The sequence below is a fragment of the Bubalus bubalis genome, chromosome 4 (assembly GCF_019923935.1).
Source record: "Bubalus bubalis isolate 160015118507 breed Murrah chromosome 4, NDDB_SH_1, whole genome shotgun sequence".
Lineage (NCBI taxonomy): Eukaryota > Metazoa > Chordata > Mammalia > Artiodactyla > Bovidae > Bubalus > Bubalus bubalis.
The window spans coordinates 73,600,857-73,745,035 of record NC_059160.1 but is presented as its reverse complement, the minus strand read 5'-3'; positions in this window follow the sequence as shown (position 1 = coordinate 73,745,035).

Sequence of the window (144,179 nt, the reverse complement as noted above, 5' to 3'; positions counted from 1 at the left end):
TCAGGCTGGCTTTTCATTTCCCTTATTGTCAAAAGCTCTGTCTACAGACAAGAACTACTAGGTAAGCGGTGGGGAAAAACAGTGTTTTAGATAAGAGCCTTTACTTGGTGTTTTGTGTTGGGAAAACAAAAAGTCCAGATGATTGATGAGTTTATTTATTCATCTGGATATTGGGGATCATGTATACATTGGAAAATATATTCTATAAGGATTTATTACCATTTAAAGAATGGTAGTATGAACCCACCCAATTTAATCATAATACAATCTGTTCAATGGATCTAAAATCATTCCAGTGAGTCTAGGAAAAAGAAAAGTTCTAATTGTTTGTTCCAGGGAATGACTTTAAAAAATAAATGTTAGGGAAGGTTCTATAATGGTCTTTTGGTAACCAAAAAAAATTCATAGAGAGGAGAGAACAAATACAGTAGAAATGTCACCAGTGACTTAGCTTGAGATGAACAAAATTATAGCATTCTCCTGGGGACTCATTCTTGATAGGATGGCTATTGATCAAAAACAGTCTTGAAAAAGTGATAAAGAGACTCTGAGGTTGAACATTTATTTTCCCTGTTCCTTAAAGTCTGCATATTTACTATTGGTCACTTTTTAAAAACTCAGCCAAAATTTAGAGTTCTCAGCAGCTAACCTCATAAGACATTTAAAATTAAATTCAATAACAAAATTCTATTAACATATTAAACATCATTCAGGTGATTCTTTTAAAAAATAAGTATAGAAACCCATTGCTCCAAGTCAATAACAACTCTATAGATTGTTCTAATGAAAAGTAAGGCTATTTATAAGTGTCAGAGTTAAACATTATTTGCAAATTAATAATTTTTTAACATGTCATAAATTTATTAGCAAAGGTGCTGGCCATCTTTAACATACTTGGTAGAGATGACATGGAAAGAAGAAAGGAGGTAGCATTTAGTGACCCAGAGCTATATATTGAGGAATAATATTAAAAAGCATAAAAACCTTTATATAGACAAGCAAAAATTTTGCAGTATATCAGTTGCACACACACACCACAGCCCACCCAGAGCAGAGCCATCCCTCAACCTGGACTTCTCACTTAAGGATTACAATATGTGAGGGCAATAAACTCCTCATACATTACAACATTACGTCATTCTTTAATCCTCCATAATTTTGGATCTCCTTGAAAAAGCGTCTTAGATTTTACTTGACACGGTGCTCCAGCTAATTGCTTTAGAATGACACCCTTGCCCCAACCCAAAGGAATTCATTTTTTTAATGCTTTTTGAGTTTATTCTTTGTGTGTGTGTGTCTGTGTGTGTGTTTATATATATATATGTATCACTTAGGCTACTTGCTTCTTGGGAATCCAATCGATTGGCAATGTTGAGAATTATAGACTAGCTAGAAAAACAAAAAGTCCTTTGAACAAGATCACAATCAGCAAGGAACTCCCTCCCAGCTCCCTTACTTCTGTGATGATGGGATGGGCAACTCCTGGGAAGAGTCTGGGCAAGGTGCTGTAATATTTTGACTCATGAAATTTTTGCAAAACCAACTCTTTCCCAGTCAAGTTTGGACAGGTCAAGTACCTGACTTTCTTGGTATGGGGATGCCACGTGCTAATAAAACCTCCCAAGATTCTGCTGCCTCTCAGTGTATCTTGTTCCCATTTATCCCAGGACCCCAAATGACCCAAAAACAAGTTTTAAAAAAAGGAAGAGTGGGGGTCCTGGTGACTTTAATAGTATATTTTATGGCCCATTTTAAATTTTATTTTCATAACAACCCTTCAAATTAGATAATACCCTATTCATTTTACAGACAATAATGCACTGCAAAAGGACAGGAAACTTGCCAGAAGCCAGTGGGGTGGGAAAACGTAAAGCAGGATTTAACGCAGGTGAGTCTGCCTTTAGAGTCCTAAGCATTCCCATCGACTCTTCCCTCTGTGCCATGTCGGCTCTCTTCCACGGGCCCCCTAAGTACATGCATATGTGCTAAGTCGCTTCAGGTGACTTCTTTGCAACTTCTTTCGCTTCTTTGCGACCCTATGTAAGGGCTTGGCACTTAACAAGGGGTTGTGTGGGATAAAGAGACAAGAACTGCACCAAGTGGCTAGAACAGAGATGCTTGTTAGAGGACTCTTCCATGTACCCAGTCAGTTCAATGAGCTGGGAGGCAGAGAGTACAATAGAAAAAGGGAAGATCTTGAACTGAGATTGTAGAGTTCAGAGCAGGGTTTGGATTCCATTGCCACCATCACTGAATGGTATCTACTTCTTGGAATTAGTGTGGTTACATGTGATGTCATATTCCTAAGAGATGCATAATCATTGCACCACAGCCTCTCTGCTATCCACTGCGTCTCCTCCTCTCTCCTGGCAGAGTTTTGTATGTTCCTGATCCTGGAGCTCCTTCTGCACATTAGAGTATACAGCAGGGGACTCTAAGTCCTCTTCCCCAGTCCTGCCAGGCCTGAGAAGTCTTGTGGTGGCATCTTATTCCCAACCTACCTAGCTTTCATTCTCATTTTTAGCCAGAATTAGAACTAAACTTGTCATGGTTTGAACTTCTTGATGTAGATGGTAGACTCCCTAGAAATCTCCACTTCCTTTGTTCTCAGTGTCCTCTAATCCTAGCTCCTTCAGTGGCAGCTTACTCACCCCTCGAAGTGCCAGCACAGAACTGCCAGCATGCCCAATGGCTGTGGTTCCTCAGTCATTTCCAAGGTCCCAGGAACATTTGCTGAGCTGCACCTGGCATTGAAGGGGATTTGTGCTCACTTGGATCTGCACAAATCACCTTCAGCCTGAAACTCCACACCCCTCTCCAGAGTGGTGAGGACAAAGCAGAGATTCTCCAAAACCAGGAGATAAACCTGCCACTTTCCTGGTGAACACCTTTCTTCCCACCTCCCGTCATTCAGTGTCTACATTTCAAAAGACACCACCATATTTCCTGAAGTTTTCTGGGAAGAAATAGAGAAGAAAGTGGGCTGAGAGTATCCCTCCACTCCTACAGAATAGAATCCATTTTGATAAGGTATAATTTCTAGAACAAGCTTCTCTCTTGACAGTAGAGCTCTTTTTGCAGAGAAAAATGTTTTACATACATGCAGAGAAATGTATTAGTTACTGAATCTTTCACCACTTTGTATTATGATACATTTTCAATATATTCAAAAGTGTATAGAATAGTATAATAAGCAACCATGTAGCCATCACCAGCTTCAATAATTGTCAATTCATGGCCAGTCTTCTTTCATTTATATCTCATTCCACATGTCCCATCCCCTAGATTATTTTATACAAATTCAGTTCAAGTTAAATCACTTTATCCCTGAATATTTTATTTCTTTATTTTTAATCTCACATTCAGTTCTTTAATGTGCATTTAAGTTTGGTAAAATATATGCTATTTTATTCCTAGTATTTGAAGTGAATTTTTAAAATTTTATTTATTTAATTGGTAGAAGATTAAATCAGTCATAATTATGTATAATACATATTTATTAAACAATTACTATATTATATAATATAGTAATATTATATATAACATATTTATTACATAATTAATTATGTATATTATGTTAACTATATTACTTACATAATTAATATATATTTATTACATAATATAATGTATATTTAGTATATAATATATGTTGATTACATAATTACATACATAATTTTATATCCCATAATATATGTATCCCATAAATATATGTCCCTTCCCTCCTGAGCTTCCCTCCCCTTCCCCCTCTAGGTCAGCATAAAACAACAGGTTGGGCTCCTTGTGTTATTTACCAACTTCCTAATAATGGTCTATTTTACGCATGGCAGTGTATATTGTCAGTGTTACTTTCTCAGTTTGTCCCACCCTCACCTTACTCTGCTGTGTCCACAAGTCCATTCTCTACTATTAATAGGTTCATCAGTACCATTTTTCTAGATTCCATCAGATCAGATCAGTCGCTCAGTCGTGTCCAACTCTTTGCGACCCCATGAATCGCAGCATGCCAGGCCTCCCTGTCCATCACCAACTCCCGGAGTTCACTCAGACTCACATCCATCGAGTCAGTGATGCCATCCAGCCATCTCATCCTCTGTCGTCCCCTTCTCCTCCTGCCCCCAGTCCCTCCCAGCATCAGAGTCTTTTCCAATGAGTCAACTCTTCGCATGAGGTGGCCAAAGTACTGGAGTTTCAGCTTTAGCATCATTCCTTCCAAAGAAATCCCAGGGCTGATCTCCTTCAGAATGGACTGGTTGGATCTCCTTGCAGTCCAAGGGACTCTCAAGAGTCTTCTCCAACACCACAGTTCAAAAGCATCAATTCTTTGGCGCTCAGCCTTCTTCACAGTCCAACTCTCACATCCATACATGACCACAGGAAAAACTATAGCCTTGACTAGATGAACCTTTGTTGACAAAGTAATGTCTCTGCTTTTGAATATGCTATCTAGGTTGGTCATAACTTTCCTTCCAAGGAGTAAGCGTCTTTTAATTTCATGGCTGCTTTAATTTCATGGCTGCAGTCACCATCTGCAGTGATTTTGGAGCCCAGAAAAATAAAGTCTGATACTGTTTCCACTGTTTCCCCATCTATTTCCCATGAAGTGGTGGGAAGGGATGCCATGATCTTCATTTTCTGAATGTTGAGCTTTAAGCCAACTTTTTCACTCTCCTCTTTCACATTCATCAAGAGGCTTTTTAGTTCCTCTTCACTTTCTGCTATAAGGGTGGTGTCATCTGCATATCTGAAGTTATTGAGATTTCTCCAGGCAATCTTGATTCCAGCCTGTGCTTGTTCCAGCCCAGCGTTTCTCATAATGTACTCTGCATATAAGTTAAATAAACAGGGTGACAATACACAGCCTTGACGAACTCCTTTTCCTATTTGGAACCAGTCTGTTGTTCCATGTCCAGTTCTAACTGTTGCTTCCTGACCTGCATACAGGTTTCTCAAGAGGCAGATCAGGTGGTCTGGTATTCCCATCTCTTTCAGAATTTTCCACAGTTGATTGTGATCCACACAGTCAAAGGCTTTGGCATAGTCAATAAAGCAGAAATAGATGTTTTTCTGGAACTCTCTTGCTTTTTCGATGATCCAGCGGATGTTGGCAATTTGGTCTCTGGTTCCTCTGCTTTTTCTAAAACCAGCTTGAACATCAGGAAGTTCACGGTTCACATATTGCTGAAGCCTGGCTTGGAGAATTTTGAGCATTACTTTACTAGCATGTGAGATGAGTGCAATTGTGCGGTAGTTTGAGCATTCTTTGGCATTGCCTTTCTCTGGGATTGGAATGAAAACTGACCTTTTCCAGTCCTGTGGCCACTGCTGAGTTTTCCAAATTTGCTGGCATATTGAGTGCAGCACTTTCACAGCATCATCTTTCAGGATTTGGAAGAGCTCAACTGGAATTCCATCACCTCCACTAGCTTTGTTCGTAGTGATGCTTTCTAAGGCCCACTTGACTTCACATTCCAGGATGTCTGGCTCTAGGTCAGTGATCACACCATCGTGATTATCTGGGTCGTGAAGATCTTTTTTGTACAGTTCTTCTGTGTATTCTTGCCACCTCTTCTTAATATCTTCTGCTTCTGTTAGGTCCTTACCATTTCTGTCCTTTATCGAGCTCATCTTTGCATGAAATGTTCCTTTGGTATCTCTGATTTTTTTGAGGAGATCCCTAGTCTTTCCCATTCTGTTGTTTTCCTCTATTTCTTTGCATTGATCGCTGAAGAAGGCTTTCTTATCTCTTCTTGCTATTCTTTGGAACTCTGCATTCAGATGTTTATATCTTTCCTTTTCTCCTTTGCTTTTTGCTTCTCTTCTTTTCATAGCTATTTGTAAGGCCTCCCCAGACAGCCATTTTGCTTTTTTGCATTTCTTTTCTATGGGAATGGTCTTGATCCCTGTCTCCTGTACAATGTCACGAACCTCATTCCATAGTTCATCAGGCACTCTATCTATCAGATCTAGGCCCTTAAATCTATTTCTCACTTCCACTGTATAATCATAAGGGATTTGATTTAGGTATATGTGCTAATATATAATATTTGTTTTTCTCTTTCTGACTTACTTTATATAAGAGGCTCTAATTTCATCCACCTCACTACAACTGACTCAAATTCTGAGTCAGTTGGCTGAATAATATTCCAATATATAAATGTACCACAGCCACTTTGGCCATTCATCTGCTGATGGACATCTAGGTTGCTTCCATGTCCTGGCTATTGCAAATAGTGTTGCGATGAACACTGGGGCACATGGTCTTTTAGAACTGTGGTTTTCTCAGAGTATACACCCAGTAGTGGGGTTGTTGGGCCATATGGTAGATTTATTCCTAGTTTTTGAAGCAATCTCCATGCTGTTTTCCATAACGGCTGTATCATTTGTACATTCCCACCAACAGTGCAGGAGGGTTCCCTTTTTCTACACATCCTCTGCAGCATTTATTGTTTGTAGATTTTTTGATGATGGCCATTCTGACTGGTGTGAGGTGATGCCTCACTGTAGTTCTGATGTGCATTTCTCTAATAATGAGCAATGTTGGGCAACTTTTCATGTGTTTGTTGGCAATCTGTATGTCTTCTTTGGAGAAATGTCTGTTTAGGTCTTCTGCCCATTTTTTCATGAATATTTTTGATCTTTTAAAGATATGGATTCTTTCTTTAAGAAATAATTACATTTATTAAACCTAGAAATTAATCATAATTCCCTAATATTATCAAATTCCTAGTCTTCAGATTTCTTTGATTATTCGGCCTAAGCAATCATTTGTTTACAATGCTTTGTTCAAATCAGGAGCCAATATTGCACATGCATTATTGCATTAATGTATACAGGAGCATATAGTACACATTAATATGTCTCTAAAATTCCTTGGAATATACATATATCTTTTCCTTTTTTTTCTTGCAATTTGTTGAAGAAAGATATTTTGCCCTGTAGAATTTCCCACATTCTGAATTTTGCTAACTGCCTTCCTGGGATATCCTCTGTCTCCTGTTTTTTTCTATAAAATTGACAGATCTAGAAGCCTTGATAAGAATCTCATTCAATTTTTTATGAGTATTTTACAGTTAGTGTTGTATAATTTTTTGCATCACACGAGGAGGCACAGACTGTATAATTGATTCCCTTTTGTATTGTTAAACTGGATCAGTGGGTTCTGTTATGATCAGCTTAAGAAATTTTTTATGTAAACTTCTCCATTAGTTTTCCACCTGTGGGTTTAGATGTATACAGGAGCAATTGATGATCATTGCCCACATTCTTTATTTCATTAAGGATCATAAGTGGTGATATTTAAATTCTAGTGTCCCTTCTGCATTTATTAACTGCAATTCATTAAAACAAACAAATGAACTTGACTTCATCAACTCTTTGGTTTCTGTAAGCTAACCATGGTTCTTTTAGTAAAAGGATGCTAAGAGCACGATAAATGCTTGATTCTGTCTCTCCTTCTCCTTTTAGTTACCAGTTTACAAAGATAACTAATGAGTATTTTTAAGTATCATTATAAACAGGTATCTTTAACACATTTAATAAATTTATATATAGCTAACATTCTTTAAACTATAAATATGGATATGTAATTACAGACAATGGAAAGGCAAGGGCTATATGCTAATCTAAATTGGGAAATTATGAAGGTATTAATAGACAAAGGACAGAAATTTAATCAAGTTACAAAAAGCGATCAACTGTAAAAAAAAATCCTAAAAGATTTTTCTCCAGCAAGTAAGGAGACAGGGAGGATGGAAAGTCCAGGAGTGATGGGGAGACTAAGGAGAGGGCAGAGCCAATGAGTTAGCACTGGGGGTGGGGTTGTAGTGAGAAATGGACTTTGAATCTGAACTAAAGAAGTAGAGCTGGGAGCCCATGAGGAAGGTTTGAGTAAACCTGGGATCAAAGGGAGGAATGTGAGGAGGAAACCCAGCAGGGAAGCTTGAGCAACAGCTTTTGAATGAGAGTTAGTCAGGAGTTAGACTACAACAACCTCATATAAGCCAAAGCAACTGTGCATCTGCTCATTGGCTAATCACATAGGAGCTAAGATGTGCTCACTTACGCTGTTGTGAAGTCTTGCTGAGCACGTATTACACCTCAGAGGTAATAACAGGAGGAAGGGAGCACAAGCAGAGGAAAGGAAGAAAGGAAAAAGACTTAGGTTCAATAACATGATTCTCACAGCAGAAATCTTTCTACTGTTCCCTTTTCTCATACAGCAACCCAAAGACACTAGGAAAATTCTATAGAGCAGTGGTCCCCAAACTTTTCGGCACTAGGGCCTGGTTTTGGGGAAGACAATTTTTGCAGGGACTGGGCAGGGGGATGGTTTCAGGATGATTCAAGCATGTTACGTTTATTAGGCCTTTTATTTCTATTGTTTTTACATCAGCTCCACCTCAGATCATCAGGAATTAGATCCCAGAGGTTGGGGACCCCTGCGAGATTGTTGCAGATCTGTGTTATGTCAACAGGAAGCCATAGTTGACACAAATATTTTCATATTCTGCTTTAAGCTAGTATAAAAATGAATGTCACAACAAATTTGATAAAGATTTTTGCCATTAATTTTAAGGAAAGGTATAATAAAATCTTCAGAGATTACAGTGTAGGAAAGGCTCTTAAAGGTCATATAGTTGTAGTCCTAAATGAGAATATGACAAAAGTCACATTCCATTAGAAAATGTTGACCTTTAGATGAACTAATTCAACAGAGGGCTAAACTCTTGCCTCCTGGGCATGGATGAAATAACAGCTTTATGAAAGTGTTTTAATAATAAAAAGTAACAAACAAAACAAATACAACTTACAATCAATGTAAATTTTTATTACAAGAAATATTCTCACTGTTTTGAAATTGTAGACTGCCTGTTGCCCTTTTAGAATTAGTAGTTTCAAGCCACCTATAAAAGATCAACGTTGAGACTAGAATTTAGAATAAATATGGAAGTATTTTGAACTGAAATATGAAATCAAACATGTGGATTTGGGGGAAATTATATTTTGCTGATAGTTTCCTTTTTATTGACCATAGCTGCATTGATATACCCATAACAAGAAAAAAGAAATTTTATGTTTTTAAAAGATGGTTATCTTTGTGCCTTATTTTATCCTTCCCTTTATTTAAATTAATATTAAGATCTCTGAAAAACAGAAGATTACCAGACAGTCTATTTTCAGTTAAGATGTTGTGAACATTTTTAATATGTCTTATGACAATATGGTCATGGGTTTAACTTTAGCCTTTTTTTCCTAATTTTTAGCTGCTAGAGGAAGCACCCTTTCCAAAAATGCCTACAAAAAGTGACATTTAATATTTAAAAGCATAACTTGACTTTTGAAAATATTTTCACTTTCTTACAAAGTAAATCCTCAATGTGAAACACAGTATTTTAGGCAAAGTTCAAATATGAAGTTGGAGCTCACTCTTCACTAACATTCCTCCCTAAATATGCAATCTATTTTTCTTTAAGGAAAGGTAAGATGAATAAACATCAATATCTGTATGCATAAATCTGAAAATAAGTGTTAAACATAACACACATTATTTAAAAGAACATATTTGATTCAGGATGGGAAACACATGTAACACCCATGGTGGATTCATGTCAATGTATGGCAAAACCAATACAATATTGTAAAGTAAATAAATAAATAAATAAATAAAACTGAAAAAAAGAACATATTTGAAAAGCTGTTTTAATGGATATTTCATAAGGCAATATTATCACTTCAAATTGTGTGTGTGTGTATGTGTATGTGTGTATATCTTATGTATGTAGCCAACCATTACAGTATTATGGAGTATTATGTTGAGAATAGAAGTGAAGAATTCCATAACTAATCTCTAAAAAATTTGGTGTTACCCTCCTCTTCCCTACAATAGTTTTCAAATATAATTTTAATTATGCTGTGCAGACACTTATGAGCTTAAATGAACCAAATGCTGTCCTTGCATTGAGTGTCAGAAGACTAAGCCACAATATCCAATATTCTATTCAAACAGTAGTAAGAAATTCTGAATGCCTCATTGTTCTTATTTTAACAGAAATCACAATATATTTCACATGGATATTAAAACCTCAAGCATCAATAATTTTAGTTTTCCCATCTAAATAAGATATGATTTATTTAGATATGAAATATCTTAAATCAGATTTGACATATCTATAGAAGGTATTACAACAAAATAGTTACATGAATTCCATCAGCCAGGATTGAAAACATATCAGGCTTCTTCTGAAGTCCTGAGCTACTCTGTATCCACTTCCTATCTCCCAACACTGTCTTTACCAAAGGAGGTAGTATTCTTAGAAATTCTTTACTCTTGGAAGTGACTGTTACATTATTTGTCAAAGTAAAAATGTTATGGAAAAATTGACTTGACTTAGATAAGATTTACTGATTCCTTCAAACTGCCCACACCTCTTTACTTTTGCTGAGTGAAGCAAAATATGTAGACAAAAATAGAGTAAGTTATATGTGTGTGTGTGTGTGTGTTGTGTTCCAGGAAGATTACTTTAAACCAGAGATAAGTTTAGCAATTTTACAGAAAATAGTTGTATGTTTCTCCATGGATCAGTGATAGTCTCATTTTTGACCTCTTGCAGCACAACTCAAATAATAAAAAATTCAAGTTAGACTTACCATTCATTCCAAAGTAAAACAGACTTTCAGATCCTTATCAGAACAAAAACTCAGTAAACAAACTTTTGAACCATGAAACAAATAACTCCCAGGCGGTACCTCCTAGAGTCAGGCAATTCTAGCCTTCATTCTGGAATACAGAAAATGTTCCCATAGAAGCAAGCCTGTGTCAGCGTCTCAATTCTATAATCCCCTCTGCCTCTTCATCTTAGGAGTAGGGTGATGTTCAAGGTAAAGCTTGGAAAACCCCTCTCTCGATATTTGCCATTGTTTTAAGGTAGTCATAATCACTTTTAAATAGATACTGCATATCATCATGTAGCAGTGTTGAGTCTGAGGGATGTATAAGGAAGAGGTCCAAAGAAATATGTTTCTGCTGCCTACCTGACTACTTTGGTCCGGTTGCACATAGGAACCCCAACAGGCTAAGAGCATCACCTTCTAACTTGTCTGTCTATGCTAATTAGGTCTCTGTCCAGTAAGAAGGACTTAGCTGATACACAAAACATGGAAATGAGTCTACCCCTTTCAGTCTGAATTCACTGCACCAGTAGTAGGACAGATCTGCATATGACCCATTGCAAAATTTAAATGGTGCTCTATCAGCTTACAGGCTTCCCTTGTGGCTCAGCTGGTAAAGAATCCGCCTGCGATGTGGGAGACCCGGATTCTATCCCCTGGTTGGGAGGATCCCCTGGGGAAGGGAAGATCCACTCCAGTATTCTGGCCTGGAGAATTCCATGGACTGTATAGTCCCTGGGGTTGCAAAGAGTTGGACACAACTGAGCGACTTTCACTTTCACTATCAGCTTATACAATGAAGAAATTAAAATTAAGAAATGCAAAACTGAACAGGCTACTATTTCACAGCAACTTCTGCCTTGATTTTATTATTTACATTAGTTGATCCCTACATATAATTGTTTTGAGGCTTTGAAAGACTAAGGACTATGCTGCATGATAGTTTTACATGTAATTTCATAATCAGCTGTACCAAAACTGAGCTTTTAAATAAATAGTACAGAAATTCACAAGTTAGTCTATCTCTCTAACAAAGAGGTATATCATATAAAGGAAAAAAATAGGAATTATATTTCTTTTGTATTCATAAAGCAACTGTCCCAGCACTAAATGCCCTGTAGACATATGGTTCCTTGATTATAACTTATTTGTTAAACTGTTCCATGGTAGCTCTCTCTATAACTGCAATGTTTAAAACCTTTAAATCACGGAAGTAAATTCTAGTAGAATTTACTAGTATCATCTAATTAAAAAATTAGTAACAGTTAACTTATGGGGTACTTATATTCCCCAAAGTATAAGTACTATTACTAGCCCCATTTTACAGCAGAAAAACAGAATCTCAATAAGATTGCTCAAGTTTACATAGATAGTATGTGATGGAACTGGGATTCCATTGCAGTTCTGTTGAATTCTATCCTGTTGACCACTGTGTTACTCTTTCTACCGTATTTACACATTTAATGTGAACTTGCTATTCTTAAATTTCTATTTTTCAAGTTTTTCCAATTAAAAAAAAAAAAAGATGACCTGTTATAGGAAAGAATTTCAAATGGGACTGGTGTGAGGTAGCTATTGGTTGTCCTTGATTCCTTAAGTTCATCTGCCCACCCATGAGGGTTACTGTGTTTTCCATCTTTCTCACTGTCTGCACTTTGAAGGAACCTGAGAGTATAAAGGCTTCTTACTCATCAGTGCCTTCAGAGTGGATCAAGGGACAGCAGGTTGATGATTTTCCCCCTGATGTTGGTTCTGGCAAATACCAATGATTTTTATCCGATTAGAAGTCAGGCAGTCTACTGATATTGCTATCAGAATTGAAATCAACTCCAAAGCTGCAAAAACAAAACCTCTGGAGCTGGGGGAAAAACACTTCTCAGGAAAGTTGTAATGTTGTAGTGAATATATTTTGCCCTTTTTGCTGCAGACTGGATATTTTATTTAAAGAGCTGCTTGGAAACAGTAGTCTCAGACTTGTGATGGATGGGGTTAGTCTCTGGAGTGGCCCTTCAGCATTGGCTGACTCCCCATCTCCTAGTTGGGCAGTGTCTCCCTGCCTGGTGTCCAGGGACCCTTTCCACCTTTACACACTAAGTCTGCCTTCCAAAGGCCAACTCCCCATCTGGTTTCTTCTGTCTCCATAATCTCCAGGCAATTTCTACTTGCCAAGCTGCTTGCTAGTTGGTCAAAATGCAAAAAATCAATCTCTGATTATGTCATGATGTTATTAAGTTAATGTTTTACATACCTCAGGTATGTTTTAATGTGAACTTCACAGAGATCATGCCACCTTGACCCAAAGGTTCTCTTTCTAGGAGTGGGAAGTGTAATCTCAGTAAGAGAAGAAAGAAAAACACCACAGTGTCTCAGAGTCTGTAGGATTAAACTCAGAGACAGGAATGAAAAAAAAATTACTGCTCAGAAAAGAGCACTGGTTGGTGCTTATGTCAAATGATTGGGATCACTGAACAGATCAGATGGGAAAACCATAATAACACAAAGCTCTTGACCCCAATCTATACTTTGGTTAACAGTTTTCCCCTTTTAGAGAATATATGCTATAATGAGTCTTTTGAAAAGATTTTTTTTCTTTTTGGTGTCTTAATAAATCTATAACAGTAATATAAACATGAATGAGAAATTCTTACTCTTGGTTTAAAGTTTAATAAATTATATTCTCATGAGCAACCATTGAAACAATAAAAATTGCTAGCCTTCTACTATGACAGAAAGCCTTCCTCTGAGCAAGTTATTCAAACATGTTCAGAGATGCTTATCATGGGAACAAATAAGAGGATAAATTGGCTGCGGAGAAGGCAGGGGTTAGTCACTCACAAGTTGACAGTGTAAAGACCAGGTAAAGGGCTGTACACCAGACTGACAACCATGAGATGAACAGGCATCCTGGTTTCATTTGGATGGGGACTTATTTCTTAATGAATTAATGATTTTCCACAGACTTTATTAATAAAACTGCCAAAGAAAGAAGTTTAGAATACAGTTTAATAAAGGGTATTTAAAGAGTTCTCTATTCATGGTATATTCCCTAGGGATTTTTGATTTCCCAATAGTGAAAACAATGGTTAACTCAACTGGGTAAAGTATGAAACTATAAATAAGTGAATACTGAACATGAAGTGAAATGAAGTGAAAGTCTCTCAGTCATGTCCAACTCTTTGTGACCCCATGGACTACACCAGTCCATGGAATTCTCAAGGCCAGAATACTGGAGCAGATAGCCTTTCCCTTCTCCAGGGAATACTGAACATGTCAAGTATCAAATGCTAATGTAATGAGAACACATGTTATGCAATTACTTGATTACCTCAAAATACCTGGTCTAGGGTGAAGTCTTGGAGAAGGCAATGGCACCCCACTCCAGTACTCTTGCCTGGAGAATCCCATGGACAGAGGAGCCTGGAAGGCTACAGTCTATGAGGTCGCTGAGTCGGACACGACTGAGCGACTTCACTTTCACTTTTCACTTTCATGCATTGGAGAAGGCAATGGCACCCCACTCCAGTGTTCTTGCCTGGAGAATCCCATGGACGGAGGAGCCTGGAAGGCTGCAGTCTATGAGGTCGCTGAGTTGGACACGACTGAGCGACTTCACTTTCACTTTTCACTTTCATGCATTGGAGGAGGAAATGGCAACCCACTCCAGTGTTCTTGCCTGGAGAATCCCAGGGATGGGGGAGCCTGGTGGGCTGCCATCTCTGGGGTCGCACAGAGTCAGACACGACTGAAGCGACTTAGCAGCAGCAGCAGCAGGGTAAAGTCTTACTACACAGCCATCTTGGTGTTCAGGTATCCAACATAACCAATATAACCAACATAACCAATATACTACATATAGGGCTACTTTATTTGCTATGTGCTTCTGAGATAAGGCTGATGTTAGCAAGTATTTTATCACTAAACACACTTTTATGAGTTCCCTTCCATATCACATGCTGCCATGGTCCACTGTGGATAGGACTGTGTAGAAGCATGGTGAATTGAAAGTGATTTTAGGAAGGAAAGGGTCAGTCTGAGGCTTAAGGAGTTTAGAAGCATCAATGAATATTCAAAAAGGAAAGTATCATTTTCTTTCTGGAACAGAGATGGTGGAAGTAGATAAATGTAGAAGTACCTATTCTTATAATCCTCAACCCATTCAGCATTTGCAAAAACAAAGTAAGGCCGACTTTTCCCCTCCTACCTCCAGGATTACTGGTATGTATATCAGAGAGAACATATTTCAAAGATGAAATAAACTAAAGACAAATTACATGGTGATATTCCCCTTACCAGTCCTTTTTTTTTTCCTAAGTCTAGTTTAATCTTACAGCATGAGCTCCTAAATTCTTACCTGTAGCATCAGCCAGTATCCAATTCATTGCTCATTATTTCTACAAATCATGATATTTTTATCCAAAATGCATATAAACACAATACAGAATATTTGAAGTATTTTCCATTGCCCCCATTATGTAAGCCCAATTAAAAATTTCTTGTTAAAATTCATTACAAAATGCAAAGACCTATATGAATATTTCTGGTGTTTTGTATTATGCCCTTAATATTTTTTTGAAATAGCCAGAAAAGAACAGATTATAAAATGCAGTGATTCATTTCTCAGACTCCATTATTCTGTCTTCACAATGTACAACACAATGAAATGACTGACTAAGGACTTTGAATACAAGTAAATATAGAAGCTCTATGTAAATACGCTTGTTGAATCAGGAGAAAAGAAGAAAAAGCTCCAAGGAGTTGCTTGTGCTTTCTTTCATCTAAAGTGTCATTTTCTCTGTACATCAGATAACATATTGATTTCAGTGTGCTTCAATTCTCAATTTTCCATAAACCATAAAAACCTTAATGACTTCTCCAAATCGGGTGAGAAACAATCAATTAATTTTCCCAGTAGTTCAACTCTGTCAAAATTAAAGTGCTATTTTAATGAATTTTTCAGACATTTAGGACCTACACAGCAGCAGCTTAATGCCTAAAGCCTTTCTTTTACCATTGTGAGAAAAGTTTAAATATATGCCAATTAAATAGATAGTTCAAATGTTTTAACCTTTGTTATAGACATGAAAATGCAAGTCACTTTACATGACTTTCTAGGATTTAACCTAATGCTGAATCCACAGCTCTGCAGCTCCAGACAGAACTGTTGCAGAATCATCCATAATATAATAGTCGAATGCATCAGCTACAACCCTTGTGACACCATCCCTCTGTGCTCTGAGTTGAAGAATATCCAAAGGGCTTTCTGGTTTTTCCCCCGTAAGTCTCATATCTTACCTAAAATTCACACTGCTAACACTACCTCTTTGAGATGAGTCAATCTTTTTTCTTTTTTTATTGAAGTATAAATGATTAACAATATTGTGTTAGGTTCAGCTATACAGAAAAATGATTTGATTATATATATGTATATATTTATACTTTTTTATTCTTTTACACTATAATAGTTTATTATTATATATTGAATACAGTTCCCTGTGCTATACAGTAAATCCTTGTTTTTATATTTTATATATAGTAGTGTGCATCTGTTAATTTCATACTCCAATTTATCCCTTCCCCCTTTCTCTTTGGTAACCATAACTTTGTTTTCTATGTCTGTGAGTCTGTTTCTCTGTTGTAAATAAGTTCATTTGTATCATTTTGCTTGGATTCCACATATAAATGATATCATATAATATTTGTCTTTCTCTGTCTGGCTGACTTCCCTTAGTATGATATTCTCCAGGTCTGTCCCCATGTTACTGAAATAAGGCATTCTTTAAAAGGCCCCAGGAAAAATTCCTAGAAGGGAAAAGAGGATAGGAAACCAGCATGCTTTCCTTTGCACAGTAGGAAATGACTGATAGTACGTTAGCACATTAGCATGGATTTGTTTATCAGATTTGTCAATTGTGAGTTAGAAAGCAGAGCTCACAATTGAGACAGGTGTAGTCTGGAGATGGTAGAGAGGAGGTGAGGTCTGTGTTTTGAAGTGACAATATGGAAGTCTCCAGGGATAAAAAGAATAGTGATGGAAAAGTGGATGCTGAGAAAGGTCAGAATTTCAAAAGTTAGGGGCAGCCTCAGAGTAGAATTTCTTTCAGGCTGCTCTGAATATGACTAGGAAGAATAAAACACTAGTTATCGAAATTGTGAAATGAGTTTAAAATAGAACTAATGAACAAAATGATAGTCTTGTCAAAGTTTCACTAGTAGCATGTTGACTGTACTTTGTTGAAGTACAAGTTCAATGGTGTTGCTGGCTTGATAAAATTCACTTTGTTTTGGGGCTGAGAAGATCAGCTGTGATCCTGAGAGGATGCCATCATGTCGTTTCACGTAGCGGTAGTTCTGTTTTCATTCTGGCTTTAGTTTAGTTTTCTGCTTTGCTGTTTCTGGCTTCATTTGGATTATCATGTAATAATGCTCATTTAATAACAGTGAACTGAGAGGAGTTGTTTTGAAACATCTTTATCTTCTTTATACTTTTCTCTTTTCGCAAGGATCGCATGGAGGAGATATTTGTCTCACACACAACAGTTCCACAGACTGATTTGCAATTTGCTACTTCTCATTAGACTTCAAGGTGGCTGTAGACAGTCCCATTTTTTGGTGCTCACCTAGTCTATTGCTCCTTCAGAAACTAAAACACTTCCTTTGTCTGCCGTTTAATCATCTATAAGCATTTCCAGAGTAAAGGCCCTTTCTGAAGTCCCCTAGGGCTGACTGCAAATACAGGGCTTGTGTAGCTTCTAGGTCAAGCTCTGGGACTTCTTGCTCCTTCACTTCCAGAAAGCAGGCTGGTATTTCTTCTTGGAAGCTGAACTGCCTCATGGTTTCTAGGAGGAAGCTATTGTCATTCTGAGCTAAGTGCAGTTATGTCTACCCCCACCTTCATTTCCAGTCGCACTGTTTCTTAAAGCTTAGGCTACTTTGTGGGTGGGCAAAAGGAAGGGCTGATTTTCATTCAGGGCATAAATAAAAATCAAGAGGCAACCCAGTCACCAAGCACAAGAAGGAAAATCACATCATAAATCTCGGAAGTTATTTTCCATTTATATAACCAGTAGCAAATATCACTTGCAGGGCTTAAATAATGTAAATATAAACTAGGAGCGACTCTATCCATGGATCTTAATGAAACATCGTATATAATAAGTATGGAATAAAAAGGCTCATTGAACAGATTTTTAAAAGTCAAAGAGAATATAAACAAATGCTCATACATGCATAATACATATGTGTCAGGCACTTTGCATTCAACGCTGAGACTAAAATTTTCAGGTTGTAAAAATAAATAAGCTTACAAATCCCTAAGGGGCATTTTTTTTTTTTTAATGTCTTTTGGTACATCAGACAGAAACTGATCTGAGGTTGGTGTTCCTGGGGATTTCAGTAGATTGGCTGGTCTGGACCCCACAGCTGGCGCAGAGACGGATGCTGCTTAGTGATAAGTTAAAGGAGAGCTAGATTTGCCTTCACAAAATGCCTTGTTCGTGTTCTTTGCTAGGATTCACTGTAATTATGATATGATCTATTTGTTTCATTCTGGATGTTCACTCCCTGCTACTTTGAAGTGGGTGAGTGAGCATTATTGTGTATTTCTTACACATGAGAATAGGAAAATTCTAGAAAACTCAAACTGTTTGTAAATGGCTAGGCTGGCAGAAGAGAAAATGAAACACAAACTTCTCAAATAAAATTTTTTGGCTTATTTACTATAGAATTGCTGATAGATATTCCAATTCCAGAGTAACTGGAAAAAAAATTTTGTCTTCAAGACAAAGATTTGCTTTCATCATTGTTTTTTAAAATAGTATTTACTAATATTTCCCTATTTAAAATGTAATATTGCCCTTTACAAAAAAAATAAAAATGTATAAAAAGAGAATAAAATTCACAGATTAATGCTAATATCCAGAGATAACATATTTTGACACAGCTGCTAAGTGGCTTCAGTCGTGTCCGACTCTGTGCGACCCTATAGATGGCAGCCCACCAGGTTCCCCCGTCCCTGGGATTCTCCAGGCAAGAACACTGGAGTGGGTTGCCATTTCCTTCTCCATTGTCTCCTCTAAAAAAGCTGGATTTACACTATATGTAAGTATTATTTTTCATTAATTTAGTAGGTCACACCTATTATATTATAAGGACATCTATTTTATGTACTATTAAGAAGCAAGAGAAATTGCTGATAATATGACACAATGCTTAGCGATTTAGGATTATTATTTTATACTTATTGAAAAAATCCTCTAGACATAGGTTTCTTTCAAATATTTTGAGCTTACATGAATAAAAATAAGTGAAATTGATTGGCTAGGTATTCTAAAACTTTTTAATATTCAAACATCAACTCATGATTCACCGTGTGATTCAGACTTTTTAATATTTGTATTTTTTTACACAGTTATCTTCTGTTTCTGCTAGGCTATTGGTGATGCAGCATTTTTTGAAACTGTTTTAGAACATGCCTTTAAGTTGGTATCCCCTAGCTGTAAGTTTTAATATACACGTACAAGCAATGAAACTTTAAGAAACACAATGATCTTAGATATGTAAAAATACAAAAAAACTATGCATCTTAGAGGGCTTCCCTGTTGGCTCAATGATAAAGAATCTGCCTGCCAGTGCAGGAGACACAAGAGACATGGGTTTAATCCCTGGGTTAGGAAGATTCCCTGGAGTATGAAGTGGCAACCCACTCCAGTATTCTTGCCAGGAAAATTCCATGGACAGAGGAGCCTCCCAGGCTACAGTCCATGAGGTTGCAAAGAGTTAGACATGAATGAGCAACTGAGCACACACATGCTTCTTAGAATCTATAAAATATGGTATATGCACCCTTCTTTTTTGCTGAACTTTATATCATTAGAACTTATTGCTACCTTTTAAATTAATGATCTTTTTAAATATTAATGATATTTAAGAGCTATACAGCATTCAATATAATTTATGTAAATAATTCCCTATTATTGCACATTCAGGACCTCTCCGATTTTTTTGCCATCATAAATTAAAATATGATAAACATCTTTGAGTGTAAACCTTTGTCCACATCTTTGATAATTTCCTTAAGACAGAGTTCTAAGTTTGCCTAACTAGGCAAAATGATATACAGTTTGCACTTCCTATACATTGTCAAATTACTTTCTAAAATGTAATCAATCTGTACACTAACTACTAGACTATGCAGGGTTTGCTAACCACTGCTATTCTCTATTCACCAGCAGTATGTACAAGTTAAAGCTTGCCTCTTAATCAACACACCCTTTCCTTACATTTCTTTTATTTTTATTTATCACCTGCCAGCATGATAAATACTTTCATTCTTGTTTTGGTATTTACTCCTTTCCTCAGTTCAGTTCAGTCGTTCAGTCATGTCCAGCTCTTTGCGACCCCATTGACTGAAGCACACCAGGCTTCCCTGTCCATCATCAACTCCTGGAGCTAGTTCAAACTCATGTCCATCGTGTCGGTGATGCCATCCAACCATCTCATCGTCCGTCATCCCCTTCTCCTCCTGCCTTCACTCTTTCCCAGCATCAAGGTCTTTTCCAATGAGTCAATTCTTCACATCAGGTGGCCAAAGTATTGGAGCTTCAGCTCCAGCATCAGTCTTTCCAATGAATATTCAGGAATGATTTCCTTTAGAATGATTTCCTTTGGATCTCCATGCAGTCCAAGGGACTCTCAAGAGTTTTCTCCAACACCACAGTTCAAAAGCATCAATTCTTTGGCGTTCAGATTTCTTTATGGTCCAACTCTCACTCCTTTCCTAAGTCCATGAATTTTAACCAAGAGAGTTCTTAGTTATCACTTAGCCAAATTATACTAGATGTAGCTAGCTATCTTTTTTTTTTTTTGCTAGCTACCTTAATTTTCCCTCTGCAGTTTCCTTAATCACCTCACTGCTCTAATTTTTCAGATACTCAGGGGGCTAAACCTGAATTTATTATTAGAAGATTTTTGTCATGAAGGTAGGACGAGTCTATTTAATTTTCTTGATGAAATGCTTATTTATGTCTAGTCCTCCATTAGATTACATATGTTGGCTTTTTTCATAATAATAGTAAAAATGATAAAAATTCATTACTCTCCATTCTGACCTAAAAGGTTTCTTCTAGAAATATTGTCAAGCCTTGTTGAAATAAGTAAAATTTCCATTACTAGCACATTTACGGTCCAGGTCTTCATGATCATTGGAGATTTATTTTGGAAATGAAAGCTATTTTTAATATTCATCTTTTCAGCAAGCATCCATTGGGTGCACATTATGAGGTGCAATATTTGATGCTTGCATAATGCCAAGAAAAATAAGCCACATTTCTCACCCTATAATGATAATAATAATAACAATGGAAATTTATTAGATTCTTCCTTTATGCCAAGAACAGGTCTAAATGCGTGACATGCACTAACTCATTTAATCCATCCAACAATATGAGACTGGTTTTATTATTATCTTTATTTTATAGATAAGGAAACAAAGACAGGGAGAAGAAAGTAATTACCAAGAACCACACAGATGGATTTGAACCTGGACTACTTTACTCCAGAATCAACTTGCCTAACATATACTTCCCTATAAAAACTTAGAGTACAATAAGATAAATTAGACTTACACAACATAACTTGCAAGTAAACACTATTACCAGGAAAATATGATAATACAAGGGGGTTGGGAACTTAGAGAAATCAAGATCCAAAGAAGAAGTAGAATATGAATGGATCTTGAAAGATATAAACAATATTGCTTTGAGTTGAAATGAAGGTGCATAGTTTCATGGTGGGTGGAAAGATAATAAACTCTAGGGCCCAATACCCCTGGGTTCAAATTATGTCCACAGCACATACTAGCTCTTAGTCTCAGAAACGCAAACTCTTTTAGTTCTAATGAGCAAAGATATAAAAGTTTGGAAGCAGATGATATGTTTAGCGAATGGAAGTGATGCAAAGAAGAGAGGGCTACCAGGGGCAGTTCAAGAAAGGAAGGAGGGGAGGGAGGGAAGAAAGGAAAGGAGAAAGGAAGGAAGGAAGGGCAAGCATATGTGGGGAGCAGTTGTGGCTGAAGACAAACTGAAATAGATATGAAGAATTGTTGGAAGACTTGAGACAGCAGAAAGAAAGTAGGTCATTTTACTCAAAGGGAAACCACAAAGTTGGTAGCAGTATTATTTGGAGCAAGGAGAGGCTGAAGAAGTAAACGCGAAGGAGACTATGGGGATTGTCCAGTTGAGCGATAACAGTGGCAAGAATCAGGGCAATGTTTATGGAAAGGAAGGAGAGAGATCCAAGAATAATTTCAAAGGTAGATTTGAAAGAACTTGTTAACCAACTAGGGATTTGGGACGGAGTCAAATATTCCTCTGGTTTTCACCCTACGGGCCTGAAATGATGATCATGCCTTTTTTCAGAAAGAAATTGGAATTAGTTTAGGAGTGAATCAGAACTGCAAACTTGGGTGTCAGCAGGATGGATGCCTTTGTGAAAAGTTTGAATGCGAAGGGAAAGAGAAGATGGGAGTTTGAGTGTCATAATCCGAAAGCTAATTTAGGAAGAAGAATCTCTTTTGAATCAGTGCTTTTCTTTAGCAAAACCAAAAGTTAATTCTATTATGGAGTCTTCCTCTCATTCTTTTCAGGGACCTTTATTCTCTTTTTTGGATTAGACATTCCTGTGAGAACTTGATAGGAACTATAGATGTTATTGTATCTCCAAGTGTGTATGTGCATTTGTGGCAAGGAGGTGTGGGAGGATGGAATCATAAACATACATACAAAGATTTACATACCATTTTAGAGAGTTCTTATACTCTTTGAAGCTGAGCCCACAAATCTCAAGAGTTTGCTTTCCATAACTTCTTTTTTAACCAATGTATTCCTATTTTTCCAACTACAATTAACTACATTTTAAGTGCTGTGCTAAGTGTCTAAGTACCAGCTCATTTAATCCTCACCATCACATTGCCATATAGGTATTACATTTCAAACATGCAGGAACACAGAGGTTAAATAAATTGCCCTGAGTTATGCAGAAGGCAATGGCAACCCACTCCAGTACTCTTGCCTGGAAAATCCCATGGACGGAGGAGCCTGGTAGGCGGCAGTCCATGGGGTCGCTAAGAGTCGGGCACGACTGAGCGACTTCACTTTCACTTTTCACTTTCATGCATTGGAGAAGGCAATGGCACCCCACTCCAGTGTTCTTGCATGGAGATCCCAGGGATGGGGGAGCCTGGTGGGCTGCCGTCTATGGGGTCACACAGAGTTGTACACGACTGAAGCGACTTAGCAGCAGCAGCAGCATAGAGCTATTATGTGGTAGAAGCAAGAGTTGAACCTAGATCTCTGTATTAGGTTTCTCCAGAGAAACAGAATCGTAGGGGGTATATGTGTGTCTGTGTGTATATGTAAGTATGTGCGTGTGTGTGTGTGTTTTTGTGTCTGTGTGTATGTATGTGTGTTTCTGTGTGTATATCCCTGTATGTTTGTGTTTATAAAGAGATTTAGTCTAAGGAAGTGGCTTATGTACTTAGGGAAGGTGACAAGTCCCAAGACATGCAGTCAGCAAGTTGGTGACCCAGCAGAGCTGATGCTATAGTTCTAGTCTGAGTCCAGACACCTGAGGACCAGAAGAACCAATGATGCAATTCCTGTCCAAAGACTGGGAGGCTTGAGATTCAGATAGAGGTGAAGTTTCAGTCTGAGTCCAAGGACAGGAAAAATCTGATGTCCTACTTCAAAGACTGTCAGGTGGGAGGGAGTTCTCTCTTACTCTGGGGATGGTCAGCCTTTTTGTCTATTTCAGGCCTTCAGCTGATTAGATGGGAGCCATCTGCATTACTCAGTCCATGGATTTAAACATTAACCTCATCCAAAACACACTCACAGACATACCTGAAATAATGTTTGACCAAATATCTGGGCATCCAGTAGTCTAGTCAAGGTGACACATAAGATTAACGACTATTAGTTCCAACCGCTGAGACCCGTAAGTGTTAGCGTTAGTCGCTCAGTTGTGGCCAACTCTTTGCAACCCTAGGGACTGCAGCCCACCAGGCTCCTGTGTCCATGAGATTTTCCAGGCAAAGATACTGGAGTGGGTTGCCATTTCCTTCTCCAGGGGATCTTCCCAACCCAGGAATTGAACCCGGGTCTCCTGCACTGCAGGTAGATTCTTTACCGACTGAGCTACAAGGGAAGCCCATACTGTCATTTAAAAATACACTCAAGTTTTTCGTTAATGAACTTTGATTTGGCTTTCACATGTGCCTTACTTAAATTACTCATGTTAGAGCTGCTGCTTCTTGCCCATTTCCCCTTTCCCCGTAACGTTCTCCTAATTGAAGATTTTACAGTAATATCCATTTGGATTCATTCTGTTTGCTTTCTGCCCTGTTTTTTTCCCTACGAAGATAAACTAGCCAAGGAAGCTTCCTCTTTCATTTTAAACGTTCAAAGAGGGTTTTGCAGCTAAAAGTGAGTTAACAACATCTAAAAGAATCCTTGGTACCCACTAGGAGTGCATAGCAGGTGTTAAAAGAGTTTTCACATTCACTGCATGCAATAGAAAAGAATCGCTGCATTCTGGTAGCAGTATCGAAACGTTCAGGTGGCTGTTTAGCATGCAGCATTTGTGTTCGTAAAAGTCAATGCACGATTAAAAAAATATATTGTGGCTGTTTTTAGGCCCTGGAGCCAATCCAGAATAACAGCTGGGGTTTTACATCTCCTGGGGGACTCCTCAAACTCATGAAATTCAGTCCCAAGAAGTCGTAACACTCTGTTAGTGTGAAAGGCCCTGTGAGCAGGAGACTGGAAGCTCAATTGTCAGAGTACAAAGGAAACAGAAGGGCAGCTGTGTACTCTCTGCATCACACACATTTCCAAATTTCTTTAATGAACTGAGTACATCCACATAAGCTTGAAATGGTGATTAAGCAGTCAAATTAAAGCTTTTGGCTTACAGGTTGTGTTTCTTTTCTACCAGGTGAGGGAGGCACTAGTAGTGGGAGAACACATCTCTTCTTCACTTTACTTTGAAAATTATAAACAGAAAAGTAGATCAACTGAGGCCATGTTTAGGAGTGTGTCTTATGGACTGTGCATTCAACTGTGTACCAGTCAAGGTAAAACAATTAATTTAAATTAACCTTTGATTTCTGTAAACGCAGACTGCAAAGCTATTGAAAGTGCATAGAAAACTTGGAAGAAATTATGTTCAGAAAAGAAGCATAAATTCTTAATTTAAGTGAGCTGATGTCTAGAAACAGGCAATGCAGTTGTACTGGGTTGGCCAAAAGGTTCGTTCATGTTTTTCCACAGTATCGTACAGAAAAACCCAAATGAACTTTATGGCCAATTCAAAGTTGTAGTTGAAGTCTGACTTTCAAATTTAGAAAAGAAGAAAAATAATATATCTTATGTCCTGCTGCTGCTGTTAAGTCACTTCAGTTGTGTCCGACTCTGTGCGACTCCATAGATGGCAGTCCACCAGGCTCTGCCGTCCCTGGGATTCTCCAGGCAAGAAAGTAACACATGAACACAAACAACTGTAATGGAGGGTGGTTTCTGATAAACATCATGCTGCTGCTACTGCTAAGTCGCTTTAGTCGTGTCCAGCTCTGTGCGACCCCATAGACTGCAGCCCACCAGGCTCCGCCGTCCCTGGGATTCTCCAGGCAAGAACACTGGAGTGGGGTGCCATTGCCTTCTCCAATGCATGAAAGTGAAAAGTGAAAGTGAAGTCGCTCAGTCGTGCCCGACTCTTAGCGACCCCATGGACTGCAGCCTACCAGGCTCCTCCATCCATGGGATTTTCCAGGCGAGAGTACTGGAGTGGGGTGCCATTGCCGTCTCCAATCTTATGTCCTACTGGTTGGTAGATATCTCTTCCATAAAGGTCCCAATAGGACTGCAACTTCCTTGGAGTAGGTTTTTAAATATAATGCTTTGAATATGATGTGGCTTTGGGCAATGGAACCAAATATATCAGCCTCAAGTCTTAAATGATTTAGTTTTTTTTTTGGTTTGGAATTACCAAGTGATTTCAAAGTGTCAAGGCCTATTTTCCCTAGATAACATGCTGAAGGTAGCCCAAGTGAGGTTAAATGCCATTATCCTCTACCATCATTGACTGAGACATTACCATCACTGACTCTGGAGATGCAAAGAGAAAAGACCTATTTCCCCCTGCAGAGCTTAGAGCCCAACTGATGACTTACATGTACATACAAAGATGATACAAGGCACTGGATATTATTGAATATGAGTTGAGACAATAAGTACTTTGAGGTTGGGGAAGATGGGAATCCATTCTTAAAGAGCTTCTTTGCCAGTCTCAGGTGTATAATCTGTGAAGTAATATGTATGAATTTGATCTTCCATTACCAAACATCAATTTCCTCTTATATCTCTGGCTTTTAGCTCAGAGTCTAACACATAGTAGGAATTTTGTCTACCTCAATTAAAATACTATTATTTTAACAGTTGTGAGCTGGAACTCTCTAGCAACTGTAATCTATCACTCATCTTGGCAGGATAACCGTACCACTGATTGCAATATAAGAATATGGTTTAGTCCCTACCTTATTGAGTATGTCTTCTGGAATTATGCTTGTTAGAGCAACCACATACATATAAAATGCTATATAACATGCAATTAAAACAAAAAGCAAGCATGCCAATGCTGTAGTCATTTCTATGTCGTCAAAGCCTAAGTCTTTGCCTGTGTACAGACTTGCAGTTCTGGTTAGGGCTTTCCCTTTTGTTGTTTAGCTGCTAAGTCATGTCCAACTCTTTGTGACCCCGTGGACTATTGCCCACCAGGCTCCTCTGTCCACGGGATTTTTCAGGCAAGCATTGTGGAGTGGGTTGCCATTTCCTTCTCCATTGTCCCTTTGGGAAAATCCATGACAAATGCTGTTCTTCACATAAGACTGCTGAGACTCGATCTTGAAATAAGGGTAGGACAAGAGGAAACTACCCAAGGAATCTTGTTAATTTCAGTATGGAGAGTCGGTCATTTAAGGGTGACAGGTGCAACATTCATATTGATTTTCCGGATTTTACTTCTCAAAGAGTCTGGAAGGAAGATTTGAGCAGCTCAGACAGGATTTCTACTGATAACCCCAGGGATGGTTTGACTCTGGTCTTCTTTAGCCCTTCAATTCCCTTACTCACTGAGGTGCCTGGGCCTGAGCCTCTCCTTTGTTTAGGAGTGACAGCCTCTTGTCTTTGGCAGCTTGGCAGTTCTGTAATGACAGACAGCCACCTAGCTAAGGGGCAGCAGAAGGAGCAAACATCCCAGCTTGATAAGACTGCTTATGCAGCGGCAGGGGAAAAAAGATTCTATCTTTCTGTCTTTTGTGGTTATTACCTTCCTCTGGCTGTGTTATTATGTCTCCGAGAAGAGAGAGAGAGAAGTCTGTCGAGAGCCAACGTCCTCAATTTGGGAGGACAAACTGCAGTTCCTTCAGAGGCCAAAATAAACTGCTCGGCAGAAAGAGTCCTAGCAGTGCAGTGGTTGGTCTCTGACAACTACAAACCAGTAGTTATTGCCTCAGGGGCCCCGAATTCTTCAGTCCCCATCAGACACTCAGGAGGTGAAGACTTAGGTGTTATCTAGCCAGAACCCCAGCCTCGGGGCAGATGGATGTCCTAACCCTGCAGGACAGATAATTGCCAAGTGGCATCAGAAAGACTGTCAGAAGCCCCTCCTAGCACTATTCTTTTGAAATCACAAGCCAGCGCCCCCAAGTCTGGGCGGAATCTTCCAGGCTCTATCGAAAAGCTGCCCCCTCCCCCCTAATTCATTCTTGCACGGATATTCTATGAGCCTATGACAAGGGGAAGAAACTAATCATAAAACCTGTTCATAAAATCCTTCTGATACTTAAAGACTGCGATTAAATCTCCCGGCTTCATTTAAAACAAAAGAGGTTCTCTATTCACACCCTTCCCACCCCAGCAGAAAATGTATTCCGGGCCCGGCGCTGACCATCCGAAAGTTGAGATTTCTTTTAGTCGAGGGCAAAGTTAGCGAATCTGTAGCTGAAAAGTCTCAACTTGGGGGAGGGGGCGACAGCACGGGCGGGGGGAGAGAGGCGGGAGGAGGGACTAGAGGGAGAGACACTGCCCCCTACTTCAGCGAGGTCGTCGCCCGAGCCGGTGGAGCCGCCGGTTTGGGTTTTGGGAGGAGGAGCGGCGTGGGCTCGGCAGCCGCGGCTGGGCGTCAGCTCGGTACCTTGCAGGCCGGCCGCCCGGGGCGCGGAGGGTGTGAGCGCGCGCGCCCTCTCCGTGCCCGCTCGCCTCGCGCGCGTCTCGGGGGAGGCTCCGCCGCCAGGCGCCCGGGGAGCTTGCAGCCTCAGTCCTGCCGCCCGCGGAGCTTTGTGCAGCGGCGGCGGCGACGGCGGCGGCGGCGGCTCCGAATCCCACCTGCTGGAGGCGGAGAGACAAGGAAGGGGAAGAAGGAGGAGGAGGAGGGGACAGAGGCGACAGCGCGAGCCCACTCCCTCCGCCCGCGCCCAACCCCCGGGGGCTCTGCAGTCCCTGCTCTCGGCCTGCACGCGCCCCCACCCCCGGCCCGGCCTCCCGGCCACACCGCGGCCACCGCGGCTGCAGCCCCTTCTGCCCGGCCCGGCCCTCCCGGCCCGGCCACCGCCACCCGGAGCCGCCGGCGAGTTTGCGGCGAGCGCGGAGCGCGCGGCGCCGCCTCGATGCGCCCGGGAGCCGCCTCGGCGCCCCAGCTCTACTGAACAGTCCCGAGAGCGCCGCGGCCAGCCCGGGAGGGCGAGCGGGGAGGCGCGGGGTGACTCGGCCGGCCCGGGAGACGGAGAACGAGCGGGCGAGGCGGAGCGAGCCGGAGAGCAAGCCCCGGGAGCAGACACCATGCCGGGGTGGAAGAAGAATATCCCCATCTGCTTGCAGGCGGAAGAGCAGGAGAGAGGTGAGCGGGGCGATCGGGCCAGGAGGGCCGGGGAGGGGGTCTGGGCCGGGGGCCGCCCCGGTGCCTCCCTCTCCCCGGGCTCCCTTCCTCCTGTCCGCGGAGGACGGGGGAGGGGCGCCGCGCCCTCGTGGGCCGCGGCGACTCCGGGCGGCGGCTTGCGAACTCTATAGATTTTTTATGGGGAGGAGGGAGGGTGTGGAGTGGAGGGGGTAGGGGGAAGAGGGAAGAAAGAGGTGCTGCAACAGGGAACTTTTCGGTTGTGCAAAGATTTTCTTTCTGGAGAGGACTTGTGGGGACCTGGAGAGCGTCTCCTGGGCCCGCTCGCACGTGGAGCCCCGGGCGGCCGTCTGTGAGCTGGGTGCTGAGGAGGGACGGGGGCGGTCCTGCTGTGCTTGAAGTGACTTCTCAAACTTTCCTCCTCGCTGCCGCGACCGCCTCGGCGGTGTCCCGGCCTATGGCTGGGCTTTGATGGTACTGCCAAGCCCAAAGTTGCTGGGGAATTCAGCAAGGAGAGGAAGAAGAGCTTGGGGGCGAAAAGTGGGCGCTGCCGCATGTCTCCGCAGGGGAAGGGCGAGAGGGGGAAAGCTGCCCCCCGAGGCTGAGGGTCCGGGGCTGGGAGTGATGCCTCGGAGATGAGAGTTATGCCCCAGCGCAATCCCCGCTGTCAAGTTCATACCGCAGGACTGCGGGCTTTTCATAATTGCTGTCTATTTTCTTCGTAAAAAGTGGCTCTCCGTGCCAGGTGGCCTGGAGACCTTTTGTGCTTCAGCCTGACCAGTGTACTGGGCACGTTGCTTTTAAGTGGCTTGCGGCGGAGGAAAGTTGAAGGCCTTTGACCACCTTCAAGGCTCGGTTCTGTTGAGGTCATTTCACAGTGTTTGGATTGTGCGGAGGTCGGCTGGGGAGTTCAGCTCGGTAACCTGGATATGATGTACTGAGTGCACCAGAATTTCCTCTAGCCCCCGGGGGGCTAGAGGGGTGTGCGCCGCGGCTGTGTTAGCGTCCCGCGGGAGGATGGCTGGCATGGTCCACAGGCTTTATTCCTCGGCTCCTCTCACCCTGGCCTGCAGTGCTTCGAGGAAAATGCTTTAGGATTGGAAGGGTTTCAGGATGCCGGGTCCGCAAGGGCTGTGCAGCCGTCAGTGCTGAGGTTAAATGAAGCTGCTTGGGTGCGTGGGCGGGGAGAGCAGGTGGGAGTTGCGATCTGGTGAGTGGAGAAGGCTGAGTGGTCAGTGGAGCTGAAGCCAGCTGAGTGATGAGTGGGCATGGAGGGTGGTTTGGTTATTGGTCATGCCAAAAGTTTCAAGCTTTGGAAATAATGCCTACTACTGAAGAAAGAATGTACGGTTTTCAGTTTTTCTCTAGGTGGCACAACCTGTCTTTGGTTTATATCCTGTTTAATGACTCAGGGAATTCATCCCTTTTTAACCACTTCCTTATTCGAGATTAGAGATGCATTCATTTTCCAGCACACATTCTGGTGACCGAATTTACTGTTCATCCACTCAAAAAGACACCCCTGCTCTAGAAACACCTCTGCTTTTCCCCTTCGTGGATAGTATCTTAAAAGGTGCAGATAGTAGTACCAACAATTTATAACCAGCTAAAAGCACTAATGAAAGCCTTCTGTCAGGCATGGAGTGCCTGGGCTCTGAACCAAAAGTCAGGGCACTTGGTTTAAATGTATCCGGCAGTGCTGCCAGCAAGGTTTATCAGAATGCTGAAATGGGTAGATTTTTGGATTGTGACAAAATGTACCTGTATGTCTTAGAAATAAACTTTGGAAGATGATCACCTTGTCTGCTGGATGGAGATAAGAGTGAATTTCCTCCAGAACATAACAATGGAAGTCAGACTGGATATTCTGCCTTATCTTCTCCAGTAGGAGAAAACAGGGACCATTTGTTACTTGGTGTCTTTTTTCACTTGAAATGTTTCTTACTTCTTGCTTATATTGTGCGATGCTTTTCTAATTAGTATTGTTTTTGTTTGGTTGTGGCATTTCTTTTTGAGGTCCTGCTTCATTGGAAATGTACACATATGTGTGTTTTGTTTCTTTTAAAATCTCCCACCTGATGTTTGTGTTTCAGTTGTGTGTGTGTGCATGGGTGGGTGTGTGTGTGTATTTGAATGAGCTGAGCTGCCTACCTGATTTCTAATGCAAATGTCAGAGGACGTTGCTTGAGATGATCATATCCTTTTGAAAGAATTTTATTGTAAAATAATGAGCAGTTTTCTATTCGAATTTGAAATCAGATTGTATTTAGCTTTTTTCTTTTTAAGTGATGCAAACAGTGTTGAATTAGGTTCTTGTCAAATATAAACAGAAATATTAAACTGTCAGGTTGCTTTGGAAAGTAATGAGCATGGAGGAAACAAATACATTTAAAATTTTGTCTGAGAATAACATTGACTAAAAAGTTGATTTCTAGAATCTTTAAATTCTAAGGTTAGTTGTGCTCATAGAACCATTGTTCTTTCCTCATTTCCCCGGCCCCCAACTCCAATTTACATTTAAACATTCTAAAATCCATTATGGAGACTACTCTAGCATAACATTTTTTTCCTGTAGATTTTATTTAGCTAAATCTCTTTCTGCAACTTAATGCAAATTAATACAGGCTGCTGGCTTCTTTAAGGACCACATACTTGAACATGTATTTTTTAGCATTATTCTTGAAAAAAATGCTAATCTCAATTCAAAGATTTAGGGAAACTGCCTCTTGGTATTGTCACATACAAAGAGAGGTTTGGCCAGTCTCTTTAATTTCAAGCCATCCCTACACACCATTCATAACTTGGGTTCATCTTGAATGCCTCTGTCAAAATGATACTGAGTTAACTATTGCTACTGCATGCAGTCTGAGCAGAGAAACTGTAACATATGGGTTGTTGCAGTAAATGCAGTCACTTCCAAAATGACAGGTTAAGATTCACCCATGTATGGTAAAAATTCACCCACGTACTATTAAAATTCAAGACACATTTCTCTGTCCTCCCCCCGATTTTTTGCCTGAGCTGATAAACCCAATCCTTTAAGAAACCACCTAATACACTTTGGGTAAATGTTTTAGGAGAGGAGAAATGATTCTGAAACCTGTTCTATTGAATATTCCTTCCAATCAAATTAAATTAAGTAATTTATTCTTTGTTTTAATCTACTTATTAGCTGATCATCTGTAATAAGAATGGAAGGAATATCTCAGTGTAAAGGAATAGGTGCCTCAGTAATTAATGATGCCTTTCTTTTGTCTTGTAGCTTCCCTACTGATTTGTGTGGATTTGGTTAGTAAGTGTGTGTGTGTGTGTGTGTATGTGCATGCGTGTGTGTGTAGAACATTCTCTAGAGGAAAATGCATGCATTTGTATAGCTCCTTTCCCCCTTGCCTTTCTGTGCTTCTTTTAAATTTTGAAGGTCTACAAGTGAACCCGAGAACTTCGCTTTGAACATTTGTAGGAATGATTGTGTCTGGGGTTTTGCTTCTGTCTTGTCAGATGAGAGTATTTGGATCATTTTGGACATAAAGAATTAGTTTTTATAAAACATCCAAGTGAAAGTACAGGGGGCTACGAAGCGTGCCTTTGTTACATCTGCGGCTTGTTTCACTTGGGCCTAGGTAGTGTGCCTTTGTTACATCTTTGGTTTGTTTCACTTTCCATATCACAAGGAGATCTGGTGATCTAGAAAGCTGAGTGCCGAAGAATTGATGCTTTTGAACTGTGGTGTTGGAGAAGACTCTTAAAGAGTCCCTTGGACTGCAAGGAGGTCCAACCAGTCCATCCTAAAGGAGATCAGTCCTGGGTTGTTCATTGGAAGGACTGATGGACTACCTACCCCACATAACCCACTTAATAAAAAAGTCCAATTTGAAATTGATTTTTGATCAGGGAGTGGCATGGGGAAAAGAGAAGAAATCAAAATGTACAGAAAGTCTGCCATGCATTGAGCATGTGTGTTTGACATTTCATGAGCATTATTTGGTACTGTCCTTACTATATGCCAGTAAGGTAAGTATTATAACTTCCTCTGGAAGTGGGACAAATTAATGCCCAGAGAATGAAATAATTTGCCTAAAGTGACAAAGCCAAGACTTAGGACATCAGTTTCTAAAAAGAAGATAATTTGAAAAAGAAATTGTTACATTTCCTAAGATACAGTTGTTAGCATTATATTAACATTATAATGTCTTATGGGTTTTTTGGACTGAATTTTAATAAACTGCCACCAAATATTTCATTAAGAATTCACAAGAAGAGTTTTATAGTTATATATACTGTGGAAAAGCTTCCAAAGTATATTTTGGACTTTTGACAAACTGACTTTGCTAGATAGGTTTGCTAACTGTAACTGTAAGGATTGGCATGCCAACATATTTCTAAGTGGAATTATTTGATTAAACTTAAACTCATGTAAATGAATGGCTTTTCCCCACAGGACTTGAAATATTACATAGTTTTCCTTTTTTTTCAGAGCGTTTGCCATGAAGGCAAGAATGAACAGGAATTAGGTACTTTTCCTAACTGATGAACTAGGAAACTCTTAATACTATATTGTTAATAACCACTGTGCATTTGCTAGTTTGCCAGCATTTTATTTAATTAAAGCCATCCATCTGAACTCTTAGTCTGGTATGTATCAGAAGGCCAAGTAGCCAAAGGGACTTCAGATAATGCTTTCTTCTGTCGCAGCCTGTTTGGTTTTTCATGAAGAAAAAAGTATCAAGTTAACTTGGCAAAGGATATTGAGAATTGAATATCATGGGTTTTAAAATAGTTCTATTAAATGCTGTATGATGGCTGATGGTTTAAGGCATTTAGGAATTGATCAGTTTATTTTCAGTTAAATTACAGTAGTAGTTTAGTAATACAAAATACAAGAAGAGTAGTAATACAAAGTAACACGTCTAACAGAGTATGCTGTTCAAACACAAGAGTAAAACCTGAGTTTAAACTTCATGTTTTATCTTTTAAGAAAGTTTATTTCTTCTTAAATTGAAAGGTGTCCTAAATGTAAATATAAAAATCTATTGGTACAAAATTCCGTATTCATGACATCTACTTGTTTAGACAGGTTAGTTGCCAAAGGGTGTTTTGTCAGTTTCATGGGAAAGTTAACGTTCTTTAAGTGCATCTGCTGATTAAAATGTTCCTGATTGAATTTCTTACTGCCTTTCAACAGTGATTAAACGTTAAGCACCAAATCAGTTGTTGAGTAGAATGTGGAGACAAGGCTAGTGTCCTAGATAGATTCCTTCGCCTCACCCAGCACAGTGGTGGGGAACAAGATATTTGAAGTCACACAGCAGTAAGTTTAAAGCCATTTCAGTGCCTCCTAGCTCTGTGATCTTTTAACTTCTCAAAGTTCCTTGTGTTCTCTTCTTTAAAATGAAGACAGGTAACATCTACATCATGGGAGGAGTAAATGAAATTAACAAGAGTAGGTGAATTTCTGTCAGTTCCTTGTATATAATTCAAGGCTCAGTAATGGCATCCAGTATTATTTTTTTATGATATCTTGGTATAGATCTGTGAACTTGACATCTCAAGGTGTCCTGATGATGAAATGATATGTTTTTATTCTCTAAAAACTTCATAAACCATTTATAAAGAAAGCCCAGTGTTTTGTGAAAAGTTGTGCTAAAACCAGAGCTCTATGAGGCCAAGGTCTTTGATATATTCTAGTCTGACCTCTCATGAAAAAGAAGAAACTCTGGTATAGGGGCAAATGTGCCCAAGGCCACATATCATACATTTAGAAAACATTTATTGACATCTGAATTACATGACGGGTGCTGAGGATGAGAAGAATCATTGTTCCCATTGTCAAGGGGATTATTAAGTATAGTTATAGAGTCTTGGATATGATAGCCTATCTCCTTCTATACAGATTAATGCTAGGGGAGCAGAGAAGAGGGGTTGAATGTGCTGAGTGCAGGTGAGAAGAGTGAAGCTTCTTGGAATGCTCTCAAAGGATGTGGCACAGATGAGATGGTAAAGGACTTGAAGGAAGGGGAAGAGTTCAGAAGGTTAGGAGGGGATGTGAGGACAGATATTTCAGGCAGGGGGCATAGTGTGTTCCAAGGCATTATGAGACGAAATATTCTAAGAACCACTACTGGTTTCTTAAGGGGCTGAAGTATAGAACATGAGCATGCATATGGACTGTAGAATAAGAATATGTATTTCATGACAAGATGGGGAAACTGAGTTGGAGAAGATGAGACCAGAGACGGCCAGATTTGGAAGGTCTTTGTATGCCAGGTGGCAGAGTTCAGATTGTATCCAGCCAGGGATGAAAAGTTAATTGAAGGCTTTCCAACAGAGAAGTGAAAGGATCAGATTTGCATCTTAGAAAGGTCACCTCGGTAGCAAAGAGGAAAGATTAGGAAAAGGAGGGACTGGAGAGGTGGGAATCAGGTAGGAGGCTACTGCCCTGTTTGTTGCAGGCCATGCAGAGATTCTCAGAAGGAGGACTTGGTGAGCAGGTGAACGCAGGGACAGGTAGAGGGCATAGGTCTCTGGTGGGAGGTAGTGATTAGATTCACAGTTGTGGCTTGAGACCCAGCATCTTGAATCAAAGCCTGGTATTCCTTCCACAACATGTTGCCTTTCTTTACTCCCTCCTTTACAGTCTATGTAAAAGGAGGGGGAAAATGTAAATCTAATCTGGTAGAATAAAGTAAAAATAGAGGACCACCAAAGTGATTGGGTGCCAGGCTGGGTCATGATGATAGTTTAATATGCACTAGTTTTTCTTCTAATCATGTAAAATTCATATACTGTATAATCCTAAAGGAAAAATTATTATTCTGCCCACTTATTTCCTAATACTGATCTGGAATTTAAAATGATTTTTTAACCAAAAAAGAGAAAAGTGGTAGTTATTATCCTACAGAATTGGATGAGGTTTTAAAAAATTATTATTTTCTAAAAATAACAAAATTCTCTGTGAATCAAGTTTAAAAATACTTCTAATACTGGACTCAAAATTAGGAAAGTGGATTAAAGTCCTCTCTTGGCCGTGTTCTTATTTATCTGGTCTAGGCACAGACCGCGCCTCTGAACCTCCATTTCCTTATCTGAAAGTAGTGATGATTCTTGGCACGCTGACCTCCTAAAATTGTTACGGGGTCAGAGCCATTATTGCTACATGGTTATATTACAAACGGAAGAAGTTGTTGAAAGACTGGCATTCTTAATCACATCTGTTAGTTGACCATTTCTGGAGGCATTCTTTGCCTAAGTTCTGTTTCATAAACTGGAAACTTTCATTAAAGAAATCTTAATTCTTCAGTTCAGTTCAGTTCAGTCGCTCAGTCGTGTCCGACTCTTTGCGACCCCCATGAATCACAGCACGCCAGGCCTCCCTGTCCATCACCAACTCCCGGAATTCACTCAAACTCATGTCCATCGAGTCCGTGATGCCATCCATCATCTCATCCTCTGTCGACCCCTTCTCCTCCTGTCCCCAATCCCTCCCAGCATCAGGGTCTTTTCCAATGAGTCAACTCTTTGTATGAGGTGGCGAAAGTATTGGAGTTTCAGCTTCAACATCAGTCCTTCCAATGAACACCCAGGACTGATCTCCTTTAGGATGGACTGGTTGGATCTCTTTGCAGTCCAAGGGACTCTCAAGAGTCTTCTCCAACACCACAGTTCAAAAGCATCAATTCTTCTGTGCTCAGCTTTCTTCACAGTCCAACTCTCGCATCCATACATGACCACTGGAAAAACCATAGCCTTGACTAGATGGACCTTTGTTGGCAAAGTAATGTCTCTGCTTTTGAATATGTTATCTAGGTTGGTCATAACTTTCCTTCCAAGGAGTAAGCGTCTTTTAATTTCATGACTGCAGTCACCAACTGCAGTGATTTTGAAGCCCCCCAAAATAAAGTTTGACACTGTTTCCACTGTTTCCCCATCTATTTGCCCTTAAGTGATGGGACCAGATGCCATGATCTTCATTTTCTGAATGTTGAGCTTTAAGCCAACATTTTCACTCTCCTCTTTCACTCTCATCAAGAGACTTTTTAGTTCCTCTTCACTTTCTGCCATAAAGGTGGTGTCATCTGCATATCTGAGGTTATTGATATTTCTCTTAATTCTTAGTCTCCCAAAATGAAGTTCAACCCTGTTGTGAAGTTCCCGGCTTAGGCTCCTGTTTATAACAAAAGAACTCAAATGATGTAACTAAATTACAATACATGCTTACAGGTTGCCCAGTTCTTCCAGGCAGCCTCTTTCCCCAGTGGGCTTGGAAATGTTTAGTACAGATGCTGACTGCACCTTGCCACCACTCCCTATTCAGTTTCTGCCGTTCTCCCGTCCAGGCTTCTGACCTTAACACAGTGCCCAAGACACCATTACTTCTCAAATTGAAATTGTGCATGGAATCTTTTTAAAGAAGGGAAAATTCTTGCAGACCTCCACTGAAGACTTTATTTCTGTTACGTTACTTAAATATGTATTAATGTAAAACTACATGTAAACTCCTGATGCTTATAACTCTCATGCAACCACAAAACCCAAACAGATTTTACAAATGAAATATAAACAAAACTACTGAAAAAATCAGTCTTTGAAATGAACATATATTTCATGCCATTTGATATTATTTGCCTGGAACAAAATTCCTTCTGGTGGTATGAGTGTGGTACTTGCTGCTATGGAAAATAGTATCATCACTTATTCTCTGGTTAAACTCCCATGGAACATTGGTCTTAATAGTCTGATGTCATCTGGTCTTTCTTGGGCATGAGCACATCATTTTCTTGTGAAGTCCTCCATTCTCATTGGTCTCTTTTGCGCCGTTGTGGTCCTAAATGCAAGCCCAGTATTGGCAGTGCAGCTGGTGATAGTATTAGGCTGATCTACAGTGCACTCATCTCACACGCTAGTAAAGTAGTGCTCAAAATTCTCCAAGCCAGGCTTCAGCAGTACGTGAACTGTGAACTTCCAGATGTTCAAGCTGGTTTTAGAAAAGGCAGAGGAACCAGAGATCAAATTGCCAACATCCGCTGGATCATAGAAAAAGCAAGAGAGCTCCAGAAAAACATCTATTTCGGCTTTATTGACTATGCCAAAGCCTTTGACTGTGTGGATCACAATCAACTGTGGAAAATTCTGAAAGAGATGGGAATACCAGACCACCTGACCTGCCTCTTGAGAAACCTGTATGCAGGTCAGGAAGCAACAGTTAGAACTGGATATGGAACAACAGACTGGTTCCAGATAGGAAAAGGAGTTCATCAAGGCTGTATATTGTCACCCTGCTTATTTAACTTCTATGCAGAGTACATCATGAGAAACTCTGGGCTGGAAGAAGCACGGGCTGGAAGAAGCACAAGCTGGAATCAAGATTTCCGGGAGAAATCTCAATAACCTCAGATATGCAGATGACACCACCCCTTATGGCAGAAAGTGAAGAGGAACTAAAAAGCCTCTTGATGAAAGTGAAAGAGGAAAGTGAGAAAGTTGGCTTAAAGCTCAACATTCAGAAAACTAAGATCATGATATCTGGTCCCATCACTTCATGGGAAATAGATGGGGAAACAGTGGAAACAGTGTCAGACTTTATTTTTTTGGGCTCCAAAATCACTGCAGATGGTGATTGCAGCCATGAAATTAAAAGGCGCTTACTCCTTGGAAGGAAAGTTATGACCAACCTAGACAGAATATTAAAAAGCAGAGACATTACTTTGCCAACAAAGGTCCGTCTAGTCAAGGCTATGGTTTTTCCAGTAGTCATGTATAGATGTGAGAGTTGGACTATAAAGAAAGCTGAGCACTGAAGAATTGATGCTTTTGAACTGTGGTGTTGGAGAAGACTCTTGAGAGTCCCTTGGACTGCAAGGAAGTCCAACTAGTCTATCCTAAAGGAGATCAGTCCTGGGTGGTCATTGGAAGGACTGATGTTGAAGCTGCAACTTCAGTACTTTGGCCACCTGATGCGAAGAACTGACTCATTTGAAAAGACCCTGATGCTGGGAATGATTGAGGGCAGGAGGAGAAGGGGATGACAGAGGATGAGATGGTTGGATGGCATCACCAACTCAATGGACATGGGTTTGGGTGGACTCTGGGAGTTGGTGATGGACAGGGAGGCCTGGTGTGCTGCAGTTCATGGGGTTGCAGAGTCGGACATGACTGAGTGACTGAACTGAACTGAACTAACAAATGAAATGTAATTTATTTTCTGTAGCTGCTTTCACTTTACCTTCAAGATCTCATTCCTACTGAAGATGGAAAACACCTGACTTTGTTCATTAAGAGCACATTAGTCTCAGTTTAAAGGCTTTTTCATTGTTTCATTTCTGAAGGGTTTCCCCTTTCTCATTCCAAGATGGCGTTTAAATGAACAGGAAAGCTTAGTATCCTTATGGCCCTGGGTGAAGGGCATTTTATTCATTGTGTGACCCTTACTGCATCCACTGCCCTGGAGTTGGCATGCTTGGTGACTGAGCCTTGTGTCCTGGTATCCACTGAAGTGAGATTGTTCCCATTTGGCCTTTGAATGCCATTCTGGCAGCTCATTTGGGCTTCCTGGACCTTGCCATTGAGTCTGGTTGTAAGATCCTTATAACTTGTGACCTTTCTGTCAAAACCCAACCTAGGTTGCAGTCCTGTCAACATTTCTGTATCCCTCCTGGAGGCCAGAGAACAGAGCAGTTTCCCCTGACGCTTTATGGAGTTTGAGGAATGTTGGGAGGTACCATCATCCTTCCCTGTGTTATGGCACCCTCTGCGTATATACTGTATTGTCCCGATGCCACCTTGAGTTCTGCCTGTGCCCAATAAGGGACCTTCATGGTAGCAATGAGGATCATTGGTCAGAGTATTCACTAATGTCCTCAAAGCTAAACAGACATCAGATTTTCTCTCCTCTTGTACTTGGCATGCGTCTTGAATCCTTGCAGGAGAGTGAGTACTTCCATCTGATCTTTTGTCCCTCTCTTCTCTTTTTTTCTTCTTTCTCTGCTGTTCCAGGTATCTGGAGTGACTTAAATGACTTGAAAGCTTAAAACTAGAAGGGATGGGAGTCAGAGAGGTGAATAATAGATAAGGGGGGAGAGTCCAGTAGGCCATAATTAGGTGGGCACCTGGCCCTAAGATCTGAATGTCAGGTATTCTTGCTACCTTCTGATGTCAACATCTAAACATATAGAGAAGAACTGTCTAACAACCCAGAGATAACTTAGCTTGAAGCTGGCAAGTAATTTTGACCAATACCTTCTGTCAACCTATCTTGTACACAAACTTTCTCACCTAATAGTTTTATTAGAAATCTGCCCTTTGTATTTCATCAGCAAACATGTGGAAGTGAGAACTGACATATTTCTTCTCATGGCTGGCCGTGAAATTACAGTGTGCATGTTCTGTTAGATATTGATGTATTTTAAAGATTTACTTTGTATTTTGAGTAAAGATCTTTAGAAAAGATCACTAGGTACAGTCAAGACTTTTTATATGAATTAATGTTAGAATTAATAAATACATATGTTTTACTGGCAAAGTGTTCATTTCACAGTTGTTAAATATAGCAGACAATATGAAAATTTGGTAGTTTGACAGCGTAAACTATTAGAATTTATATCTTGTTTTAGGTACAGTTCATCATTTGAGAAAAGGTTGGTAAATGTAGCTTTCACTTTATCACATTAAAAATAACAGCAAAAGAATAGAAATTAATGTAGGTAAACATTCAGATAATAATGTGATAGATATTAATTTGTTTGTGTATCCTGAATGTAACTTGTGACTAGTTCTCCTTGATGCCCTTCTGTTGGCTAGGATTTCTCTTGTTCCCAGTATTCAGAGGTTCTATTGAAAAAGACAGATGTGTGCATGGATGTCCTGAACTTTGATCACCATAAGGATGTCTACCTTGCTCTCTTCTCAAGGGTCAGGTTTGTTCATTAAAAGACAGTGGCATTTAAAATTAGACTTTCAGATACATTTAAGTGTTCCTTTTTAAATATATACTTTTCTGTGCAGGGCATATTTTCATTAAATGAGAACCTTAAACAAGGGAATATAAATTTGGTCTCTTGGTAACTATTTCACTGCCCCCCCCCCCCCCCAGCTATAATTTTAGTTGAGAAAATGAAAATTTGCCTGGTTGGAATCAGACACCTGTAGTGCCACATCTTCTAAGAAGTAAGGAAGCACCTCATCTGGCTTTTTAGTGAATGTGAATGCTGAGATATATCTCTGTCCCTGTCTATCTCTCTGTCTGTCTTTACCCTGCCACCAAAAAGCAGTCCCAGTTTTTTCACCAACAGTCATGTAAAATTATCAAGTGTGATCTGGGCTCTGCCTTCAGTGACTGCATTTACTCAAAATCCTTACCCTCTCAGCCTCTGTTGCTCATACTGTCAACAAAAAAGGAAGGAGGGCAGTGTATTAATCTGTTTGAGCTGCCATAACAAAACATCACAGGCTGGGAGGCTTAAAGCACAGAAATGCATTTACTTAGTTCTGGAGGCAAGAAGTCCTTATCACGGTGTCAGCTTGGTCAGTTTCTGGTGAGAGCTCTCTTCTAGTGTCCCCAGTGGCTCCATCCTCACTGTGTGTGCTCATATGGCCTTCCCTTCAAGTGGGAATAAGATCAGGGGGTTGGGGTGGAGAGAGTTCCCTACCGTTTTTTCCTTTAAGGACACTAACCCTGTTGGATCAGGGCCCCACCCTTATGATATCATTTAATGTTAATGACTTCCTTGGGTGCCCTGTGTCCAGCTGCAGTCACACTATGGATAAGGGGTTTCAACATATGAATTGGCAGGGTTGGCCATGGGGAGGAGTCACAGGCATTCAGTCCATAACAGGCAGGAACAGAAGATGAATCAGTGGTTTAGGTAATGTTCCTATGAATTTCATCTTTAGGTGTCTGAAAACTGCTCCTTTTGAACAGAAGATGACGTGGTCATAGCTTCCTCTGTGCCCTCTCAGTTGGTGGCTGTTTTCTCCCACACACTCTTGGAGGAGGAGCAGAAGGTCCTCTTTGTCCTTCTTTGCTTCTTCCAGACCATTCCTCCCTCCTTTCTAAAAATCCTGAATTTTGAGTATCATGCCATGAGACCACACAAAACCGTGGTTCCTCCTTGTTGCGGTCACTTTCTGTGGTCTTTGACCATATTAACTCCTGGCTTACTATTACTTGTTCCAGCCCTACTTCTAGCATAATTCTTGTGATTTCAGTATGCACATAAGTTGTCCCTCTCGTTTCTTCGTTTTTCAGTCCTGTATCCTCTCTTTCAATTGTGATATCTGCCACATGGCCATACCCTAGACTGGCAAATCTCAAAGTGAGGTCTGGTGGCCTCTGGGGGTCCCTAGGATGCTTTCAGAGAGGCTGTTATTTCCATAGCAATGCTTAGAGATTAGCTGCCTCTTGCACTCTCATGCTCTTGTGAGTGCTCAGGCTCAGTAGTTTTCAGAGATTCCATGACATGTGATGAGCGTCTTCATCCTGGTGGCTAGTGGGATGTGTACTTGTGTACTCTTATGTTTAAAAATATTCCCTTTTAATTTGAATTTGGTAAATATGAATAGACCTAACTCACATCACCAAAAACTCACTAATTCTTAAGACTGTTGTAAAGCCATCCTGAGACTAGCATGTTTGAGGGCAGGGTTTTTTTTTTTTTATGAGTTAATTAACTATATAATTTATTTTTACTGAAGGATAATTGCTTTACAGGATTTTGTTGTTTTCTGCCAAACCTCAACATGAATCAGCCATAGGTATACATATATCCCCTCCCTTTTGAACCTCTCTCCCATCTCCCTCCCCATCCCATCCCTCTAGGTTGGTACAGAGCCCCTGTTTGAGTTTCCTGAGCCATACAACAAATTCCTGTTGGCTGTCTATTTTACATATGGTAATGTAAGTTTCCATGTTGCTCTCTCCATACATCTCCCCCTCTCCTCCCCTCTCCCCATAAGTCTGTTCTCTGTGTCTGTTTCTCCACTGCTGCCCTGTAAATAAATTCTTCAGAACCATTTTTCTAGATTCCTTATATGTGTGTTAGGATATTATATTTATCTTTCTCTTTCTGACTCACTTCACTCTGTATAATAGGTTCTAGGTTCATCCACCTCATCAGAACTGACTCAAATGTGTTTCTTTTTATTGCTGAGTAATATTCCATTGTGTATATGTACCACAACTTCTTTATCCATTCGTCAATGGACATCTAGGTTGCTTCCATGTTCTAGCTATTGTAGATAGTGCTTCAATGAACAATGGGATATATGTGTCTTTTGAGGGCAGAGTTTTTTTTACTGTACCACCTCCAGCACACAGAAGAGTACTTGGCTCCCAGTAGGTGCTTAGTAAATATCTGTTGAATGAATAGAGGTGCCAAGGCAGTGATACTGAGAAAGCAAGAGGAATGGTTTTCAGATGATGGAGTAGTTATGGTCCTATTTACGTTTTGATTGCAGGGTTTGTGTTTGAGCTTCATGCATTTTGATTCTAGGGGAAGAGAAACCAGAAAAAATTTTAGTACCATAAGGTATTTCCTGGTGGCTCAGTAGTAAAGAATCCACAGAAGACATGGGTTCAATCCATGGGTTGGGAAGATCCCCTGGAGAAGGAAATGACAGTCCACTCCAGTATTCTTGCCTGGGAAATCCCATGGACAGAGGAGCCTGGCAGGCTAAGTCCATAGGATCACAAAAAAAGTAGGATGCGACCTGGTGACTACAACAGCCATATCAGTCCCAGTCTCCCCTTTGGGGTTGAAGAAGAAGGAGGACGGCAGATGAGGAGAGAGAGTTTCCCTTCCATTACTGGCAATCTGTAGACTGGCTCTTGAAAAGTGCTCTTTAATGTCTTAAAGCTATAAATATTTTTCTGCTAGAATATACCTCTGTTTATGGTACAGTTGGTGTTGTAAAGCAGAAAAATGACAGAGGAACATTTTACAGTGAAAATCTTTTTCCTGATGTTCTAAAATATGATTGTTGTGTCAGCAGCTCTGTCATAGTCTTATTTGTGTCCACCCCATCTACCATGTGCAAGGCACTGTGTAGATATTTAACACTTGTGAAATGAATGAATAAGTCAGTTGGCATTGTGAGAAATCATGGTAGGAAAGGAATAAGTCTATTTGTTCTCCTCTCTCTAGAGGCAAAAACCATGTTCAAGTCAAGGGTAGAGTGTTTTTTACCACCTGATGTTAGGACTTAGCATTGGATTGTATCATGCAATTGCTTTAAGTAAAAAATATTTTTTGTTTTTGTTATATGTGGCATTTGAAGAAGTTATGCCAAGGACAAGATGTTTTTAAAAAACAAGTCTGAGTAATTTACATATTTCCTTATTTATACTTTTTTTTTCATTCTTGATTTTAAAAGAGAACTGAAGGCAGTATCTTTCAAATAACTTCCTTCCACCCCTAGATGAGTCCAGTTGGTTTTACCAAGTGTGTATTAACATGCCAGTAAAGATTAGTGTTTTTGCCCTTTTTTTTCTAAGCCAATTCATTGTACTCTAATGGAGTAAAATAAAAAACAGCCTTTAATTGAATAATTTATTATGTCATTTGTTTTTTTCCTTAATGTGGAATACAGGAAGTAGTACTTAATCAATTTCCTTGTTTATTACTGAAACCAAAGGGCTGCATAGTTATATAGCAAACCTATTAGGGAATATATATATATATATATTTTTTTTTTTTAGGAAAATATAGTGTTATTATATAGCATCATTTTTTTTTTTTTTTTTCTGGTTGCACTGCACAGCATGTGGGATCTTACCCATGCCCCCTGCAGTGGAAATATGGAATCTTAACCACTGGACTGCCAGGGAAGTCCCTATATAATTCTAAGCTGTTTTCATAGGTACATGCACTCTTAACTATTAATAATGCAACATTTTTTCTTTAGATATGATTGATTGCATGGGAGATAATCTCAAATTTCATCATGACCATAAATCATACCTAGAGAAAGGAAACTGATTTAATGCAATTGTTCCTCCCTACAAAGTACCTTTTTAGCAACTAATTTTCCTGTGGAAACTGTCATTTGCTTGTGTATCAGTGATTCTTTATCCTCTCAAGATCCTACTTTATCTCTTTCTAAATTCCCAAGGTATTTGCTTGGTTTCCCTCCTCATGCCCCAACATTAAAATATCAGAGTAATGATCAATTCTTTTCCTTCCTTATGTTTTTTTTTTTTTTTTAATGCCTGGCATGAAAAGTCTCAGGCATTAGGAGTCACTTGTTGATGGACTAATCTAAATGGCTGTACCTCCTGCAGACTATTTAACTCAAGTGAAAGTCACTCAGTTGTGTCTGACTCTTTGCAACCCCATGGACTATACAGTTCATGAAATTCTCCAGGCTAGAATACTGGAGTGGGTAGCCTTTTCCTTCTCCAGGGGATCTTCCCAACCCAGGGATTGAACCCAGGTCTCCTGCATTGCAGGCGGATTCTTTACCAGCTGAGCCACAATGGAAGCCCATTTAACTCAAGGGAGACACCCAAATGAATCAAAGGCCCTCACGGGTTCCTTATCATGTCAGTTAGAGTTGGGGTATATGCAGTGGATGAGGAACAATATTCAATGATCAAAATTTTACTTTCTATAGTGGGAAAACAATTTAGGAAACTTGATTATACTGCAGGATAATTAGAGATTTTGGCTTTTAGAGTTAGAATTGAATTTGAATACTGACTCCTACACTAACTGGTTCTTTGGTCTTAGACAAATTATTTGACATCTCAGTTTCTTCCTTTGTAAAAAGACCATAACAATATCTACTCTGCAGGGCTGTAGTAGAGTTTAAGAGTAGGTGTAAAAATGTGTACATGCTAAGTCACTTCAGTCATGTCTGACTCTGTGTGACCCTATAAACCGTAGCTCACCAGGCTCCTCTACCCATGGGATCCTCCAGGCTAGAATACTGGAGTGGGTTGCCATGCCTCCTCAAGGGGATTTCCTGACCCAGGGATCAAACTGCGTCTCTTGTTTAAAAGTATGTGTCAGTAAAATCTAGAGTGTACTAATTATAAGATCACATACAAGACAAGTCCAGGTTTTCTTGTAATTGTGAATGATTCATTTACCTGAGGATTGCTTTTCAAAGTGGGTTCCAGGATATTTGGAGATCCTTGTATCTCATGAGGAGGATGGGGGTTATTCACAAATTTCTCCTGCTAAAATAAATATTTGGTAACAGCAACAATTGGTTAAAATATTTGAAAAATTAATTATGAATATAACCTAGAAGCTCATCTAGACTAATTTGTATCAGACTTAAGGACCTGCAACTTGTAGAATATACATATGTGGATGAAAGGACTGATTTTAAAACCATATGCCTCTGTTTATTTTATTGCTGATATGTGGTTTGGTTTAACATCAAGCTCTTGAATCACAAGTTCCAGTTCTCTTCCTTGTCAGTGACTTCATTTGAAGAATAGCTTTGTTCAGTTCAAGGCTTTCAAGATATATTAAACCAAGATAATAAACTAAATGTTCCGAATAAACTCTTATCCTTCAGTGTAGAGAACCTGCAACGATGTGATGATTTAGACTTTGTTTCAATGCTCCAGTTATATGGTTACAGAAAAACAAAGCAGAAACAGCGGAGTCACTTTCTGGCAAGGTTGTGGCCGACCTAACATGGGAACTGAGGGATTGCTTTTGCAAGCCCAGACTCCTTCTGCCACTGGGATCTTGCATTATTTACAGCCAAAGGAGCTGCCTGACGCCTAGGTGTACCTCTTTGACCCCACACTGTTCATTGTCTAGCCTGGTTCCGAGTCTCCCAGGGGAACCCTGCCTGGTAGAACTTGATTTGTTGTCAGAGTCCTCGCGGATGGCTCCTTCTACTTGGTACTCTCTGTCCCATCACAACAGGTTCAAAGAAACTGCTGCCAGGGTACTAGTCCAGGCGGATGATGCCCATCACTGAAATAAATCAGGAACATGGTACTGGCTACAACCAAGCTTTCACACATAACTCCTTCTGCCATATAGGACAGATCATCAAGGGGAAAATTAAAAAAAGAATCCCTCTGCAGAGTGCATTGTCCTGCTCCTAGTAATGAGTGGTGAATAATCAGGCTGTCTTGGAAGCAAATGATTGGCATCCATAGGGATCCCACTTCATGTTGTAGTGCAGCCCAGCTCTTGGTTGGGATGACATGATTGCCATGTCCTTCTGTTGCATCTTCAGGCTCTCACTGCGTCCCTGCTTCCTGTTTTGGGGTCCTGCTGCATGATTTTCCAGGGTGCTTCCATGTTTACTTTCTTTTTTTGACATTTTAAAAAACTTTTCCATGTTAACTTTTTTCTCATTCCATTACACTGCCTATGTCCTGACAACATCCTTCAGTGTCTCTTGCCTGGTCTGGGTCTCTTCCAGTCATTGGTCTTTTTCTGTGTCCCCAGTATGTGCTTTGTCCAGGATCCTCCTGAATTCCAGGATACTGACTAGGACCCATCATTTCCCTGGTTCCCTCTTTTCTGTTTGTGCACCCTGGACAAACTCGACTCAGCTTCCTCTCTGTCTCCTTTGAGAATGAGTACCTGCAGAGTTTCTCTGAGGGTTTTTTGTGCAGAAGTTCATTGTGTCTGTGGTATGTGGGTGAGCTGAGGAGGAGGGGTATAGCAATGTGAAGTGGGTGTCAAATTTATTTGCTCACAGGACTCGCTGTTGGAGGGTAATGTAGTTCAGTGCACACTTAGAGAAATGCTACCCCCTAGACTAGTAGTGATATTTGGGGCTTGAAAAACTGTTAAGAGCAGGTGTTATCCTCTCAGCAACAGAAGAGCATCTGTGTTTGATTTTGAACTTTCTTGATGTTTTCTTTGTAGTACTGTAGGGTCACTGTAATTAAAATCTTTCAATTCTGACATTTGGTTCCTGATTGCTGTAGTTTATCTAATTGAGCAAGCTCAGCATTTGTTGACAACCTACTACGTGTCATAATATGCTGTGCTCCATGCCAGAAGCACAAATATGAGTAAACTAGGCCTGCTTTTGAAAAACAAATTATAGGGTAAAACAAATATTTTATAAAGGTGGTTCTATATCAGACCAATTATTATATATATATATATTTTTTTTTTTCATTTCAGACCTCAGACTTTTTTTAAAACAGGGTTTTTCAATCCAAATAATAAAGGATTCCCTTAGGATAGAGAAGGAATTTCTAAGCATGTTACAAAAAATAACAAATATAATAAGTGCATAAAAATTTAATATTTATATACATCAAAGCCTACCATAAACAAAATTAAAAGGCAAACTGTGCACTAGAAAGAACATTTTGCAACATAAAAGACAAAACTTTACTATCCTTAATAAAATAAGTACATAGTAGATTTTAATAAATCATTGTTGGAAGAATGAGTGAGTGAATAAATGAGCAAATGAATTTAAAGCCATAAGAAGGAAAACACTACAGTAGAAATATGAAAAACATGTGAAGAGTTGGCACAGGACAAATCACCCGTGCGGATGTTCACACATGGACACACACACACACACAGAAGTACAAATCCAAATATACAAGATGAGCAAAGAAATGGAAATTAAAACAGAAGAAGGTTTTAATTGATCCTTCATTAATTTGATAGTGAAAAGTAAAAGAAAAGTGAAAGTAAAGTCGCTCAGTTGTGTCCAGCTCTTTGTAACTCCATGGACTGTAGCTCACCAGGCTTCTCTGTCCATGGGGTTTTCCAGGCAAGAGTACTGGAGTGGGTTGCCATTTGCTTCGCTGGGGGATCTTCCCCACCCAGGGACTGAACCCAGGTCTCCTGCATTGCAGGTAGACGCTTTACCTTCTGCGCCTCCAGGGAAGCCCTGTTAATTTGATAAGTGATTATTAAATACCTATTATTACCATACTGTTAAGTTGCTTTATAAATTGTATTATTTAATTTAAATGAAGTCCATAGAAAATAGTTATCCTCATTTACCAATGAACAAAGGGCTTAAAAAAACTGAGTCTCATAATTGGGGTTTTGGAGGCAAGATTTGAACTCATGCCCGTTTGCCCTTATAGTCTATGCTCTTACCTACAATGGACTATTACAGGCATGAGTTCAAATACCTAACACCTACCATAGTGTTCTGTTAGCATGAAAAACACCATGCAGGGCATTTGATGGTGTGGTAAGTTGTCTGTGAAATAGAGTGAAGTAAAAAAACAATTGCAAAGCAGTGTGCATACAGTGTGCACATATGTTCTTCTAAAAATGGTGTAGCATAGAGCAAAGTTTGGAAAGATATACTAATATGTGAACAGTGCTTATCCGTGACTTTCTGTTTATATTTTCTGTATTTTCTACAATATGTATATATTGTGTTATAAGCAACAATATTTTTACAATTTTGTCAAATAGGGTGTGTGTATGTCTGTGTGTGAACATGACACATGTTTTGAAGTTTAGAGAAAAGAATGAATGGAACCAGCTTTGTCCAAAAGAAGACAAAAGAGGAAACATCAGGAAACAGAAGATAGCTGCTGGTGCAAGAAATACAGAGGGACTGAGTAAATTGTTAAATAATAAGGCTAGGTAGTTCAGAGAACAGGAAATACAAATGTTTAATACATATTTGGAGAAATAGTCAATACTGGTAATTAAAGACATACAGTAGAACTACCACGAGATAACTTTTTACCTATTAGAGCAGGAAAGCCCTTTCAGAGTGCTGAAATAGATACTCCAAAGGTACAGCTTTGGAGAAAGCAATTTGATGATAGGTATCAGAAGACTTAAAATTGTTTATATAAGACTTGACCCAGTAATTCAACTTCTTGAATTTGATACCAGGTAAATAAATCCTGAAAATCTTTATGCAAAAAGATACATGGCATTACCCATAATAGTGAAAAATTCAGAGCAACCTAAGTATGCAGAGCTAGTCATGTAGTTATAAATGGTAGGATAAATCATCTGATGATTGATTTATCTGATAAATAGCCAGCCAGTGCTTTGGTGCTGAGGGTACAGCAGCGAACAAAATCTTTTTGCCAAATGATTTTTAAAAAGAGGATTTCATAACATGGGAAATGCTGCCTTTAAATGTTAGGCATAAAAAGTAAGATATTAAATTGTTCATCTTTTGACCTCAATTGTATAAAAAATAAATAGAAAAAAGCTTAAAAGAAAGTACATGAAAATATTAAGTTATCTGGCAATTGGATTGTGGATTTTTTCTTTATATTTTTCACTGTGTTCTAGATTTTCTACAATGAAAATATATTGCTTTTTAAGTTAGAAAAATATACGTAAACTTAATTGCCATTTTTATTATATGTTTGCAATACTATCTTTAAATAGGAAAATAGGAACTTACGTCCAAGCTATGTTATGAATTTAATAGACCTAAATAAAACTACCAGAATTTGTGATTTTATTGAGCTCCTAAAATATCTTTGGTTTTACTGATATGGTTAAAAGCCTGTAAGATGCTACTTTCATTAAAACACTTCTGTAGTAAATAGTAATTGTGTATCAAATAGATAAAAACTTACATTCAACAGATCAAAAAGTCCAACACAATGTCAATTTGATTAGGTAAATGCAAATTTAACAGAATTACTAAATGTAATTCTTTAGTCTTATTTTGCATGCCATAGAGAGTGCAGTAATATAATTAAAATTCTGAAAATGGCTGTTTAGGATAATGGTGTGTTTTTTCTTTTTCCTCTTTTAAAGTAAGATGAGGGAATTTAAATTTCCACTCAGGCATTATTTCCTATAGTGAAGGATCCCACTACTGTGATTCTAAGTAAACTTTAATTATGTTCCATACTTACACATAGATTTATTTCATGTAATTCATTTGTGTTTTGAAATGTTTTAGAGTCCCTTAAGTTTAGGCATTGTTTTTATATTTTGTGTTTGAAAACTGGGTTTGAATTAAAAATAAAGATATTTTAAATTTAACTTAAAATTATGAATTAATATTATCTAACAGCTTAAAATGTTGAGAAAGGTCAGGACATTCTGTATTTTGGTTGTATCAGAATTTATTATGACCTATGTAAATGTTCCATAAAATTTAAAACTCAGGGCTCAGAATTATTAAAACTAGCCTGAAATTCAGTTGTGTTAGAGTTTGCTGTAGAGCAAAAAGCCAGGTTGCTGTCGTTATTTGGTCACTAAGTCGTGTCCGGCTCTTTGCTACCCCGTGGACTGCAGCATGCTAGAGCTAGAGAGCTGAAGCAGTGCCAAGAGTCTTGGGTAGACCAGAACCCCTGTGACTTGGATACTTGCTCTTTCACATGAGATTCCATCATGGAGGGGAGCGCCAAGGATGGAGGTCCTCTGTCTGTATAGCCACTGCTCTCAGCACCATCCTGCACATGTTCCTGCCCCTTCCAGCGGGGCAGGAGATGAGGACTTGTTGGCTTTGACTCGGAAGCTGAATTCAGGAAGCAGAGGTCTGTGAAGAGAGCTCAGGTTCTTTCCAGATTCATCAGATGATCAGGTGGCCGCTGCCCCTCTGCCTCCATCGCTTCTCTGCAGAATGTTCTCCTTCCCAGAGAGCTGAGTAAAGACAGCCTCACCAGTGGGGTGTGCTTGAGACATCAAAATGTGTATCCCCGAATTGGGGAAGTTGTGTGTGTTTCAGGCTCACGCTCCCTTTCTAAGAAGTCCACTCTTCAGGCTTGACCAGGGTGTCCAGGCATCCCTCTCCTTGGCCCTGGTGCCATGCCAGCATCTGTCTGGTGTTGGTGATCCTGGGCAAAGCTCTCAGCTGGTGTGAAGTGTCATGTGCGAGCGCTGCCTCCAAACAGAGTGGTCTGGACTGGCCCACAGCCAGCATGGCCATCTTCCTCTCTGTCTTTTACTTAATGGAGGTACAACTGTGAGTTGTAACGTGAGGCTAATTCTTTATGGCCTGGGAATTCTGTGGAGTCTCACACTGGCTTCTGCAGCTGTCTCCTCTCAGTGTGGAGTTTGGTCTCCCCAGACCCTCACACTGTGGGCAGGGGACTCCTTTTTACCTCAGGAAACTAAAACATCAGGACATGGCCTTCATGATGGCCCTTACAGGAAGGCTTCATCCAGTAACAGACAGGCTGTGGGAATGGAAGAGTAGCACAGCAGAAAGAACATTTTCTCAAGTAACACAGCCCTTCTTGTCAACTTATTTGGGTTCTAGGCAGTAGTGTGATATGGATTTTTCTGCTTCCTCAAAACTCAGCAAAAATTGATGTAGGACCCTTGTCTCTCTCTCTCTCTCTCCCCGCTCCCTTTCCTTATCCCCTTTTATCTCCCCCACACAGGATCAACACGATTTTGCTTGTTAATTAAAGGAAAAAAGAAATCTAAGAAAAGGACTCTTGTTCCCCAGTGTAGACATGTCTTGATTTTTTCCTAAACAACATATTTTATTTACTTACATTCCTTTATAATTTTTTTATTTTTCAGGTGCTAATTATTTTTTAAAATTTGAAAAATTGCTTTTTATTGGAGCATAGGTGATTTGCATTGTTGTGTTAATTTCTGCTGTACAGCAAAGTGAGTCAGGCCCCATTGACTCTATGCTGTCTGATTTTTCCTATGGATAGAGCTAAGATAGGGTTGACAGCACAGACCCTAGAGATGGCCTGAAAAGTGAAAGTGAAAGTCGCTCAGTTGTGTCCAACTCTTTGCCACCCCATGGACTATACAGTCAATAGAATTCTACAGGCCAGAATACTGGAGTAGGTAGCTGTTCCCTTCTCCAGGGGACCTTCCCAACCTAGGGATCGAGCCCAGGTCTCCTACATTGCAGGTGGATTCTTTATGGCCTGCTTCCATTCACATTCTGGCCCTGCCATTTATGGGCTGTGTGGTCCTACGCAAGTCTTTCATGCCTTTGTGACTCAGTTTGCTAGTGGTTGAAGTGGAGATAATTACAATACCATCCTCCGGTTATGGTTAATAACCATCTGGTTGTTGTGAAGATTAAATGAGCTAACATATGTAAAACTCTCCGTGCATAAGAAGGGCTCAGTAAAAATTATGATGTTGGCCAGTTCAGACTCTCTTTCTGGATTAGTACATGCAAAAAGCATTTTAAAATAATGTCTTTAGGGCATGGATTGTGTTGTAGAATTCTTTGAGGGTTTTTAAAGAATGTAGAATAGTATAGTACATGACTCTGAATTAGAATCTGTTTAAATTCTGAAACAGAAACGTTGTGACAGTCACTAGAGGAGAATTAGAAGTAGCTGGTGTCAGCTTGAACACAGCAGAATGAGATAAAGAGCAATTGTGATACATAACACATCATGGGAATCAATGGGAATTTTACAGTAATTATGATTATGGCAACAGTTGTTCTAGGTTTTCACAGGAGCTTTTTATTTCAAAGATTTTGAAGGGAAATGTACAGTCACTTAGTAAAAGCTATATGAAGAAAAAAAACAGGCATCACTTTAATTTTCTGCAGAAGGTGAATGTGAGCAAGAAAATAGTTGAGAGGTTTAATAATACCAGATCAATAAGTGGTAAATCCAGGCTGCTTAATTTCTGATTTACTTCTTTAGTATCTGCAAATCCTCGTTCTCTCAAGATGGGAGCAATTTGCATGTGAAATTTAGGAGAAAAGTTCTTTAGGTTAAATCTCTTGGGAGAATGTGGCATGGCTTCCTTCTGCAAAGATATATAACTGGTTGAAGAAATTCCCTAACTTGTTTCTCCTCCTCCAGCAGGACCCCTGTCCCCCCAGGAACAAACGGATGGAAATAGCTCTGGGGAGAAATCGGAAGCATCATAAGCTTTTGTCTAGGCGTTAGTGTGTCTTTCTAGTTCTTTTTGAGTTGAATATTCAGAATTAATGGGCAAATCTCTTAAGATTAAAACTCATCGCTCTATTACAAAAGGTTGCTTACAGGGTCAGTCTTATTCGTGGGTGGAGTGGGCTCTAAATAAGTTGTTCAATTCAGTGGCTGAGAAATGCCTTTGAATTCCTTCCAAATGGCTTTTTAAAAAATCTATTCAGTTTGAAATTCCATATTAGATTCTCCCCCTTTTTTTAAACTTCAAGTTTTGTGTCTACTGCATATGCAAATATCGCAGGCATGACTAAATAATATGTCCAACTTTACAGTAATCTATTGGAAGATGCTTGCTCCTTGGAAGGAAAGTTATGACCAACCTAGATAGCATATTCAAAAGCAGAGACATTACTTTGCCAACAAGGGTTCGTCTAGTCAAGGCTATGGTTTTTCCTGTGGTCATGTATGGATGTGAGAGTTGGACTGTGAAGAAGACTGAGCGCCGAAGAATTGATGCTTTCGAACTGTGGTGTTGGAGAAGACTCTTGAGAGTCCCTTGGACTGCAAGGAGATCCAACCAGTCCATTCTGAAAGAGATCAGCCCTGGGATTTCTTTGCAGGGAATGATGCTAAAGCTGAAACTCCAGTACTTTGGCCACCTCATGCAAAGAGTTGACTCATTGGAAAAGACTCTGATGCTGGGAGGGATTGGGGGCAAGAGGAGAAGGGGACGACAGAGGATGAGATGGCTGGATGGCATCACTGACTTGATGGATGTGAGTCTGGGTGAACTCCGGGAGTTGGTGATGGACAGGGAGGCCTGGCGTGCTGCGATTCATGGGGTGGCAAAGATTCGGACACGACTGAGCGACTGATCTGATCTGATCTGATTAGTGAATTTATAAACTCTTTTCCAGATTATTGGGTTTTTGTTTGGCCTTGCACAGTTCTGAGTAAAGACGGTGCACCGTGATTCTCTCCATGTTGGGAGAAGAGGTAGGGAGTAAGAAGGTGACACTCTGATGGTGGTGGGTGCATAAAAGAAAATCAGGGTGGCTTGGAAGCCACATGTCACCTTCTTTGTCCTTTTGCTGTGGGATACACCTTCTTTTTTGATCTTCGAATAAACAAGAAAGGAAAAAAAAACACAAAAACCCCTCTAACTTTATGCCTCCACCCTTTCCACTGTATCTCTCTTAAGAGGGGCTGATATATTTTGATCTTGACTAAGAACTTAGTCAAAACTCTCTCTTGTCCTTTGAGAAGAAAGAAGATATTTGGAGACCAGACACTGACAGTTTTAGTGAAAGTGAGAGGATTTTCAGATTCTAACATTCCCCTAGCAGACTTTAGGACTTTTTTCTAGTGTTTAGCCATTCCTCCCATCAGCAGGCTCCAGGAGATAATTCGGTGTAATGAAAATGAATATTTAATCCATAGTCCTTAAAAGACTGAAAGCCAAAAGAAGAATCTATGCTGCATCGGTTGTAGCAATGGCAGTAGACCCGCAAAGGCTCCCAGAGGACCACCCTCTCGGCGGCCGTCCCCGCACCTGCAGAGCCAGCCTTGGCCTCTGTCAGTGAACAGCGCACCTGCTAGCCTTTATCTCCCCACACTAGTGAGGCCATTTAAAGCCAAGACAGCGGGCAGATGGCCCTGCCCTGGGATCCTTTGTCATTCCAAATTGTGCTGTCATGTGGACAAGTCCATTCGTCCCTCGAGAGGTTCTTCTCTGCCGATTTCCTTGCAACTTGCCTGAAAGATGTGTTCTGTTCCTGTCCAGACCATTCCTCTGAACACTGACTCTTTCCTTCTCACTCATATTTAAGAGTCTAACCCGTTGTCCTTCGCTCCGTCCCAGCCCCTGTTGCTTGGACTTCACTCAGATGCTCACGAATCACAATCATGATACACTCCCTGCCTGTCAGACTTCACTGTTCCAACCTGATGCCCCCCATAATTGTTCTCACCACTGAATTATTCTCAGCCCTGGCCTCCCAAATGCTTGCAACCTGGCCTTCTCATAGAGTTATGGGTCTGATAATTGAAGAAACAAAGACATTTAAAGCCAAATACCAGGTAGGAGACTGGAAATTTAGGACACACAAACCATGAGAAATGAGCAAGGAAAGAAATAAAATGCCTGGCAGAGAAATAAAAGTATTTATATCCTGTGAATTGAAATCGAACAAAATTATAGGGTTTGGAGATATCTTTTGCTGCTGCTGCTGCTGCTTAGTTGCTTCAGTTGTGTCCGACTCTGCGCGACCCCATGGACTGCAGTCTACCAGGCTCCTCTGTCCCTGGTATTTTCCAGGCAAGAGTACTGGAGTGGGTTGCCATTGCCTTCTCCGTATCCTTTGACCCTTTGCTAAAGAAAAAATACAGAAAGAGATTGTGAACAATTCTGTATTTCAAAGACATGAAGCTGATTTATTTTATTACCTTTCATAGAAAAAGGGGTTTTATCTTATGATAGTTTTATGAGCAAAGCCCAGATCACAGAAGCATATGCCTACGAAATCAGTAGGTAATAAATGGATAATCATGTTGTTAACGTCACTGTCATTTTTCTAGAATGATGCAAGCATTGGATATGCTCTGAAGGAACTTACAGTGTAGCATAAATTCAACAATAAAACATATAAAATGATTAATTTACTAATTGCAGGTCTTACTTTGCTGTCACTTTTCTTCCTTAAAGTTTCTTATAAAAATGAGACAGGCATATGAAAGTTGTTACAATTTATCTGCAATTCTTAGGAATGGGTCCACACTGACATTTTGATACCAAATCATACTTGGATGCTAGGGGAACTACTTTGGGACATTTACTTGGATATCTGGTTTTGCTGAGTATTGATTATCCAGCCCTTTTTTGATTTGAAGAAGTTCAAGGTAATTAAGCATTTCTTCCTTCCTATCTCCTTTGTAGTTGAAATTATAGGATGACCAGAGTATTTGGTTGAATAGTGAAATAGTGACGATGATTAAAAATAATTATGATAGTAATCCTATTAGGGTTCTCCATATATGTATGATCCTGGAGAAGGGAATGGCAACCCACTTGAATATTCTTGCCTGGAGAATTCCATGGACAGAAGAACCTGGTGGGCTACAGTCCATAGGGTCGCAAAATGTCAGACATGATGGAGCAACCAATACACAGATATATATATGATGACAGAGGAGGGAGATGTTGGGGACTGGTGGGGAAGAGAGAGAAAGAGATATTGATATTTATTATGGAATTGTGTCATACGATTTTGGAGATTTTGCAAGTCCAGAATCTGGTGGTGAAGGCTAGTAGGCTGGAGGTTCAGTGAAGAGCTGCAGTTTGAGTCCAGAGGGAGTCTGTTGGCAGAATTCCCTCTTGCTGGGGAAGGTCAGGTCTTCAACTGTGTGAATGACACCCATGCACATTATGCAGGGGAAGGTGCTTTACTTAAAGTTCACCAATTTCAATGTTTTTTCAGCCAAAAACCATCATCATGGAAACATTCAGAATGTTTGACCAAGTACCTGGGCACCATGGCAAAGCCAAGTTGACACATAAAATTAACCATCAGAGTAACCAACCTTCACTGACCATACTTTGAATGCTAGTTCTTTCTGAGTATTATTTCAAGTCTCTTATTAACTCCATTGTTGGGCATCTCCATTCCACAGTGGAGGATACCTTAGGGATGAAGTAGATGAGTTACCTATCCAGGAGCACATAGAGTGTAAGTGGTCGGACTGGGACTCATGTTTCTTTTTAAAATTTTTTATATTTTTTGAACTTTTCATTTGATATTAGAGTATAGTTGATTAACAGTGTTGTGTTAGTTCCAGGTATACAGCAAAGTGATTCAGTTATATGTATACGTGTATCTGTATCTATTCCTTTTCAAGTTCTCTTCCCATTTAGGTTGTTACATAATATTGAACAGAGTTCCCTGTTCTATACAGTAAGTTCTTATTGGATATCCATTTTAAATATGGCAGTGTGGACCTATCAATCCCAAACTCCCTAACCATCCCTCTGCCTCGCCCTTCCCCACTGGTAATCATAAGTCTGTGAGTCTGTTTCTGTTTTGTAAATAAATTCGTTTGTATCTTTTTTTTTTTTTTAGATTCAAAATATAAGCAATATCATAGGCTATTTCCTTCTCTGTGTGACTTAACTTCACTCAGTAGGGCAATCTCTAGGTCTCTCCATTTTGCTGCAAATGGCATTATTTCATTCTTTTTAATAGCTGAGTAATATAGCTCATAGAGTATTTGTACCACATCTTCTTTATCCATTCATCTGTTAATGGACATTAGGTTGCTTCTATGTCTTAACTATTGTAAACAGTGCTGCAGCGAACATTGCGGTGCATGCATCCTTTCGGACCATGTGTTTCTCCAGATATATGACCAAGAATGGGATTGCAGGGTCATATGGTAGCTCTATTTTTAGTATTTTTAAGGAACCTCCATACTGTTCTCCACAGTGACTGCACCAATTTACATTCCCACCAAGGTGGAGTGTGGAATTCATGTTTCTTATCTCTCTCTTTAAACCTGAAAAGGACAGATGGATAACAACTTCTGGGGTCCTATGAAAGGGACATCTAAATTGAGTTCCAAAACTCTCTGAGTGCAAATAGTTTATTCATTTCCTGAGATTTTGATCAAAATAGAGATTTATATCTTCATGGGACAGATCCTAGGACAGGGCTCAGAAAGATTCCCTTGAAAGTGAACTGACAGACTAAGAAGCATAGTTTATAAATAGTGTGTTTTGTGTTTGTGTTTGAGGTTGAGGCAGAATCTTTATCTAGTTGTGTGCATGCTCATTCGCTTCAGCTGCGTCTGACTCTGCCACCCGATGGACTAGGCCACCAGGCTCCTCTGTCCATGGGGATTCTCCAGGCAAGAATCCTGGAGTGGGTCGCCATGCCCTCCTCCAGGGGATCTTCCTGCTCAGGGATACAAGCCATGTCTCCTGTGTTGCAGGTAGATTCTTTACCACTGAGCCACCAGGGAAGCCTTTCTCTAGTTACATGGAGTCAAAGACTATTTCAGCTTGCTGGAGTGAGGGCTGGCCATGCGCTATTGATGCTCACATAATTCACCTTGCTGGAGAAGAATGAGGTGTGGGATGGACTCTGCGTGAGCTGCAATTACTCTGCAATTATCTGGAACTTGGCTAATAACCAGAGAGTATGTGAAAAAGGCCCACAGATGCCATAAACATCATGGATTGTAACCATGAGTCAATGTTTGCTCTTAACAGAAACACTGGTTTCTAAGCTTAGGGCAATGTAAGAGGCTGTCAGTTAGAAAGGAAGGAGGGAGGAGAAACCCTCGTGTGGGCAGACAGCTAAAGAGTAGTAAGAAATAACAGCTGGTTGATTAAACTGTTGTTCAGTTGCAAAATTGTGTCCGCCGCTTTGCAACCCTATGGACTACAGCAGGCCAGACTTCCCTGTCCTTCACTATCTGCAGGAGTTTGCTCAAATTCATGTCCATTGAGTCGGTGGTGCTGTCTAACCATCTCTACTTCTGCATCCCCCTTCTCCTTTTGCCTTCAATCTTTCCCAGCATCAGAGTCTTCTCCATTGTTGACTCTTCGCATCAGGTGGCCACAGTATTGGAGCTTCAGCTTCAGCATCAGTCCTTCCAATGAATATTCAGGGTTGATTTCCTTTAGGATTGACTAGTTTGAACTCCTTGCTGTCCAAGGGACTCTCAAGAGTCTTTTCCAGCACCACAATTCGAAAGCATCAGTTCTTCAGTGCTCAGCCTTCTTTATTGTCCAGCTTTCACATCCATATACGACTACTGGAAAAACCATAGCTTTGACTAGATGGACCTTTGTCAGCAAAGTGATGTCTCTGCTTTTTAAAATGCTGTCTAGGTTTGTCATAGCTTTTATTCCAAGGAGTAAGCATCTTTTAATTTTATGGCTGCAGTCACTATCTGCAGTGATTTTGGACGCCATGAAAGTAAAATCTGTTATTGTTTCCCCTTCTATTTGCCATGAAGTGATGGGACTGGATGACATGATCTTAGTTTTTCTTTTTTTTTTTTTTTTAAATGTTAACTAAACTGGGTAGAAGAGAAAAGCTTAATGAAAGCAAATATAAACCTAAAGCATACCACAACCAGATGTTATGCATATGTAAAACATCCTTTCACATCAAAGACGTTTGACACCATGTAGTAATTGTCATTCATAATAAGTTGCCAGGAGTTCAAATCAGGTTTTGAGCACTTAGTTAAGAAGCCCTGGAAGTATGTAGTACATTCCAGAAGGATCCTCTGAAAAATTGGTAAGATTTTTTTTCATGCTTAGCCTTCATTTATTTATAAAGAGATTTCTCCATAATGTTTCACACTCCTAGAGTTCTGAATATAGATATCTTTATGAAAAAATAATTATTATTCTGAGGCTCTTTTGAATTCCTCCTATGGGTCCAGACCTAGTGTTGTAGTGCTTTTTTGGAAGTGGCGCTGTCAGCCTTAATTGACTTTTGACTAGCACCCATGTTGGCTGTAGTTTAAATAGAGTTAGAGAGCCCAGCTGTGCTGAATTCATTTCCAATGTTAGAACTCAAATTCCTTTTGCCTGTGCAGCTAGCCTGACTGCCTTTTAACCTGTCTGAAACAAATTTATTTTCATTTTATATACTCATAATGGAAGAGTCACTATTTAGAATTTATTTTTTTATGTCCCTGTCTGGTAGAATGTGGCATGTATAAAAGACCCAGAGCCTGTTTCCTTTTATCTAAACATGGTTCTCAAATGTCTGAAATAAGCCTGGTATTTAAGCAGTAATTGAAATCGAATGGTGTATCTACTGGCTGTGCTTTGGGGAACTGCCACACAGTTAAAAATGTAAATTCCACCTGATTCAAGTATAAATCTTGTCTAACTCCTGATTTTCAGTAAGATTGTTTATAACTTTAAGTTTTCAAGACCTCTGTTTTTCATTTAAAAAGTGTTTTGGGAATAAGTGCTAAGAGTGTGTATATGTGTCTCTGGCTTGTGGCTTTTTATTGTTATCTGTGTATAGAGATTTGAGGATGAGTTTGGTAATACTGCTGTGGAGCATAACAAGGCCTGAGGATCTTGTGTGGAGTATGAATTTGAAGTGAGTACATAGTTATGTTACATTGAAGCACTGATTGATTATATCCTTAGTCAATAAAAGTCAACATATAAGATAAAATGTTTATTTGTAGCAGTCTAACTCTGAGGGGGAAAATGCCCTCTTGATTTGTATAGAATCAGCCTTTGCTAAAAAGGAATGGGCAGATGCTTGTGTGATGGATATTTTTGGGGTTTCTTCCTCCAACCTTCCCTTTCACCACCGTGTTTTGAAGTTAAGTGTGAAATGCCATGGTCTTTGAGAAAACACATTGTATACATTTATACTAACTTATCCATCATTGTTTTTTGGAATAGGCTTGAGGAGCAGTAGCTCAAGGGTTGTTCAGTTCAGTTCAGTCACTCAGTTGTGTCCGACTCTTTGCGACCCCATGAATCCCAGCATGCCAGGCCTCCCTGTCCATCACCAACTCCCGGAGTTCACTCAGACTCACGTCCGTCGAGTCAGTGATGCCATCCAGCCGTCTCATCCTCTGTTGTCCCCTTCTCCTCCTGCCCCCAATCCCTCCCAGTATCAGGGTCTTTTCCAATGAGTCAACTCTTCGCATGAGGTGGCCAAAGTACTGGAGTTTCAGCTTTAACATCAGTCCTTCCAAAGAACACCCAGGACTGATCTCCTTTAGGATGGACTGGTTGGACCCCCTTGCAGTCCAAGGGACTCTCAAGAGTCTTCTCCAACACCACAGTTCAAAAGCATCAATTCTTTGGTGCTCAGCTTTCTTCACAGTCCAACTCTCACATCCATACATGACCACAGGAAAAAACATAGCCTTGACTAGATGGACCTTTGTTGGCAAAGTAATGTCTCTGCTTTTGAATATGCTATCTAGGTTGGTCATAACTTTTCTTCCAAGGAGTAAGCGTCTTTTAATTTCATGACTGCAGTCACCATCTAAAGTGATTTTGGAGCCCAAAAAAATAAAGTCTGACACTGTTTTCCCATCTATTTCCCGTGAAGTGATGGGACCAGATGCCATGATCTTCGTTTTCTGATTGTTGAGTTTTAAGCCAACTTTTTCACTCTCCTCTTTCACTTTCATCAAGAGGCTTTTGAGTTCCTCTTCACTTTCTGCCATAAGGGTGGTGTCATCTGCATATCTGAGGTTATTGATATTTCTCCTGGCAATCTTGATTCCAGCTTGTGCTTCTTCCAGCTCAGCGTTTCTCATGATGTACTCTGCGTATAAGTTAAATAAGCAGGGTGACAATATACAGCCTTGACGTACTCCTTTTCCTATTTGGAACCAGTCTGTTGTTCCATGTCCAGTTCTAACTGTTGCTTCCTGACCTGCATACAGGTTTCTCAAGAGGCAGGTCAGATGGTCTGGTATTCCCATCTCTTTCAGAATTTTCCACAGTTGATTGTGATCCACACATTCAAAGGCTTTGGCATAGTCAATAAAGCCGAAATAGATGTTTTTCTGGAACTCTCTTGCTTTTTCTATGATCCAGCAGATGTTGGCAACTTGATCTCTGGTTCTTCTGCCTTTTCTAAAACCAGCTTGAACATCAGGAAGTTCATGGTTCACGTATTGCTGAAGCCTGGCTTGGAGAATTTTGAGCATTACTTTATTAGCATGTGAGATGAGTGCAATTGTGCGGTAGTTTGAGCATTCTTTGACATTACCTTTCTTTGGGATTGGAATGAAAGCTGACCCTTTCCAGTCCTGTGACCACTGCTGAGTTTTCCAAATTTGCTGACATATTGAGTGCAGCACTTTCACAGCATCATCTTTCAGGATTTGAAATAGCTCCACTGGAATTCCATCACCTCCACTAGCTTTGTTCGTAGTGATGCTTTCTAAGGCCCACTTGACTTCACATTCCAGGATGTCTGGCTCTAGGTGAGTGATCACACCATTGGCTGCGCTTTCCTGGAAGCAGCTGTGAAGAGATACCCCACGTCCAAGGTAAGAGAAACCCAAGTAAGATGGTAGGTGTTGTGAGAGGGCATCAGAAGGCAGATACACTGAAACCATAATCACAGAAAACTAACCAATATGATCACATGGATCACAGCCTTGTCTAACTCAGTGAAACTAAGCCATGCCGTGTGGGGCCACCCAGGATGGGCGGGTCATGGTGGAGAGGTCTGACAGAATGTGGTCCACTGGAGAAGGGAATGGCAAACCACTTCGGTATTCTTGCCTTGAGAATCCCATGAACAGTATGAAAAGGCAAAATGATAGGATACTGAAAGAGGAACTCCCTGGGTTGGTAGGTACCCAATATGCTACTGGAGATCAGTGGAGAAATAACTCCAGTAAGAATGAAGGGATGGAGCCAAAGCAAAAACAATACCCAGTTGTGGATGTGACTGGTGATAGAAGCAAGGTCCGATGCTGTAAAGAGCAATATTGCATAGGAATCTGGAATGTCAGGTCCACGAATCAAGGCAAATTGGAAGTGGTCAAATAGGAGATGGCAAGAGTGAACATTGACATTCTAGGAATCAGCGAACTAAAATGGACTGGAATTGGTGAATTTAACTCAGATGACCATTATATCTACTACTGTGGGCAGGAATCCCTTAGAAGAAATGGAGTCACCATCATAGTCAACAAAAGAGTCCGAAATGCAGTACTTGGATGCAATCTCAAAAACGACAGAATGATCTCGGTTCGTTTCCAAGGCAAACCATTCAATATCACAGTAATCCAAGCCTATGCCCCAACCAGTAACGCTGAAGAAGCTGAAGTTGAATGGTTCTATGAAGACCTACAAGACCTTTTAGAACTAACACCCAAAAAAGATGTCCTTTTCATTATAGGGGACTGGAATGCAAAAATAGGAAGTCAAGAAACACCTGGAGTAACAGGCAAATTTGGCCTTGGAATACAAGGGTTGTTAATAGATACAAAAAAAGCTCAACTGGTGCCCTTAGTTTCAGCAATCCTGAGGGAGTTGTCTGATGCTTTTATATTAATGTACATTGTGAAACTCTAAGGATAGAGTATATACTCTTTTAATAGTTAAAGGTGTTTATTCCAAGCCACAGACACTCACTGGAAAAAAATTGAAATGTGAGACAGAATTTATTAAGAGGATTCAGAGATGTCTCATGAAATATGACAGTGGGAATGGAGCCTGGATCACCAGAATGGGCTGGAAAACCTTCAGCGTTCTCTCACATCCCTCTTTCTGTTTCTCTCAGTGCCTTGCCTCAATTTCTTCTCTTTCTCTGTTGTTAGCCTTCTGCAGTGAGTCTCCTCAGAAGTCCTTCTTTTGTAAATAATAACAACATAGAAAGCTCTTAAAATGTCATTGGTTACTCCATCATTAGCTGGCTTAGTATTGGGTGGTCAGATAGCACTTAACAGGTGTCAGATGGCCAATGCAAAATGTACTGATGAGTTTGTTTATCATCAACTTGACTATTTGAAGTTGACAAATAGCTTTTGTCAATTTATTTAGTTTAGTGTATAGCTTCAAGTAGCTTTAGTCATACTAAACCTCCATCTGTTGAAAGTTGCTTAAAGAAAAGTCTGTGTAGAGTTGTAGTTGATCTAATTTCAGATCAAACTTGCTACAGTCTACTTAATGTCCCACTGATAGACTGAATTATAAAATGAAATAAAATTCATAACCTTAACCTTTGCTTGAGAATAAAAGGTTGAGTAAACTTTTCTGGTCATCACCCATGCTAAATGCAATTATACTTCAATAGTTTAGCAGCTAGATTTTTAGTCTTTTACATGTAAGGAAATGATAAATATTTAACTATTTTTGCTTGAAATGTGGCTCATTTTCCTTATGTCTGCTTTTGCTTTATATGAAGAACACCATAATTCCTCTTTGTCACAATGTTATAACGTTCCATTTATTCAGATCCAAGAGCTTAAATAATCATATTTTCTTTCTACTGCAGTGTATAGGGAGAATCAGTGTTCAAAATAATGCCCTTCAGGCACTGCAAGAATTAGCTTCTAAATCTCCAAAGGAAGATTACATTATGTTGTTTATAGCATCAGTGTTAGAATATTTTATTCTCATTCATAGGACATTGGTACAGTACTCAATTTTGTGTTCATAGCACCCAAACCATCCCAGTTTACAGACTTGCTATAAACGCTGTGGGATTTTCATGCCTCTGGAAATAGATAGAATTTTTATTTAGTATGTTTATGTCTTTGGATTCATATTTTTGTGAAATTTAGAAGGAGAATAGGGGCAGGAGGTGGTCAGGAGACAACTTGGAAACCTTGTGGAGAGTAGTTAAAGCTTTGGGACTTGAAGTGCTATGTGGAAAGGGTCTTAGAAGCATTGGATTGGAACGTTTAGTAATTTGGAGTTTTTCTCTACAAGAAGGGAAGATTTTAGAGGCCAGTGATTTATGAAAAGGGGCTTCCCAGGTGGCGCTAACCAGCCTTCCAATGCAAGTTAGACATAAGAGACGAAGGTTAAGAGACGAAGGTTTGATTCCTGGGTCGAGAAGATCCCCTGGAGAAGGGAATGGCAATTCATTCCAGTATCCTTGCCTGGAGAATCCCATGGACGAAGGAGCCTGGCAGGCTACAGTCCATAGGGTTGCACAGAGTTGGACACGACTGAAGCGACTTAGCATGGCACAGATTTATGAAAGAACTTGAATTACGATGCCACAGATGAGAGTGCTGTGAAGGTACAGAAGTGCAACCATCTTTAGCCTCTGTTATTATGACTGTACTCCCTGAGTAGAACTTCAGGTAAGTAGGAGGGGACCCAATCTATTCTCATGATGGTGACTCTGACGGAAGCAAAACAGTATAATGAATTGCAAAAGTTGGCTTCTAAGTTTTTTGTCTGTGTCCAGACTAATTAATTAGACTTTGGACAAGTCATTTAAGCAGCCTAAAGCTTCCAGTTCCAGTGGTCAAAAGATGGGATTGAACTTGACATCATCCAGTTGTCAATATTGAATGATTTTTATGAAAATTTTAAAGAAAAGTTGTACTTATACCAACTCTCTTCACTATGTATTATAATCCATATATATTTTTTAACTTATTGTAGAATAAATTGCTTTAACCTTTTGGGTTAGTTTCTGCTGTGCAACTAAGTGACTCAGCCGTGTATACCCTCTCCCTCTTGAGTCTCCCTCCCACCCCCTCCATCCCACCCCTCTAGGTCGTCACAGAGCACCAAGCTGAGCTCCCTGTGCTATGCAAGTTCCCACTAGCTCTCTGTTTTACACATGGTAATGTATTTATGTCAAACCTAATCTCCCAATTCATCCCACCCTCCCCTTTGCCCACTGTGTCCACATGTATTTATTTTTATCCATTTATCTCTTTAACAACAACAACAAAAATTCAAATTTTTTTCAAAAAATATTTCAAATTTCAAAAAAAAATTTTTTTTTTTTTGAAAACCAAGTATGTGGAGAAACTGGGCAGTGTTCTAGTGAGAATATAGCATGTCCCTGCTGTCTTAGAACTTACGTTTTATGGGCAGGGAGGCACAACACACACAAGTTAAAAAATCTGTATATGTAACACGTCAGAGAGGAGTGAGCTATTTTAGATAGGCTAGTTAAGAGAATTTCCAGTCTTCAAGCAGAATCTCATTATTTCCTCTCTCCTGTTTTCCTGATATTTTTTGATGTCCCCTCGGCAGCCTCATGGCCCCTTGCTAACCTCTCCGCTCCACAGGATCACATTTTCCAGCAAACACACCACGGACACTTATTTAGATGCCTCAGCACTGGCAGCCAAGCAGCTGTGTTCATCATTGTCAGTCCTGATTTGTACGATGTTCCCATCCAAACTTACCTCAGGGTACATTTGCACATCTAATTACAACATTAAAACTATTAATAGCCCGATAAAATACGACTCAGACAAATGTCTAAGCAAACAGCTGGCTGTCCTATTGTGTCCTGAAGAACAGGCAGCTTCAGACTTTGTTCCCTAACTCGAGGGCCTGAATTCCAAACTGCACGGTGAACACCCTGCTGAGGGGAAGCTTAGGCAGGAAGTATCTAATTCAAAGAGATGTCCAGAGATAAAAGAGCCTGCTTGAAACCAGAGCTTGTGGAACTGCATGGAAGAAAAAAAGTGATCCTTTTTCCTTTTATCCAGAAAAAGACTGTGAATAAATTTACATTAGACCAAAAGACAACAGATTATTGGTACAAGATGTTAATAAAGTGCCCAACCATTTTATAGAACCCAGAAAGTTAATATCTAAAATTTCTGAAGAAAGGCTGGTGGTGCTGATTTAGTCATTAAGTCATGTCCAGCTCTTTGCAATCCCATGGACTGTGGTCCACCAGGTTCCTCTGTCTGTGGGATTTCCCAGGCAAGAATACTGGAGTGGGTTGCCATTTCTCTCTCCAGGGGATCTTCGCAATCCAGGAATTGAACCCTCATCTTCTGCATTGGCAGGCACCTGGGAAGTGGCGGCGGGCGGGGGGTGGGGGGGGAGGCTAGGAATAATTTAATCAGGCTTTTTACATATTGGAAAGAATCATGCTGTTTCTCACTTGCAAGCAATGGCAGGCTCAATTTTCCACAAGTGATTGAGGTTGTGCTTTTATTAAGAGAGAGAAAATTTGGTAAAATTGGTTTTATAATATCTTAGCCTTCCTACTAGCCAAACCAGTAAAGTGGAATATTTAGGAAATAGAAGTTAAACTTTCTTCCATGGTAAATTTGAGTGCAAGAGGCAGTCTGTGATCCTAACCCAGTGAGGGAGTAAGGACTCCTTCCTCTAGGATTGACCCACGTCCTTTGGCAGATTGTGTTTGCCCAGGTGGATTGAAGCTAATAATTAAACTCTTTTTTGTTGTTCTTGTTTCTGAAACATTGAAAAATATAGACCTCTAGGAAAGCTTTTGGATTATAAGAGTTATCCCTTACTGGAATGTACTGTTGAAAGAGGTTTTATAATCTCTTCCTTAAAGCTTTTGTTTTTTAAAAATTACATATTCATCAGCCTTGATAGATTAGATATAATACTCCTGAGGGGGGAAGGCTGCATTGATACAAATCTCCAAGCTGCTTCTTACCTTCTGGCTCTGTTATGTGCTACCTTTTCAGACTCAGTGAGCATTTAGAAATGTGAAACCACTGAGCTTGATATTTTCAAGTGTATTAATTTGTTTGAGGTAATTCTCACAAAGCAAAGGAGATATCATTGTTTCTGTTGTTGGGATGAAGAAACCCAGGGTCCAGAACGTGAGTAAAGTTGTTCATTGAACACAGCACAGAAAGGAAGGGGTTGGGCAAGAGAGCTTGAACCCTGGCTCGGGACCTGGATGCTGACTTAGATGGCCCATGATGAGCTCTAAGGTCTCAGCCCATTTCTGGTCGTTTCTAGACTCTAGTTGCTTCATTGGTAGAATGAAAGGGTTGGGATGAGGGGATTTGGAGGAAGTTTCTCCTACTTCTGTAACACATGATCCAGGGGGAACTTGAGAGAGGTCAGTATTAATGACCAGAATTTCATAAATACTGTGAGAGCACCTTCTTTAGGGCACAGAGATATATGTTAGATAATAATAGAGCTATTACTAATAGAGGTGTATTCCTGGGCTGGGGATTGTGGGTGTGGAACGCAGATAAAAACTGACATGTCTATATGACCTACTGGTCAGATGCACAGAGCTAGTGGAGGGGTGACATTGTCTTACAGACATCACTTGATTTTCCTTATCTTCTTCTGCATCTGTTTTCCTATCCCAGATCCCTTACCATCCATCTCCTTTAAAATTTTCTGATCCTGAAACTTGCTATATTCGATTATCAGATCAGATCAGATCAGATCAGTCACTCAGTCGTGTCCGACTCTTTGCGACCCCATGAATCGCAGCACACCAGGCCTCCCTGTCCATCACCAACTCCCGGAGTTGACTCAGACTTATGTCTATCGAGTCAGTGATGCCATCCAGCCATCTCATCCTCTGTCATCCCCTTCTCCTCTTGCCCCCAATCCCTCCCAGCATCAGAGTCTTTTCCAATGAGTCAACTCTTTGCATGAGGTGGCCAAAGTACTGGAGTTTCAGCTTTAGCATCATTCCTTCCAAAGAAGTCCCAGGGCTGATCTCTTTCAGAATGGACTGGTTGGATCTCCTTGCAGTCCAAGGGACTCTCAAGAGTCTTCTCCAACACCACAATTCAAAAGCATCAATTCTTTGGTGCTCAGCCTTCTTCACAGTCCAACTCTCACATCCATACATGACCACAGGAAAAACCATAGCTTTGACTAGACGAACCTTTGTTGGCAAAGTAATGTCAAATAGGAGGCAAGGAAAGAAAAAAAAAATTATTCTTTAAAAAATGAGTTCTCAGCCTGGGGAAAATTGTCTAGGTCTGAGCTGTCTAACTTGGTGGCTGCTAATTGCAAACTCCTGTTAAGTAAACGAAATGTGACTAGTCAACTAATACATACTAGATTTTGAGGACTAGTAAGAAAAAAGAACATCAAATACTTCATTCATAATTTAAAATGTTGATTATGTGTTAAAATAATAATATTTCAAATATTTTGGGTTAAATAAAATATAAAACTAAAGCTAATTTAGTTTGTCTCTATTTTTTAATGTAGCTTCAGGGATATTTAAAATCATACAAGTAGCTTGTGTTTGTACCTTTCATTATTTATCTGTATCATAGTGCTGGTTGAGATGATTCTCAGCCACAGGCGGCTCCCTCCTCTCACTACCCCTTGCATCCTCCAAGGTACATTTGGCAATGTCCAGGGTTCTGTGTGATTATCACTGCATCTAGTGGATGGACGCTGGAGATGCTGCTGAATATCCTACAGTGCGCAGTACAGACAATATCCCTCTCCGCAACAAGAATTGTCTGGCCCAAAATGTCAAGAGTGCTGAGGTTGAGAACTCCTATATAGATGGTTCAGAAAGGAGAAGTAGCGGGGGAAAGATTGGGAGCTAAAACTGCTTATAGATTAATCTGATTTGAAATATTAGACTGAATAAATATTTCACAGCACTAAAGAATGACTTATTGTAGGTAAGATGAAGGAATTGGAGAGGGTTAGTGTTAAAGCAATAGGTTTTGTTAGTTATTTCAACCAATATTTATTGAGTGACTACAAATCTTTTTTTGGAACAAGATGAGGAAATAATAAACACACATATATAAACATATACAAATACTGAAATCTGAATTTTTGCAAAGCTTCTGCAGAGAAAATAGAGATAAATAAAATACGACTTGTGCCTTCAAAAAGCCTGCAGGCTGGTAGGGGATGGCATGAGGAATGTACTATCTTATGAGCAGCATGTGATGTCAGAAGAGAGGTGTGGGGAAAACAACAACAAAAAGAAACGGATTTCAAAGGGAAATATACCAGTGTTGATTGCAGAGATCAGGTAAAGGCTTCATGAGACTGTTCTGTTTGAAATGTACCCACAATGGACAGGATAACATCCCATGGAGTTGATGGCAAGGCATACACAGCAGAGAACACACATGGCCCAAGGCAAAGGGGAGTGTATTTGGGGAACATTCAGTAGTCAGGTTGACTTAAAATCCTAGTGGAAAGCAGTTAAAAAATGAAAACCCCAAACAAGCAGTAAATAGAAACAAATTAAGACTGAAGTCGTTTATAACAGATTGTTGTTGTTGCTCAGTCATGTCCGACTCTCTGCGACCCCATGGACTGCAGCATGCCAGGCTTCCCTGTCCTTCACCATCTCCCGGAGCTTGCTCAAACTCATGTCCATTGAGCCATCCAACCATCTCATCTTCTGTTATCCCCTTCTCTTCCTGCGTTCAATCTTTCCCAGCATCAGGGTCTTTTTAATGAGTTGGCTCTTCCCATAGGTGGCCAAAGTATTGGAGCTTCAGTTTCAGCATCAAGTGTCATTCCAATGAATATTCAGGATTGATTTTCTTGACAAGGTGAAAAGAGAGATAAGACACATAGAGACAAAGTGTCTAGGGTGAGGTACTTGCCTGGAGGTTGGTAGATAAAGGAAAGGAAGGAATCAGAGATGATCCTGGGGTTTTAAGCTTGGGTGTCTGTGGACATTAATAGGGGTAGGCCCGGAGGGTGGGTTGGTTTGGCAAGAATGGAAAGATGATGAGTTCAAAGTAAGAGTAAGTATTCAGGTGGTAGAGAGCTTGAGGGGAGGCCCTGGGAAGGAGATTTGAGGCCAAGACAGTAGTAAGGACAAGAAATAGAAATTTGGGGGATCATCTCAGGTAAAGTCATCACTGAAGTTTTGAGAATGGGGAAGATGACTTGAGGAAGGTGGTACCCAGTGAGACGGCTAGGATACATCCTTAGGTGTGACGGTCTTTAGATGATGAAATGAGAAGTCGGGGAAGGAAATAAAAGTTGAGGCAGAAGACACAAAGAGAATTCTGTGTAATTTAGCATCACAGAAGTTATCATAGAAGCTGAGAGGAGTTTGCTTTGGGCATGTTCCTCAGTGGTCAGCAGTACTAAATGTTGAGAATGAAGCTCAAGCAATGTCAAGGAGAGTTGGATTTCACCATCCAAAGGCTTCTGGGTAGCCTTCTCGTCTCTGTGGAAAGCAGATGGTAAGGCATGGGCAAACCTCTTCTAGGGGACCCAGACTGTCCTGAAGCTTCTGTTGGGAGAACAAGCACATGCTAATTTTGTGACATTCTTTTTCTAGGGTCATTCATTTCTTCAACAGATAGTCATTGAGCTGCTGCTAAGTCGCTTCAGTCGTGTCAGACTCTGTGTGACCCCATAGACGGCAGCCCACCAGGCTCCGCCATCCCTGGGATTCTCCAGGCAAGAACACTGGAGCGGGTTGCCATTTCCTTCTCCAATGCATGAAAGTGAAAAGTGAAAGGGAAGTCTCTCAGTCGTGTCTGACTCTTTGTGACCCCGTGGACTGTAGCCCACCAGGCTCCTCCGTCCATGGGATTCTCCAGGCAAGAATACTGGAGTGGGTTGCCATTTTGTTCTCCAGAGTGATTAGATGTGTCCAAAACAACTAAGCTGTAATCTCTACTGCTGCCTCCAACTCAGGACTCAAGAAAACAGAGCTAACAGGGCCACTGCTTGAAAACAAATGACAAAAGGAAATTCTTAGTGATTAGGCTCCTAAGTCCTAGAAGTGTGTTACGGTCTTTATTCTCTGTCAAAGCTCCAACAGTCTTGAGCTGACATCCTAAATAAGGGGGATATGAAAGTGTTAGTTTCTCAGGCGTGTCCAACTCTTTATGACCCCCTAGACTGTAGCCCACTAGGCTCCTCTGTCCATGGAATTCTCTAAGCAAAAATACTGGAATGGGTAGCCATTCAGGGTCACATCTAATTCTACTTGCCTTTATGCATTTGGGCTAAGGAGGGTGTTTCTGGTAAAACACATGAAATGGAAATGATGGGTAGGGGTTTAAAATATGTAAGTAAACTCTTCCTGGCACTGATCACCTTTTCATAGTTAGAAGTAAAGTAATTTGAATTTGTTATTTTATCTACTGTTTTTAAAAGAGTTGGTGAGACTGGAGGTCTGACTGCTTCATTTTAATATTTCTTCCTTAGGGAGACCTGGGAAATAGCTGAACAGGTTTTTATGAATTAAAAAGAGAAAATAAGACTTTTAAGTACTTTAAAGCTCCAAATTGGAAACTTTTGCCATTGGAATATTTTTTAAAAATGTTAAATGGTTATTCTTGTTCTTTTCTACATGTTCCTCGTTGCTAGCGTTATGGCAGCACAAAGAGGTAGTGTTTTTCAATCTGGGCTGGGCGGGGGATGTATTTATATTAATATCTTACCTTAAGGTTTATGTCCCTGTGTATATTGTGATTCATAACTTTTACTTTGCTATAGCAATAATCTTTTGATGTTCTAAGAAAGGTTTGTAGTAAGACTCTCAATAAGATTTTTTTTTTTTTGTATATTATTGTTACTGGAAATACATAAATTAAGACATGTAACCAGCTCACATTTGAAGAACATAAACACTTTAAAAAGACAAAAGGTATGGAAAAATATAAAAATAGAAACATGGTTGCTAGAAATTGCCTGCCCCATAAATAGTCAAGTTTTAGTCACCATGACTGACAGATGTCCTGCTTTTGTGGAACTTTTATTTTGAAAATAGATGGAAAAGTTAAAACAGTGTTACGTGGTTGCCAGAATTTTGGCTTTGTAATAAAAATATATCAACTTTACTTCTGAATTGTCAGAAGTTCATTATTTGACCTTGGTTACATTTTATGTAAATCTATTTAATATTTAAGGCCAAGATTTCATGTTTATAAAATGAGAATACCAATGATTCTCATTATAAACTTCCCAGAGATTGTCTATCTTAGGTGCTGCGATAAATTAACAATCACAAAAACTGGGAAAGTTCTATAGCCAGTGTTCCCCACAAATGGTGTTGACTAATTACTTAAAAAATTGACTTGTAAAGTATTAGTTATATACTTGTAAAGTATTAGTTATATAAAATGTAAAAAGTACATTGGCTAGGAATGTAGCAAACAGTAAGGTGCTTCTGATCTTTGCTTTTTGGAAATATTATTATACTTCTTAAATTATTGACATTAAAAACATGATATGGAGAAAAAGGGAGAGGAAGTCACAGCATTTAATCTTTTGAGTTAAAGATATTAGAGAGGTAGAAACTATTGAATGATGAGATCTCTTAGAAATTATTCATAAATGCCTGTCCACCAAGCTAGCTATATTCTGCGTAAGAGCAGATAATAGGGGTCTGGGTGATGTTTCCTTTTCCAGCAGCCTTTTCACAACACTTTCTACTTACATGAATATTGAAAATTGCTGACATAATTACGAGTGTCCATTTGATCCAAAATATGCTGGTGAAAAGACTACTAATGTCAAAGCTTATTAAATTGTGTATTTATGTGCATTTTATTATATGTCAATTATACCTCAATAAAGCTGTCCAAAAAAAAAAAAAAGTGCTTCTGTTTAGATATGGTTCTTTAATTGAAATGTTCAGTTTTTAGAAGGGAACGTTTGAAATCTCTGGGTTTGGTGCTTGGTGTAAGCAGAGACTCCAGTTCTCCCCCAAATTCCTAGCAGAATGACTAGAAGGGTATAAAATGGGAAAATCTGCATTCACAAGAGGAAGCAGAAACGAGGAAGGATATAGTCCCTGTGGCAGAAAGTGAGGGAATTTGTGTTAGCATTTCCTTGATGGGTCTGGATTGAAGGGTACCCCAGAGCGTTTTTCTCTCACTGGATCCAGAAAATAGGCAAGTGACTGAGGGAGGCAGCGTTTGGCGGTGAGGGCAGGGTGAAGGCTGGCTGGCGAGCATGTGAACGCGGCATCTTGAGACTGAAGTTGCCTCTGTGTGGCTTCCCGCATTACCCTTCTTCCCACTGCTTCTCCTCACTGGACTCCAGGGTCCTTTGAAGAGGGAGGTCTGTCAGGTGATCCCTTTGCTTAATTGCCTCCAGGGATTTGACTGTATTTTCGGATCAAGGCAGACATCCCGAGCAGGGCCTCTCCTGCCTCGGGTCCACTGTGCCTTCCGTGCTGCACCCACACTGACCTCATGGGCACCTCTGGCTCTGGCTTTTTGCACTGGCTTGGAACTAGTTCAATCTCCTGGATATCGTCTTGTCCCTCTTTCCTAGTTAATTCTTAATCATCCTTCAGGCCGTGGCTCCATCCTTATTTCCTTAGGGGTCGTCCGAGATCTGTGCTGTCATAGAATGCTGTGATTAGAATTGTACAGTCATTTTCATGATTATTTACTTAGTATTTATCTCCCCTGTTAGACTATGAGCTCCACTTAAAAGTAGTATCTGGCTGGGTGTACCATTGTATCCGTAGCAGTTTGGACAGCACTTAGCATATATTAAATATTCAGTAAATATTTATGAAATAAATGGATTGTTGGATGGACTGATAGACAGTAGCGTTTGGATTTCAGCAGCCACCTGAGATACACTTGACTTTAGCTTCCTAAACAGACAACTGCCACAAGCCAAGGACCAGGCAGGGTGACAGGATGTGGTGTGGCTGCCACATCAGACAGCAAAACCTGGGCGTGCATGCTCAGTCGTGTCTGACTCTTTGCGACCCTATGAACCATAACCCACCAGGCTCCTCTGTCCATGGGATTTTACCAGCAAGAATACTGGAGTGGGTTGCCATTCCCTTCTCCAGGGGATCTTCCCAACCCAGGGATCTAACCCACGTCTCCCATAGTTCTTGCATTGCAGGTGGATTTTTTTTTTTACTGCTAAGCCACTGGGGAAGCCCCGTTTTAGAAAATGGGGCATTTTCCAAAGACTAGAACCCACACTGGAGGCCCAGAGATGTACATTCTGGCTCCTTTACTGTTCCCACGGGCTGCTGGATATCCTTATCTGATAAAACAGTCTTCTTCCTCCTCTTCTGCTCTGGATCATTCTCTCCTCAGTCTAGATAAGGATATGTCTCTAAGAAAGATTTGGATGAGTTCAGTTCAGTTCAGTTCAATCGCTCAGTTATGTCTGACAACTTGTGACCCCATGGGCAGCAGCACACCAGGCTTCCTTGTCCATCACCAACTCCCGGAGCTTGTTCAAATTCATGTCCATTGAATCAGTGTTGGCATCCAACTATCTCATCCTTTGTCATCTCCTTCTCCTCCTGCCATCAATCTTTCCCACCATCAGGGTCTTTTCCAGTGAGTCAGTTCTTCGCATCAGGTGGCCAAAGTATTGGAGCCTCAACTTCAGCATCAGTCCTTCCAATGAATATTTAGGGCTGATTTCCTTTAGGATGGACTGGTTTGATCTCCTTACAGTCCAAGGGACTCAAGAATCTCCAACACCACAGTTAAAGAGCATCAGTTCTTCTGCACTCATCCTTCGTTATGGTCCAGCTCTCACATCTGTACATGACTACTGGAAATCTGCAACAAATTTTGCCAGAAAGCAGCTCAGTTCCTATAAGGAGATTATTTTATCAGAAAAATAAAAATGGAAATAAAAATGGATTCTATTAAGAGATCCTGTTATTCAAAATAAAAGGATCACCATTTTCTCTAAGGCTTCAGAGGAATGGTTTCTTCTGTGATAGCGTGACCATGAGACTTGAGACAGTCTTAGCACACATGCCTTCCTGCTTTTAGCAACACTTGAGGGGATGTTGGTTGTATGAAATTACAGCAAGCTAAACAGGCCATTAGGTGAAGGAAGGATTACATACAGCGGAAAGATGTGGGAGCCAGCGTCAAAGAAATAGTGACAAGAGCTAATGTTTACTGAGCACATACCAGGGGCTTGGCATTTTTCTAAGGGCAGATGTGTTTTAACTCATTTAATCTTCATAACAGCCCTATGAGGGATTTGCAGTTATTAACTCCATTTAGAAAACCTTTGTAGAGGAGTCAGCAGACAGTGGCACGCTGAGAAATAGTCACAAAAAAGTCAAATGGGAAACAAACTTCAAAAAAAAATCAAACATAAAAGGGATGGAAATGTGGAACATGTGAACTCTGGGGAAACTGTAGTAGCTTTTAAAGGTGTTATACTTGGGTGGTGAGGTTAGAGATGGCTTTTACTTTGTTCTTGATACTTTTCAATATTTTAAGTAGAAACTTTTAAAAAGACACTGTTTTTTGAACAAAGAACATAGTTGGCAGAATGCATCAAAGGTTTTCAATAAATAATCTTGAGTAATTCAATGAAATTGCACTAGAGAATGTTTAGGGAGTTAGGCAAGAGTGAAGCAGCCCAGGTAGGAAGTAAACCTCCTAGCTGGGAAAGCAGACCAGAGATTCATGCTGCTGAAGAATGGTGACTGTGTACTTTCAGTCTTCCAACTGGAAAAAAAAAAGGAAAAGAACAGCACTGGTTAGTTAAGAGTATTTTGAGAATTCAGATTAGAGTGCTGAGAAAGCATTGCTGTACACAATAATCAGAAGCTAGTTAATAATGTATGCTTGTAATTTCAATAATTTATTTATTTTAATAGAATGTGCATAATTGCCTGAGTTATGTGTTCTTTCATTTACCCACACCTGGGATAAGGGTCAGGAAACTGACCCTTGCCGTCATGACCAAGATACCACCTGGTGGCAGGTGTAGAAATTGCAAGCCCTAGGGAGAAGTAAACCTGAGCTAGTCCCTAGAGGAGAAGGCAATGGCACCCCACTCCAGTATTCTTGCCTGGAAAACCCATGGACGGTGGAGCCTGGTGGGCAGCAATCCATGGGATGACAAAGAGTCTGATCACACAAAGAGTGTGATCACAAAGATCACACGACTGAGTGACTTCACTTCACTTCAATCCCTAGTGGCTCAGACAGTAAAGAATCTGCCTGCAATACAGGAGACCAGATTCCATCCCTGGGTCAGGAAGATTCCCCTGCAGAAGGGAATGGCTACTTAGTCCAGTATTCTTGCCTGGAGAATTGCATGGACAGAGAAACCTGTCAAGCTGCAGTCCATGGAGTTGCAAAGAGTTGGACACAATTAAGCAGCTAACACTTTCACTTTTTTCTTTCAGTTCCGCCTTAGAAATTCAAGTCCATGAATTGACTCTAAAGGTAATGGACATTGAAAAGTGCTAGAACTATCTTTGTAATGCACATTCATTTCTTCTAGCTCATATTTCTATAGAAATAGAAGGATAGATTGTAAGCTTGCCCAGAAGAAAAAAATAATTATAAATTAAATGAATATGGAATTTAGAATTCTTTATGTTCTTAGTTTCTTGTGGTAGTCTTCTGTTTTTTGAGTTGCAGAATTTTTTCACAGGCTGTATAATTGCTCTCTTTGGTTATTCTCATAGAAAGGGTTTTATGCTTTCTCATAGTCAAGTAGAGATGGACTCATTCAGAAACTGGCACAGGTTCTCAACCACATCTTTTGGAGGAATCTCTTGGACTAAATTTAAGAAAAACATAGCAGTGAGCAAAATGTTATAATTTCTTTAAATTGAAACAAATTTTTGAATACTGTTGGTGGGAGAACCACTGACGAGGAATACTTAGACAAACATTATTGTGATGATCCTTTGGTTAAAAATGCACGTGTGTCAATCATTTTCTTCTTCTAATTGTACCAGGAATTAAGTAAAGTTAAAGATGGAAGAGTGGCCATTTGTATTTCTGATGTTTTGTGAGTTACTAGGACTTACTAGAGATCTAAAAGATTTCATAAGTGAAGTGATGAGGGTCATAATACTTTTCCTCTCTACAATTTATAATTCAGACTGGGTGCTTGAGGCACAAATAAGATGGTAAGAGTGTTTCAAATGGCTGTTTTATTACAGAGGGAGCCCCTGACTTACAAATAGGTCTGTGAATGGCAAAGGCTGTGAGGAACAATGAACTGGTCAGTTTTATTTCAGATATGCTGCCTCTGCCAGAATGGCCCTCCTTACTCCTCCATGTCTCTTCCATTGCTCTGGTTTAAACACTCTCCCTTCTTTCCCAGTGGTTTTTTCTGTTTCTCCCCCAACTCACTGTAGCTGCAGGTCTATTCTTCTTTTTCCTCTTCCCCTTGCTCATCCCAGTGTAGCCCCAGTCAGATGTCTTTTGAGACACTTTCCTCCTTAGGAGGAATCTTCACATGAATCTTAAGTCTTTTGGTCCATCACGGTTAAGACCCTTTGTTTTATCATTCTCTAGAATGGTGGAAAGTACAGAAAGGCAATATGATGAGCAACGGGAGAGAAACGTTACTACTTTTGATGACTCATAACTACTTGTTCAGGGAGGATCCAGTGTTCTCCAAATGCAAATCTTCTCAAAAGGGCTTTTCGCTTGCTTCAAGAATCTGAAAGTTGAGAAATGGCTGTGAAGCTTTGGTTTCCAACCATAGCTGAAAGGTGCTGAGGTTAACAGTGGAAAAGAAAGTCAGGGAGCTTGTCTGTAATATCCTCATGAAAGTAAAGAAAGAATAAGGAAAAAGGAAAACTTAAAGGACGGAGAGCAAAGAAAAAGGAGAGAAACGGTGAAAGAGGGATCTAACCTAGGGTCTCCACTGGGACATACTGGCCAGAGACACCTTACCCTCTGGTTTGATCTCAGACTCTCGCTTTCTAGCCCCTAGTCCAGTGCTGGCATGAGATTGATGGGAAGGAATGGGAGTGGAAGTTCTGGATTCCACTGCCTTAGATTTCTTCTGCCCAAACTAATACATGCTATGCTATGCTATGCTAAGTCACTTCAGTCGTGTCCGACTCTGTGTGACCCCATAGACGGTAGCCTACCAGGCTCCCCTGTCCCTGGGATTCTCCAGGCAAGAACACTGGAGTGGGTTGCCATTTCCTTCTCCAATGCATGAAAGTGAAAAGTGAAAGTGAAGTCGCCTAGTCGTGTCCGACTCTTAGCAACCCTGTGGACTGCAGCCTTCCAGGCTCCTCCATCCATGGGATTTTCCAGGCAAGAGTACTGGAGTGGGGTGCCATTGCCTTCTCCGAAACTGATACATAGACCCAGTGTAATGTCAATTTCCACACACACACACACACAAATGTCTGCTGGAATTTTGATTGAGATTACACTGGGAAACTGATACGTAGACCCAGTGTAATCTCAATTAAAACTCCAGCAGACATTTTTGTGTGTGTGTGTGGAAATTGACAAACTGATTCTAAAATTCCTATGGACATGCAAAAGGTCTTAGAGTAGCCAAAAACAATTAGAATACTGAAAAAAAAGTTATATGACTAGGTAACAGATTTCAGCATTTATTATAAAGCTATAGTAATCAAGGCAATGTGGTATTGGTATCAAGGTAGATGAATAAGTGAGTGGAACAGAATGGAAATCCAGAAATAGATCCACATGTACATGGACAAATTCTTTTGGATGAAGATGCAAAGACAACTCCATGGAGAAAGGATTGTCTTCAACAAATGGTGCTGAAAAAAATTAGATATCCATATTTAAAATTTGTGCTTCAGTCTACATCTTTTTCTCCTCCCTGGCTGCACTTCAGGGCATCTGGAATCTTAGTTCCCTGACCAGGGTTCAAACCCATGCTCCCTGCAGAGCAAGCATGAATTCTTAAAAACTGGACCACTAAGGAAGTCCCTACATCTGATATCATAAAAAATTAACACAAAGTGTGTCATAGGCCTAAATATAAAACTTCAGAAAACATAGAAGAAATCCTTTGTGACTTTGGGTTAGGTAAACATTTCCTAGATACATCACCAAAAGCATAATCTAAAGACAAATAAATTGGACTGCTTTAGAATAAAAAGAAAATTTGCTCTTCCAAAGACACTGTTAGTAAATGAAAAGACAAGCCACAGACTAAGAGGAAGTATTTATAAGGCATAATATATCTGATTGTATACAGAATCTAAAGAACTTTCAAAACTCACTAAGTAAACAAACAATCCAGTTTTTAAAAATGGGTAAAGGATTCAAACACTCAGGCAAAGAAGATATATGGATGGCAGTTAGGCACATAAAAACATGCTCAGCATAATTAGTCATTAGAGAAATGCAAATTAAAGCCACATTGAGATACCCATGCACATCTAATAGGTGTAAAATGAAAAGACTAACCATACAGGTGTTGGCAAAGAAGTGGAGACACTGGGACTTTACTGCATGCTGATGGGATTGTACATCAGCATGCAGATGGTATAATCACTGTGAAAAACAGTTTGGCAATTTCTTAAAAGGTAAAATTTTACCTACCAAATCATCTAGCCATTCACTTTTAGGTGTTTGTGCAAGAGAAATAAAAGCATGTATATATTTGAATACTTGAATATTCATATCAGCTTTATTTGTAATAGTAAAAAAAACCCCGAACAACACAAATATCTATCAACAATAAATGGATAAATAAACTGTATCCATACAGCAAACACTACTCAGCAATAACAAGAAATGAACTATGAATACATGCTACAACATGAATGAGTCTCAAAAGAGTTACCTCTGCTCTCAAAAAATAGTGCATACTATGTGTTCTCATTTATATTCAACGTGAGAAATAGAAAAGCAGATTGGTTTTTGTTTAGCAACAGGGAAATGGGGTGCAGTGGTAGAAGGGATTAACAGGAAAGTTGTGAGGAAATTTATAGTGGTGACATTTATTATCATCATGGTGGTGATGATTCCTTAGATGTACACAGAAGTAAAAGCTTATCAAATTACACATTTTAACTATATGCAGTTTATTGTATGTCCATTATACTTTGTTATCTTCCTGATGGGTCAGTGGGTAAAGAATCCACCTGTAGTGCAGAAGACACAGGAGACATGGGTTTGATCCTTGGGTCGGGAAGATGCCCTGGAGAAGGAAATGGCAACCCACTTCAGTATTCTTGCTGAAAAATCCCATGGACAGAGGAAACTGGCAGGGTATAGTCCAAAGGTTCGCAAAGAGTCAGACACAACTGAGCGAGTAAGCACACATGCATTATACTTTAGTTGATAAAAGGAAAGAAAAAGCATATTAAGTTTAATCCACTAATGTGGATTTATTCTTCTTGATTTAAAAGTGCTTTTGAAAAGTTTCTGCTCCTAGGTTAGTATTTTCTGATAGTTTAAGTTGATGATTCTTTTAGTGTCTGTGATATTTAAACATTTTTAGGCATTAAATGTTACACATAGGGCTTCCCCAGTGGCTCAGATATTAAAGAATGTGCCCCACAATGTGGGAGGCCTGAGTTTGATCCCTGGGTTGCGAAGATCTCCTGGAGAATAGAATGGCTACCCACTCCAGTATTCTTGCCTGGAGAATCCCCATGGACAGAGGAGCCTGGTGGGCTACAGTCCATGGGGTCACAGAGAGTCGGACACGAGTGAGTGACTGACTTAACTTATAGGTTTAAAATGACAGAAACATTGGAAAACCAAAATTTCATCAGAAATTGTGAAATAAACCAAGATTAATTATTCAATCAAAACTTTCTCCACATGACACTGTAGAAAGTACAATAATGTCATGTTATGCTCTGTATTAGGGTTGAGCACTATCATCCTGATTTATTCATTCTTCCTTCCAGTACTTCTGTATAAAGAGCCTTTTGTTTACTTGTGCAAAGACAGAAGTTACCAAAAAAAGAACCAACTGCCAGAGGGGTTCATATTTTAGTTGTAAGGTGAGATTAATGTACATAAGTAAATAGCAATTAAGATCATTGAGTATGAATTGAGATCAAGAGTATGGAGGTTGGCATTTGTTTCCTGTAATACTTAGCTTTTCAGGCATCGATTGAGAGCTCCAAATTTCTGCAGAAAATAATGACATTTTCTCACGTTTCAAGTCTCTACATTAATCTTTCATGTGCACACATTTTATCACGAACCACCTGTCTCTAGTGTAGTAATTACATCTAAGGATTATAGGAGAATTTATTCTGTATTTATCCTCCTCTTTAACATATCTACCAGAGACCTGACTTGATAAATCACTAATGCTGTTGCTGGCCTCGTCACCCTCTCTCGAAATGATAGCAGCAGCTTTCAGTACTATTAGCATTTTTTCTAGACGTTACCTCTCCAGCTGTGAAGATTTTCCTTATGATTCATGGGACACTTGGAAACGGAAGGGACTTTCTGGAGAAGCACTTACCTTTTCTCCTGCTCTTATTTGGAGTGGCTTTGCAATGACCGTTTATCATGGTGTATGTTGTTAACATATTTCCCTTCCTTCTGTCGTATTTCAAAATCCTCCAGCACGGCAGCTCTGCATCACCAGGGCCAGAGGAGCCACTGAGTGCCTGTGGCTGGCTCCCAGGACAACTGGGTGAGAAGGAAGTGTCTGTATTTACATCTTGTCATCACACTGGGGCCCCTGAGGTGCCCACTATGGTGGCTTGCGTTATGTAGCTGCTCACCAGATTCTCAGACAGTGTGCTTCTCTTGTAGATTCTATACAAGTGTGATTCTGTGTGACAGGTGTGGGCAGAATTTTTAGTAGGCAGTTGGCCTGTTGTGCCTGAAGCCTCATTTTTGAAATGGTTTCTCTGTCCCCAATTCAGGACCCTTTTTTACCCCTTTTCACCCCTTTTCAGGTTCACCAATTGTGTGCTCTGTTCTCCTTATTAAGGGGCTTCCCAGGTGGCTCAGTGGTAAAGAATCCACCTGCCAACGCAGGAGATACAAGTGACGTTGGTTCGATTCCTGGGTCGGGAAGATCCCCTGAAGAAGGAAATGGCAACCCACTCCAGTATTCTTGCCTGGGAAATCCCATAAACAGAGGGGTCTGGTGGCCTACTGTCCATTGGGTCACAAAGAGTTGGGCTCTACTGAGCACGCATGTACACTCCTCATTAAAACCTGTTCTTAGGGAAAAAAACAACCCTCTTATCAGCACCATTTAATGTGAGTGTAAGTCAACTTTCCTTTGATGCATTTGCATTTTAAACTCTTATTTCTGAGTGTGGTGTGCAAGCTTTTCTATCCTTAGAAAGGTTTCAGGTTGGGGGAACAAGTAGATGAGGGAGTTATGGGGAGGATAGCCTGCCTGGTGCAGCTGAAGTCATGCTATAGATCAGTAGCTTTCTGTTTTCAGTCACATATCTCTTTCTGCAGAAGCTCGGTGTATAAAATTAGTTTTGAAAAGTGCAGCTGACTGACTGAGACAGGAATAGAGAGTTCAGAGGCCCACGTACCCCCCACCCTTTTTCTCAGCTGCCCTGAGGCCCCACTGTGGACCTCCTAGAGTTCCCTGGGTCATGGTTTAAAAAAGAGTTTCACACTTCTGGCTTCCACCTGGTATGTACAAACCTGACCCAAGAAGTAATATCTGAAATCACAACTTTTCTTGAACCCATCAGAGGGCTGAGGTTGCAGGGCAACAATCTGAAATTCACGAGGGAAGCAGCTCTCTCCTCTACACCCCAGGAGAGATTGAATGAAGGCCTTGGCTTTTCTGTTGCAGAACCCAAGAGGGAGGAAGGCAGGACTGCCATGGAACAGGTCCGCTGAATTCAGCTAAAATTGTTCATTAATTGCTAAAGGCCAGATGTGGAATAGTGTAAGGATATGCATCCACTTGAAGCTCTCCTCCACAGGCTTCACTGGGTGCTCATAACAAAGACTGAAGCCAGGGCAGGAGACCAAGAAGGCCTCTTTGGTGGTGTAGGCCTGGAAGAGGAGGGAAAATGGTATTGGTGGCCTTCTACCCCTGGGGGAGGGACAGAATCCTCACTGAGAAGGTCCACCTCTGAGACACAGGGACAAAGAGCTTTCCTAAGATCAAAGCTGGGCAGGACAACACAGCATATGCACCTCGCTTAGCCAAGCTTAAATCCTCACATTCTGCTGACTTACTGTTTCAGGTGTCTAGATTATCCATCGTCCTAAGTTGGCTATGTTTTCGTTTCCTGCCCTTGTTTTTGACTTTCTTGTTATCCTCCTCTAATAATATTCTCTTCCAAATCTGCATCCATTGAAATATAACCCATCCTTCAAGGTCTAGCCTAAATGCCACCACCTTTATGAAAAGGCCGATCATGTAATTTGTCATACAAATGAGGGCTTTTGAAGGTGGAAAAGGCAGCTTAAAAGGACAAGTATAAACTAGGATTGTTCCTGACTAACTGGGACATATTACGTCTATTCATGAGCCTCTCCCTAGTTTTTCCATTTGTGAATAATCTTTCCCTTCTGCTGAATTTGTTCATATCTTTGATGGAACACATTCTTCCTGGTATTTTGGGTGCAAATAACTGTCAACACTCTCTTAAATTGTAAATTCCTGGAAAGCAGATTCCTTGTCTTATTTGCTTTTCTCAGAGCATTTAGCACAGGGCTGTGCATATAGTAAGGGCTCAATTGGGAACTGAAGACGAGAGTGGAAAACAGAAAAAACCAACGCTAATATGCTTAGGTCCTAAACAGTGTCTCATGGAATTGACCAGCTGCCATCTGATCTAGGTCCAAGTCATTCTACCTCCTTTCCTAACCTTTCATGTGACCCTGAGCAAGTGATTTAGTATCTGAGCATCTGGGTTTCTTTGTCTCAAAAATGGGGGAAATCACACCTCTGCTGCATATTTTATGTGGATATGTAAAGGACGTGAGGTATACAAAAGCACTTTAAAAAATGACGCATGAAAGTGCCTCTGCAGATACAAGGCAGTATCATTATTTTATTTTGTTTAGTTGTTTCCAACTGAGTAGTCCAGATAACCTCTTCATCAGTTGCTAACTTGTTCTTTTCAGTGGAAGTTTAGACATTGATTCCTTTTTTTCCAGAATTATGTCTCTGGTTAAAATAAGGTGAAGGGGATAACAGGTCAGGAGTAACCAGGTGCAAGTCTCAACCCAGCCATTTCTGTCTACTGCTGAGTGTGTGAGCAAGTCACTTAGTATCTTTGGATCTCCTTCTGAACTTTTAAAATGAGATAATACCTATTCTGCCCAAGAGGACAGTGTGAGGCTTCCATTAAGTGCTTGTGAAAATGCTCCTGATATAAGTATAAAGGGTCAGGCTATTAGTGATTATTTCAGAATACTCCTTTGTTCGATGGCTGCTTGCCTTATGTTTGGTTCTCTACCGGTCTGTTTATCTATCTACCTGTCAGCAGTAGTTCTTTCTGTTTACCTATCTATGCATCTATGTATCTATCATTTTATCTGTCAATTATCTATCAGTCATTCTTTCTATTGGTGTTCAGTCTGTATGTCTATGTGAGTGTATAAGTGAATTTCGGGTTATCCGCTGCTTTTGTCTCAGTGCTCTTCAAGTGTTTCGCAGGTTTTCGTAATTTCTTCTGTCTTCTTTAGAGGAAGGAACCATTTCAACCTACTTTCTTACATTTACACAAACACAAGCTATGAAGCAAAGTGATGTTTCTCTTTCAATGGGTGGTATCATGTGCATCTTAAAGAAATATATAGGCAATTGAAAATACCGTGCTACAAATGTCACGAAGGACCTCTGACTTCCTAGTAACCCATAGTTACGTGGTTCTGGACTGGAGATGTTATTGTGCCCTTCAATCCTTCAGCCTCTGGAGAGGTCCACAGAAGCAGATCACAGCAACTGTGGTGGGGCCGGCCATAAGCTACAGCTGGGAGTGCTGGCAGCCAGAACTCATTGTAATTAACCATCAGGTCATCTCTACTTCGTGCTCTGTGCTAATGCCACATTGTTTTTGCATCTCGTGTGGGGATGATGTTGCTTCTGAGGCCCAGCAGCATTTTCTGATTTTATGCCAACTGTTCTGCTGTCAGCTGCCAAGACTCCTCCTGAACCGTGAATCATGTATTCCTCCTCCTGTAGAAATCGAAGGGAAATCGCTCTCTCGCCATCACAACATGGTTGCGGCCCTGAAGCCAAATTGTTTGCACACGGCCTCCATCAAGGATTATTTGCTTCCTTCTTTGCAAGGCTTTGGGTATTTGACGTTCTAGTCAAGCCATGCATTCTTGCTCCCTCCTCGCTCTCTCAATTTAAGATACCCAATCCACATTCCTGTCAGAAGTCTTTTCAGAGAGATTCTCCAAAGCTCTGCGGCCTTGCTGAATTCTAAGAATTCGTCAGACCCGAGCTGTGGTGAAGATGCCGGTCTGTCTGCTGTGAGCAGGATTGATTTTAGGGCATCTCTGAAGCTTTTTGTTTTATTCTACTCAGAGTCAAGAGAATGTCTCTTGAGGACAGTGAAATATGCCCTGGCACATTTCTCCTGAGCACATGTTTATATTTCAGCATGAGAGAGCCCCCTAAGCGTGCTAAGAATTTATCTAGCGAAGGTTGCAATTTCTCAAGTCCCTTGTAAAGTCATTACGGTTGATTTGACCTCTGGGATAATGCACATCTTAACAGTGCAGGAGAATATCATGTACACATTTTTTGATCAGAGTAGAGCTCTACTTAAATATAATTACTGATGTATATGAGTGCATGTTTTTGTTCCTTTTTTCTCTCCCACGTAAGTAGGACCCGTAGCCTTCAAAAAATCAGCACCTTAGAAGGCGCTTGTTCAGTTACATAGTAGAGATTCTGTTATTCACCCCTCTTAATGAGTCACCAGAAGAGGTGAGGTTTTATTTACTCTTAAAAATGCTAACCATCTTGTAAGGAAATCTTTCTAGAATGTTAAATACTTTTCAACTTTTTAGACAAAAAAAAAACACTAAGTGTAATATGATGACTTTCTTTTGGATGATTCAGAGTCATCAATTACTAACTGCACCTTTTCCCAAATTGGCGTCAGCAGAATTGCATATTAATAGGTGTCTTTGAACAGCAATGCTCTGTGATCAAATAAATTGGATATGTACTGGGTAAACAAAATTAATAAATTAATTTCTTTTTTTTTTTAAGGATTACTCAGAACCTGTACCATGTTCTTGTATGTTTTAACTCTCCAAGGAGAGTTAGAGAATGGAGCTTTTCTCAAATAGAGTGAACCAACCAGAGGACCCCTTTGTGTGAGATTGCTAAAGTTCTTGAAGAAAACCTTTAGAAAATTTAGGGAAAATGCTACTTGATTGTGATAAGCCTCTAGGACCATCGATAACATGTGGGCTTATTTGCCTCTATATTGAATGACTCAAACTGCTGCTAAATTGTGATGTCTCTATTTTCTGTGCATTCTTTGTTTTTATTGTTTTCAGTTGTCACTGTGAGTGTTTTGTCCTCTCCTAAATGCTGGATACTCTACCCTCACCTCATATCGATTATAATTTGGGCATCCATATAATTGGTTATGGGGCTTCCTTGGTGGCTCAGCAGTAAAGAATCTGCATGCAGTGCAGGAGATGCGGGAGACGCAGGTTCCATCCCTGGATGGGGAAGATCCCTTGGAAGAGGAAATGACAACCTGCTCCAGTATTCTTGCCAGGAAAATCCCATGGACAGAGGAGCCTAGTGGGCTGCAGTCTATAGGGTTGCAAAGAGTTGGACATGACTGAGCAACAGCACACAGCACGTAATTGGTTATTCAAACCAGAATACTTTCAGAAGGGAAAGGGGAGTCTGTAATAGTTATACAGGGACAAAAGCTGTAAACTCTGACTCCCCAGGGCCAACCAAGATTGTGATGACTAACACAAAATGAAAACAAACTAACTTAATTAAACAATAGAGGAGTTTTATTGGCTCCTGAAACCGAAAAATTGCAGAGGCTGAGTTGGTGTCTGGTGTGGTTTGATCAGAGATCTGGCTTCATTTTCCTGCCTCCGGGTGTGTGATTTTTATCTTTGCAATGGGCTGCGTCATGGTGCAAAATAATTGCATTATTTTCAGGTTTTACATCTGGTCATTCGTGTTGCACAGTTGGCCATCAGAAAAGAAGAGCATCTTTGCTCAGAATTCTTAGTAGAAATCCTGAGCTTTGTGCTGATTGAACAAACTTGTAAACCAGTCCCCAAGGAATTCTAAGTGGTTATTGGTTTGGATATAGTACAACCATTAGTGTGAAAGGGAGACGGGAAATTCTGATACTACCATGGTTATCAGAGAATATCCCTGGAGGAAGGACTCAAATTCAACTAGATAGAGGGGCTGGTACACATTGGATGTGAGATGGAATGGATGCTGGGCACACACATCTATTGTCTATCCCTCCTTATTTAATTCCCCAATTCTGTAAGAGATTTCATTATCAGACATTTAAGTTTATTATAATTTTTTGTAAAATAATAAGATGGACTCAACAGGCCCAGGAATGTGTGTGAATACTGGATTTATCACATACATGTCTTAGGACTGTCCAGTGGCTTTTTTGCTTTCTTCTTAATTCTCAGTTTTCCAGAAAGTTGAGGCTAAATAACTGAGCAGTAGATAGATAGATGGAATAATTAAGAATTTGGTCAGTAAATTACTGAGAAGTTATTAGAATATATAAGGCTTCCCCAATGGCCTGGTGGTAAAGAATCTGCCTGCAAAGTCGGAGATACCGGAGATGTGGGTTCCATCCCTGGGTCAGGAAGATTTCCTGGAGGAGGAAGTGTCAATCCATTCCAGTTTTCTTGCCAGGGAAATTGCATGGACAGAAGAGCCTGGCCGTCTACAATCTATAGAGTTGCAAAGAGTTGGACACAACTGAGCATCCATGCATGTTTTTTGGACCACATCCCCTAATCATATTGTTTTTGATGTTTTATTACACACATAATATATTTTCGTCTTTAAAAATATAGAAAAGATAAGCTATTTGAAGATAATAAAAAGCATTTGTAATCCCATTGCTCTGACTCAAAACCAAGAATAATTTTTGACATCCTTCTGCAACAACAATGCCTGTTTTTATATATGCTTTTGTGTTTGGAAATGTGAAGTCTACTCTGTCTTTGAAAACCAGAAAAAGCAATATTTATTCTGTGCCTCACCTGATATTTTCTTTGCCCAGCAAATGTTACCCCAAATTACATGATGTGGTAATTTATAATGTTACCTGACTAATGCTTTAGCTACCTGGTTTCCCTTCTATGAAATGTAGATTGAAAAATAATAGGTTTTCTCACAAAGGTGAAAATGTTTCTCTTAGACATAAATTAGTTTCTATTTACAAAGCTGTTATATTTAGTCAGCATATCTCAAAGGAAAATTGTTTTCCAAAATGATTGTTATGAGACACACATTTCTTCATCATTCCGTCAGAGTCCTGTAATGGATTTGATGCACATTTCTTTTAGAGAGGCTTATCTTTTGGTCCTAATATATAGGGACATGCTGGGAATTGCATGTCTGCAAATATCAGGGTCTTGGGGAAGGGACATGAGAAGAGACTAGCATAGCCAGGCCAGGCATTGCAGTTGTGATAAGAATACTCTCACAGCTCCTTCTGGCTCCTGGTTCTCCTTCTTCCCCTTTGCCTGACCATCTCTGAGTCTCAGCTTCCTCTCTGCAAAATGAGGATAATTCCATTCATACATAAATGGTTGTTCAGGATTTAGATAGATTGTGTCATATTAAGTTCTTGTCCCTAAGTAGGACATAGTTTCAGTTCAGGTTTCGGTTCAGATAAGGAGGTGAAAGCAAGGAAATGAAAATGACTGTTCTGCAAAGAGGCTGAGGATATGGGGGGGGTTAGGTAGTTTCTGAAGTCCCGAGGCCACAGTTGAGGGCACGGGAGGATGGGGGTTGTGTGGTCATTGGCAGGGAGAGAGTGCCTGTTGGAGTCGCTGGGGAGATGATAGCCGTGGTGGTCTGCATCATTAGTGGCTCCAGTGAACCCTGCCTCCCCGTGTCCTGCCCTTATATATCCTCCTTCTCTTGAATTTCTTTTTAAAGAGTTTTGTTGTTGTTACTGTTTAGCCATGCCATGTGGCACATGGGATCTTAGTTCCCTGAACAGGGATCAAACCCGTTACTCCTGCATTGGACGCTTTGACTCTTAACTACTGGACCACCAGGGAAGCACCCTCTTCCCTTGATTTTGATCTGAGCCTGTGACTTGCTTTAACCAGTAAAAAGTGGCCTTAATGAGGCAGTGCCAGTTCTGGGACTAAGCTTTTACTTATGTGAAAGCCCTAAGATACCATTTAAAAGTCTGGCTTTCTTACTGGAGAGACTACCTGGAAAGGCCACATGGAAAGAGAACCCTTTACCCTCCATGGGGAGAGAGGGGGAGAGGGGAGAAAAATGGAAGGAGAGAAGCCCAGATCATCTTAGCCGAGTCCAGTCCTCAGCCAATCTGTCAGCTGAATGCAGCCACCTGGTGACCATTAACAAGGTCCAGCTAAGCTTAGTCTAAAGTGAAAGTAAAAGTAAAGTCTCTCAGTCGTGTCCGACTCTTTGCGACCCCATGGACTCTAGCCCACCAGGCTCCTCTGTCCATGGGATTCTCCAGGCAAGAATACTGGAGTGGGTTGCCATTTCCTTCTCCAGAGCTTAGTCTAAACTGGACTATAATGAGAAAAAAGATTATTCTAGCCTCTAAGTTGCAGGGGAGTAGCAGGTAACTGAAGTGATATATGAGTGAGTTAAAGTGTTAGCCGCTCACTCATGTCCAACGTTTTGCAACCCCATGGACTGTAGCCTGCCAGGCTCCTCTCCATGGGATTCTGCAGGCATGAATACTGGAGTGGGTTGCCATGCTCTTCTCTGGGGGATCTTCCCAGAGAAAGATCGAACCAGGGTCTTCCTCACGGCAGGCAGATTCCTTATTGTTTGAGCCACCAGGGAAGCCCCGTTATTTGAGTCCAGAGGCCTAAGTTTAGGAGGCAACTAGGGAAAGTGGAGAATGTAAGGCACTTTGGTAGATTTGGTTTTGATGTTCCCCTAGAAGTAGGTGAGCCCAGCACATAACAGCATTCAGCTGTGGCCAGGACAAGAGGTTCAGGAGTTGTGGTATGGAGCCCACATTTCCGTTTCTGCACTCAGCTCTTACTGACAGGTGAGTTTTAATGAGAAGATGTACACACCACCACTAGCCTGTTCTTCCAAAGGTGTTTGGTCTGGCTGGTATCTTCATTCCTTCAGTCCTTATTCCTGTCTGGTTTTGAAACACTTTAACATCGTTAGCACCTTGCCCAGATATATTCCAGCTTGTCAATAGCTTTCTCAAATATGGCACCCAGAACGGAAATCGTCAATTCCTAGTGTGGTTATAGTTTTCATAACAGAAAGGGATTGTTGCATTTTCTCGCTTTAGGCACTTCTCATTTAAAATGTAATTTCTGATTGCTTTAACTTTTGGGGGAAGCTGTAATACTGTTGACTCATATTTAGCTTTAAGGCAACTGAAACACTTCTATCATCATTATTTTTTTTCCTTAACACTGATGGCTATTAGGTCAAATCCTATACTTGTGCAGTCAATTTTTTAATCTAGGAATATAAAATTAAGTTTAATTTGCTGTGTTCTGGCTCATTCATGTAATCTACGGTCACCATGTTGAATCCTGTTTTTTTTTCTTTTATATTACCTGTACTCTTAGCTTCACATAATCCACAAGTTTTGTGTGTATGTGTATGCTTGTCTGTTTTTTGTTATGGAAAAGAGAGGTTTGGAGACAATGCTATGGCATGCCCAAGGAAGCTTTGTCTAGGTTGACACCAGACAATTGGAAAACAGTTTGAAGTGTTGGTTCAACATGCTTCCTTTCTTTACTTACTCCTCTCCTGTTAGTAAAAGCTCAATGCTGCTACTGCTAAGTCACTTAAGTCGTGTCCGACTCTGTGCGACCCCAAAGACGGCAGCCCACCAGGCTCCTCCATCCCTGGGATTCTCCAGGAAAGAACACTGGAGTGGGTTGCCATTTCCTTCTCCAATGCATGAAAGTGAAGTCTCTCAGTCGTGTCCGACTCAGCGACCCCATGGACTGCAGCCTACCAGGCTCCTCCATCCATGGGATTTTCCAGGCAAAAGTACTGGAGTGGGGTGCCATTGCCTTCTCCGAAAAGCTCAATGGGGAGGTTATTTGAAAGTCAAAAGAGAAGTAGCTAGTGCCTGAGGGTATTAGGAGAACTTTTGAAATTCTCTTCCAAGTGGTAGATCTTGCTATTGGTCCCTCAACTAGAATTTCTTTAGAATGGATTCAAAGTTTAGAAGAAACTTTTTTAAAAGGGTGGCATTCGGTTATCCCCAATTCCAGATCCTGTTCTCTGGGTGCACATTCAGGACGTACAACCTCAGAAGCCTTTGTTGAGTCCTGTGTCTGTCTTGACTGGGGATCAACAGATTGTCATCCATTTCAGTCATATGTTGAGAAGCTGTGAAGGACATTGACACCATCAAGCAATCCATCTGTGGTCGGTTTTTAATTCACAGGCAGAACCATTTTGGGGCCAACTATAATTGAGCATGAATCACAAGCTGTTCGTGCATCTAAAGAGTCTGTGTCTTATAAAACCATTCTGAGAATGATGGTGGGTAAGAATACGCTCTTTGTGTGTTGAATTCCAGTCCTCAGTAATATAAAACAGTAGTGTCTTCTAGCTACACTGAATTTTAACAGCACCAATTACATCCCACATAGCTTTTAGAAGAGCTGTGTACCTGCCCTCCTGTCCAAGTTAAGTGAAAGATAAGCATCTTCGTCCATGTTTTTAGCAAGGCAGGTGAATCCAGGGGCTAATTACTCTCAAAAAGAAAGCTAAACAATCCCTTTGGTCAAATCTTCAGTAATTAGAGTTACAATACCAAATAAATTACTTTTTTTCTTGCTTCTCAAGGCAAACAGTTTGTAGCTAAGTGACACACTTAGGGTGTGTCTAGGGACACAAGAAGATGCAGTTTTTAAAAATAGAAATCTTGATTAAAGTAGCCAGCTGCTAGGTAGGTTCCTGCTCTTAAAATCTTTGAGACCAAAATCATGGCTGTTTTATGTATAAAACTCTAGTGTCTCAACTGCTTAGACCATTCAAACACAAATGAAATCTTAATGCAAAATGAATTCTTAAACCACATTTTATATCCTGTTTGCAAGTTTTCTTCTAGGCCACGAGGTGAAATGACTTTTTTCTTGGAGACAGGAAGGGGTCAGTTTCTTTAATTTTTATAGCTATATGGCATTCATATATTTGTTAGTGAAAGATATAGACTTTTTCTTTTTTAGTTAATAAGGACAACCTGGCAGTTCAGAGAGTCTTCTAGAAGCTTTTATTATAATTAATTGCAAAATACAACATCTGTAGTTTCTTAATTACTATTTGAAGCCTAGCTTGGCGCTGGCACTTTATGTATGTTACGTATGTTTTTTCAAACATAGCCCTATGAAATCTGATGGTATTCTTTTTGTTTTACAGGGAAGAAAATTGAGGCTTAGGGATGTGAAGTAGCTTGTTTAAGGTCACAAAGCTAGTAAGTTGCAGTGCTGGAGTTCAGGTCCCATCGTCTCTACCTCCAGAGTCTGAGCTCATAGCCACTGTGCTAAATTGCTATTTTATCTGCTTGGATTGGATGTGTGTTTTATTGTGCATGGGTGCTAAGTCGCTTTAGTTGTGTCCAACTCCTCTGCAGTCCTGTGGACTGAAGTCCGCCAGGCTCCTCTGTCCATGGGATTCTCCAGGCAAGAACACTGGAGTAGGTTGCCATGTCCTCTAGGGGATCCAGGGATCAAACTCACATCTCTTGTCTCCTGCATTGGCAGGCTAATTCTTTACAATCTGAGCCACCAGGGAAGCCCATCTTTTATTGTACATTAAGTCAAATTCATTTTTGAAAGTAAGCAGGATGTAAATAGTAAAGTATTGAGTGGCCTTCTGTTAAATGAATTCCTAGCCTTATTTTTGGAAGTCTTTAATATAAGTCTTTATATGCAATATGGTGAATAAATTTGGGACTTGCTTATCTAAACTCCACACTTTCCCCCCCAGAGATCTGGCTATTTCTGCAGATATTCTTTTACTTTTATACAGTTTTCTACGTGTGAAGCTATATTCTGAGCCTTAATGTGAGCATTAACGAGGCAGCGTGCCTCATTCTCCCCTTTTTCTACCACATGTGAAGAGGCAGTGGATGTTGTCAGCATTTAGACTGGCAGTATCTTTTCAATGAATGTGGAAGAATTTGATGATATTCTGTCATTTGTCAAAAAGAAAAGTTTAAATACATGCATATTATCCTACGTCACGAAAGCCTTTAATATAATTGATTCTTTCTGAAGCTGTATATGATGCAGATGTTTTATTCATGAATTGTTATTTCTGCAGAAACTCTGTGGGCTCCTATTTCATTTTCCATGGCTGAATATGCCATGATTTGACTTTTTCGTGTTTAACTTATCCTTATAGAGGCAGTGTTATTTCCGAGATGTTAATGCACATCGTAGGGCTGGGACACAGCTGTTTGTAAAACTTAATGATTGTTGACTACAGTTACATCCCCATGAGCTTATGGTATAGATTTCAAAGGCGTTGATTGTGCAAGAAAATCCTATCTTTGATTTACGTGGCAAAACTTCTATTACACTATGACCTTAATTTTCCTGTGGTGCCAGCGATGTTGGTGGGGAAGGCATCAAAAAGGAAAGATGTGACTAATGATAGTAACAGGAGCAACAAGGGGTATGAGTGAACACATCTGTCTAATAAGCTTTTAACCATTGCATATTTATGAAAATAATCACATCCCTAAGTCTGGACAACAATATTATCTTTGCTTGTCGCTCTTCTTTCATTTTGCCTCACTCTTTTTTGGGGGAAGAGAAGGGTACCTCTTTGCATTGCTTTTCTACTCAAATAAGAAGGGCTTCCTGGTGGCTCAGTGCTAAAGAATCCGCCAGCCAATGAAGGAGACGTGGGTTCAATTCCTGGTTTAGGGAGATTCCCTCGAGTAGGGAATGGCTACCCCCTCCAGTATTCTTGCCTGGAAAATTCCATGGACAGAAGAGCTTGGCTGGCTGCATTTTATGGGGTTGAAAAGAGTTGGATGTGACTGAGTGATGGAGTACCCACACATGCATATAAGAAATGTAGTGGATTATTAAAAATTATGAAAGAGGAAGATAGATTGTTTCTTACTGGTCACACAAATTTTGGATATTACTTTTCTGAATAAATGCTGAATAGATTTCTTTTCTTCTCCCATATAAATCTTGTTGTTCTGCATTTGGGAGGATACAGGCATTCCTTGGAGCTGTTATGTGTTCAGTTCCGGACCCCCACAGTAAAATGGATATTGCAGCAGAGCTAGTCACATGAATTGTTTTGGTTTCTCAGTGCATATAAAAGTTACACTATACTGTACTCTGTTAAGTGTGCAATAGCATTATGTCTAAAATAACAATGTCTATACCTTAGTTTAAAAGTACTTTATTGCTAACAAATGTCAACCATCATCTGAACCTTGGGAGATGGCGTTATCTTTTTGCTCCGTGTTGAGGACTGCTGACTGATGAGGGTGGTGGTTGCTGAAAATTTGGGTGGCTGTGGCAGTTTCTTAAAGAAGACAACAATGATATTTGCTGTGTTGATTGACTTATTCTTTCACAGATGATTTCTCTGTAACATGCAATGCTGTTTGATTGCACTTTACCCCTAGTAGAACTTTGAAAATTAGAGTCAGTCCTCTCAAGCCCCACCTCTGCTTTATTAGCTAAGTTTATGTATTATCCTAAATCTTTTGTTATCCTTTTAACAATCCTCATAGCATCTTCACCAGGAGTAGATTCCATCCCAGGAAGCCACTGGCAACTCCTCATATGTTCAGTTTTATCATGAGATTGCAGCATTGTAATCCCGTCTTCAGACTCCACTTCTAATTCTAGTTCTCTGTTTCCTCCATATGTGCAGTTGTTTCCTCTACTGAAGTCTTGACCCCCTCAGAGTCAACCATGAGGGTTGGAATCAACTTCACCCAAAGTCAAACGTTTATGCTGATATTCTTACCTCTTCCCATGAATCACAAATGTTCTTCATGGCACCTAGAATGGAGAATCCTTTCCAGAAGGTTTTCAATGGACTTTGCCCAGATCCATCAGAAGAATCACTGTCTGTGGCAGCCATATAGCCTTGTGGAATGCATTTCTTAAAACTTGAGAATTGAAGTTACTCCTTGATCCATGGGCTGCAGAATAGATGCTTTTTGTTAACAGACCTGAAAACAAGATTAATCTCATTGTATATTCCCATCAGAGCTCTTGGGTGACCGGGTGCTTTGTCAATGTGCAGTTCTATTTTAAAAGACATTTGTTCTTTCTGAGTAGTAGGTCTCAATAGTGGGCTTAAAATATTCATTAAATCATGTTGTAAACAGATGTGCCGTCATCCAGACTTTGTTGTTTCATTTATAGAGCACAGGCAGAGTAGATTTAGCATAATTCTTAAGCACCCTAGGATTTTTCTCAATGGAAAATGAGCATGGACTTCAAGTTAACGTCACCAGCTGCATTAGCCCCTAACAAGAGAGTTAGCCTATCCTGTGGAGCTTTGAAGCCAAGCATTGACTTCTCTTCTTTAGCTCTAAAAGTCCTAGATGGCGTCTTCTTCCAATATAAGGCTGTTTCATCTACATGGAAAATTGGTTGTTTAATGTAGCCACCTTTGTTACTTAACTCACATCTTCTGAAAAACCTGCTGCAGATTTTTGTGTCTTGTTTTCGACTTATACATCAACACTTTCTGCTTCACCTTGTACTTTGATGTTATGGAGACAGCTTTTTTTTCCCCTTAAACCTGAGGAATCAGCCTCTGCTGGCTTCAAATTTTTCTTCAGCAGCTTCCTCACTTCTCTTAGCCTTAGCAGAACTGAAGAGACTTAGGGCTTTGCTCTTGAATAGGATATGGTTAAGGGAATGTTGGTGGCTGATTTGATCTTCTGTCCAGATCACTAAAACTTTCTCCAATCAGCGCTGAGACTGTTTTGCTTTCTTATCATTTATGTGTTCACTGGAATAGCGCTTTTCATTTCCTTCTTCAAGAGCTTTTCCTCTGCATTCACAAGCTGGCACAAGAGGCTGATTTTCTCAGCCCATGTCAGCATTTGACATGCTTTCCTCACTGAGCTTAACTGTGTCTAGCTTTTGGTTTAAAGTGAAAGGTTTGTGGCTCCTCCTTTCACTTGAACACTCAGAGGATGTTGCAGGGTTGTTAAATGGCCTTACTTCAGGATTGCTGTGTCTCAGGGAACAGGGAGGCCTGAGGAGAGGGGGAGAGAAGGGGGAATGGCTCATGGTGGAGCTGCCAGCACACACACTCTTATCCATTGTTTGCCATCTTATGTGGCCGTGATTTATGGTGCCCCCAAATAATTACAGGGGTAACATCCGAGATCACTGATCACCTATCACTGTAACAAATATCATCATGATGAAAAAGTCTGAAACATTGCAAGAGTCACCAAAATGTGACACTGAGACATAAAGTGAGCAAACGCTGTTGGAAAAATGGTGCCGGGAGACTGACACAACACAGGGTGGCCATAGGCTCTCAGTTTGTAAGGAAAAGGCAATAGAGTGACATGTCATAAAAGGAGGCATGATTTTATTTGCAAAGCAGAAGTAGAGACACAGACACAGAGAACAGGAGCAGTGGGATGAGTAGGGAGATTAGGATTGGCATGTATCCACTATTGACACTATGTATACAGTAGACAGCTAATGAGAACTTCGTGTATAGCACCGAAAGAATACTCAGTGCTCTTTGGTGATCTAAATGGGAAGGAAATCCAAAAAAGAGGGGATATATGTATAGGTGGTGGAAGACAAATTATGACCAACCTAGATAGCATATTGAAAAGCAGAGACATTACTTTGCCAACAAAGGTCCGTTTAGTCAAGGCTATGGTTTTTCCACTGGTCATGTATGGATGCGAGAGTTGGACTGTGAAGAAAGCTGAGTGCCGAAGAATTGATGCTTTTGAACTGTGGTGTTGGAAGACTCTTGAGAGTCCCTTTGACTGCAAGGAGATCCAACCTGTCCATTCTGAAGGAGATCAGCCCTGGGATTTCTTTGGAAGGAATGATGTTAAAGCTGAAACTCCAGTACTTGGGCCACCTCATACGAAGAGTTGACTCATTGGAAGAAGACCCTGATGCTGGGAGGGATTGGGGGCAGGAGGAGAAGGGGACAACAGAGGATGAGATGGCTGGATGGCATCACTGACTCGATGGACATGAGTTTGAGTGAACTCCGGGAGTTGGTAATGGACAGGGAGGCCTGGTGTGCTGCAATTCATGGGGTCGCAAAGAGTCAGACACGATTGAATGACTGAACTGAACTGAACTGATAGCTGATTCACTTTGCTGTATAGTAGAAACTAACACTGCAATGTAAAGCAAATATAGTCCAATAAAAATTAAATTTAAAAAACCCACAAAAATTAAAATGAGGCATGCTTGTAATTGTATTGGACATTGGTACAGAGTGTCCTTTTGTCTTTCGTGTGTGTGTGTGTGTGTGTGTGTGTGTGTGTGTGTGAGACAAGAAGAAAATCATAATTGTTACCTAGTTAGTAATTTGAGGTGTTTTTTGCCTCTCCCCGCCCCATCCCCTAGCCTATCACAACCATGCTCTCCCTCCCATTATGGACATTAAAAGGAAGTTGTAAAGGTGAGCACTGGTTGCTCATCCCTCATCCTAGCTCTGGATTCCCAGGAACTGGAGGAAACATTCCCCTTGCTTGAATTTGGATCTACAAACCAAGGCAATAGATTGTGTTCATGAAGTTTCTCATGGTAAATGGAAAAACAACACACACACACACACACACACACACAAAAGCCCCTTTTGGTTTACTTGTTGCTTAGCTCTGCTTTGGACCAAATTATTTCCTGTTTTCCTCCCTTTGTCTTCAGGTTTATGCCAGCCAGCAGCCTCTTCAATATACCTGAAAGACTCTTCAGATAAAGGCTGGCAGTGTAGCTTTTTAAAAAAGTTGATGCCTACGTGGCTGAACACAGGTAGTGGTGGGAAAGTGATTTTTGACTTGCCTTTGGTGCTTGCATTTTTTTCTGACTTGTTTGTAGGTGCCTCTTTCTATTCTTTTTCTTATGTTTACTTGTGCTTAGCACATCAGGTCATTAGAAAACCTGGCAGCATTTTCCCCTTCAAAATGTATTAAAAGTGGCAACGCTACTTAATCCTCACCTTCGGAAAGCCATGGAACGGGCATGTGGATGTGAGGCTAGAAGTGAGGGGAGGTGGAGGTTTAAAGTAGTCATTCCTCACCAGGCAGAGTAGCTGCGTGGGTTCCTTTTCTGTACTTGGTCTGAGAAAGTTTTAGGAAATGTGACAAAAATCACTAAGTCTTTATTGTTGGTGCACTTGGCAAGGATACTACCTTTAGAATTTCCCTTCCTGTGTTGAAATGTTGATCTACCTGTGATAGATCAACGAGTTTACTAACTGTGTGGCCATGGGCAAGCTGCATAATCTTTTTGTGTGGCAGTTTCCTTAACTGGCTTTACTCTTAAGTATCTAACTCCCAGGGAGGTCGGAGGCATATCTTCATCTGGGTAGTTGTCTTGGGCAGTTCCAGGTGCGCAGTGAGCATTCAGAAAGAGAACTGTGCCATCAGACAGCAGCAGCAAGAGGGAGTTCCATCTGGAGTTAGACTCAGCATTCAGATCGTCACTCTGCTATTTCTAGTCTTGGGATCATGACTTTATATGCTTGTTGGCTGCAAAGTTTCCATGCACATGGTACTTCCCTCATAAGACTTTTGTGAGGACTTAAAGAAATCATCAAAGTTAGCACAGTGCCTGGATAATAGTAGTGTTAGTCATGTCAGTCATGTCTGATTCTTTGTGACCCCATGGGCTGTAGCCACCCAGGCTCCTCTGTCCATGGGATTCTCCAGGCAAGAATACTGGAGTGGGTTGCCATTTCCTTCTCCAGGGGATCTTTCCAACCCAGGGACTGAACCCAGGTCTCCTGGATTGCAGGCAGATTCTTTGACATCTGAGCCACCAGGGAAGCCCTGGCTAATAATAAGGACTCAATAAAGTCAGGTGAACTCAAATCATGTGAATATCTGATAATTCCCTGACTGTCTGTATTTCAGGACTTTTCAGCTCATAGTGCCTGTGTTTTCAACATTATATTTATGAAGACCTGCTATCTGATGTTGGAGAAGGCGATGGCACCCCACTCCAGTACTATTGCCTGGAAAATCCCATGGGCGGAGGAGCCTGGTAGGCTGCAGTCGCTAACAGTCGGACATGACTGAGCGACTTCACTTTCACTTTTCACTTTCATGCATTGGAGAAGGATGGCAACCCACTCCAGTGTTCTTGCCTGGAGAATCCCAGGGATGGGGGAGCCTGGTGGGCTGCCGTCTGTGGGGTCGCACAGAGTCGGACATGACTGAAGCGACTTAGCAGCAGCAGCAGCAGCAGCAGCAGCTATCTGATGTTATCGCCAGACTCTAATCTGAAAATTCAGATTAGATGTAGAAGAAGGGATGAAAACTTGGTATCTGAAATATCTGAGTATTTCTCTGAGGTGCCAACAGGGAAGAGAGAAGCAAGCCGTTAAGAATATTTCCCCCCATCCTACTTAAGAAAAGACTACCTAGGTCAGATGTTCATAAGGAAGTAAAACTTACTTTCGATGCCCCCAGTGATGAAAATAAGTTAATATTTTATTTGTCTTCTTTTGAAGTTAATGCAGCAAGTCTAGCTTGCTGCTCAGTCGCTTCAGTCGTATCCGACTCTGTGTGACCCCATAGACGGCAGCCCACCAGGCTCCCCGTCCCTGGGGTTCTCCAGGCAAGAACACTGGAATGGGTTGCCATTTCCTTCTCCAATGCATGAAAGTGAAAAGTGAAAGTGAAGTCGCTCAGTCGTGTCCGACTCTGCGCGACCCCATGGACTGCAGCCTACCAGGCCCCTCCGTCCATGGGATTTTCCAGGCACTGGAATACTGGAATACTGGAACACTCCATACTGGAGTGGGTTGCCATTGCCTTCTCCGAAGTCTAGCTTATGACCTTTCAAAATGCTTCCATGGTTTCACTTGAAGATAGTTTTCTCCCATTGCTTTGAATCCTGTGATAATATATTAAATTAATCTCTCTTTCTGGTTACACACATTTCAAATGTTTGTCCATGACTGTGGCCTGTCTTAGATAAAACTTGATCAAATTATTTATATTCTATCTTCATTGTTTTCTCAACACTGAATTTCATTCCCAATTCTGTAATATTTTATTCCTTCCCTTTAAACTTAAGAATTATTTATAGTAGGTTTTGCTCTCATGCAATGCTCCACATTTAACTTGTGGGTTTTCATGTGGTGTCCTAGAAAGTATATTTTGTTTTCTCCCCTGTTCTTTCATTTCATCCAAACCAGAGTATCCTGGGTGGATCACATTTCAACATATCATATTCTCTGTGTAGCCAGGCGTATTAGTTTTGTAACAGTAGACCTTTGTCCTATTCATGAAGTGCCTTCTGAACAGGGTCCTTATCAAGTTCTGAGAGGTATAGTTTTGCCCACTGAACAATTTCTTAATTTAGTTCAACTCACTTTGCCATTCAGGTGATTTTCCAGATTAAGAATCTTGACTCTTTCAGCTGCTAAGTGCTAAAGGATGACTTTTACAACTGGGGCTTGTTTAGGAAGAATGTAGTATCTCCAGTACACTATGTAATTGAAAGACAGCGTGTAGCTGGCTAGTGCTTCTCAGCCAGTTGAGACCATTTCCATGTAGCACTGTGCTGGTCTTGTAGTAGGTTGAATAATGGCCACCCCAAGACAGCAAGTCCTACTTTTTGTGATTTGTAAATGCTACTCTGTTTCAACAGAGAGCTTGTGGATGTGATTAAGGATTTTGAGATGGGGAGATTACCCTGGTTTATCCAGGTGAACCCTATTTGCCATCGCGGGTGTCTTTATGACAGAGAGAGGAGGGCAGTCACATGGCGAGAAGGTGGCATGAAGGTGGAGGCAGAGATTAGAATGATGCAGCCAGAAGCCCAGAAAGGTGGTTTTCCACTTACATTTTGCTTTTATGTTGCATGTATAGGATTGTAGCCCATTTCCTTAGAGGGGAACGAAGGCAGGTGCTGCCTTTCCAGACCTTCCAGACAACTGGCACGTCCTCCTAGGACCCAGTACACAGAGGGGCCTGTCATCTGCCAGTGCTCAGCCAGGGAGAGTAGAGGCACGTGGTATGGAGAAACCACGGTGCTGACGGGCAGGGTGGAGGCGTGAGTGAGGACTGACTCTCTCTTCCCCAAGCATCCTTTCCTGATAGTGACAAGCCAACTGTAATTGATATAACCCTGATAGGGACAAAGGGCTTTTGCTTTAGAGATGGAGTTAAATATTAAGGGAAAAGGAAAGAAAGCAAAGGCAAAAGAAACTAATTTTAAAAAAGGAAAGTGGAAAATCTGTTGCCCAGAAAAAAGGTTTGTCTGGGTTATCTTAAAAAGGATTGTGTGACTATCTAAAAATGAGATAAAACTACACATACTACATCCTGAATCATGAACCTAATTATTCATATAAGGCTATGCTAATAAAAGAAAATTGTTGTTTGTGTTGTTAAACCAATTGAGTGAGTGAGTGAGGAAAAGTCGCTCATTCACGTCTGACTCTTTGCAACCCCATGGACTATACAGTCCATAGAATTCTCCAGGCCAGAATACTGGACTGTATAGCCTTTCCCTTCTCCAAGGGATCTTCTCCATCCAGGGGCCAAACTGAGGTCTCCTGCATTGCAGGTGGATTCTTTACCAACTGAGCTACCAGGGAAGCCTATTAGAGAATTTTTATTTATTTTGGTATAGGAATTGACTTCTGAAAAATGTATCATCTGCTGTTGAGCACCTTGGATGACAGAATCCTTGTGAGGTTGCAAGCTTAGGAGGTTTGCCAAATAAATGTGAAATAATGCACTATACCAGGCTTCTTTTTTCTAGTCTGTTCTGTTACTGGTGTGCAATGTTTACCAATTATTCTACTGGTGTAGTCTATGGCAGTTTTTAATTTACCTTCTTTGTAATATCTGGGTCAGTGAATTTCAACATGAAGATTTGCTGATATAAATGCTTTGCTTCAGGTTGTCTTCAAGTGTTGACGGATTGTACAGTTTACAAACACCATTTTGAGCAGGGAAAAAAAAACCAGTTGTGCTACAATTGATTCGAATAAGGAGGACTGGTTGCATTTGTCATTGCTCTAATGATAACTGAAAGTACTACATATGGTTCAGTTGAATTTGAATCTGATACTGTTCATTTAATATAAGGACTTAGGGATTCTAGATTCTAAACCTCACATTTCCCTCTTGATTTATAACTTGCTACATATTTTTTCCAGGGTATTTCCCCCCTATCTCATGTGCAGAACTCTCTATCTTGGTTTGTAATCAGCTTTGTTTTACATCTGGGCAAACATACTCTTTCTCTCTCTCTCTCTTTTTTAATCACATCACACGGCATATGGGATCTTAGTTCCCTGACCAGGGATCAAGCCCATGCCCCCTGCAGTGGAAGCATGGAGTCTTAACCAGTGGACCACCAGGGAAGTCCCTGGGCAAACATACTCTTTATCCAGCTAGGATGTCATGCAAATGACTGGTAGGGACAGGGGACCTACTAGGTGTGAGATGTCTAGTTAGCTCATGGAATCTCTGCAGATGGGAAGCAGGAGCCAGGATAGTTGGTCGCATGTGCTTGTGAAAAGTGAAGGGTTGGTTTGAAAGGGTCATACACCCCACAGCAGCTTGTATGTACAGGAGGATGCAGGTGGGGTAATAGTGGAGTCTTTGGGGATTCTGGGGTACCTCTTGGCTCTGATCTCTGGTTATCATTTAGGAATACAAGACCAGAATTGCGAGGCCTTCTTTTTCAAGGAAAAAACCACAGAGCGAGTTTCAGGGTATTATCATTATTAAGTTTGAGTAATTAATTGATAATTCTTAAAAAAAGAACCCCCACCAAATCCCAAGGATTAAACTCTGTGGGTCAAACAAAGCCTGTCTGGATCTGTGAGCCCGTGACCTCTGGTCAACACTGATTGAATGGACTGATTGGAGTTCTCCAAACCCCAGTCTTACAGAAAATATTTATCGCCTCACATCTGCTGCCTCTCTGTCCTCCATGACTTCAGATGTATTGTGACTATTTTTTCTTCTCTCTTTCACTCGTGGAGCCTGCGGAAGAGAATTTCGATAGCTCATCAGCCTTCAGTATAATTCATGTTGGGAAATACTGGTGGTGACTTGGCCCTTTTAAAGCAAAGAGCTGAGCTAGAGCGAAATCTGAAGAGATAATCAGAACTCATTTGAAATATCTCCAGTAGGAACAGAACAAGGATAAGCAAGAGGCAGAGAGATTGGATTAGCCGGAAAGCATCTCTACAGAGATATGTATGACATCAGTGCTAAGTGAAGATGGTTCCAGAAATATGGAGAGTCTGACATTTTATCCTTTAGGGTAGAGTTGCCCTATAAAATACAAAACAGCCAGTTAAATTGAAATTTCAGATAAACAACAAATAATGTTTTAACATAAATATAACCTCTGGAATATTTAAAAAGTATAAGTATACCCCAAGCATCATAATTGTACTAAAATTTTTTGTTGTTTATATAAAATTCAAATTAAATTTAGCATCTTGTTTTTGTGTTGTTTTTATTTGCTTAATCTTGAAACCCTATGTTACAAGCCTGGGTAAAATTCAGAGTCTAAGGCAGAATACCTAAAATTTATAAGCTGGAATATAGTGAAGAATTATAACAAGTTCTTTCAGTTGTGCTTGAATTGATTGTCTGATGTTGAATTGTCCTTATGAACTTGCTGACTTTTAAAATAACCTTCACTAGAACTGCTGCAGGTATGGAGGCAGACCGATCTCTGTGTGTGCAGAGCTATCATGGAAGTTCACAGGAAAATACAGTTCTCATTTTTCTTCGTAGTTGATTAAAGGCTCTCCAAAGGGATAACAATTTTAAGGAGGTGTTGGAGGTCGATAAAAATGATTAGTTAGACATATTAGCAGATACACAATAATGGAAAGTGATCAGATATTAGTAATGGCCAATATCTAATTCCTATTAACTGGACTAGCAAAGAAATAAAGACTTAGGGAAAATATTGCTAATTCCCATACATTTTATTTTTCATAGAAACATGGTATTCTTTTTTATATGAAACTGCCACGAAGTATTAGATAATTGAATACATATGGTATTCTTCTTGCCTTCTCCTGTTCACCTAATTTATTTATAAAATACTATGGTATTTCTCTTTCCCTGAGGAAAGAAAGAGAAGTACAAGACAGAGTTGCCTTCCCCAAAGGTCCGAGGTTAGTTTGAAGGGACACTCAACTTGGGAAAAGGTAGAAAAATACATGTAAATGTATATGCTGTCATGTAGCTTTTTGCACTGTGTGTTGTATGTAGCAAAGATTTTAACATCAAAAAGGAGAGAACTCTTTGAGCCCCTCAGTCTGAAAAATGTAATGGGAGGGAGGAAGAAAAGTTGGGGCTTTGAAATAAAAATGGCATGAGAAAAGTTACGGGTTCAGGAAAGTACAGGACAAACATTTAGGGGAGTGAGTGTCCGGTGTAGTACCTGTGATCAAACCTCTTATTATTAAGACATGTCTCATTGCAAACACAAATTAAATATTGTGAGTAGATGGAGCCATCATTTATAATTATATCTTGATTTTCTCAATATTTTTATTTTTGTTTTTACTATGAATCCTTTTTTGCAGTTTTTTCTTTTAGCCTTCTCTTTTTGCTCCCATATATGCATTTATTATATAGATAGCTCAATATTACACTTTTCTTTATTGGTGGTCAAGTCATCATTATCCTTGTAACCTTTATTCACTTCCTTAATCCTCTCATTCTTGAAAGAGAGTTTTGTTTTGTTTCTTGATGACTTGACTAAAATATCCATTCAATGAACAGACAAAAAAAGTGTAGAGTATCTGTTGTAAGGAGGAGCCAGTGAAATATATTGGTTGAGAGCAAGGGCCATAGGGATAGCCTGCTTAGGTTTGACTCTGGCTTTAGCACTTACTAGTTGTATGGCCTTGGGCAACTTACACCACCTTCCTGGGTCTTAGTCTTCTGAGCTGTAAAATGAGACATTAATAAGATGTTTCTCAAGGCTGTGAAAATTGAATGAAATGACTCATACTCAGACTATGGCACAGTAATTACCATTACTTTATTATTTTTTGCTCCATTGGAGATGAGCGGTATGAACAAGGCAGACAAGGTCTGCAGTCTTAGAACTGTTTTTCCTACTGATGTATGTGTTATGAAGAAAACATCCCAATGTGATAGAAACTGTGGATGTAGGTGTGGGCAGCTTGGGAAAGTATGGTCAGTGAGAGGCACCTTGAGGAGATATCCTTTGAACGGAGACTGGAATGAGGGGAGCAGAAAAAAATGGGGTTATAGCTGGAGGTTCTTAGGGTCCAACCATCCTTTAATAAAAAGTTTTGAGCATGTTTTTATGCTGGTGGGCATGACCTCGTGGAGAGGAAGACTGGTTGCTTCCGAGGAGAGAGGAAGCGTGGCCGAAGTGCAGTCTCTGAAACATGCAAGAAACTGAGGTGCAGTCGAAGGGGCTGGTCTTTCTAGAAGCTGGGGCTCCTCTTCATTTACACATGCACATGAACCTGACCCAGGAGGGTTCGTGTTTAGCTGCTTTATTTGCTCTTTGAGGAATGAGGTGAAGGTCTTTGGTTAAGAAGGAGCTGTGGGGATTGGAAAGCGAGAGATGGACAGGGAAGAGGATGAAGAAGTCAAGCTTGAAAGAAGAATGTGATTCATGTCGATGTATGGCCAAAACCACCACAATATTGTAAAGTAATTATCCTCCAATTAAAATAGGTTAATTAATTAAAAAAAGAATGTGTGAAATGCTACCATGTGTAAAATAGGTAGCTGGTGAGAAGTTGCTGTATAACACAGGAAGCCCAGCCTGGTAATCTGTGCTGACCTAGAGGGTTGGGATGGAGGGAGGGGAGGCAGGCTCAAGGAGGAGATGATATATATATATAATTATGGCTGACTTGTATTATTGTATGGCAGAAACCAACACAACATTGTAATCTTCTTTCAATTAAAAAAATGATATTGGGGAGGAAAAAAAGGAAGGATAATGTATGAAATGAAGTTATCAGGGATAGGTAGTGGAAATTCAGGCAATTGAATTGAATCCCACAATTCAATTCCATGTGGGATTTGTGGTCTGGAATTGTAAATGAGACTCGTCTGCAGGGTTGCATATACAAGCATTTTTCTCAGAAAGGTACAAGGGTAGTATATTTTCTGAGATTTGTATAGAACGAAAAAATATCTTCTCTACCCTTAAACAGAAATTCCAACTTCCTTATACAATTACTTGGTTAAGAACTTTTACTTAAAACTCTATGGTCTAAACTATTAGCAAGGTGAAAAGACAGCCTTCAGAATGGGAGAAGATAATAGCAAATGAAGCAACTGACAAACAACTAATCTCGAGAATATACAAGCAACTCCTACAGCTCAACTCCAGAAAAATAAATGACCCAATCAAAAAATGGGCCAAAGAACTAAATAGACATTTCTCCAAAGAAGACATACAGATGGCTAACAAACACATGAAAAGATGCTCAACATCACTCATTATCAGAGAAATGCAAATCAAAACCACTATGAGGTACCATTTCACACCAGTCAGAATGGCTGCAATCCAAAAGTCTACAACTAATAAATGCTGGAGAGGGTGTGGAGAAAAGGGAACCCTCTTACACTGTTGGTGGGAATGCAAACTAGTACAGCCACTATGGAGAACAGTGTGGAGATTCCTTAAAAAACTGGAAATAGACATGCCTTATGATCCAGCAATCCCACTGCTGGGCATACACACTGAGAAAACCAGAAGGGAAAGAGACACGAGTACCCCAATGTTCATCGCAGCACTGTTTATAATAGCCAGGACATGGAAGCAACCTAGATGTCCATCAGCAGATGAATGGATAAGAAAGCTGTGGTACATATACACAATGGAGTATTATTCAGCCATTAAAAAGAATACATTTGAATCAGTTCTAATGAGGTGGATGAAACTGGAGCCTATTATACAGAGTGAAGTAAGCCAGAAAGAAAAACACCAATACAGTATACTAACGCATATATATGGAATTTAGAAAGATGGTAACAATAACCCTGTGTACGAGACAGCAAAAGAGACACTGATGTATAGAACAGTCTTATGGACTCTGTGGGAGAGGGAGAGGGTGGGAAGATTTGGGAGAATGGCATTGAAACATGTAAAATATCATGTATGAAATGAGATGCCAGTCCAGGTTCGATGCACGATACTGGATGCTTGGGGCTGGTGCACTGGGACGACCCAGAGGGATGGAATGGGGAGGGAGGAGGGAGGAGGGTTCAGGATGGGGAACACATGTATACCTGTGGCGGATTCATTTTGATATTTGGCAAATCTAATACAGTTATGTAAAGTTTAAAAATAAAATAAAATTAAAAAAAAAAAAAAAAAAACTCTATGGTCTAGCCTGTCCAATATGACTTTCTGCAGCGATGGAAATGGTATGTATCTGTGATGCCCAGTATAATAGCCAGTAGCCATATATGGCTGTTGAACACTTGAAAAGTTACTAGTGCCACCGAACAGCTACAAAAAAAATTTTGTTCTTTTGCTTTCCCTTAATTTAAAGTACTACTCTGGACAGCACAGTTGTAGAAATTACCCCACTGCTTTCTCCATTTATTATTGCAGAAGAGACTCCAAACTCTGTCTTGCTTTTAGAAATATTGCAATTTTATAAATGATGGATATGACTTCTAGATTCTTAAAAATAACTTGCTGAGCACATAGCAATTGCAACTCCTTTCCCAGGTTTTGAAAATTTTCTTTTAGCATCTTTTGGATGCTGTGATTAACAAAACACATACATTCAGGGATCATATACATCTGGATTTGTATACCAGCTGCACAGATTATATATGTGGCCTTTGGAAAATGCCTTAACCTTTCAGAATTATTTTCTTTCAAGAGAAAAATCAAGTCAAAATACAGGGTATGTTCCTTTTCCCTTCTCTGTTTAACTCCTTAATTCCTTTAAGAATATCTGTTATTCATAGGCAGGTTTTCTGCTCAGACCTTCAGAATGGTTACCTGCAGACTCGTCCTTTCAGTTTCTTCTTTTCTTTTGAGTACTTTCTCAAGTCTGTTCTTCATTCCATTTCCTGTTGTGTAAAGTCTGTTTTATATTGCCTCTGGTGTGAATTAAATTTCTTCTGCTGTGCTTTTTCTTTTACTACCCACTTTTCTTATTCTGCCCATTCTTGTTTAACAGAGATGACATCTTCTTGAATCTTAGTGTGAGCAATAAACACTTATGCTCTATGTACTGCATGACTTGTTGTAAAAATACTCCAGAGGAGGATTTTGCATTAAATTCTTAGGCAGTGCCACTCTTATGCTGTAGATTTTTTTCCCAAAGGTTTCATTTAAAGCAAAACAATACAAAACAATGAAACCTTTCTTGAGTAAAGGCAGAACTCCATTATTGGAGAACAGTCAAGATTTAAGGAGTACTTGTTTCTCTGTCAGTCTCTCTGTTCCAGGATTGCCAAGGTCTTCAATTGGAAGCTGTGTGGTGAACTGTTACCACAATTCATGAGATATGACATCAGTGCTGGTTCTTCCTTCTTCCTTTTAAGTGAAAAAGCTTTAGCAAGACTTTCTGGAAATGAAGGTTTTTCTCAGGTTTGGAATGAGATGTGAGAGGTAAACGAGGTGAAAGAACTTCTTTCAGTAGGTGGAATTTCATTTAAAGGAAGTGAGAAGGTGAGAAAAATCCATCCAATTCCAAAATACTCAGAGGAAAATGGAAACAATGGGATATGGTTTTAGGTGAAGCTCTAATTTCATTCTGCTGTGCCTTCCAGGATGGGCCAATCTCTATCAGCAGCCAGTTCCTTTACCTCTTGCCATTTTTTTTCCCGTGGTCCTGGGCAGGGGTATCAGTGAGTTTGGTTTGGGCTCTGCTGTTCGTTCAAGTACCAAGTGAGCTATTGGAGTGAGGTCATGGTGGTGTGGAAGGGGTGATTCAGTAGGTTCTTTCTAGAGACTCCAAGGCCATTAGGTAACCTCGAGGCAACCAGAGTGTCTCAGTCACACTGCTTTGGCTGAGGTGGTGGCTGGCCTCTAAAACCTCTGTATGCAGTCAGATATCTCTCTTTCTTTTTTAATTGTGAGTTTTAGACCATTAATTCACATTTTTAACAGACTTAATGAGGTCTAATTTACATACCCAATTCACTCATTTAAAGTGTACAATTCAATTTCTTTTAGTATATTCAGGGTTGTACAACCATTACTGGAGTCAATTTTAGAGCATTTCATTGCCCCCAAAGAAAACCCACACTCATTAATAGTCCTCTCTATCCCTGATCCTTCAACTGCAAGCACTTGTACACAAATGTTTTCTTTGGGGGATATATCTAGGAGTGAAATTGCTGTGTCACGTAATATCTCTGTTATGCTTCTGTTGCATCTCATAAGTTTTGGTATGTTGTATTTTCAATTTATTTCAAAGTATTTTCTAATTTCCTTTGTGATTTCTTCTTTGATCCATTGTTTACTTGGAAGTGGTTTTTGATTTCCACATATTTTTGAATTCTCCAGATTTCTTTCTTATTGATTTTTAGTTTCATGCGATTGTGGCCAGAAAGCATCCTTTGCATAATTTCCGTCCTTTTAAATATGTTTGTAGGTTTGTTTTATGGCCTTTCGTATGGTCAGTCCTGGAGAATATTCTTTGTGCACTTGAGAAGAATATGTATTCAACTGTTGCTGGGTGGAGTGTTCTATAGGTGTGCATTAGGTCTAGTTCATTTATAGTACATGTCTTATCTTAAACATTCATTGAATAGACTTACCAAGCTGTTTAATTGGGCCATGTTGGTAATGTCTCTGAAAGAGCCAACTGCCTGTTTGATCTCACTTTCTCCCTGAATTGACATATATCCAAACACACTGAAATTGAAATTGCATTAAAAAGTCAAACCAAAACAATGAATTTTTCTTTAAAAAAATCCCTTAAAATTAGTATTCTAGCAGTCAGGTTTTAAACTTTCAGTGAGGGATGCAGTTTCCAAAAGCATCTTGCTTATTCAGTTTCTGTTACTGAATTATCTTGAAATCAATAGAATTATTGCTTCTCTAAGAATTGTGCAGCACACCGACCAAATTCAGTTTTAGAAGGGATTTACCTTCTACATTCATGTTCAGGTTTGCTGAACATGAATCCTGCCTTACCTCTCTGTCGTTGGTCCTGGATATCTGCATTAGCAGACCACAGCCCTTAGTGTGGATGGGATTCAAGATTCAGCTGAGTGCTGTCAACACTATTAAGAAAACATACCCACAATATTCTTGGGAATTTGAATATGGCTAAAAGCATCTCACTACTACCATGCAATTTCTGTCTATTTAAAGCATATTTTGGATGGGATCTGAATGTGTCCTGTTCTGTGAAAGTATTTTCTCTTTCATGAAACTGCTGAAATTGAGGCCAAGATCTCCCATTAGTGCTGTTAAACTGGAATCCAGATTGACATGGGCTCTGGCTGAATACACCCTAGAGAGTTAAAAAAAAAAAATCAGTTTGACAAATTCCAGTGTTTTCACTGATGTAGTTAATATTGATTAAAGTATACTTATCATTAAGTATCATTTTAGGTAGAAGAAATTGTTCTGGCACAGCATTTATATCACCATTGAATATCTAACTGGCTGTATTTCAACTTCGCTATTAATAAATCATTTGGTCCCACAATATGAATTTGTGACTATGTTGCCCTTTATTGAAATAGTCGGTTGTGCCCAAGCTGACTTTCTTTTTTTTTTCTTTACTCTCTCCACAGATAATAATTTGCAGGAAACACAGTATTTTGACTAATAATTTCATTTTTCACTTTGGCCCTTGATGTTATATACAACTTCTTGCTTTTCCATCATGCAGGTATATGGAAGAAATATTTGTTTCCTCCATTATTCTCTTTAATTTGGAATTGAAGCCACATCTCTAATCACGACTAAACATTTTTTTATTGCACATTTTTTGGTAGAGTTCACAGAACTGCAGAACTGATTATTCATGAGCATTGTTTAATCTTTTAAATAACCTTTGCCCCCTAGCCCGTTCTCTATTATATCAGACATATTTGTGTGTGTAGTGGAAGAACTTGATATAAGGGATTCACATCCCATCTTGACCACATTATTGTGTGATCCTGGGCACGATACCCCAAATTTCTGAGCTTTTGGTGAGCCCTACGTGAAATGGGAATGATGCTGGGAAAATAATGTGACATGAGAATAATTATACAGGGTGTTGTAAGTGTTACACGGGTTCGTGGCTGCAAAGCGCCTAGCACAGTTCTTGGTGTGCGGAATAGTCTACAGCTGTTAGCTTCCTTTTCTTTCCCAGTTCTCCTTTCCAGTGGTTAATGAGCTTCTTCGTGTTGATAGGCTTCTGTTCCTCTATATTTTTCAAACTTGGCCTAGAGCTGGAACCTAAGTGTGTAAGTATTTTATACATTTCTTTTACACCTGTAACCACGTCTCCTCAGAACTTCCTAAACGACTCCTATCTCCCTAGGTTTCTTTTTTTTTTTTTTTTAAGTCTTTATTGGATTTGTTGCAATATTGCTTTTTTTAAATTTTATTTTATTTTGAAACTTTACATAATTGTATTAGTTTTGCCAAATATCAAAATGAATCCGCCACAGGTATACATGTGTTCCCCATCCTGAACCCTCCTCCCTCCTCCCTCCCCATTCCATCCCTCTGGGTCGTCCCAGTGCACCAGCCCCAAGCATCCAGTATCGTGCATCGAACCTGGACTGGCAACTCGTTTCATACATGATATTTTACATGTTTCAATGCCTAGGTTTCTAACTTTTCAGAATCGGAGGCAGTATTTCCCTCAATCTTGCTATGGATCATGCCTTTACTAGTCAGGAATAGGCATAATATAATGATTCAGAACTAGCAGTAACACTTTCATTTATTTTATGAAATCTTACCAAACATCTTTGTACTTGCAGTTTTATCATTTTTCCTTGGAATTAGCAATCCCTTTAACATCATTTATCCTTTTCTTCCCTGCCTCCCACATTGCCACAATCGATAGAGCTGATTGTATTTACTTCTCCAGGTGTAACTAAAATTCCATTAAAAAGGTTTTGGTGCTGCCAGCCAGATCATGCTGGAGCCAGGGATTCCGTTTCCCACTAACAAACTAATACCTTCCATTATTTTTCTTCCTCGTGTAGTGACAGTTTATTGTCATTCCAAAACCAATTTAAAGCTTAACTTTAGAAATGCTATATTTTAATCTGACCATAATAAACTTAAAAAATAAAAAAGTCTCTGAGTGTGAGAGAAGGGTTTTCTGTATAATGATGATTAATAACCTATTTAGATGTATTCATCTGAGGAAGTGAGGATAATTTTGCATCAGGCCATTTGTATTAGGGCACAAACAGATGGATCTTATTCTGAACCCTGATGGCAAACGGATCAGACACCCTTTAATTGCTTGGGGGAGGTTTTTCATGGCTCTTTCCCGAGGACGCAGTGATCTTCAGCGTGACAAATCTCAAGTCTGATACTCTTCAGCAAGGCAAAAAACCCGACTGCACTCATTTGGTAAAAACTTCTCCTGCTGTGCTGCAATTTGTCACTCAAGAGTAACAACAATGAAGAAGCTCTCCCTGGTGACTCAGATGTTAAAGAATCTGCCCGCAGTGCTGGAGACCTAGGTTTGATCCCTGGGTCAGGAAGATCCCTTGGAGAAGGGCGTGGCTACCTACTCCAGTATTCTTGCCTGGGAAATTCCGTGGACAGAGGAGCCCAGTGGGTTACAATCAAGGAGTCACGAAGAGTCCAGACGTGAATGAGTGACTAACACCAATGAATAAGTTTGTATTTTAATTGTGAAACTGTGGCAAGTTTACATGCAAGAGTATCACATTAACACAGAAATTTAGAAATGTTAGAACACTGGTTGAAAATTGCTGTGACCCTTGGAAATGATGGCGTGAGAGTCCGGAATTTGTGATTCACATGACAGTCTTCTCCAGCCTCTTGTCTCTTTTGCTGTCTGTTCTATGGGACTAGTTATACCTTTTTTAGAAGACTGTTTTAAAGGTAGAATATAAAGCACTGGTTCATCATAAGTGTTCAGCAGGAGATAGTTATGATAGCTTTTAGTTTCTGGAAATATTTTTAAATGAAGGTTGTAATCACCAGATACCTTGCCCATCCATTATTCGAGTTCATAAAATTAAGAAAATCTCAAAAAGTCAGCTCTTCCCTTATAAAATTGTCGTATCAGTCCTTTATTGAGAGTTAACCAATAAGCACTTAGCTTCTTAACTAACTGTCTCTTGAATAACTGGATCAATGAACAAACCATACAATATATCAGAATTTGGGACAGGAACCTAAAGTTGCCAAAGTAAAAGTGAAAGTGAAAGTATTAGTTGTGTCCTACACTTTGCCGCCCAATGGGCTATCGCCCCCCAGCGTCCTCTGTCCACGGAATTCTCCAGGGAAGAATACTGGGGTGGGTTGCCATTTTCTTCTCCAGGGGTCTTCCCAAACCCAGGGGTTGAACCCAGGTCTCCTGCATTGCAGGCAGATTCTTTACCATCTGAGTCACCAGGGAAGCCCCCAAAACATGGATCAAAAGTCAAGCAGTTGTCATTCAAACATACAAGTTCTGGAACATCAGAGAGGTAGTCCCACACTGTGCATCTGGTGCGCGCCTCGTAAACATTGGTTATATATTGGGCAGGGAACTAAGTGGCACCATTAGATTACAAGAAAGAGTTAATTAGCTCCATTATTCTACACCAGCAGAAAGATTATTGTGTGGACTCCTTTCTTAATTACTTATTGATTTGAAGAATTTGTGACTAGAGGAGACTTAAGTTTATCTGTTTCCGATCTCTGCTTTTATAAATGAAGAAACAGAGGCCCTGGGGGTTAAATGACTTGGCCATAGGTCGCAACTTAGTGACTGAGGTCGGCTTGGAAATCGGGGTAGATTTACTGAGAGCATAAAAGAGAAAAAGCCCATCTTGTGGCCTTATACACTGTAGTGCTCTTAACTGGCAATTCTGTAAGCAGAGGTGGCATCAAAACTGGCAGAGAAAAGGGGCCGTCTTCTACAAAAAAGACCTTAAATGAAGGGAAAACCTTTTCCTTGCTTATTTTTGGTGGGGCCAGCAAGAGCATGAGTACTAAGCTTTGGGTCTACTCTGTGGCCTCTCAACCATGTAAATGGAAAGTCAGCTTAATGTGCTCCAGGTAGAGCCCCTTTCCAGAAGGGGTGGGGATTCTTGCAGCTGGACCACAAGGATGACATGTTGAATTCACCTGGGTAGATTTTCTATGTTGGCAGATATCAATAATGAGGAGACACAGCCCTGCACTGCACTCCAGCTCTCTTCTCCAGACAGGAGAAGGTTAGCATCTACAATGGTTGAGACCAGTGACCGGGGAGAATGAGTAGGCTGATAAGTGGGCAGAGGTCTAAAGGGCAGAGTCAGCCATCAAGAGAGGAAAAACTTGGATTCCCATCTCTAAGTGAAATGAATCTCCAGAATTACTACTGTCTATCAATACCATTCATTCATTCAACAACTACTGGTTGAGTTGTTTTAGGTGCTGGAGGTACCACTGTGAACAAACCAACAACTCCCCTTGTCTTCACAGAACTTATATTCTGGCAAGAGCAGACAATAAATCCTGTGTCTCTCCTCTCCTACCTGCTCACCTTGAGGTGCTACCTTCCGGGTTCTTATTCCTCACTCCTTTGTAGAAAACAGCCAGGAGTTCAGCTCTATTCCAGTTTATTTCACCTTCTTCTGACCCTAGTAAGCTTTATCCTGTTAAGCCAGAAAGCTCAAATACTCTTGCTGAACCCTTTATTTGCCTGGCAGACCCTAAATAGGGAAAGCTGTTGTATGTCTCTTTACATTTATAGGATGTCTCTGAGCTTCTTGGAATTTCCTTATGTCTCCACATCATTTTCAGATCCCAGTTTTGTTAACACAAGTGTATCTCTGCGTGTGGATTCAGAAGGAGTGCAGAAATCAAGATTTCCAATCGAGTTAAGGAACATATAAGATTTAGGTCAGACGGGGGAAGGGCATCTCAGGCTGGAGAACAGTATGTCTCAAGGGCAAAGTGATGATGAAGAGAAAAAGTAAGCAGCACATTTAAAAAGATGACCCTGAATTTTAGACACAAAATGACTCAGCACTTGTAATCAGAATGAAATCAGTAACTGCTGCTGATCATGGAGCAGAGGCACAGGAATTAGTGCTGGAGTTGGTTTCTGGTGTCCTCAGTGAAGGATCTCTAAATGGCATGCCATTTTGGTAAAGTGATCTGAGATTTTGATTTACAGTGTTTTTTAGGGCAGGATGAAATGTTTCAGAGGTAGTAGGTGTTACTTGAAAATGACGTTTTATCTTTGAAACCAGAGTGGCAGTATACATTTGTCCAGTTTAACGTGATAGAAAAATTCTAATCTTTCATGATACCAGTCCTGTTTCCTTTTTACCATGAGAAGAGTGATTTAACCTCAGATTAGGTTCCCAGAAGGTTGAACTTGGATCACATACCCTTAAGTTTTAAATGGAAATGTCTTGGAGCTTTATAGTAGGAAATTTAAGCAGTGAAAATTTTTTTTAAAAATAACTTGTGAGGTATTTAATTAGGATGTTGTTGACATCACTTATTTTATTCATTTATTTATTGTGTAGGTCTGTTTAGCTTTTGGAAAGCTAATTGCCTTGTTGTGACAGATGATATTTTCCAAAGATGGCTGCCACAATATATCTCCTGCCACCAGCTGGTCTTACAGTATGACTTTGGCACCCTTTCCATCGAGTGGTAGGGTCTGTGTCTTCTCGCTTTGAACTTGAGCTGAATTTATGATTGCCTTGACTAGTAGTTGGAAGTGATACCACGTGACTTCTGAAGCTAAGTCATAAACATGCCATGGACTTCCACTTTATTCTTTTGGCATGCTTGCTCTTGGAATTCAGCCATCCTGAAGTAAGGAAATGTATAGGTATGTTGGTTAACTGCCCGAGTTAAGGTGTTCTCTGATGACAGTGATCTACTGAATGAGTGAGTGGCTTTTCAGATGATTCCAGCATGCATCCTCCTGCCCAATCAGCCTTTCAGCTACCCCTTGTTGATATTGATATGTGCAACAGAGACATTTGCTGCCCAGACTGTGGATTCATGAGCAAAAATAAAATGGTTGTTGTAGTTTTAAGCCACTAAGTTTGGGGTGGTTTGAGATATTTTATTTCCCAGCAGTAGATAACCAGAATACATGGTTAGCATACCCAAACTTAAGTCTTATTAGTCATATTACTACAAGATGGGTTGCTTACTTAGTTTTCCCACACTAGAGAACAGTCTCTTGACTCCAGTAGGCAGATTAAGTCTGATCTAGTCAATAGATAATAAAATTTGAATGTATTTTTTTAGTGTAATTTAGAGTGAGATTATCTACACAGCTCTATCACCTCCTTGTTGTTGTTGTTGAGTTGCTCAGTTGTGTCTGACTCTTTGTGACCCTGTGGACTGGAGCATGCCAGGCTTCCCTGTCCTTCACCATCTCCCCGAGTTTGCTCATACTCATGTCCATTGTATTGGCGATGCCATCCAGCCATCTTATTCTCTGTCACCCCCTTCTCCTCCCACCTTCAGTCTTTCCCAGCATCAGGGTCTTTTCCAATGAGTCAGTTCTTCCTATCAGATGGCCAAAGTATTGGAGTTTCACTTTCAGCATTTGTCCTTCCAATGAATATTCAGGGTTAATTTCCTTTAGGATTGATTGGTTGGATCTCCTTGCTATCCAAGGGACTCTGAAGAGTCTTTTCCAGCACCACATGTGGTTCAAAAGCATCAATCCTTTGGTACTTAACCTTCTTTAAAGTCCAGCTCTCAAATTCATACATGACTATTGGAAAAACAATAGTACCTCCTAGTTTATGGAAAAGTGACTTAGTTTCTTCATCCATAAATTGGGGATGATACTAAAACATTTAACTCATAGAGATGTGAGGATTAAATGAATTGGTCCATGTAAAGCACTTAGAACAAAACTTGGCACACAGTAAGCACTCAATAAATGTTGGGTACTGTTAGCATCATTTTAATTCTGATGCTTTATGAACACAATTTGAGGATTTATTGAGAACAGTTGAACTCACTACATATTATGACTGTTTTATAGCTGTCTGCATGTTCTTAAGTGTGATACATTTTATATGCTACATAATGGTTTTTTACATTGGTCCTAGCCCACTCCAGTGTTCTTGCCTGGAGAATCCCAGGGATGCAGGAGCCTGGTGGGCTGCCGTCTCTGGGGTCGCACAGAGTCGGACACGACTGAAGCGACTTAGCAGCAGCAGCAGTAGCAGTAGGTAAGGACCCCTGATAAGAGTGGGGACATAGAAATAATCTGAGTCCAAACTAAATTTTTCCTATGCTTTTGCATCTGCTGAGATGTCTGCTTTTTGCTGTAGGCTCATTATAACTGTGTTTTCTTCCTCTTTGCTTATGCTCTTGAAATACAGTCCTTAAGTGCAATCTTGATTTATCTGTGAATTTCTAAGTGTGGCTTTGCTTCTCGTGAGTTTGTTCTGCAAATTGCTGGCTGTGGTCATGTAATGCTGTAACTCTAGCCTGAACATCCCCATCTGTGTTTTCTTTGCTGTAATCGATGTCTTCTGTATGCTGCAAAGATAGGAGGTGGGTTTTAAATCTCCCTTGGTGGGAAGAAATGCTTCCTGTTTGGAGTCTGATTTGAAAATAGACACCCCACTGTGCAAAAACAAAGACACCAGGATACTTCCCGGGTAGCATCCTAAGTATACCCTGGATAGCAGTAGCCCAGGGCAGTACTGTTTCATCATTTTGTGCGCAATATGCTGTCAGTTACATTGATGATACTGGCTGGTGATGTATTAAGTATCGAACTTAATTGGCTACTTATTGGGCTTATATTTCTGATTTTCTTGTGAACTGTTTTGGAAACGTAGAAACAGCTTCATCAAAATTGTATATGACATAAGGGAGAGCTTTAACACCTTATATTGGTATTATTGTTGAGTTACATTAAATAAATTTTTATGATCCAATTATTAAAATAATTACCTACACATTTATTTTCAAATACTTAATAGTAAACTAAAAATACTGCTAAAAGTTAATTATTTAAACGTATCTATTTATTGTCGGTAATTTTATTCATGGTCTTGACATTAAATGTTAATAATATTTTAGATTTTTTTCAAAAAAATAGCAATAATGCTTTGTTTTTATTTTATGTTTTTTTGAGAACGAAACACTTCAACACACCTGTCTGGGTAGAAAGGGAGGCTGTCATTAACCTCCAATTTTATAGAGAAAATTGAACATCCAGCCAAAGCTGAAAATGATTAAATTAGTTAGAATTGCATTTCACTCTAAAGAACAGCACTCAAAGAATGTTTCTTTTTCTTTTGCCACAAAATGTCAAGAGGAAAGCATTCCAGTGTTGGTATGACAGCTCCATGATGCCTTAAGGGGCCTGGATTTTCCCTCTCTTCCTTCTCTACCTTTCTTAGCACGTAGGTTTTGTACTCATGGTTGCAAGATGATGGCTCCAATTTCAGGTATCATCTACATTCCAGGAAGAATGAAGGGACAAAGTCAAGTGTCAAAAACTCATGACTGCTGAGTTCATCCCTTTTTATCAGGAAAATAGTAGCTTTACCTGTAGTCCCATTCCCTGGACTTCTTACATGTCATAGGTCATATAGCCTGTACCAACTTCAAAGAAATGCTGTTAGTTATCTGTCATTGCACATAAAATTATCCTGTTTTAAAAGCTGAAATCACAAACATTTGTTATTGTTTCTGTGGGTCAGGATAGAGTCTTACCTGGGTGCTTGTCTTATTCTCTCTTATCTGGGTGCTTGTCTTATTCTCTTAAAGTCATCCTTTGGGGCTATGGTTTCGTTTCAAAAAGACTTGACTAGGGGAGAAGCTACCTCTGAGCTCACTCACTTGGTTGTTACTGTTGTTTGTTATTTAGTCAGTCATGTCCAACTCTTGGAGACCCCATGGCCTGTAGCCACCAGGATCCTCTGTCCCTGGGATTTTTCAGGCAAGAGTACTGATGTGGGGTTGCCCTTTCCTTCTCCAGGGGATCTTACCAACCCAGGAATCAAACCTGTGTCTCCTGCATTGGCAGGAGGATTCTTTTCTACTGAGTCACCTGGATTGTTGGCAGGATCAGTCCCTAATGAGTTGTGATCTGCTGGTCTCAGTTTTTCCCTACCTGTTGCTCAGGGTTGCTCTGTTGTCTGCTATGAGGTCCTTTTCACAGGTCAGGTCACACAATGGCAGTTGGCTTCCCTCAGAGAGAATAAGGGAGGAGAGCGGCTAGCCCCAAATGGAAGCCCCAGTCCTTTTTTAACCTAATTTTGGGAGTGACATCACTTTTGCTCTATTCTACTTACTTAAAGTATCAGTAGGTCCAGCCCACACTCAGTGGGAGGGTCCAGACAAGCACTAAAAGGGGGAATCATTGGGTGCCATCTTAGAGGCCAAATACTTTTAGTTGGGATGTTACCATCACACACAAAGTCAAAAAGAGGTGGAGAAGGTCTGTCAGGTAGGCAGTTACCTGTTGCTACCTCGTAGAAGCTGACAAAGAATATAGAGTTTGGAGATAGAAGGAAGTGGATTTGAGACCTAGAACTGCCATCTCTTAAATGAACCTTTGCCACCTATAAAATAACATCTTTGACCTACTTCCTCAACAGTCACAGCATTATTGTCCTAATTAAATAATATAGCATAAAAGTGTACTTTGTAAATTTTCAATGAATGGTAGCTCTTGTATTATTATATGGTGGAACTGGAACTAGAATCCAGTTTTCCCAAAGGTAAAAGGAGTGCCTCCCCCCAGAATAACACAGTGCAGCCCAGACATGCGAATTCTAAGACTGAGAGTTAGGAAACCTGAAATCTGGGCCCATTACTTCCTTATTTGGAAGTTATCCTCTTTTTGAGTAGGCCATCTCACCATCTAAGCAAATGGAAAGGACTTGCATATGGCAGAACAGAGTCCTTTCTGCAAATATGCTGTTAGGATATCTTTACCAATTGAAGTATGTGCTTCCTTTATCTTTGAAAAATTATAGTTTTTGTTTGTTTGTTCATTTATCCTTTTAAATAGAGTCTTTATCTTCTTACCTCTAACCAAAGACAGATTATCTTAGGACCTTGCACCAAAGCTACATTTTTCTTTTCTGCTTTTTAACCTTAAATCTAAGTTACAGGTTTTGTAATAGATAGTAACTGATTCTTGAGGGAAAATTCCTTTATGTCATTTTCAGTGAGTTGAATAATCAATCTATGTCTAGAATTCAGCATATTATTATAGTCAAGTCACTAGCCTACAACTATGGCCATTATATATTTATCCAGATATTCACTCAACAAATGTATTTTGAGGGCCTACTTTATGCAAAACACCAAGAAGGTTGCTGTGGGAAAGACAGACCTAAAATGTGGCATTGGCATCAAGGAATTTATACTGCAAAAAAGAAAGTAACACATGAACACAAACAATTGTAATGGAGGGTGGTTTCTGATAAACATCATGCTGCTGCTGCTGCTAAGTCTCCGCAGTCGTGTCCGACTCTGTGCGACCCCATAGAGGGCAGCCCACCAGGCTCCGCCGTCCCTGGGATTCTCCAGGCAAGAACACTGGAGTGGGTTGCCATTTCATGCCATTTCACTTGCATGAAAGTGAAAAATGAAAGTGAAGTCGCTTAGTCGTGTCCGACTCGTAGCAACTCCATGGACTGCAGCCTGCCAAGGCTCCTCTGTCCATGGGATTTTCCAGGCAAGAGTACTGGAGACAGGTGCCATTGCTTTCTCCGATAAACATCATAAGAAGTGCTAAATGTTAAGGGGATTTAGAGAGAGGCCAGAACCACTTGCAGCTTGTGGATCTTTGGGAAAGCCACTCTAGTCATGGCCAACTTCTGATTAAGTATTATGCACATTAAGCATGTGAAAGGAAGATTTGCTGACATTGTCACCTTCTCTGCGTAAGTGCTTGGTTGACATAAATAGGAGCTTTGTTTACTATAATTCAATTGGAATAGAAGGCCTTTTACATCAAAATACTTAACCTCTCTGCCCTAGAAAAGAGTAGGAAACAGCACATTTGAGGAAGAATTGAGCTCTGCTGTGTATGGGTCCTTTGCATTGCCTAGTGGGGATTTGGCCAATGCCCAAAACAGGGTAATGGAGAGCATGGCAGAAAGAATGGAGGAAGATGAAAGGTACCAAGCAGAAACAGTGACCTGGATAAGCTGAATAGTCAAAACTTCATCAGCGCCAGAGAAGCTATTGCATGCCAGCAAGGAAGTGCGCTGGAGTGGGCTGCCACACTTTTCAAACTGTGGTTCTCCTGCTTTCTAATTATGTGACCTTGGGCAAGTGAACTCCTTCTTGTCTGAGTTCCCTCATTTATATAATCAGGATAACAATATTTTTGTTTCATAGGGGAGGTAATGCATATGAATTCTGAGAAGAGGGCCTGCCCCATGGTAACTACCCAGTGTATGCTAGTTATGATTGAAGTGTGGTGAATTTCTAGAATGCTCATCACTCCCGTTCAAATAGAAGTACCAGATAATTTTTCAAAAGGAAATAGATGAACTATTTTTAGTATTCCATCTCATCAGAGAGAACTGAGAATTGAGCAAATCTAGTGGGTGTCACTCAGCCTGATCGGTTTCCTTGAGCTGCCGCAACAATGTACTGTAAACCAGGTGGCTTAAAACAACATGAATTTATCCTCAGAGTTCAAGGCAGACTGAAAGTCCAAAATCAAGAGCCAAGAGGGCCGTGGTCCCTCTGAGACACTGGGTGGCATCCTTTTTAGCCTTGTCCTAACTTCCTATGTTGGGCTTCGATCCTTGTCTTTCTTGGCTTATTGCTGCCTGCCTCTGTATCCCGTGGAGGTCTCTCCTGTGTCTCTATTTTCACAGGGCTTTTTTTTCTCTTATAAGGACACCTGTTATATTGGGTTAAGTGAAGTGAAGTGAAAGTTGCTCAGTCATGTCCGACTCTTTGCGACCCTGTGGACTATACAGTCCGTGGAATTCTCTAGGCCAGAATACTGGAGTGGGTAGCCTTTCCCTTCTCCAGGGAATCTTCCCTACACAGGGATTGAACCCAGGTCTCCTGCATAGCAGGCGGATTCTTTACCAACTGAGCCACAAGGGGAGCCCAAGAATACTGGAGTGGGTAGCCTATCTCTTCTCCGGCAGATCTTCCCAACCCAGGAATTGAACCTGGGTCTCCTGCCTTGCAGGTGATTCTTTACCAACTGAGCTATCAGGGCTTACCCTAATGACTTCACCTTAATTTGATTACATCTGCTAAGACCCCATTTCCAAATAGGTCACATTGCAGGTCACATTTTAAATAAGATCGCATTCACATTCATAGGTACAGGACCATATCCTCTGGGGAGATACAGTTCGGCTGATAGCAGTATCTCTCAAGGCTGAGATTTGAAACCTTTGGAGGCACTGCGAGGTGTTTGGATGAGCTCGTGAAGGCAGAAGCGGTAGAGCTCTGGCTGACCTTTCCTGCTGGCTAGTGTGGGCTGTTGCCATGCAAACTACGTTACACTCCCGAGTCCACTCATTGAGTATCTTCCCACCTTCCCCAAATGTATGAATTCACACACACACACAAAGCAAAAATAATTCCAGAATCGCCCAGTGGTGATGGTACCTGCAAGATGACAAGTCATTATTTTGTTTTGCTGTTTTTATTTTTAATAGAAGAGAGGCTTTATGGTTTGGGGGATGTTGTGTGAGTCTTCAGGCGGGGTCATGGGAATCAAAATGTTTGAGATTTATTGCTGTTTAGGGAGAGAAGTGTATTTTCTCTTTAATTCTTGGGAAGAGTCACACATGGGATCCCAGCAGGTTTAGCAAATCATATATCCCGGGGCAGCCACCCAGATGGTGTAAAGCTCCTGACCCAGCACAGAGGGCTGAGGCATGCTGCCCAAGGCACCGAGCCCGGCTGGCCTCCGCAGCTCGGGCTGTGGCCGTGTCATGGTCCACCACTTTGCCATTTGTCCCGTGGATCCTGAAAGCTGCAGATAAAATTTTCAAAGGCTTAGCTGCCTGTAATTTAAGAATGAACTTGGTTAGAAGTCAGATCAAGTTAAGAGAAAATGAAAATGTCATTGCACAAGAGCAAAATGAACAAGCTGGTGGAAATGCGGCATTTTTTACAAGCATTTTTGTTTTTTCTTTAGTTGTTTTTGTTTGCTTTTTATCTTTGCTTTTGAGGCAGAGACTTCTCTTTTTGGCTTTAATCTAGTAGTCTTTAAAGTTTGGGGGGAAAAATAGAAAACAGCTGGTCTGAGACAGATGAAGGAAATGCTGAAGTGTGCACAAGGACACAGTATCTCATATGGTAACATTGCCTCCTTGGGAAAATTAAGACCAGTTTGGAGCTGCTGACATAACTGTCCAAAGACAGAGGCTTATGGGGAAGAGAGGGATCAGTTTCAGATTATAATTTCAGATGTATAATCTGAAATTACGTAATCTGAAATTATATAATCAAAATTACATAATTTTGATATACCTACATTGATTTGACCTACAATCAAAATAGCTTATTTCTGTAGAATTGCTTTTAAGTCGAACTTTAAAATATTTTAGAGTATAGTACTTTATTATTACTTTTTTCAGTGTAATAAAAAGAAGATGCTTTCTTGTATGTGTCAATATGTACTCTACCTGATCAAAAAATCCCCCTAACACCTTCTTGGGTTGAATCTGTTTATTAACTCCTGCTGAGATAATTTCTGGATTTGGAATTAAAGTCTAAAATGGAACTCTTTATTAAAAGAAGAGCCCCAACTCTGGAACTAACTATAGTAACTGAGGAAGGCATTCGTTAATGACTTATTTTAAAACTTTGAGTGTTTGGGCTGTTATTGTTACATGCAGCAACATAATTATGAGAAAAAAGAAACCAGATACAAAAATGTGTGTATCGGATAATTCCCACTATGTTCAAACATAGGCAAAACTAATCTCTGGTGTTAAAGGTCAGAACAGAGGTGAACTTTGGGGAGATATAGTGACTTGTAGTGAGCTCAGTAGGGGCTTCTTAGCTTCCAGTAGTGCTCTGCTTCATAGCCTGGGAATTGATGAGTTGAAGCGTTCATTTTGTGAAAATTCATCAAGCTATATACTTAACCACATGTGTTCTTTTCTGCTGTATTCCTTTTATATTTTATTTATTTAAAAAATTTTTGTTTTTTGGCCACACCACGCAGCATGTGGGATCTTAGTTCCCAGACCATGGATTGAACCCTCGTGCTCTGCATTGGAAGTGTGGAGTCTTAACCACTGGACTGCCAGAGAAGTCCCTATTTTACATTTTAAAAAATTGGAAAGATATGTTAGAGAACTTAATGGACATTCAGAACTCTTAGAATAATTTTACCCTGAAAAATTTAAATTTTGTAGGCTTGCTGATATATCTTGATAAAATTTGACCCAATCTTGAACATGACAGACTTAAGAATTCTAATGTCTATATTTTGTTTTTTCATAATTGCACCAAAATTGAGGAATCTTTCTCTGGGAGCTGCCTATTGATACACCTTGTAATTAGCAACCTGCTTCTGTTTCTGAAAAAGAAAGCAGTGTCAATTGGTACTTTCAATCATATAAGTGTATTAAAATTAGCTACAATCTGTATTCAGTGGGGTCAGAATTAGCTACAATTTATATTCAGTTCAGTACATAGAATTTGTCAAATTTCTCACTAGCTCCCAAGGTTCATAAACTTGAATGTATGTATGTAAGTTTTAAAAATCTAATGACTGGACAAAAGAGAAAGATTAAGAATATGGATGTGGTATAGGAGAATTCAAGAAAAGCAAGGGTAAGTGGAAATAATGAAGACACAAATCTTCAGATGTTCGTTTAAAAGCGAGAAAATGAAACATTCTTTTTTTTCTTGGCCAGACATATGACAGATTCAGTGAGGCATTTGTATTTGACTCCTATTGATTTTGAATGGATTTAGCTGTTTAAACTGTAGAAAGAAGTGGTGATGGTGGTGTAAGGAGTTTAGATTGTGTTTAAATATTACTCATTTAAAATATTTTGGTGGGTGCTAGGTTAGGGATATGAAATAGAAAATATAATTTGTAATATAGTATAATTATAAGTCTTCCCATTAAGAACTTCTCCGACTTATTAATAATGTATTATCTAGTTGGAGAAACAAGGCATTTAGAGGTAAAGTGTTTAAATGGCATGTATTGGATTGGCCAACAAGTTCCTTCAGGTTTTTCCATATGATGTTACAGAAGGTCTGAATGAACTTTTTGGCCAACTCAATATATGCTCGATAAATGGAGTAAATACATACAGGATAACAGTAGTTGACACTTAATGATTGTTTGTGTGCCAGTCAAGTGACAAAGACAAACTTTCTAACAGAAAAATGGCAAAGGATGAGACCCTAAGGTAACCTCTAGGGAAAGATTTACAAATGAGGAAGATGCATATATTAATAGAAATAAATAAGTTCAGCATCCCTCATAACCAAAGAATCTTAAATATTCATCTCTCAGATTGGCCACATTTAGAAAGAATGATAATAGCTGATATTAACACAATTTTAAGGAAACCGGGGGTGTCAATTGGTATAATCTTTCCAGTGGGAAATTGATCAGCCTACATCAAAATTTACAATGGACATACTCGGTGACCAGGGCAGATAGAGGCTTTGTAGAGCCTGAGGCTTGTACACTGGGAAAAGGGGAGAAGGGGTCCTTAAAAAAAAAGGATTCTAAAGTTATGAATACAGCATTGGGTATGAAAGTAAACATTTGGTTTTAACAAGAAAGAAATCACAACTAATTTTTGTAAAGTTGGTGAATACCAGAACATCACAAAATTCATCACTAAGTGGCAAACTTGATTCAGTCTGATTCTTAGCCTTGGCTTATGATATCTTTGCTTGGACTGCCTCAGAATTCATCACCATATATGACTGTTGACTATTAAAAACCAAAAGGTATTTGCAACTTCTCGCCTCCTCTCCTGCCTGTGCCCTGATCTAAACCTCCATCTTGTCTCTCCTAGACCACTGAAATAGCTTCCTAACTGGTCTCTGTATTTCACCCTTGAATGGGATTTATGTGTTATGTTTATTAACATTTTTAGTAATGAGCTTCCTGACATTCTTCTATAATAATTTATTTCTCTATTATGTTGTTTACTCTTTGATTGTCTTTTCAGATGACAATGGTTTTGTATTTTCTACAAAGGCATAGGAAAGATAATTAAGTCTTCTAGAATGGTAGATGAAAATTTCTTGTTATTGATAGTTAGGATGCATAGAATGTAAAAGTTCACATGCACACATGCATGCTGTTTGCAGTACTGCTATGGGTTTTTTGTATTTAAGATTGATACACCATTATTGAGTATATTCTCAACAGGAAATTGCTTCTATTTAGTCTAGGCACTGAAAATGGAATCGAATATTTTGCTTTGATTTTAGATGCCTAATGATTGAAATAATTTTCTACAGACTAGCTCCTGGCACTGTAACTTTCAAATCTTGTTCCTTCTCTGTTGTCCACATATTTCTAGGCTTGACTAGAGGCATTCTCATCATTATATGTGACCTTCGGCCCTAGAGGATGAGTTGGAATGATGGGCAGTAGGCATATTCCTCGCTATTTCTTGTTTGTGATAGCTGTCACTGTCTTTGGAGGTGACCTCAAAGTCCACATGTAAACACCAGTAAACAAAACTGAAATATAATTCCCAATTCAGTTTGCCCTTACTGGATTCTGAAAATGCCAGTGGCCATGAGATAGCCACTCAATATAAGGGGCGACTTGGTGAAAGGGAAAGTGGGAAAGTTGAAGGCAACAGCAGTCATAACAGATGAAGCTCAAGTATCTTATATTTACAAATTTTACAAAAACATATGGCCATGTGAATATATTTTGATGACCCTTCTCATGTCTTGGAGGAGGCTATAGCAAATGAGAGCCCCCGATGATTAAGTTTTATTAGGCAATTAATATATATGCCTTTCTTTATGACTAACAATTGTACTTCCAAGAATTTATCCTAAGACAAGTGTGTAATAAAAATCAATAAGAGCAAACATTTGTTGAGTGCTTACCATGTGCCAGACACCCTGCTAAGGCTTCATTTTGATTTTTTAATAATGAGTATTTTGATTATCTTATAACAAAAGCTGTATTTCTATTTTTTAAAAAATTCCAGAGAATAATGCCAGTTTAAATGAGGGTGTGAATTTAGACAATGTTGAAATTATAGTCATTTTTACATACCTTTTCACTCCATCCTGTGTATGAACCTGTTCAGTAGATTTAAAAACTAATTTCTTACTGAATGCTAGTGAGGGTTGTATATATTCAAATCCCTGCCTTCATGAAGCTTACATTTTAGATGGGGAAGGTCTAGATAAATAAGTCAACACATTGAAATGAATTAAATAAAATCCAGTGTACATTAGATACTTGTAAGTTTTAAGGAAAAATAATACAGCAGACAAGGAGATACAAATGCAGGTGTGTTAGGAGAAAGGATTGAGATTTAAATGGGTCACGCAGTAGAAAAGGTGACATTTGAGTAAAGATCTGAGGGAATTAGGCAACTTTGTGGGGCAGAGTCAGGATTTTAGCTTTTTTTTCTTTTTTTGAATGTGAAGTATTTGAGGCATGTTGGAGAGTAACCTGACTTAAGTTTTAAAAGTATCTTTCTGGAGGGAATTCTACTCCATCCTCTGTAGTTACCTAAATGGGAAGGAAATCCAAAAACAGAGGGGATATATGTATACACATTGCTGATTCACCTTGCTGTACATTAGAAACAATTAGTGGCTTCCCAGATGGCGCTTGGAGAAGGAAAGGGCAACCTACTCCCATATTCTTGCCTGAAGAATTCCATGAACAGAGAAGTCTGGTGGGCTGTAGTCCATGGAGTCACAAAGAGTTGGCCATGACTGAGTCACTTTCACTCAGGTGCACCAGTGGAAAGAATCTGCCTGCCCAAGCTGGAGACATAAGAAACACAGGTTCCATCCCTGGGTGGGGAAGAGTCCCTGGAGGAGGGCACAGCAACCCACTCCAGTATTCTTGCCTGGAGAATTCCCATGGACAGAAGAGCCTGGTGGGCTATGGTCTATAGGGTCGCAAAGAATCGGACATGACTAAAGTGACTTAGCAGGTAGTCAGGCAAGCAGAACTATTAGTAACACAACACTGTAAAGCAACTATATGCCAGTAAAAATTATAAAAATAAAAATACCCCGTAAACAAACAAAAAAAGTGCTTTCCTTTCCTTGCTGTGTGGGGACTTGCACATGACTCTTCATGGTTGCAAACCCCTAATTGCAATTCTCCACTGATTTCGAGTGAATCCATCTTTACTGGAGAAATTAAAAAAAAAAAGAATAACAGTATCTTTCTAGCTTTTGGGTTGAGAATAAAGAGAGGTCTAGAGTGATATAAAGTGATGGGCTAGTGAACATTCTAGTGATATGATTGGGGAGTCATGGGCCTGTGGTCCAGGGAGACAGTGTTAGAGGGGGTGAGAGGTTTCTGTGTTTGGTCTTTACTAGTTAAACAGACATCTGAGTGGAGGATTCAAAGACAGTCACAGAGAGTTCTTAAGAGCCAACTCCAGACTCCAGTGGTCAGACTGACTCCAGGTTCTGCCACTCAAGATGATCTAGGGGGACTTTTGTGCATCTATCATGGTGATTTCTTTCTTTAGAACTAGAAAGACAAAAATAAATGTTCTAAAGTTTGTGCAGCAAGATCTAATTTCAAGGAGATAAATTGACATCTTTCTTGCTCTGTCTTCTAGTCAGCTGTTACTAAAAAGTAACCTTCCATATAGACTTAAATATTTAATGTTCCTAGAAATGGTGGCTATAGTAGATGCTCAGTTATTTATTGAATGAATCAGTAATTAGGTCTCACCATAAATGTACATTATATATGTGGTAAGATTGCATTTCAATTTATTTGGCAAGATTAGATTATTGAATAAAAGCTGGGAAAATGGAAAAAAATCTAATAAAACAAGAAGTAACCTTATAGATAATGTCAGGATGGGATTTTCTTTTTCACTTGTTCATTTAGAATTTTTAATTGTAATCATTGCAATTGCTTATTTAATATTTTAAAAAGAGAGAAAAAGAAATGAAGAGAAGGGGGAAAGAAAGTATTCCCCCAAAGCCTGGAATCTAGGGAAACTCTGGACTTTTAATATTCAATATGCCAAAGCGTCTCCTTATATAATTTTAAAGCCAGGATTAAATTTGGATGCTAGTAAAGAGAAACTACAGCTGTTCAAATAGATGATGTACTTTTACTTGATATATACTTTTGGTAAGAAGCAATATCTACCTACAAAGTTATTTTAGTGTTATATTACATTTCATCTTTTATGAATGGCATTGGAATGGAATTGCTATTTAAGGTAACAGAATAGCTTTCCTGGAGTTCTTCAAAAATAGGATAAACACTGGCATAGCTGTGATGTTTTGATTTAGGCCAATAGAGGTCAGATTACTTTGACAGACTATAGGTCCTTTGATTTAGTAAGGTGACTTCATTCAGAATTCAGAAATCTTTTCAAAATACAGCCTTCTATATGGAGGCAGCAGGATCTGAATCAAGGGAATTACAGATGTCTTTATTAGACTGGAAGAAGGTTTTTGAAGTGTGTTTTCCTTTTTTAAAAAGTTGTCTTGTCAGTCAAAAATTTTTAAAAGTATTCCAAGACTCTGAACAGGCTAGATGGTGTCTGTGTGGTTTTTTTTTTCATGGTGGGGGGAGGGGAGTGTTAAAGAATGCTTTTCTTAAAAAAGTACTTTTAACCGTAGTTCTCCTGAAAATAACATAGTTTTACATGACACATAGATTTATAAAAATTACATGCTACCATGTTTATAGAAGAAGAACGATGGGCTGTGTTTTAGAAAGAAATTGAAGCAACTTTTGTGTGAAAACTTCTAGCTGGTATTAAAATAGAAGTAGGACTGGGCACTAGAGGGGTCCTGAGGTTTGCTTTCATCTCAGGCTCTTAAGAGTTTTGTGATATGTTTGAGCTACCTTTAATAGTATCATTGTGTCCCATTTTCTTTTATCTTCCTCTCCTACCCCAGCCCCTGTTGAGGGGGTCAGGGATTTCTTTAGGAATCTGAAGGCAGCTAGGAAACTGTCCTATCAAAAATGCACATGTATACCTAAGAGATTTATATGTAAATTCAGGTGGTGTTTCATGGTTTCTGGAAACCATCTGTAGACCTCAGCTGAGCGTGAGTGAATTAGAATGTGTCAGTAAGAACATGGGATGTTACTCAGCAGAAACTAGCACAGCACTTAAAGCAATTATACTCCAATTAAAAAAAAGAAGAGAGCATGGAGGCTACAAGATATGCCATGTGAACAGTGGTTAGAGCACCTCAGGGTGATTAGAGAACGAAAACTCAGGAAACAAGCCAATAATGAACTATTATACATATATGTGGAGTTGTCAAGTGGAAGAAATAAGCTTACTCTGGAATGCTTTAAGGTAGGTAATCCAATACTGTAGCTGCTGGCCACATGTGGCTATTTCAAATAAAATAAAATAAGATAAAATTCAGTTCTCCCATCATAGTGGCCACATTCCAAGTGCCCAGTGGCTACTGAATTGAGCAGATATAGAATATTTTATTATTGCAGAAAGTTCTGTTGGACACAACTGCTCCAGAGTTTTAAACTTTAAACAGAGTGGATTATGGAAGGGCAGATTTCACCTAATTATGAGCAAAAGCATTTGGTCAATGTTAACTGTCCAATGCCTGTTGTGTTGAGTTGGCTGCCACAAAGAGTAGTGAGCTTCCTGCATTGATGGACTCATCCAGAGACTGGACTCCTCCCTATTTGGATTGATATGGAAGACATTCCCACAGAGAACCTCAGGGTATTTAAATGGGAAGAGCACTCAGTGAGTCAACATTTTTTTGAAAACTAAGGATGAAGACGTACTCAGAGCCAAGTGATGTTGCCCAAGGATCCGTGACTGTTCAGTGGCAGGACCTCGGTGTCTATATGAATGCTAGACAGTATTTTCTTTTTTTCTGTTCCACTCACTGTCTAATGTTTTAATACAAGATTCTCATGGTTCTTGTTGAACAACACATTTCTGAGTCTGGTGTCAGCCAGTGTTTCTGCTGTTCTTTCCTACTGCTCTGCAGCCAAGCTGTAGTGGAACACGTTATTGTGTTATATTCTGTTAGCTGCATTGGAACATGATATTCTCATTACTGCTCCAAGTCTCTCCTATAGCTGTGCCCTTTATCAAAGTGACACTTCTTCAAAACCTTAGTGCTACATATTTTCTATCTTTTTCTCAAGCCCAAGAATGCTTCAACTCACACAGTTCCTTTTCTTTGCTGAACTACCTTATTACAGTGTCCTCCAACATATAATGTGTATGCCTATTACCTTTTGTTTTGTCAGTGTGATTAGCTTCTTAAAGGCTGAGGTTACAGTTTTCATGTGTATCTCTTTTTTCTGTCTTTCTTACTAGAATATAAGTTTTGTGAAGGCAGGGACCATGGCTGTCCTCTTCATCACTCTATCCCTGCTCTGCAGCACATGGCCTAGCATCATAATAAATGCTTAATAAATGTCTTTGAATGAATGAATTTTTATCTTTCAAAGTCTCTGGTACTATGTTTTGAGTTCTCAGATACTTTCTGTTCTCTATAAAAATAAAATTTAAAATATGAGTATGAAAAGACAACATAAGGAGCTTGGAAGTCTTTGCATCTATCCTTACAATAAACAAAACATGAGCAAATTGAAAGTCAGTGATTCTTCCCTTAGCCCGTCAGCAGTTTCAAGGCAAATACCACCCCAAAATTGGGAGCAACAACTACATCTGACAGTCACAGCTAAGATTTGGTTGCCTGCAGCTGAAGCAGTGGGAGCCATAAGCTGGAGGAATTGCTTAAATCGTAGTTTTGCTGAATTATAGGAGCTAAATGTAGTTCAGCTTTACACTGAGAAACTCCTGGGCACAACAGTTTTAGAGGGGGTCTCACGCTTGGATTTTTGCCTCTAAAACCCTATCAGGGTCTCATGGTGAAGAGTCGAGAAAGATACTTTGAAAGATACTTTGCTTTTTCTGGCAAGAGGAGGAGAAAAGTAACTGCTGTGAAATACTCTCAGAACATTTTCTATAATAAAGGTCTACTCTCTAGGGGAAGTGACTTTAGCAGAGTCTTATACCACCTAGGGAGAGGACATTTTCTGACTCAGGCCCTCCCTAGCTTTTCTGTATCACTTAAGGCAGGAGGGAAAAATCTAAGAAACACTGGTAAAGGTCACAGCACAGCAACACAAGCCTACCAAATGACGGAGATTTAATCATAAGATTCTGGACTGCTTCCCCTTTCCCATTCTATACTACTGCAGCCACAGGGTTCCCCTGTAATAACAATAGATTACAGCTGAAAGAGCTGTGGGATGCAGACTCTACCCAAGGCGTGCTTCTTAGGAAAGCCCAAAGATAACCGGAAAGACTAAACAAGGATACAGGAGAAATTTGAAGCTCTGGCACCTATGTCTACAACCGACAGTAAACAAAGCCCAACTCCTGGCCAGCTTCATACAATACCTCACCCTGAAGTTCTGTTTACCTTAGTTCCTGTTATCCCATATATGATGCCTGGCTTTCAACAGAATATTCAAGATATGCTAAAAGGCAAGGGAAAACACAGTCCAAAGAAACCAAGCAAAGCATCAGAACCAGACTCAGGTATGATGCAGGGTTTGGAATGATGAGACAAGAAATTTAAAATATCCATGATTCATACATTAAGGACTCTAGCAGAAAAGGTAGGTAACATACAGGACAAGTGGGAAATGTTTGTTAACAAATGAAAATGTAAGAAAGAATCAAGAGGAAATGCCAGAAATCAGAAATGCAGTCGCAGAAATCAGGAATACCTGTGATGGGCTCATCAGTAGACTGGACATGGCTGGGGAAAGTCTCAGTGAGTTTGGAGTACGTCAGAAGAAGCTTCTCAAACTGAAAGGCAAAGGGAAAAGATAAAAAAAAAAAACAAAAACAGAACATTCAATGACAATTTCTGAAAGTGAAACCTTTGTGTAATTGGAATTTCACAAGGAGGAAAAAAATAGAACAATGTCAATATTTGAAGTAATAATGACTAATAACTTTCTAAAATTAAGGACAGGCCCCTAACCTCAAAAAGAGCCCAACAATCATCAAGCAATATAAATACCAAAAATCTATGGGACTTCCCTGGTAGTTCAGTGGTCAAGACTCTGCACTTCCACAGCAGGGGGCATGCATTCAATCCCTGGTAGGAAACTAAGATCCTGCTTGCCATTCATTGTGGCCAAAAAACCATAAAAAACTGAAAACAAAACCAAAATTCTATATACATAGGTATATGATATTCAAACTGTAGGAAAGTGAAACAAAGAGAAAATCTTGAAAGAAATCATAGGGGTGGGTTGAGTCAGGGGGAACCTTACCTATTAGAAGAATAAGAATTACAGAGGACTTCTTATCAGAAACCATGCCAGTGGAGTGAAATATTTAAAACCATTGAAAGAAAAAAAGTCAGTTTTAAATTCTATATCCACAGAAATTGACCTTCAAAAGTAGCGGATAAATAAAGGCTTTCTTAGGCAACAAAACTGAGGGAATTTATTACCAGAAGCCCAGCTCTTCATGAAAATAAGTTCTTCAGAAGAAAAGAAAATAAAATTTAGAAACTTGGATTTGCTTAAGGAAAATATGTCAGAGGAGAAGTAAATGAAGGTAAAAATAAAATATTTTTGTTTTCTAATTGTTCTTAAAGAAAATTATTTGTTTAAATGCGTACTGGTAATGAGTATTTGATGATTACAGCATGTGGATAAATGAAATGAATGACCACAATATCCTAAGAGATAGAAAGGATTAAATGGCAATATGGCTGGCTCTCAGTATCTGTGGATGCAGCACCCGAAGACATGGAGGGCCAACTGAACTACACCGTTTTATATGAGGGACTTGAGCATCCATGGATTTTGCATAGAGGTCCTGGAACTTATCCCTTGTGGACACTGAAGGATAACTGTACTCTGTTATAAAGTATAAGCATTACACATGAAGTAGCACAATGTTGCTTGAAGGTGGTTTGGATTAGCTTGAAATGCATATTGCAAGTTCTAGGCAGCCACTAAAAAGATTTTAAGAAGCATAATTGATATACTCAGTGAGAAGATAAAATATCATATAAGATGCTCAATTAAAATAACAGAAGGCAGAATAAGGGAAAAAAGAGGAGAACAAATAGAAAACAATTATAAACATAGTAGATATTGATCCAGCCATATAAAAAATAAATTTAAATGTGAGTGGTTTAAATATATCTGGTAACCAATTAGATTATCAGTGGTGGCGGTTTAGTTGCTAAATCGTGTCTGACTCTTGCAACACCATGGACTGTAGCCCCCCAGGCTTCTCTGTCCATGGGATTCTCCAGGCAGGAATACTGGATTGGGTTGCCATTTCCTTCTCCAGGGGATCTTCCTGACTCAGGGATCGAACCAGGGTCTCCTACATTGCTGACGGATTCTTTACCAACTGAGCCACCACAGAAGCCAGAGTAGATTTTAAATAATAGATGCTACTCTCTGTTGTTTACAAGGAACCCACTTTTAATATAAAGCCTCAAGTTAAAGTAAAAGGATGGAGAAAGATATACTGTGTTAACACTAATCAAAAGAAAGAATTACTACCTTAATTTCAGACAGAGAAGACTTCAGTACAAAGAGAATTATATGGGATAAAGAAAGACATTCAAGAATGACAAAAGTGTTAATTCTCTAGGGAGACATAACAGTCTTAAACATCTATGCACCTAATAACAGAGCATCAAATACATGAGACTAAAACTGATGGGACTGCAAAGAGAAATATAATAGATAATTCACTATTGTAGCTGTAGACTTCAGCAACCCTTTTTTAATAGTTGATAGATCAAAGAGGCAAAAACTAGTCAGGTTATGGTTGACTCAAGTAGCACTGTCAATCAACTTAATCTAATTGTCATTAGATTAAGAACAAGAACAGAATCCATGTCCTTCTCAAGCTTGCATGGAGCATTCACCAAAATGGATCACATTCTGGGCCATAAAGCACATCTTAATGCATTAGAAATGTAGAAACTTTATGAAGTGTGTAATGAGAATTAAACTAGGAATCAGTAATAGATATTTGAAAATCCCAACATATTTGGAGATTAAACAACACTCATAAATAACACCTGGCTTGAATAATTCACTACATAAATTTAAAAATATTTTCAACAAACTGAAAGTGAAAATAGAACTTGTCAAAATTTATAGGATGTAGCAAAAGCAGTATTTAAAGGAAAATTCAAAGTCTTAAGTGTATATATTAGAAAAGAAACAACAAAACAGCAAAGACATCTTTCAGTAGTTAGATGCATAAGCAAATGGTGGCATAGCCATATTAAAAAATAAGTAAATGGGAGAGAAGAGACTGTCTCATCTGCACAATTCCAAATATTGATGTTGCTACTTTGCCCTTGAGAAGGTGGGGCATAACTCTCCACTCCTTAAGTGAGGGCTGTGTGAAGTGACTTTGTTCTAAAAAGTACCATATGGAAAGGATGAAAAGGTAACTTTACAGTGGTTATATTACAAATATACTTCAGCCAGGTGATCAAGATTGACAGCTTCAGGCATAAGTGGTGTTGATATTAAATATATACTTTTCATAGGATGTAGTGAAAGTGGCATTTTACTTCTGTGGTCTTCATCCCCACACCCTACAAACCTAGTCTAATCATCAGACAAATCTGAATTGAAGGACAGCATACAAAAGTGAGTACTCTTCAAAACAAGAGAAGTCGGGGCTTGCTTGGGGTCCAGTGGTTAAGACTCCATCTTCCAATGCATGGAACGCAAGTTCATCCCTGATCAGGGAACTAAGATCCCACATGCCCCAGGACAATTGAGCCCACTTTCCACAACTAGGAAGAAGCTTACACGCTGCAACGGAAAGATCTCGCCTGCTGCAACTAAGACCCGATGCAGCCAAAAATAAATAAATGAATAAATGAATATATATCTTAAAAAAATAAATAAACAAGGAAAGTCTAAGAAGTTGTTAGAGCCAAGAGGAACCTAAGGAAACATGACAACTAAATGAAATGTGTTATCTTGCATGGAATCCTGAAATAGAAAAGGATACTAGTTAAAAACAAAGGAAATTTAAATAAAGTAGGGACTTCAGTTACTGGCTGCAGTCACCATCTGCACTGATTTTGGAGCCCCCAAAATAAAGTCAGCCAATGTTTCCACTGTTTCCCCATTTATTTGCCATGAAGTGATGGGACCAGATGCCATGATCTTAGTCTTCTGAATGTTGAGCTTTAAGCCAACTTTTTCACTCTCCTCTTTCACTTTCATCAAGAGGCTTTTTAGTTCCTCTTCACTTTCTGCCATAGGGTGGTGTCATCTGCATCTCTGAGGTTATTGATATTTCTCCCGGCAATCTTGATTCCAGCTTGTGCTTCTTCCAGCCCAGTGTTTCTCATGATGTGCTCTAAATATAAGTTAAATTAGCAGGGTGACAATATACAGCTTTGATGTACTCCTTTTTCTATTTGGAACCAGTCTGTTGTTCCATGTCCAGTTCTAACTGTTGCTTCTTGACCTGCATATAGGTTTCTCAAGAGGCAGGTCAGGTGGTCTGGTATTCCCATCTCTTTCAGAATTTCCCACAGTTGATTGTGATCCACACAGTCAAAGGCTTTGGCATAGTCAATACAGCAAAAATAGATGTTTTTCTGGAACTCTCTTGCTTTTTCGATGATCCAGCAGATGTTGGCAATTTGATCTCTGGTTCCTCTGCCTTTTCTAAAAGCAGCTTGAACATCAGTTACTAATAATGTATCAATATTGAAAGACTGAGGGCAGGAGAAGAAGGGGGTGACAGTGAATGGGATGATTGGGTGGCATCACCGACTCAGTGGACGTGAGTTTGAACAAACTCCAGGAGATAGTGAAGAACAGGGAAGCCTTGCATGCTGCAGTACATGGGGTGGCAAAGAGCTGGACAGCCTTAGAGAGTGAACAGCAACAATTGTCAACAGTTGTAGCAAATGCATGTGGAGGTTGTTAATAATATCAGAAACACTGAGGTATAGGAACTCACTGTACTATCTGCACGATTTTTCTGTAAGTCTAAAACTGTTCTAAAGCTGCATTGTATTTAAATAAAAATCACTTTTAGTATACTTACACTTTTCTTTTGCAGAATACTTCCCAAGGCCATTTGCTCCAGTTTCAAGAATTTCTGCCGAGTAGAACTTTTGGTATTGTATATATATAGTTTACATTTGGAATATAGCAAATCTTTTATTCCCTCTACTCCCCACAAACATTTGCAAGGACAAAATTGTCTTTCAGTTGTGAAAATCCTGTGTCTTCCATGTATTTTTTCAGTGCTCATGTTATTCATTGTCATTTTACAACTTGCTATTCAAGAACAAAACATGTCGAGTTACAAACGAAGGAAAAAGTCCATCTCTTTCATCTACCCTTTATTTTATCATCACATTATGAAGTGCCAATATGGAGAAGGCGTCACTTTGAAAGCAGACGGCCTGGCAGAAGCTGTATTTTGCAAGGGTGTCATCCACACTCGGGGGAGATCTGTTATTCAGAAGTCTTCCCCGGTTCATTCATGCATTAAGAGGATGAGCCTTTCCGCTTTCTCATCCTGACAGAGGAGAATGTTGCCATGACAGCTGTTAGGAGAATGGAGATGCTCTAAAGAGCATCCATAATGAGAAGAGAAAATAGCCTAGCTTCTTGGATCTCACTGATGATGCATGGAAGAGCTTCCTTGGATTCTCAAAAGGTACCTTAAAAATCTGTTAGTTTCATTTAAGGCATCGTACTTTAAAGACACACACAAATACATACACACACAGTTCATTTTTCAATAGCCTAAGCAGCAAGTAGAAGAATTAAACCTGAACCAAAACCATTTGTAGAGTCCTCCTCTTCCATCTTTAGGATATAGACCAGTCAATGGTAAAGGAAATCAACCCTGAATATTCACTGGAGGGACTGATGCTGAAGTTGAAGTTCCAATACATTGGCCACCTGATGCAAACAGCGGACTCAATGGAAAAGACCCTGATGCTGGGAAAGATTGAGGGCAGGAGGAGAAGGGGGCAACAGAGGATGAGATGGTTGGGTAGCATCACCGACTCAATGGACATGAGTTTGAGTAAACTCTGGGAGATGGTGAAGGGCAGGGAACCATGGCGTGCTGCAGTCCATGGGGTTGCAAAGAGTTGGGCACAACTGACTGAATGAACAATAACCAATCTAATGTAGTGAAGATTTAACAAAGTTGTTTTGTAAATGATTATTATAAAGGGAAAAGTTTTTCAAAAGGAGAAAATCTTTGATTAAAAGATCATTGCTCCTCAAAACCTGAGAACAGGTTAAGGAATTATCTGGGAACCAAATAGGACTTATCTCATTTGTCCCAGAGAGAAAAATATGTTATCTTCATCCAAAGACATTGAAAGAATGTTTACTGATGAAAGGATATGGTGTCTGGGCATTTGCTTCACAATAATGTGGGAGTGGGGATAGTGGTTAGGACTATAGGTGAAACAAGACTGGCTGTGAGTTGATTATGGAACAATGTTAGGGGCTGATTGTATCCCCACCTCATTCATATGTTGAAGCACTAAGCCTCTGTACCTCACCATATCATTGTATTTAGAGATAGGACCTTCAGAGAAGTGATTAAGTTAAAATGAGGCCCTGCCAGTGGGTCCTACCCCAGTTTGACTGGTGTACTTGTAAGCTGGGGTTATTTGGACGCACAGAGACATCTAGGAAGCACGCCATGGAGGAACGAGCACACAAGGACACAGGGAGAAGGCACCCAGGTCCAAGCCGAAGAAAGAGCTTCAGAAAAAACACACAAACAAACACAGTCGCCAGGTTGATCTTGAACTTCTGGCTTCCAGAACTGTGAGAAAATACTTTTCTGTTGTTTATTCCACCCAATCTGTGGTATTCTGTTATGGCAGCCCTAGCGAACTGATGCACATACCTATCACATTATAGAGCACATGTCCTCTGCTTTCTGGGCACTTACAGATTAGATCGATGAGTAAAAGAGGGTTTCCCAGGTGGTACTAGTGGTAAAGAATCTGCTTGCTAGTGCAGAAGACACAAAAGATGTGGGTTTGATCCCTGGGTCGGGAAGATCCCCTGGAGGAGGGCATGGCAACCCACTCCACTCTTCTTGCCTGGAGAATCCCATGGACAGAGGAGCTTGGTGGGCTACAGTCCATGGGGTCACAAAGAGTTGGACAAAACTGAGCGACTAACACATACGTATACATAGGGTTTGAGGCAGAAGAGGGGAATCCAGGGTCACTCCCAGGCTCCAGTCTTAGGCACTGAAAGAAGGATAGGTGATGGCCTGAGGCAAGGAGCAGCATATTAAGAAAGGTAGACTTGGGGGTGAGCTGGAGGAACTGAGTTCAGTGATTGTTGTGTTTAGCTTTGGTTAGCAGAATGATATCTACGTGGAGATAATCTGCTTGGCTATGTCTGTATAGGAAGGAGGGCTGTCTGGGCTGGATCTACAGTTGGGAACCCTTGATTCCAAGGTAAAACAAAAGCCAGGGAGATGATGAAGTTATTCTAGAAAAGTATGTAGACACAGAAGGTAAGAACAAGGAGTATTGAGAGTGAAATGGAAATAGAGACTCAGAAGGGGCAGTGGGAAGGTTAGTGGGCTCCCCCAAAGTTCTGTGAATTCCTATTGCTATGTTTGTTATTCCTTTTAGAATTTTTTTAATTTAATTTTATTTTTTAACTTTACAATATTGTATTGGTTTTGCCATATATCGAAATGAATCCACCACAGGTATGTATACATGTGTTCCCCATCCTGAACCCTCCTCACTCCTCCCTCCCTATACCATCCTTTTAGAATTTTAAGAAAAATGTGTATTTTAAATTGTAGCTCTGAAGCTTACAATCTTGGTAAGTTACTTAACCACTTACTACCTTGTTCTTCATCTGTAAAATCGGTCCAATGATAATATCTGTCTTTATCATAGGTTTGTTGTGAGGAAGAGATGAGGTAGACATAAAGCTTGTAATACATAGTGTGCACCCAATAACTGTTAACTCTTATCATTATTATTTTTAATTATTGTTGTGTTTCTAGTTTGGGACATTAGTGCTTATGGCTTCCAAGATCAACCACAAGAGATGTCTCTAGATTTGGATTGTGGAGTGTGATGGAGCACTTCTTTATGTTATGCTTGTGCCTGTATGTGTGTGAGTAATTATTAAAATATACAGTATTCCTACTAATTACTATTTACAAGGTATAAACCAAATGGTATTAAATTCAAAGCAACACTTAATAAAATGCAAACTCCAGGATAAATTAAGTGTGCCATTGACTAAACCTTATTTACTGTTTAATCAGAATTTTACTGTTTTCTCATTTTTGTTTTCATATGGACTTTTATATCAGTCCTTTAAATATTCCAAAGTCCCAGACTCGTACACAGTTATTGGCTCATTAAAGTGTATATTTGCAATTTTTTTTTTATCTGTTGTCTCCTTTAGCTGAGCTTTCCTGGTAGCTCAGTGATAAAGAATCTGCCTGCTAGTGCAGGAGATGTGGGTTTGATCCCTAGGTCGGGAAGATCCCCCGGAGAAGGGAATGGCAACCCACTCCAATATTCTTGCCTGGGAAATCCCATGGACAGAGGAGCCTGGTGGGCTGTAGTCCATGGGGTCAGACGTGCAAAGAGTCAGACATGACTGAGTAAAAAATTCCCCCCAAATTCCTTTAACTGACATCTTGATAGCAAACCTTCCCAGTTCTTGATGGCAAAGAACTGGTGCCCAGTTCATCCTGCCTATTTTCTGCAGACAAGCTGCTTTCATTCTCTAATATCATGCTTTGGTCTAAATGGCATCATTTAGCTATAAGAAAAGCTCATTGCAAAGGCCTTATGCTTGAGTTCACTGCAAAACGCTCCCCTCTGACTATCTTTTCCTCATCAGAAAAGTCCTCCCCACCTGACCCACTTTTCCCATCTCAATTCCATTCCTCTTTGAAGTCCAATGTGGAAGTTTCTTTGCATAAAATTGTTTACGATAATACATTAATCCTGTTAGTAGGTTTCCATACATTTCAAAAAGTCACCACTCCTGAAGATTTCCTTTTATTATTAAAAATAGACTGTTTCCTCCTATGCTTGCATCACTATTATCATGGCTGTGGCAAAAATACATGTTTTAATATCCAAGAGGGAGGAAGAAAACTATGACTATAAATATATATACCATTTGAATGAGGCTGACCTCAAGGGTAGGCTCTCAGGCAGGACTGGCCTACTTATGGGTGACCTTTCTGCCTTGAAACATCATTCTTCATGATGTCAGGCTATTTTCTAAAAAGTTTGTACAGTAATTCTGCATAAAAGTCATCCTTTTGAAATACATTAGGGTAAATGTCATTTTAAGAAATAGAAATATATTCATTCGTTTTTTCACCACTCACTCCATAATCAGTTATTATCCTTAGGAAGCCAGGCAGTACTGGTAGTTTCTTAGCGCTTAGCAGTGACTAGAGAGGGTGTGGGGTGGACTCTCATGAAGCTTATAATTCAGTGAGGGACATGGACACTAGACAAGTCCTACACAAGTATTTAAGAAATCTCTGATGAACAAATGAGCTGAAAAATATTGGGATTGAAGGGGACCCCAGGAAAGGGGAAGTCAGCTGACTTTTTCCCCAAACCTCCTAAACCCCCCAAGCTCAGGTCTTCTACAACTTGGACTGTCCGCAGTATCAAAAGATATCACAGGCAAAACAGGCTTTTGTGGTTTTTCCTCCAACTTAACTACTTCTCATAACATTGTGGGAAGATGCATATAGAATTCCAAGTAACAGACTCTTAAACAGTCCCTTGGAATGCTTCATATCTGTAGGCCAGGCTTCCTTTGTTTTCCCATATAAAGTTATTCATCCTTTCTCCTACCCAAATTCCCTGCCTTCTTCACCCCTCCACCCCTGAAATAGTGATTATCCTGAAAAATAGAAAGATTTAGGAAGTTGACTAAGGCTGGGATTAGTGAGAAGTGAGGCAAAATTCCATCTCTTTCTCTCTCTGTGTGTGCCTGTGTTGTGGCTTGTTGAATTATAGCAGAGGTTTGAAAATAATTTAGGGGAGATTATAAAAACTATTCTCTGTATGAATTAGACTCTGAACCACTATATATAATAGCTTGTTTTTCAGTATCGGCATTTAGCACTGGTGGTGTTCAGGGCACCAGACACCCCTGGAGTTCCTTCTGGTTCTGTGGCTCTTCCTCCGTCTCTATTCCTGACCCATCATGGTCTTCAGGGCGAGTTCCTAAAGCCCTCATGTCATCACACTTTATGTCGAGGTTTCTCAACCTGGACACTATTGAGATTTTGATTTGGCAGTCATTGTTGCGAAGGCCACCTTGTGCATTCATTGAAGGATGTTTAGCAGCATCCTAGGGTCGCACAGAGTCGGACACGACTGAAGCTACTTAGCAGCAGCAGCAGCAGGCCTCTCTTCATTAGGTACCCCCATTCATGGCAACCAAACATATCTTCAGACATTTTCAAATATTTCCTGAGGGTCAAAATAATGCCCTTATCCCTGGTTTGTACTCTTCCTAAGCAACTCTGTCCACAGTCTTGGATTCTGTGATGGTCTACATGTTCATCTTGCTCATTGTACCGTCTCAGTTCAGACCTTGTTTCTGATCTCTAGTGACAACACATCTTCTTGGGTATCTCAGAGAGACTGCAAAGCTAAAAGTCACAATGCTGATCTTCTTACCGTACTTCTTCTCTTGCTATTTTCTGTCTGATGAGGCTCTACCATCCACCCAGCTCCTTCATTCTGTTTCTAGTCAGTCACTAAGTGCTGGGGGATTGCGTATTCCAACTCCGCCCCAGTTCCAGTTCCGTCTCTTCATATTTATCCTCCTTCCCACCCCACCCCTTAGCCACTGCAAGTCACGCCACCATCATATATTGCCGGGACCACTCAAAGACCTCAACCCTGGGCTTCAGGGATTTCTACTGCCCTTCAATCCATGCTCTATGTCATTCAGAGGATCTTGCAAAACAATAAATTTGAACAAGTCACTTACACATGCTTCCATTTGCTTTTA